The sequence below is a fragment of the Odontesthes bonariensis genome, chromosome 4 (assembly GCF_027942865.1).
Source record: "Odontesthes bonariensis isolate fOdoBon6 chromosome 4, fOdoBon6.hap1, whole genome shotgun sequence".
In the NCBI taxonomy this organism is placed as follows: domain Eukaryota; kingdom Metazoa; phylum Chordata; class Actinopteri; order Atheriniformes; family Atherinopsidae; genus Odontesthes; species Odontesthes bonariensis.
In genome coordinates, this window is record NC_134509.1 from 17,348,614 (window position 1) to 17,492,792 (window position 144,179).

Below are 144,179 nucleotides of genomic sequence, written 5' to 3' on the forward strand. Positions count from 1 at the left end.
GAACTCTTGAGAGATTGTTTTTGTAAAGTTTTCCAGCCTGATAAACGCATCACTTTTTCTGAAGTCTTTACAAATTTCTATTGTCCGTGACATGATGGACTTTCCCGGAGCATGTTGTGAAGATCAGACATTTATCTTAAATTTAGCGGCTAATCCACTCACTTTACCCGCTCACAGATAATGGATCATTTTTCTCAATAATTCAATCAGCAACTGTTATGTTATAACTTCTCTTTATATACTTGAAGAATTTGCAAGAAAACCTGATAATATTCAAGGCAAAATATAGAAACATTAAAAGCTTCGTAAACTTTTATAATTTTTATAACGCTGTACATAAACACAACACAACAAAATCCTGTTTCATGCTTAGTGTGAGAACTGTCGCTACTGTCTCTCTGTCCACCACTAGAGGGCAGCAGAGTATCTTGTGTTGGAGCTGCTCTCCAAACGTCAGTCATCTGCTCTACTTGCCTTAACATAGGCTACCACGAAAATCCCTGCATTTTCTGCCATAATTACTCCTACAAATATGTTATTTATCAGAAACATACGCAAAAATGTTTTGCAAAATGTGAAAAAAAAATGCCAGCAAAAGGAATTACACAACATTGTGTATTTTTTCTTCATTGCTAAATGGGTTCTCTTCCACTAAAACTTTAGCATTAAGATTAGCCTGCAACAAATTCCTTTTTCCTTTATCGAGTGTGAAATCACACGTATCCACTCTTTACCGCATTATGATTTAAGGATATTAGGGACCATCTGGACATTCTTAAGTAACGCAATATAATTGTTGTTTTTTTTTAAATTTCATTAACATGCTCAGCACTGTTGTATATATTACTGAAATATGTTGTAGACTCCATGATCAGTCATTTGTCAACCTGACCTGAAAAAAGGAAACAGTCTAGCAAGAGAATGATAGCTGTGTTGTCGTACGTAGTGCGTTGTATGGTCATCTGATACAACAGGTCACTGAGCAGTGCTGACCTGGCTCGGTGCTGCTACTACTCAGGTTCAGGCTCCGTACAGCACAAGGGCTCAAACACTGTGTGACTTGGCACGTTTATCTCCAGATCAGAGTCGGTGTGGCCATGTGCGAGAGATAATGCTTCTTTCAATCCCTCCTTATCCTGGAGCTCAACCTACCACCTGAAGAGCAGGATCTTTACTTTCACTCTGCTGCAGGCAGAGGCACATCTCATTACAACGCACCATCCGGAGCCAGTGAGGAATGTTTGAATAATTCCTGGGTTTTTTTGGATTGTTTGGTGGATGAAGGAACAGCTCGGGGATGTTCTTCTGCTTATCAACGACGTGATGGAGCGGACTTCTGGGCTCAGAGAAAGCAACAACGTTCCTGTGCAGGCAGCAGGCCGTAGGAGCACCAGGCCTCAGTCAAGTGAGTGTCAGCGTCTTTTTATTTGTGCAAATTTCACATTTACTTCCACAGTTGTTTCTGGGACTGAGAAATAAAAAGCGCATTCCCCTCTGGTCCCCCTCACTGCGGCCAGTATCCACCAAAATCAAAGTCCACACCCACAAGATGAAAATATAAAATGAGAACATGAGATGGCCTTTTATTTGATTTGACTTATTGCTGAATCTTGATTTCATGCATGTTCATTTCCCTTCACTTTAAACGGCACAATGTCACATTCACTTTTTTTCCCCCTGCCTCATTCTGACCTTTTACAAATGTATGCATATTTGTATTGTCACAGCCTCAACAGCGATTTATCAGTGTGGAAGAATTTCATTCTCTCATTCCACTACAGCCTCAGGGATTACCAGAGATATCAACAGCAGGCCCTTAAGATTAGCAGCCCGTGTACATACAGCTGTCTGAAGTCAACCTTAGTGGCACAAAAATGTGTGCACTGATGTCAGTGATGTGAGTGATGTTGAAATTGTCCTTCTGACTTCAGATCTACGTGATATGAACATGTGATGAAAGTCAAGCCGCAAACCGGCCTCAAGGATGCTGTAGAGGAAAATGGAAGATAGACACAACAACATGGGGTGAGGAACGTTTCTTATACACTGAGTAATCTCTTCCTAGTTTGGTTTAGATAGTGTGATTTTTTTTTTTTTTTTTACTTTTGTGATACAATACAATGCTTAGAATTCTGTCTCTTTCTTTACACATTATAATCATACTCACCAGCCTTTTTACAAATTAGTCTGCAGTGCAGTGGAAAGTTCTGGGAACATGTCGACAAACTTGCTTTTCCATAATATAGAACAAAAAACTGTTGAATTCAAGGTGAACATATTTTGTCACGGTTGATGTTTTATACACACAACTGCAAATTGCTTAACCAAGGAAACAAACAGGGAATAAATATGTAAAGATAGGAATTTTTTGTCATACAGATTCCGTAAAAGGAATTGAAATGAAATGAAAGGACCGCCTCCTACATTAAAGTTCTGTTATCATATTAATTGGAGGTACTTTCATAACACAACTCCTCACTTTTTATGCCCGATGTTGTAAAGCCGGTGTTATAAAATACTGGATGGTTCCATTTTCTTTCATCTTCATACACAACATGCCCGACCTTCTCACTGCCATTATTCTCAGCATTTAAAGAAAATTTGTAAATAGCAGATAAAGCAAACATTTCTCTCCACTTTTTGTAGTTTTATGGTAGATCTCATTGGTACAGTGATGATGATGCTGCACATTTAACCGCAGCCCCACAAACCTAAAGAAAAAGCCTCAAGATGACAATTTCCACACCAAACTTTCATTGCAACCATCAAAACATCATGAAAGAGACACAGGAAACCGGTCAATTATTCAGTAGCTTTTAACAGTGCCCTCTGCTAATCCCAGCATGCTTTACTACACTAATGATGGCAGCTGTGACCGCTGCGACATGAATTTACAGTCAAATGACAAACCCCTGGTTAGCAAATTTTGGTTCTGTCCTCAAAACATAAAGCATATTTCAGAACAGATCATTGTGGTGTGGCATTTACTGACATAATATGTGGTCCATAATATGGAGGGATGTCTGAGTTTCTCTCCTGCACCTGTTGCCACCTCGGAAAGGTGGACGAAAATGAATGGATGTATATGTGGTCCCTTGTTGGTATGATTTTAAAATAAATCACATTTCTTGCTGCTAATATATCAAGAGTTTCATCATTTGTTTTGATTCTTACAGCAGTCTTTATCATATCAGATTGTGAAACAATTCCCTGCTGCTGTTGTGGCTCTAAAGGGAACACTGAATTGGTAAAAGCTTGTGTTTTAATCAAAAAGCAGAAAGTAACAAAGCAAATGATTTTCAAGAAGTATGAAACTATATGAGGCACTTTACATTTATAGTATGCAAATATTTCCAGTGGATGAAATGAGACAACTAAACAGCTTCAGTCAATGGTGACTTTACAGAGCGGATTATACACGTAGCTTTGTGCAGATTTAATCTACTACAACGAAATATGGCCATATAAGGACATTCGCACCACCAGGGTTATGCAGAAATACCAAAATGCCAGTAAACGTGTGAAATGTATCATTAAATTGTGATAGAATAAAGGTTGAGCCACACATGGCCATAAAACAAAAAGTATCTTTTTGATGAATATATTTTGAGTACAATAATTTGTGTTTTTTGCCGCAGTGTTTAACATACAGTGGTGTGCTGTTAAGTGGTGGGCATTTCTTCTTTAGCTGCAACTAAAAGGCAGTTTTACTGTTCCCGCTTATTTGCCAGAAACTGGTTAGAAGACGCTGAAAGACGAACAGGAATCTTTGTACTGAGCCTGTGACATGCATGCAAAGCAGGTTCCCTCTGACTATAGCGTGCGTGTGTGCACACACACACACACACACACACACACACACACACACACACACACACACACACAGTGCATTAGGCTTCAATAATAGTTGTGAGGCTTTCAGATGCATTTAGATTAACCCCTCCCCCACCTTTGAGACAAACCTTGTAGTGCTTTTTTTTCTTTCTTTTTTGTATCACACAAAATCATTAATAGAAAAGGAATGCAAATAACTTTATCCTGTCTTTCTTTACTTTTAATCTGAAAAGAGCCTTTCATGGATTGCTGCATTATGTACGGTTGCCCAGGAAACAGCCTCCCTCGCCGAGAGGGAGGGGCCTGCCTGCAAACCAAAGTTACAGCCGGTGCTGGGATGTCCCATTAGGAGTCTCATTATAAGCTGGTATTGATTTATACATTTACAATTATGGGAAATTATTTCTAAAAACTGCTTTCTAAAAATGCATATTAGTAATCGATGGACTGCAGAGCAGTGAGCTAGCTGCACAACTTCTTATTTGTACAGCACTTTGCTGATTAAACAAAAATCATTTCATTGGTTGTGAGTTGGCTGGTGAGTTAACTTTCAGACAAAGCTTGGGTAGCCTTTTCTTTGCAATCTTTATGCTAAGCTCATTACCACGAGTATAGAAATGGAAAAAACAACTCTTCCCTACAACTCATTTAGACAGTACTTGTATTACCTCTACCACTGATTGTATGAGGGAAGTACTTCCATATGTACACTTCCTCCGTGTAGCCACTGCTACTAACAAACTTAATGTATGGAAAGACTTACAACACTCTTAGAGAGGCCTTCTCTGCATGATAAATATATAAAAAAGTATAAATAATGCATGAATACCAAGAGTATTTTTATACTCCCCCCCCCCCCGCCCAACTGGATTGGCTCAGGCTGCATCCGCTGGTTCCCGTTTTTATTGTCGGCGGGTCCCTTTAATAAGTGAGGTGGAAGTGAGCTGAGTCGGCTCAGCTGTGGTTTGGCTGTCATGAGCTGCTGACAACCCCGTTAGTGGACAAAGAGCTCCGATAAACACTGAGAATCACGATAATGGTTACTTTCTGTCGTCATCTGATGCGTCGCTGCTTTTTTCTTTTTTTGCGCCTGCGGATAAGACAACATTAAGGTGAGTGGAAACATCAGCTGGGACTGAAACAGCGCCCGCTAGACTCTGTCCACGTTGGTTCAGTAAAATCCGCTGTTTAACATTTATGCAAAATGCATGCAATGATATTAAGTGCAAGCGTCCCCTGCCTGGGCTGGGTCAGGTTGGTTTATGACGACTTCAGTCATCCAGTTCGCTAAAGCAGGTCTGTTTTCAAATCTGCCAGGACGAGCAGCAGGCTCATATTTGTGTCAGCATCTCATATCCCTGAAAACTTGAGTAACCCTCTGTGTTCAGTGTCGCACATACTGATTGTTGAGTCCTATTCTGTACATATAACATCTACAGTGTATATATTTTTGTTTATCAGCACAAAATCTAGCTGGTGTATAGTGATAAATTGCTTCATGGCAATGAATTGAATAGAGTGATTATATTCGAATGGGTAGCTTGTTTTCTGCCTTGAGAAGAGATGTTTCTATCCGACCCGTTAATCAAATGGCTGGCACCCAGGAAAGATGTGGCATTTCTATAGAAATATGCCTTGGTTCAGCTTTGGAGACTAAATTACAAAACTGTCATTAATTTACTTAAAAGTCTTGGTGTCACTTTCATGTCAGATTTCACATTTTCACTTCTTGATTGTTTTATGTGTACAGATCATGATCAGTCTCATTTGGACCACGCTTTACTTAAATACCTCTTGGTATGGGGGTGATACCTCTTGTTTTCACTGCATTGTACCGGTCATGTGTTAAATGATGTTGTAGGATTGCAATGCTAAGCTGATGGAGTATGTTCTTAACACTTATGCCCCAAATTCACTTTAATGTTTCCACTCCTGGTTAAATAGTAAATTATTTTTAAATGCCACTCTTGTGCTGGTTAAAGAAATGGGCAAAACTGTGCACAGCAGAATAGACATGATACACCTCTGAGAAATATCATTGAAATGCAAAGTGATTCAAAATGTTATCACTCCTTAACGTTTCTGTATCTAAGTTCTGAAACAAAATTAAGTGCCAAACATTTGATTGTGAGACCCTTCAAAGTAAAATCAGTGGAAGCGCAGTAGCAGTAGGAATCAGGAGGTACAGAATGAGCCTATTGAACCACTTTTTAGATCTCATGTGGCTATTCACCTAAAATGATGCCACTGAAAGAGTACTACTTGCACAATCTACCTCTGAAAAACACAAGACCAAGACTAATGTAAATGCATTCTCCTGATAGTGAAGCACAGAAGTGGAAGTATGATGATATGGGACCGGGTAGGTGCAAAAAAACTGAGATGGCATGTAGAAATGGTACCATGAAGGCCTGCTGACCTACAAAAAAAATACTGGCAAATAGGCTGAATCCTCACCTCCTGAGGCTTGGAAGAGGAGGAATCTTGTAGTGCGATGATGATCAAAAGCGCGTCTAAAGAAGAAAAGCGTAATCTATGACCTGTCTGTGTGTGTTGCTTCTCTTGGATTTCAAAAAAGCCCCTTTGGCTTATTTCAAAAGGAATGATGGACATTTTTCATCTCGGCAGTGAAAGGTCTTCTGACTTTTTCTCATATTTATGATGTGGTGCCTGTTTTTTTTTTTTTTGTTGTTGTTGTTTTTAAAAAAAAAAGAAGAAATAAATATTGTAAATCTAAGCTGTTTTACGTATTGTCTTACTACTTTTCAACTTGTGGTGATACGGTCTTTTTGCACTGGGTGTTCACATCTATTGTGTATCGTGTGTCATCAGTGAACTTCATACTGTGGCGCCAGTTCCATAACTTATCTGTAGGTCAAAATATAGAGCTCATGAAACATTGAATCAGATCACGAAATGTCAAAGCAGTTCTTTACTGGCTGTATATTATTCATGTGACAAGGCCAAGATGTCAAAGATGGACCAAAATAACATAGGATTCTTTTAAGAATATTTATGTCTTCTATCATTTACAGGCCAGTTTCAGCTGCAGGTCACCAAACCATATTCATGTCATTAGATGGCTTCATTCTTCTTCATAGATAAACTAAGTGGATTTAAGTCTCATTACATTTGCCGGCCCTCTCAGTTTACTCCCGTCTGTCTCTCCCTCACGCTGATTGAACATTTCTTTGATGTCCGATCAGTAGTTTTTTGGTTTTTTTCCAGTCATTGTGCCATAAGAGGCGCGTCAATGCAGTGATCGGTCCCTAGAACAGCAAGCAGAGAGTCATGCAGAAAAGGCTGCATAACTCTCCCACCTCTGCAGTCACTATGCTGCAGTTGCACTAGTCCAGACGTGGGAGCACTGTTGTGCTAATCAAGAACCAACCTGCCACTGAGATGACTCATTCCTCTGGAGTAATGCAACATGTACTCTTGACCTCATGGATAAATACAGCTGGTTTCAGACATGTTACAGTTCAGTACACGTCAAGGCTCCTCCGTGAAGCAAGAGCTGTCTTTACACTCGTCCCACACCAGTAGCTAATTATATGTACAGTAAATACACTTAGTTACCAGCTTTTACTGTCATGAATATATATGGACCTATAGATTTTTATTTTTATTTTTATTTTTTTATTTTTTTTAAGATGTTAAAACCTCTCATTATGTTTCAGCCCTACTATTTCTACTCATGACCTAAAAGAGTAATTGCAAACATTACAAAGTAAAGTACTAGACCTTTTATTGTTAAACTTGGAGCTGTGTCTGACACAGTTTTACAAATGAACATGTCTGAAGTATGATTTGGGATGCGTTCGAGGCCCTCTTCCTGACAACAGCCTTTCGTAGGGATTTACTGCGGTACTACTTTTTTGCTGTTTGGGCCGATATCGCTGTTGTACAATCTGTGACAGTTGTCTGGGTTACAAAGTGCATGATGTGGAATGTGATTGTCAGTCCCTGGCTTTAAAATTTCACCGTTTATGAAAGAAAAAAAGTTTTAAGAAGTCTTTCAAGTGCAATGCTTAGGGGTCTAAACTTTCCATCAGATGGGAAAAGCTGGTGTCCCCAGATTAAACATAAAAGGCTCTGTAGTGTTACGACAAGCTAAACGCACCAAATGTTCCGAAAATCAGTCTGAAAACTTGGTTCAAGCTTTCTGCTCACTTTCTTTTTGCATATTTGCATCAGATAAGCATGAGTGATTATTGAGTTTACTGTAATGTAGGGGCTGAAATCAAGGATATCAAATATTGTTATATCTTGTTCTCATGTGATTTAATTAACTAACCATTACCAGATTAGTTGATGGTAGATTAAATATCGCTGAGCTCATGTTGGGTGTGGGGTCCCGTAATGGATCATTTAGAATCATATTCAGCTGATGAGCCCCATGATAAGAAAAAACTGAGCTGTAAGCTAATTGAATAACTGTTTCTGCATGGAGTCGTATCTCAGCTGTAAGCAAACCACTTAAGTGAGAGTGGATGTGCACGGGAAAACCAGATGCTTTTGGATAATTACTACAAACATGATTTGCTGCCCGCCAATAAGCTTAAAGCTTTCAAGAAACGAGAAAACTGTCAAGGGGCATGCATGTCTGTGTCGTGTGGAAGTCTGTAGGAAAGTGTGTGTGGGTGTGGACAGCCCCAAACGACAGCTTGAGGGATTTTGTTTTTAAGGAACCAATGTTTCCCTGCTAAGATAGAAGCGTAAAAAACATATATGCAAAACAATAAGAGGAAGTCTGCCTTCTTGGCAGCAGGTGAACAGGATGCTTTTTTTACTGTTATGTTTTCAAGGTTTTACTGAGGTCTAAAAAAAAACGCTAATGCGCTCTACTGTACACACTGAAAGGGTACCAAAACAATTTCTGGTTTAAAAAAAAAAAAAAAAAATGGTTTTAAAATCACTCAGTGGAATATTGAACCCACATTCCTTTCTCATCAGTTAGCTTTGTCGATCAAAGCGTCTGCTAAATAAGTGTAATGTTTTGGGCCCTTTGTTTAAAACAGTTTTCTCCCTGTTTGGTCTATTTGAATTGAAGTCTCGAGTTGAAGTGGTTCTGTTGGTCTTGTTTACAGGCTTTGCTTGAGTCGGGTCAAACAGCTGCAGTTGTGCTCTCGTGTGCCTGTGTAATGTTGTTGTGGCCATCATTCAGATGACCGTTAAGGTCGTGGTGGCTTTCTCTGACCATGTTTGTGACGGTATTCATTTAATAACTTCAAGCCTGGCCTGCTGTTACTCTTGAACTTTTCCATCAAAGATTCTAAGGTATATCAGTGGATAAACCCTGTTTGAACCCTGTCTTAGTTTTATGAAGAGACATGATCTTTTTGACTTTGAAGGTTTCACTCTTTTGATTTTAAATATGATGTTGTCCCAGCTGTCTGAAAGAAAAATGCAGCTCATCAACACATGTTGCCCATTTGAGAAAACAAGGTCAAATAGTTTAAATAGGATAGGATGCTTCACAGGGGAAAAAAACAAGAGAAAAAGAAAAGGACAAAATATCAAAAATGCTTATTTGAATATCTGAAGTGTCGTGCTGTGTGGTGCACCAGGGAGGGTGCAGTGTAAAATAATGTTGCTCCATTTAACATGCTTGAGTTCCTCTTTTTTTTGTCTGATCCTCTGCCCTCTGTCACTTCTTATCTGTTCCTCTTCTGTGCCCGTCAGGCCTCCCTCAGTGAGGTTAAAGCACAAGCTATAAGCCCAGCCTCTCATTCCCCTCTGATTGGTCCTTTCTTCCCACACACACCACCACAGGGCCCTCCCCGCTCTGCCTCTGCTCAGCCAGTGGCTCCCTTTCAGTCTGTTTGGATTATTGTAACAACTCGGGCCTTTTACATGCGTTTCCTCCTCTGCCCACTCCACACACTACAGCATATCAGAAATCAGGAGGTCTAGGTGACCGGGAGCTGCATTTGTCTTCCCACCCGCAGAGAAGAGAGAGGACAGGAGAAAACAAACAGCCATGGAGTTGAAGTAAGTGGGATGGTTGGGAGTTAAACACGGGAAGGAGGCCTGGAAAGAGTGGGCTCTGTGATGAATGGAAGAAAGATAAAAGAAAAGATTTGTAATTGAATGGAATATCTGTAGCAGAGAGAGGACTACAATACCGAAAAAAAAAAAAAAACGTTTGCCTGTCAGTCTGTTTGGCTTCTGTAAGAGGAAAAGATTATGAAAAACGATGACTCTGTAATTCCAATTTATTTCCCTGTAAGTCGTCTGAGCTAATACTTGAAATACGGGTTCCAGCTTCAGATCACTTTGACTCAGGTACTCGCATAGTGGAACACGCACTCTCTGCTTTCAGCAAATGTGCTTCGACCTTATATCTGCGCACTTTATTTTGAATTTACCTCTGGGATGCTCGCTGGCTGCAGCACATTTGTCTTTAAAAAAAAAAAAAGCCGCAGGTGCACAGAACAAACATTCGTTTTTTTCAGACTGCAGTAGTCTGAAAGTGCTTGCACGTGTGTGTGAAAGAACGTCATAATGATAATGACTCAAGATCATAAATAATGTCTCATCAGTTCATTTAAACCTTCAAGAATCCTGAAATTCTGTATTGGCAGTGTATTCAGATGCATCTCACCAATGATGGTGTTATGTTTTGGCTTTTGTTTGGTCCATACAAGCGTAATGAAATGACCTCCTGGCCTCTCTTGTGGTCTCCTGGTAACTGCTTGAAGCCAATAAAGTAATCTCCAACACAACGAGTGAAATAGTGATTGAATATCGAAACTAGGTATTTGTGATGGGTACAAACTCTAAAAAGAGGTCATTCAGTCAAATATTAACTGAATGTTAAAACTAGAACCATTTCATGCTGTCACTGTTTTACTCAGGAAGTACACTTTGTCTTGACGTTGGGGCACAGAGTTTCAGCCTCACTGAATTGTGGCTGACAGATGTGCAGCATGAACAGTTTCCAATGGCCTTACAGTTGCACATCTGTAGGCTCTAATTTGAGGTCAGCCGTTAACATGCGTGCACTCCCCCCCCCCCCCTTCCCACACACATACACATCCATGCAGAGCATTGTCTTATCTTGTGTCCCCAGAGTGCAGGGTTGGCAGATATATAGTCGAGTGACGCTCTGACTCAGGGTTTCTGTATTCTCTCGGGGGCGCAGGCCTTTTCTTAGAAGCATGAGAATACAATCAGCCAAACCTTATAGAATAATAGCAAAATCATAGGAATAGGGGATAAACAAAAGCTTTCTTGTTTGTTCATTATAAAAGCCGTCACAAACAACAGCTTTACTCCCACAACTGAGCCCAAACTTTAATCTGTAGCCTTTAAAGTTGTCCCTTTTGTTTTACATGTTCAAATGGGGAGGATGGACATGGTGTTGGATGAGAGGATGTTCCGGCTAAAGGCGTGCGCTGCTGCTGTAATCTCTCATCATGTTGTTCTTAGTGGATGATTGAGATTAGCATGAGTGTTCATATAATCCATGGGTGGGACTTATGTCACCCTCTGCAACGTTTATGGCACACAAAGCCCTTGATTCCCCTGAAACGGTTTGTAAGGTTATATGAATGCTTGGTTTTGGACCATTTGTGGAAACTTCCTTAAATGCTAAAGAGAAATTCTGTTGATATGATGTGCCTACCAGGGTCATGACTGTGAGTCTCGACTCTCTGAATTTCTGTGCATATTTTGAAATAGGCTGAAAATGAATAAACTCAACTGTGAACTGTCAAGTCAGAAATCATGATAATCATGTGAGAACACGGAGGCAGCCCAGTCATTTGAGTATTCTGTCCATGTTGCTGCCCCTGATCATGGTGATTTTAAGACATTATGAACACATGAGAGCTGTTGCCAGGCAGCTAAGTGGAAGGCCATTTGTGGCTCTCAATTGCAGCAGTCATTATGTAGGGCCTGATGGATGGGTTAATGCAATTCGGCCGTTGAAATTGTGAGATTCCTTTTGTTTGATGGGCGTACTTGAATGTTTACCCCGGCTTGAAACTGATAGAAATGTACGATTAACTCATCATAATCATATTTTTTTTTTGTCCTCACAGCTGACGGTTGGTACTTGTACAACCGGGTCAGGGCAACTTTTTTTTACAAATGCATTTAAAATACAATGAGGCATAAATTTGAACTTCACACTTTCCTTTTTTTATAGCACTGTCCCTACTATATTTCTTCTACCTCCCTAATTCCCCCTAGCTTTTCAATCTTTTCAACATTTTCTAGAAAAAAAAAAAAACATTGGTTTTTATTGTGAATGCTTACATTTTCTCCAGTTTCATTAAACCTGCACAAAGAAGAAAAAAGTGGATCTTCATTTTTTATTTTTTTTTTAAAGAGGGAGAAACCGTTGTAAACTCTCAGCCATTAAATTCCCATGACTTCATTCCTTTCTAGTTTAACAATAAACCTGCGTGTGCCGGGACTCTTGGACCTCTGCCTTGACTAGCTAATGAGTCTTGCATCATAAAACATTAGAAACTGCTCTGTAACGTGCAAGTGGTATGAGACAAACAACCAGCTCAACATCAGTGCCACCTAACAGAAACGCTCTGTTCTCTTAGTGAACATGTGCGACAGAAATGAAGTCACCTGTTCGTCTGCACCCTCACTGTTTACTTGTGTGAAGTGTTCGTTCTGACCGGGCAGTGTTGTTGTGCAGAGTAATGCAGTATGCTCTGTGTTCAGAAACGGAGAGATGGTCAAAACAAACTGAGGTCAGTGCTCTGGAAAGAGCTGCAGGACATCAGCAGAGGGAAACCTGGACTAACTTGCAGCCCACCATGTAAAGCAAAACCTGAAACATACTCACAAGAGCTGCATGAAACATGTGTCCTCGTCATACTGGTGAGTGGAAATAGCTTCAAATTAAAGCTCAGAATCTCTACGTACTCTACAGCAATCAAAGTCTGCTGGAGTGGAGGTTGTTATTGTTTTTAATTATCGCTCTAAAGTAAGTTGAATTTGTCCTTTTTTTTTAAATTTTTTTTTTTTTGCTGTGTTTATTAGTCTTTGAATTGTCTTGAGGCTTCAGGGCTAACGATGTGAGTGTGAAGAGTGAAGCAGCTTAAACAGGTTAGGTTGCGTGTTTCCTCCTCAGTGTTTGGATGTGTTTGTGCCCCTGAGCTATTAGTGTTGCTTCTTTATGTTGGCTTTCATTTAAGTTCTGACATAATGGTTATGTTTGCTCCTTTGAACCTGAGCACCTCCTTCCCTATGTGTATTGTTGTAATTGTAGATTATGGCTTGCAACAGAAAAGCCAATTGATTGTTTATTAGCTGATGATGATTGTAACGATCTGCCTCGTTGGCTGCTTTGTTTATGAATACTATTGAAGCAATAAAACATTTAACAGCATTAGAATACATTTTTAAACATGGCTGCTGATTTAATATTTAAAGGCCATCTTACATAATTTCAGATTTAGTTTGATTTCTTTTAACTTTGACCTATTATGACCTGCGGCTTTGTTTTAAAAAGCCTTTGATAACCTGAAGGTTTTTTGGAAAACCTCAAACTGTCCTCCAAAATGCACATTTTGGGAAGGAGGACAATGAATCTTGTTAAAAAAAACAGAACTAATGAGATTTAGAAAATCTATCCCACCAGTCAGATTCACAAAACAGTTTGTATCATATGAATAAGCTACAGTACAACAAAACTGGTCATAAAAAGACAAAAATGTCAGAGGAGGTCATCATCAGAAATCAAACTGAGACAGTTAGTCATCCTCCATGACATTTTCAGCCAGATGTTCCTGCCTCCAAATTGTTAACCTCTTTGAGTTTGTTTAGTGAATCAACTCCTTCAGATTAAGCTGTTTCTGCTGCTGATTCCAAGCAGAGGGAGCAGCATGATTAAAAACCTTTCTTTGCTATTCGGTACAGGCTTCAGGGATGGTTAAAAGGAACGACTCCTGAGAGCAAATGCATTATTCAAATCAAAGACAGCCACTGAAAGCAGGGATTTTGCCATAGCTGCCATAGCTACAGAGAAATATGATTATTTATTTGTATGGAAACCTATGAATGAGAGGTGTTTTTAAAAATTTTTTAAAAATTTATGTGATTCTGATTGCCTTCAAATACCACAAAAACCCTCAAAACCAGGGATGAAATAGCTCTGACTAACAGTTAGTGTCTGTGTAGCTAACACCTGCCATACTTTATTTATCTGTGCCACAGGGCTTCCCGTCATGGCTTTGGCCTCCTGTTTGTCCTTATCTGTTGTCTTTAGAAATGCTTCACAGCCTCTTTTTACCTCCTTTTGTTTGTTTTCCCACCAGTTTTATCAGCTGAGTTTATTCATTTAATCATAGTACCCCATATGTAAACCACCAGCTCATCGCTCATCGTTGTCAGATTGTCTTTACACTCATCTTTGTCAAACTTTTCAAATATTTCTTTTGCTTCTCCTGTTCTAGTTAGTTGTTTCCTCATATTTGACTTTGGTCTCAGCCTGTACCTCAGTCAGTTGTTTTGGGGTTTGACTCAGGACAGTCTTTGCTGACTGACCACCCGTGTGTGGCTTCAATCCTGTTAATAAATTTCCGCTTTTTGGACTTGTATCGGTTTCAGGTATCCTGCATTTGAGTCCTTTCTGCCTTCAGCTGTCGGATCACTGCTGCCCATACCTGTGAAAGCAACGACACACGAAGAACAGGGGCACTAGACTGTGTTTTTAATGAATTTCACATATGCATAGCTGCTTTTTTAAGTTCATTAATGTTCATATAAAACTCGCTGCTGAAAATGTATCTCATCAAATGCTTTAACAGTGCCTTGAATTTGAATGGCATGTGTTCAAACACCCGAGCCAACAGATCTTGAACAATGCAAACCAGAATAAGATCAAACCTGGTTTTCGGTCCTGCTTTCTTAAAGATTCAAATCTTTATTAAGAGGAAATGCTGATGGGCGGAGTGCCAGAGACGGGGAGGGGAAGTTGGACAAGTACTGACACATTGTTGGCTTTGTGCTTTTCACGAGAACTCTTGATGCTAACAAAAACATGGAACTAGAAATCTACTTTGGAGCACGAAGTCTGAGATGAGCCTTTACAAATTGATAATTGCTGCCATTAGCCTGCGGGCTGATCTTAGACCCCATGCAACAGGCCATTAGGCCAGTATTTTAGTCCCTTTCCTGCACTGGTTTGTCTTCTTTTGTGTCCCACTCCTCTAACTGAATGATCTCGCTGTGTTTGCCAGAGGCTGAGATGAGCTCACTGGAACAGCTGTTGAGCTGCCAGATATAATGAAATATAAGAAACGGTTCCTCCAAGGTCAACTACAGTTGACATGGTTTCATAGAGGCAGAAGAATTTAAGAATTTTCCATTCAACAAATCCCAGCTGAAAAGCCACATGGTTGGATAATATGATGAAAAAAAAAAAAAAATGCATTCTGAAAATGGTGGTGTTCTAGTCTAAAACAATACATCCAGAACAATTTTGTAGTCCACTAAAGTGAACACAAATCTAAAATAACTTTTTTTATTTATTTTTTTCCTGTATGTAAATCAAAACCCACCCATCCATGTCTATACCCACTGAATCTGTCAGTCGGGTTGGCTGGAGCCCATCGCAGCGGGGATTGGGCGAGAGGCAGGGTACACAGACAGGGTGCAGAGACAAACGACCACGCACACGCTCACACTCACCTAAGGACAATTTCAGAGACACCAATCAGCCTAACATGCATGTTTTTGGACAGTGGGAGGAAGCCGGAGTACCCAGAGAGAACCCACGCATACACAAGGAGAACATGCAAACTCCACACAGAAAGGCCCCAGCCGGGAATGGAACTTGGAACTCTCTCGCTGTGAGGCGACGGTGCTAACCACCACACCACCGTGCAGCCCCGTAAAGCAAAACCCCAAGTTGTAAATGAATTCAACCTGTTTGTGCAGACCTTTTAAAAAGATGCTCTTTCATATCAGATTGTACAAAAGACACATTTTAGTCCAACTATAGTGCGACTTCAGTTTTTGCCATTGATTATTCCATCATTGTGCCCACACTAACCAATTTTGTCCCCAAATTATCGGTAACTAGAGACGCATCTCAGATACAAGCAATTGTTAGGAAGAGTTACCTTTTTTTAGTTTCAACAAAGAAATATGTTGACTGAACCATCTTTTTTTCCGAACTCCTGCTTGGAAGTTTAAATACTCTAATTATGGACATAAACGTTACAGCAATATTGATTTTTTTTTTTTTTTTTTTTTTTTTTTTTTTTTTTTTTTTTTAGTGGTTTATTTCACAAAGGATTGCAAGAAATCAATAAACTGAAGATATTTGTGCTATTTAAACAAAGTCCTTAATATGAATCCTTGATTATTTCTTTTAGAGGAAGAATTATTGTACAACATATAGCAAGAGTAAGAAAAAATGAAAATCCAAACATTTGGCAAATGAGTTTTTAATGTTGGATTTCTGAAAAAGGTACACATTATACAAACATTCTGAATAACACCCAATTTCTATTTGGTTTAATGTTTCTTAACAGGTATCACCTTGAAAAGTTGCTGTTGGTAGAATTGTTCTTTTGGTTTCTTCCTCTTCCTGGCAAAATTGTCGGAACCAAATTAAAGTTGTTACTTTCGCTGTTCACACATTTATAACCGCTTTGAGGTCCAAAAGCAGAATTCTAGTCATCGTTGTTCTCCTCCTTCATTATTCCATCCATTTTGTGTGGTCCAACACTGTCAGTGCCAGCAGTTGTTACTGTATGCTTGGGTTTGAAGGCCTCACTTTTACACCTCCAAACAAGCCAAATAATTCAATCCTTGTCTCATTTGACATTCCCACTGAACGATCTTTTCTGAGTCCATGTGGTTGATCTTGAACGTGTTGATTTTTGAAGCTGGAGCTTCTTTTTCCACCGGCTGCCTCTAACTTAGTTGTGATATCTAATTGTTTAGACTGCAGGCGGAGACAGCCTTCGTTCCAGCAGCTTTCACTTCATGTGCCTTAAGAGTTCCCGTTCACCGGAATCAAGTTCCACACAACTGAAGCTTGGTTTAATTCTGTTTCCAGACACTGGCAGCAGCATCCAGTAACATGTACTTTCTGTACGTACAATAAGTACAAGTTAAGTGATGATCTTAGAAATTATTTTATTTCTGAGATATTTCTGACTTGTGTAAATCTGCAATATCTGCTTTGAATTATTTGATATCTTTGATCAAAGAATCTTTGTTATCTGTTTAGGATTCCCATCGTATTGTGTGTTGATCAAACTAATTAGTGTTAAAGTTGGCACAGAGAACCTGCCAGCTGCAGTTTAAAGTCGAGACATTTTAACTTGAATTCATAGAAAATGAAATATCAAAACTTGTTTCCCGAATTCTTTGTGGCCAATATGAGTGGATGTAAACTTTGACTGTAAGTTAAATGTTAGAATCTGCGCAGGTCGACGGTGTTCTTGTTCATACTGCGTGCTCAGCTCTGATATGTTGTCTGCTTTCAAGCAACTTTCTGAAACTCAACAGCTGTCGGTGAGAAGAAAAACAGACCTGTTTTACTCATACACTAAGCGCCATTTAAATCATTGCGCTGACCAAACGCACCAGCAACTCCTATGTCTTGGTGTGCTTATGGCTTAGAATAATGCAAAATGCACTGTATTAACCTTTTTCAAAGCACAGCAAAGCACACAAAGCAAAGTTTGGCCTTGTGGTTTAACAGATTTATGAAGTCCAGTTTTGATGGTGACAGTAGTGCAGTGCTGTGATCAAGATGAAAATAGACATTTCATTTCAGGTGTCCTCTTTTCTCTAAAGTGGAATGTGTCTGCTCATCTCTTCCCTTTCTTCCTTATTCCCTTCCCTCGTAAAAAATGAACAAAAGGAAAGTCAGACATCAAATATGAATATGTCTGTGTTTGCAGGGTGAGTCAGCATCCTGCAGACACCTGCGCACACCTGCCCTCAGAGAGAGTCCTGTGACTTCATCTCTTTTGGCTGCAGAGGGAACCCTTAACTGCTCTCCTTTTTTTTCTTTTTCTTTTTTTTGTGTATATATATTTGTTAGCTCACCAGCCGTCAGCCACTACTCGCTCACATACTCTTGAACGCTGCACACGCTCGTTGTGCCGTGCTGCAGTGAGGCAGCATTTACTTCAGACAGAGAGGAGGGAGGGAGATGAATGGACGACACAGGCTGAGCTGGGAATGATGAAGTGATGGGAGGAGAGGAAGTGGTGGGAAACGGGGAGGGATATAGGAAGGGAGGGGAAGAGATGATGTCAAACTGAAACACAATCTGGCTCCACTGCTCCTCCTCAACTTTGCTCACGTGTGCACACACCCATAAACACACGAAGAAGCCGTTCTGCTCACACGCATCCTGGCATCTCGTGTTTGGCTTGTTGTTGCCGATGGGAGCGAAGCATCATTTCATGTCAGGACTGATATGACTCGAAGGCTGGTTTAGAGGGATTTAATACAGGAAGAATAATTTCGGTTTCACTCATTCGGAGCCAGTGTTTTGAGCTGTGGACTGAACTGGATGACGCCTGCTGATCTGTCCATACATGCGGCACTGTAAGTCTTCTTCTCAATATTGATGTAGTTGCTCTGTTGATAACTGTTGGAATGGAATGCTTCTGTGCTCAAAGGTGCAAATATTTCCATTTCCCTTAAATCCCCCTCGTAATATTCCTCTTCATGTGACCATGTGTGCCTTCCTCTGCATGTTAGATGACGACTCAATCCAGCAGGAATTATTCCGCTTAGCTGCTGCGGATCTGATTATATAAGAGTGGAGCGTTGTGTGGTTGCGGCGACCTTGTGCACTGTCAGCACAGCCGTGCTTCTGTTGTGGCAGTCAGCGGGATATTAGGATTTTTTTTTGAGTAATCTGTGCTGCATTTGATCGTCTGTTCATCTGCTCTGCGGAGCTGGTGAGTTACGAACACACAGCCTCTAATCTGAGCTTTTCTGTGTGCATGTATGTGCTGGCATGCTGTCATTCACATCTCACAGACTGCTTTCATTCTATACAGGGACACCTGTTCGGGAATAGTGAAATTAGTTCTTAGATAAGCTTGGAGTGAAGATTTTGCTTCATTGACAAGGTTTTTCTGTTACGATTGCGATAGCTTTTATTCTTTCTTGACTGATCGGTGTGGGAATAATTACGTTGGATACATCACATACCAACCATCAAACATCTTGGAAAGTTTGATGATTACAAGGTGACAGGATAAGACATTCATCATAACGGTAATTGTATCCTTTTCAGTCTTATTGAAACGCCACATCTCAGTTGCAGGCCATCATTTGTGCTGTCAGAGAGGAGGAGACGTGTATAAGAGAGTGAAATGAAGAAAACAGAATGAGGAAGAGGAGAAAGAGCAGGCGCCAAAGAAAGAAGTGCTGTCCCTGAGGGTTTCCTCTCAGCGGCAGAGGTGGCCTGTTTTTGTCCTCGTCTTTTGAATGTGGAGGAGACAATAAAAGCACTGACACACTTTCTGTGTTAGCTGCCAGATAATGTTACAGGAATATCTCACACGCAGAATTATGTCAGGAAAGATTCTTCAGAGAAAACTGGGGAGCAAAGTATGGAAATGAGAGTTGGTGTTAAGATTTTGCTCTGTTGCAGTGTTTTATTGCAGTGGTTTCAGCTCTGCTTCTCTCTAATGCGTGCTGATCAGTGCTGTGCTTTTACTTCATAATCAAATATTTATTTCTTGAAAAGCCTTTTAGGACAAACAACCAGCACAGCTTCTGCTCCTCTACTGCAGTGCTCCCCAACATAAGGGTGAAGGGTGTCACAAGATTACCTTTTATTCCATCTTTCAACTACTTCTACTTTTCCTTATAGTAGAAGTACGTAGTAATTTTACATCATTAGGCTTCCAATAACCACGGAACGCGCAGATTGGACTTTGTATCATAAAAATACCAAGAGAGACCCTGGCTCGACATAGTTGTCCCACATAAACATCATTCTTTGATCACAAGCTGTTTTGTTAAATTCATATCCAGCCTTGGGTTTGGATAGACTGCTTGAATTCATGGAACGCTTGTAATCCCAAATGAATGAAAAGACATGGTTGGATAATGATTTAATCCAGTTTTAGGAACATTTTCTCCACATGTCAGCCACCTCATCACTTTTTTCTGTATTTTTTTTTTGGCAGGGATACCACCTATCTCCTATTGTAGCTCCCAAACACTGAATGGAGTTTGTAAGGAAATGATTTTATGATCAAGGGTTTTATGTTGTTGTGTATATTCCTCCTGATATAATGATGAGAGACGGTAACTGTATGTTAATGAGCTCGCTCTGCTGATCACTTACATCCCTATTTGCATTTCATCTCGCAGTAAAAGACACTGAAGGAACAGGCCATTGACACTTTCAACCTAAAACTCTTATCTTTATCACCCACAGATTTCCACTCACCTCCATGACATCGTCATTGTGTCTTTGATCATATGCTGTGTTATTTTTCCTGTGTCCTGACAGATTTTTCTGCTCTCTTGTGCCACTCTGCAGGGTGCAGGGTAAGAGGAAGAGGGACTCCTGTGTCAGAGTATTAGGATGGCCAGTGAAGGCTCCACTCTTCCCAGTCCTGTCGTTCGTCAAATTGACAAGCAGTTCTTGATCTGCAGCATATGTCTGGACCGCTACGAAAACCCTAAAGTACTGCCCTGCCTACACACCTTCTGTGAGAGGTGAGTGGAGTTACTGAGCTGTGAATTTTTTGACATTTAGCATGGGCTAGTTAAGCTTCAGCATAAGAGCGATACAGTCATATGACTATTCAATCACCACAGCCATGTTGTGGTAAATGTAAGCATTGTTTCGCAGGAGATGGCGAGCAATGCTCTTGCATGTTGGTCTCATTTTCACTGTTTACCAGCTTTTGTTTGTGACACAAAAGAGAGATTGTGGATGGTGCCTGGCTGTTCCCTTTGCTCTGGTTGCTTCTGGAGTCATTATGCTGTTACATTCAACATCATATTTGTCTGCCCTCTTTGTATGGTGTATCATCTAGCTGTGCATTGTGTTGAATTTCTGTTCAGGGCTTTCCTTTTATCAGATAGCGAATCTAACTAATAATGATTTGATGATAAAAAACATTATTACACTTGCCAATATGTATGTTGAAAAGCTTGTCTGGCCTCATCCAACCACATCCAACAAGATGTTTGATGCAGTCAGAAATATGGTCTATGTAGTATATGTAAATGCATGTGATGTGTACAGTAAAAGTCAGCCTGACAAAAAAACAAAATTCCCATTTATAAGTTAGTTTCCAAACTGTCTGAATCTCCAGATAATGAGGTGAGATTTGTCACCCAGCTGTATTTATCAGTTATTTCCTGTTCATCTGACTGCTTGAATAGCCTTTCCCTACCACCACCCCTTCTATACAGAATATATGATGCAAACATGCATATACAAGAGAATTCCAACAATATTTCAATCCCACTGCTAAAAAATCAAAAATATCTCGACTTAAATTTTTTTGCGCTATTTCTAAGTTCAGATTGATGTGGAATTTGGTAAATAACTTGTGGAGAGAAAGACGTTTTTTGCTATCAAGACTAGCACCATGTAACATAAAATCTACCCTGACATTCAAGTGTGGAGAACCATAACGACCCTGCAGTTTTTAAATGTATCAATGCTGGAGGCTGATAACCAGGAGGGTCAACACTTTGATGTGTTCAAAGCAGAAGCACGAATTAAAACTGCAGACTGATTTGCAAAAGACCTTCAGAAAGATTTAAACTTTGCTGCACTGTTCAAGTGTGCCTTGCACAAATATAATGCATCTTGATAGGAGAAGTCTTTCTCATGTTGATTTTCAAAGCATCTATTTAACTACGTAAAAGCAGCTCTCAGTAACAACAGCACTGTTTTTAACTATCACCTCTGCTGACACAGTGTCAACATGTCAACCACTTATGATTAAAAGCTCCACCAGTATTTGATTCATAGTTGGGTCGCTGTATTTGGTTGTCTTTACCTATACAGCTGATAAACAAGAACTAACTGTGTAGTACTGCTGTAACTCACTTTCAGGGTGTCAACACTTTCAACCACTAGGTGGACTCAAAGGCATGATGTTATTCCTCAAACATTGAGAACTGGGTTATTATGGATGACAGTGTTAAAAGTTTTTTTAGTCGAATGCTAAGAATTCATATTGTGTAAAGACAAGAAATTAGTTTTACATAGTATCCTCTATACTTCCAGGTGCCTGCAGAATTACATCCCAGTCCACAGTCTCACTCTGTCGTGCCCTGTGTGCCGCCAGACCTCCATCCTTCCGGAGAAGGGTGTGGCGGCATTGCAGAATAACTTTTTCATCACCAACCTGATGGACGTGCTTCAGCGGGCGCCGGACAGCTGTAGCCAGGAGGCCGCGGCTCTCAACAACATCACCACTGTGGCTACGGGCCAACTGCTCTCCTGCCCCAACCATGGAGGAAGTGTAAGAGCTGCTCACACCGCTCACTTTCCTCCCATGTTGATCTACTTTTTCTTTCTTTTTTTGGTTAATAAGCTTTTGAGATCTTCTGTAGGACGGGTTTCGTTGGATTTTTGTTTCTACGTTTGTGTTCATGCTCAGCCTGATGTAGCACTGTTTTGGGAAATGCAGAAAGTAGAGAGAACAGGCTTTATGACTTTAACAGCAAGTTCACAGCAATGCTAATTTTGGATCAACTTTGGCCCATCTAATCTTTTCATTTCCTGCATCTTAGGTCATGGAGTTTTACTGTCCTCCGTGTGAAACAGCCATGTGTCAGGAGTGCACGAGTGGTGAACACGGAGAGCACCCTACTGTGCCCCTCAAAGATGTAGTGGAGCAACACAAGGCCTCGTTACAGGACCAGCTAGATGCTGTCAAGAAGAGGTAAACAACAGGATTTGTCACACTGGGCTTGACATGAATGAATCAAACGCAGCCCTCCTTTATCTTCTCACTCTGTCATATGATGCTTTACTTGCTACATGAGAACTCCCGTTGCTTCCAGGTTACCAGAGATCGACTCAGCCCTGCAGATGCTGTCGGAGATCCTGCAGCAGTTAACCAATCAGAAGAGCTCCATTGAGGATGACATTCATAGCACCTTTGATGAGTTGCAGAAGACTCTCAATGTCCGTAAGAGCGTGTTACTCATGGAGCTGGAGGTCAACTATGGCATCAAGCAGAAGGTGAGTGATATGACTGGGCCTCTGAAGGTAGACTAGAGTTTGGCTGCTGCGCTTTGTGCGGTGGAGACTTGGCTGCTTGTCGCTCTAACGATGGGTGTTGGCAAGTTTTTTTTTATTAATTTTTGGGTTTTTTGGGGTTTTTTTTTAATCAACGATAAGCACCTTGCTGTTTTCATCTGATTCTGAAAAGGTTTGTATTGATTGCACGCTTATGAAAATCATTATCACAAAAAAAAAAAAAAAATCCCTTACCCTCTCACAGACCATCCATGAGGCTGATATTTGTCATATTGGGGGGGGGGGGGGGGGGGGGGGGGGGGGGTGCTGATGCACCACTTCAACCAGATATCCAATCACCCAGTTGGGATAAGAGCATGCTGCCACTCCCTCTGGGAGTTTCATCACATGGGCGGCTAATGATTTACAATTCACTGACTGGTGGAGAGTCAACACTCACTCGGAGCCCAGTGGAAGCTCCTGTGTTTTGTTGCTGTAGCTAGATGGAGCCAGTGTGCTGCATTGTGTCTATTTCTGTTCGGTTTGGGTGTGTCATGTGCTGTGAGGGAACACAGTACAGCCTTTCTCGTCACGCTGACAGCTTCTTATCCTCGATCTCAGCATTTACTGTGTCTACAGAGAGTGTATTTTAGTTTCCTGAGGTCTGGGAGGACAGCTGAAGGAGTTTTGTTTGCAAAACATTTCTCTCCATCTTGAGACAAAGCGCTTAATGGCCTCCCTCTCTGGAAAAGAAGATGATTGTGATAGCCAAATGTGGGTGAGTTTACGTGAATAAGAGAAATAGAGAGAAGGATTTTTGTTAGTTTTTAATCTTGTAATCTTTGAAATCTGCTGCAGCACACAGACTTGTGGGAGCATGTTACGGAAACAGTTAAAGGATCATCATGTAATTATTCTCTACATTAGCTTAGAAGCAACCCATACGATGAAATTCGGCCACAATAGAACAGTAATCTCGCCCAATGACTGCTCCCATAGAAATATGAGGCTACCAAACCGTTAATCAGATGCAAATTTCTTCATGTTGCTGCATGACTCGGTGATCTTCATCTGTCACATTTGCAAGCAAGGTGGAGGCATGGAAGCATTTAATGTAAAAAGTGGACAGAAACTACTGGGAACGTTTTGCTGGAGATAAATTGAAGGGGATCAGACAGAAATGTTTAAGCCATTATGAACTGATGTGACATTTGTGTGATTTTTACCTTTCGAAGCCCAGAGTTATTTTTTTTAAATATTTATAAACATGAGAACTAAGTCAGTCATTCACATTAAGAATTGAAGAGTTCACCTTTCAGATGGTTTAAATTTGTGTAGTTTTTACAGTGGATGGACATAAAATGCATTAGTGGAGCTTTATATTTTTCAGGCATAAAATGACACTCTAGGTTGTAATGGTTTAAAAATTTGTGAGAGAAAAACATTACCATGCAAGACAACTTTACAGCCACTTGATAACAGATTTCTGTCCGCTGTGTAACGGTAACATCACAGATGGGAACACTGCAAGTCAGCACAAGATGATGTAACCACCGGGTGTCACAGCAGCAAAGCTGCCAATGAGCATGTCTGAAAACGAAGACCTCTCGTGGTTCACAAATGAGGAATCAATATAAAATACAATTATGGAATCATTTCCTGTCCCTAACTCTGTTCTTTAAGAACCAAAGATCAACTTAATGCTGGATTATTGTCATATGTTCTTTAATTTCATCTATAAATCACAGCGGCTGGTTGGGTGTCATTTGGCCTTGACGGCATAAAACTATCCTGTTTAAGTGGGTTCCAACCCGGCTCCACGACACATAAACAAAGACAGTTTCACTCTCTGTACTATCTTCAAATCAAAAAGAAAAACAACTGTTTTGTTCACTTGGCTGAAATGTTTTCCAACGATATAATCTAACCTCAAAGTCTCCCTGCTGTTCCCTCATGTCCTCGTGTAGGTGCTCCAAGCACAGCTCGATACCCTGCTGCAGGGCCAGGAGGGCATCAACAGTAGCTGTAACTTCACGGAACAGGCCCTGAGCCACGGCACAGAGGCCGAGGTGCTGCTGGTGAAGAAGCAGATGGGGGAGCGTCTCGTCGAGCTGGCCAGCCAGGAGCTACCCCTGCAGCCCGGAGAGAATGACCAGCTGGATTTCCTCGTGGAGACGGAGGGACTAAAGAAATCCATCCATAACCTGGGCACCATCATAACCACAAACGCTGTGGCCTCTGAGACTGTAGCGACAGGTGAAGGGTTACGGCATTGTGTGATGGGCGTGCCCACATCCATCACCATAACCACTAAGGACAAAGATGGAGAATTGTGCAAGATGGGTAACGCAGTCATCACTGCTGAAATCTCCTCCCCTGATGGCAGTAAAGGTGACGGGGAGATACTGGACAACAAGAATGGCACTTATGAGTACCTGTTCTCTGCTCCTAAGGAGGGCACTTATAATCTGTCACTGCGTTTATATGACCGACATATCAAAGGAAGCCCCTTTAAGATTAAGGCCACAAAATCCATCGATGTGTCGCCAACTTCAGACGGCTCAAAGAAGAGGCTGAAGTCTCCCGGCAGTGGACACATCAAGCAGAAGGCCATCAAGAGGCCGGCCAGTATGTACAGCACTGGGAGGAGGAAAGAGAATCCCATTGAGGACGATCTCATCTTCAGAATTGGTAAGAATGGCTGTCATGTACTCAATATTACATAGTTAAATATGTATAATATGTAATTGTACATTATCATGTTGCATATCATGTTATGTATAAACCGTAATGTTAGTTTTAATAAGGTTTGAATAATAAAAAAAGAAAAAAAAGTCAAACTAAAGTCAGTTGATCCACCCCCTATAACTTTCATATTTGTAAAATGTGTTTACATTGGCACACAGTTGTTCTCAGTCGACAGGTCAACACATCAGATTCTACGCGGTTTCCTCTCCTGTGACAGAGCAGTTTTATGACCTACCGGAGGAGACGCCTGCTGTCTTAGATATCTAAACATAGCTGCAGCCTTAACACAACTTCCCATGATAATAGCCAGTAGTTCCCAATGTTTTTTACACCACGAATCATCTTAAGCGTCAACAAGCTCATCTTCACAGCCAAGGTATTCTAAATCCTTTAAGATGGGAATGAGACTTAATTACCCCCTGGAGCATGCTCTTAAGTAAGCTGGTGTGAAAATCATTGCTGAGTAGCATTAACAATGGACTGTTTCACGTGTAGTGGAAATTGTTGGTGCTCCCCATTTGATATTTCTTCAAATTATGTTTTCCAGTTCTCGCATGAAGGATGTTTTTGCATAACATGATGATCAGTTTGAGGCTTGCAATGCATGTTTGTTTCGTGGTAGAGGGGGACTATTTTTAATGTAAAAGACATAGTTCAGATGTTTGTACAGAGTTGCATTGTTGGCCTGACAACCGACCCTGTGTGTTTTATTGCCCTCATCCAGACATGGACTTTTTGATAAGCCTTGGTGGAGGATGTACTGTCTGATTCCGTAAACTCCTGCTCCTATTTCCTGTTTACTTTACAATATATAAAGATATAAGGGGTGGCTCAAGACTTTTGCACAGTATTGTATGCTGTGCAAGTAGCCGAATGAAGTAACTTCACAGCTTGACCAAGTTCAAGACAACCGCTCACACCACACTGTCCAACATGGCTGCACTTTATGTCTTACAGGCACAAAGGGAAGAAACAAAGGGGAGTTCACTAATCTTCAGGGAGTGGCTGCCTCCTCTCTTGGAAAGGTGCTGATCGCAGACAGCAACAATCAGTGTGTTCAGGTAAATATGACGTCCCGTGATGGAGATGGCGCTCCCAGCCAACAGAGAAAGAGCGGTGTGGTAGGAGGTCACTGTAGACTTACTTTCCAGTAAGACTTTGTGTAACTTTGGAAATGAAATGTGTGTCGCATCAACTTTTTTAATTTATTCAGGGTTTTTTTGGGGTGTGTTTTGTGCCCTGCAGGTTTTTTCCAACGATGGCCTGTTCAAAAGTCGTTTCGGCATCCGGGGCAGGACCCCGGGTCAGCTGCAGCGGCCGACGGGCGTGGCTGTCCACCCCAATGGTGACATCATCATCGCTGACCATGACAACAAATGGGTCAGCATCTTTTCAAGCGAAGGCAAGTTTAAGGTAAGTGGAGCCTTTATCTTCATCTAAGTCTGTGTGGCAAAGTAATTTATCTGATATTACACTCGCCGTATTACAGTGGTTTAAAAAAAAAAAAAAAAACTAGGGAAAATTCTATTTAATTATCCAAAGCAAACAAAAATTTCCCTTTCATCTTAAAACACACACTCCCTTTAATTAAAACAGGCTGAGCACCTCTCTTAACAACCCAGCTGTCTGCAAATGAGGTGTGAAAAATGTAAATGTCCCTGGGCAGGGCAAATGAAGAAAGACTTTAGGCAGAGATGCATTGACAAAATCTCATGGCCCATTTAGTAAAGGCTGTGGCTCATTTCCTGAATGCGGGTCTTCATCAAACACTGACACGGAAACTGTGTTTGAACACTGAACTTGACAGATGTGTAACGGAAGTGTGCAATCTTTGACCTGTAGAACAAGATCGGCTCAGGGAAGCTGATGGGACCTAAGGGTGTGGCCGTGGACAGGAACGGTCACATCATCGTGGTCGACAACAAGGCCTGCTGCGTCTTCATCTTCCAGGTCAACGGCAAGCTGGTCACCAAGTTTGGTAACCGCGGCAACGGTGACAGACAGTTTGCAGGTACACTAAATGGTAATTCTGTGCAGTACCCCCGAGCCCCGACTTTCACCGACCAGCACACAGCCGCATGTGGAATGAAGATGCACTGTAGGCTTTAACAGGAATATTTGTAAGCCATGCAAAAAGACCAAATGCGCCTCAATGGATTGCGCTTAGATACTTCAGCCACCTTGAAATAAACAATAGTCATAAGAGTCACATATATAACCAGTGTTTTAAAACCAGCATGTTACACCATTGATAATGTTATCGAGAGCTTGGCAAACTCACTCCCTCATTTACTGTCAAGTTGCATGTTTTGCACAAACACCCACCATCTGTTTCGTTTCATTTAAGAGCAGAATTTGACGAGTGTCTTAAACATATTCCGTTTCCTGTGGTTTGATCCAGGCCCTCACTTTGCTGCCGTGAACAACAACAATGAAATCATTGTGACAGATTTCCACAACCACTCAGTCAAGGTGAGACCTCGTTGAATGCAGTGGAGGTGTATTACTGCTGTACTGTACAATGTTTAAGCTTTTTTACGCGTCCAGTGTTTGACATGTTCACGAATCTGTTGGTATTATTTGTGTATAATTGCTTCAAATAGGAGTCATTGTGTATTCGTTACCTTAGAATGCGGCGTTTCAGTGACGTTGACATGTGTGTGTATAGTGGTCGAGAACAGACACACCAAAAACTTTTTTCCTAAATATTTGGAAGAACAGGATGAGTTGGGGGTATTTTGTTGTTTACTACCTGCAATTTCACCGCTATACGTCACTAAATCCTGCCTAGTGATCTTTTAAATGACAACCTTTGAACCTTAGTCAGTATCCTGTTTTGGACACATGCTTAGACATAGACAAGACTTAATATGATGAATATGAACAACTCCCTCTTGGCTCAAATAGTTAGCATCTCTCTCATTTAGATTCCATTGATAATATATATAAAAAAAGAGATAAATGTCATAAATTTGAGGTAGAAACCTCCAACTGAGTTGACATGGGAAGGCATATCAAACTAAATGGATCATAAGCATGTTTATGATCATTTTATTATCTATACTTGCATACAAAAGTGCTGTTTTTCTTTGTTAACGTGACGTCTCTGTTGTTACCTCTTTTAACAAAAAAAAAAATACATTTAGGTGTTCAACACAGAGGGGGAATTCTTGCTGAAATTTGGTTCTAATGGCGAAGGCAATGGTCAGTTTAACGCCCCCACAGGAGTGGCAGTGGATGTCAACGGTAACATCATAGTAGCAGACTGGGGCAACAGCAGGATACAGGTCAGTGGAGGGTTCAGACAAACTGAGGGTCATTGTAACAAATACAAACACAGTACTGATGACACCCCTTTCTCTCTCTCTCTCAGGTATTCGATGGCAGCGGTTCTTTTCTCTCCTACATCAACACATCAGCGGACCCGCTCTACGGCCCGCAAGGACTGGCCCTCACCTCAGACGGACACGTTGTGGTCGCAGACTCTGGCAACCATTGCTTCAAAGTCTACCGCTACCTGCAGTAGCGCATCCCTTCCCAATGCACAGCCTGTGTAATAATGTGTATATTTATAGACAGACTCACACACAGTAGAACAAAAGACTGGAAGATCTTGTACTCATCCACCCGGCCATCCACCCGTTGAACAATGAATGATGCCTCCATCGTGCCATGTGTTGGACTTTCCTCCTCGTGTTTGAACCCCTGATGCTGAAGAAATGACATAACTGATTTAAGGTGCGAATGAAGCCGGAGGATCTCTGGCGTTTACGGCATGCTGCTGCTGACCAGTGCTGTGATGAGTCACTCATAACTTAGTTCACATTCCATCTAACATGTGAGGTTTTGAAAAAATTAAGCTTTATTAGTTCACACGTGGTAGACCTGTGATAACTCGACACGTTGCAGTGAACTGGAGATCAACACTGGTGCACTCGTTTCTGAAATGACTAGCTCATTAGGTGTGATCAAAACTGAATCAAAATGTAGCTCAGTTACTTGAGAAGTAGTGGATTATAGAAACTATTACTGCAGCTTCCTGTTAAAATGTCCTTAAGAGTCCTCAAAATTTGCCTGCTCACTTGGCAAGAAAATGATTGCACCGACTGCTTCGTAGGCAGTAGAATCCTTTGAGCATGATGAGGCATTTCTGTGCATGTTGTTTTTACTAACAAACTCCTTTCCACCACGTGAAAATCACTGACACTTCAACATCACAATTGAAAACCTTACAACTGCAATACTTATATCTACCTTAGATGTAAAACTAAGTATTCAATTGTCGTGTGTCATGAGAGTTTACATTAACACACAGCACCGTGATGTCCGGATTGGTTTTGGAGAACCAGTTATGCGTTTTGTGCGAGTTGTTATCATTTGAAGCATCACACATCAGCCACCTGACATACTGACATCTGATGTGCATATATGCACATTGCTGCGCCTGTGTTTTTTTGGACGTTTGTGAATCCTGTTAACATTTTATCTTGCAATCTGCTGTGATGATGCGCAAATGTCAGCTAAAATGCAGAAAGGTTTCATTTAACAACACCAGAGGCAGAGCTGCAGAACTGTGTCACCCTCACTCCTCTTCCATGTGTTCTTATGTCTGTCTGATCAAATTTTTTAGTTATTAACAGGTTGTAGCTTAGCTAAATGAATAGTCCATCTTCACACAAATGCAATATCTAGTTTGACACTTGAAGAAGTGTAAAAAAAAAAAAAAGCACCCGTGTTCCTTTAGATAGCCTTGCTCAGACACTGTTTGTCCTCAAGCACACTATCGTCATTATTTGTTGTCCTGAATTTGGTCATCCATTTTCTACACAAATCCTGTAAAATTATTTCATTGTCTTGTTTATTTTTTTAATGCCAAATGGAATTAAAGTGCCCATAGAAAATAACCGTGTCTCGATTGATGTTGTAGATATGCTGTAACATGGTACATTTATTATTATGAAAATCACCTAACTTTCCTCTGACCTCGGATGGTTTTCTTGCGGTTATACTGTTATGTGGCAGTGCGTGGTAAAAGACAGCAGAGAGCGTCACTGACTTCACTTTGGTGAAGTCCTCCATGTTGAACTGATGCTGCCTTCAACACCTGTCGGATTAAAACACGACTGACATAAAGAGCACAGAGACACCTCACAACAACAAAAGTTAAAAGTTGGAAAGTTTTGATTTTTCAGAGGCATGGAGTGCAAGGATTTGCTTTTACTGCAAACAGTATTGATATAAAAATATCAACATTATTTACCCTGAAATCCTGTTAACATTAGCAAAACATTCAGCTTGAGACGAATTCTAATTAAACTCTTATTTTTTTAGGTATTTTCCTCTTGTAACTTAGCGATGCAATTCAATATTCGCAACTTCCGTGTACCATACTCTTTGTTGATAATGCTACTCGGGAGAGAAATAGCACTATAAATATAGTCCGGTGTTTACACGGTGATGTGAATGCAGCATTTCTTTCGCGGGAAATTCAGTACAAACGGAACTACTGTGTAGCTGTCAGCGGCGTTATCTGGCATTAAAGAACCTCAACCGTTTATGTTACTGGCTGTTGTTGCAACAGTCCGTTTCGCAAAATGGTAAGCTAATTTTCACTTTGTCATGCAATTTCTGTGACAGTTCATTGCAGACCAGTGACGCTCACGTAGCCACAAGCTATCGCTTCAAAGCTAGTTGATAGCAGAGCTAACAGCAACGTTACCCCAACTAATAATATAATAATATAAACGTTCAGCAAATAACTTAACAGCGATTGTAACTAGTAGTAATCATGACAGTAATACAGCGGTCCAACGCCAATGTTACCTTGAATGTTCAGTAATTATGTTATTTTACGGTCATCAATCCAAAATATTAACTCACTGTTGACATTACGTTTCTATAAATGAGCTATTATGTGAAAATGGGTAAATGTCAGGAAATAATACCGCAACTAGATTAACGATTTGGGCTTATTTAATAAAGAGAATTTCCATTGCCTGTTTTTAAACGTCTTCTTCGGCTTTATTTACCAGATTTCAGGCACATTACCGCCATCTACTGGACTGGATTTAGAACAGCTACTTGATTAGTCTGCTAAAAAAAGTTTAACCTTTTCCTCTCTAGGATAGCCTGGATTGTATTATATGCCATTGATTGTGACTCATCTCTAAAGATGGACCATGTAAAATCACCTGAGTTGGAAAGTAGATAAATTCTTAATTGGCAGCTGTGCTGTTTGTAGTGGTGACCTGCAGCCATGATACTAAAACACTTAGATATACAACATGGGAGTCTGTTTCTTGTTGTAGAATTCAGTCAGGAAAAACAGGACATGCAGTCGGGTATCCCTCACATGTTTTTTGCTTTTCATATTTCAATTCTCTGTGATTCCTTAAACTTTTTGTTACAGTCAAAGAAGAAAGGACTCAGTTTGGAGGAGAAGCGAACTCGTATGATGGAGATTTTTTTTGAATCGGTGAGTTGATGGTGACATTTAATTAAGTTAAATTGCCCAGCCTTTGAAATGATCACCTTTAATGTCGGTCGTCATCTTTATATTGTTATTTTTGTATCGGTGGAAAAAGAAGAGACAGAGCCCAGCCTGGAAACTATTTCAGTACCAAAACATAAACACACGGGAACAGAGACGGCAATGTGTGTCGTGTGCTTGTAAACGGCTTCGACAGGGAGCTTTGCACATGGTTCTGTGTTACAAACCATCTGCAGCATCATGGCGTTAAGTCCTCTCTCGAAGGGTGCGTTCACTTTAAACTGCACATTAAATGCCAGGCATTTAATTACAGGCCTGTTTGATTGTAAATATCTGAAATAAGATTCTTGGTAGAATCATTTAGTTTAAAGATTTGCTGCTCTGGTTCTGATGCATAAAAAAAAAAAAGGAACTAAAAGCATTCAACAAAGTTTGTTTTTACTCAAAATTTTCACACAAGATGTTACACTGCAGTTACCTGACTCCCGCCCTCTGGTATTCGCATACCATCTGGGACGAGCCCACAACCGACATGATTTCAAATGGGGCTATTTTTTCTAAAACTCGTGCATGTGATTGGATGAAGAATCTGTCCGTCATCTTGACTGACACGCCACTTCAGCCACTTCAGCCACTCCCAATGACTCAACCCGTGACGTAGCTCAGAGCGACACCAGGACCACTATGCAACCAAATAGCCTTTCATAACAAACACCATGGCGGCAGATAGTATGAAACGGAGCGATCAGTGAACGATTATTGTCGTATGTGCAAAGAAAATCTCAGGATTAAAGGCAACATTTGCAACAGCCAGCCATAACGCCGCCCATTCATCCAAAGTCCCACCCAGCGATTAATGATTGGCTCTGATTATTTTCTAATCGGACGAAACACCAATGACTCTCAGGCTCCTCAGATGGCTGTGTGAGGAAAGGGAACGCCCCCGCGTGTAGTTGGTGAACGCAGCCAGATGACGTGAGTCAGGTTAACACTGCAGCACACTGATTCAAAATATCGATTATGTTGATTACTGATCATCAGTGTGACCGGTTAGGAGCAGGCTATGTGTTCAGCCTCTGTTACCATGGCGATCAACAGCATCAAGCACGCTGTTGTGCTTAATACAAAACGCTTTTGCCCCTGTGTTCCAGTTGTGCTGTCAGTAAATGTAGGAAGTGCTCTTCAACAATTTAGAGCCACAGTTAAATGTTTCTAAAAAAAAAAAAAGGAAGCCCATAACAGATGAACCATGAAAAAACACCTTAAAAAGGTGTGTAATTCCTGTTTAAATCCATATAAATGTATTGTTTAGCTCCAGAAAGCCCAAATAATGTCCACCCAAAAACTCTTGAAACTAACAGATGTAGATGAGTGTCAAACGTTTCCTTTCCTCAGGATATGGTGACAAAAAATCTCGAACATGTGCTCTGACTCTCTTTGCAGAAAGACGTGTTTCAGCTGAAAGACATCGAAAAGATTGCTCCCAAAACAAAGGGCATAGGTGAGTAACGATCAACAGTGTGAACAGCTAAATGTCGTTTCGCTGGTGTCCGATAACAAGTTAAACGACCCTAAAATCGGGCTGTTTTAAACCACTCGGGCCTCAGCCAGCAGATCTAAACTTTCATGCAAATATGTGACTTCCACATGAAAAATTGATACCTTCTGATGCAGAAAACATGCATGAATGCATGATTCCTACATTGACATGTAAAGGATTTTTTGCATTTTTATTTATATTTTTTTTGTTTTGGAACATGAACATGAAAAACGACTAAAGATTGAAATAAAACCTGCACAATAAATTCAAATTCCATTAGTTTCTTTCCTCACAGGGACTGCACCCTCATGCATTCTTCAAAACACTGCGGTGACGTTCTAGCAGAATTGCCATGGCAACCAGGACTTGCTATTACCATCTGAGCTGCATTTAGTCTGTAAAACCAGAACCTGACCTATGAATCGCAGTAATCTCACAGTGCAGAGAGCTGTTGAAAGCTTTGGCTCTTAAGTTAAACGATGTTTCCTCATTATGACCATTGAGGGGAAAATTGATTAAAAAAAATAAACTTGGGTTATTAAGTACCGAACCAGCCAGAAAAACATATCTGAGCAGAGTGAGTTTGAGGGAAATGAAGAAGGGCTTTCAGTGAACAAAATATTAATCTGAAGAAATTAGATCTTGTTGATATGATTAAAAGCACATGGTTTTGACCCCCCCGTACGGAGTCGTAATGTAGTTACTGAGTGATGGGGGAGGGGTTATGAGAGATCTACATTGCAGGACCATTTTCCTGTAGAATGACAGACATGGTGAGAAAAGGGGCCAATATAGTGATCCCAGCTGAGTTGAAAAGATAAAGAGTGGCGAGAACATGGTGGAAGCCATTAAAAAGGGGGAGCAATTAGGCAGCAAAGGGCTGCTTAATCGCATGATGAGAAAAGAGACGAGCACGTTCAGAGTTGGGTGAATCCATTCAGCATTTTCTTCATTTTCATTCTCATCGCCAGTCTCGTTTTTGCTGCTGTGCAACATTCTCATCAGATTAGCACTTTGAGTTCTCACAGTGGGACCAGCTGAGCGAAGCGAGTGGGAGTATCACATTTCACCGCTGACACACTTCAAGACGTGACTCCGGCTTTTGTTGCATCCTTTCCTGAAAGCGTTCTCAGATGAGCATCAAGCAGGCAGAGAAGCCTCAGATGAGTGGGCTCCTTTTCGTGAACGTTTGAGTCTTCTGCGTTGCCAACATGAAAGAAAAAAGTAAAAAAGAGAGAGGGACTCAGCAGAACGCATTATTACACCTCACATCAGGTCCATATTATGTTCCCAGGCAAATCCAAGTACAGCCGTCCACAAATCAAATCCAGAAATAGCATTTACTTCTCTGTGAGGCAATAGAATGATGACAAATGAAAGCTCACGGTCCTCTCCCTTTCTGCTGCTTCAAGCTCCCATGACAGTCAAGGAGGTGCTGCAGAGCCTGGTTGATGACAACATGGTGGACTGTGAAAGAGTTGGCACATCCAACTACTACTGGGCCTTTCCCAGTAAGGCCGTACACGCTCGCAAGCACAAACTGGAGGAGCTCCAGAAACAGGTGAGAACAGTCTGGAGCTGGGCAAACAAACACGAGTTGGAGTTGAACTTTCTGCTGTCTCATTCCCAGTGTGTAACTAACTGCTCCGGAAATCTAAATTTGTGAACGACAATAACAATCTGGAAACGATGAGGCAGCTTTCAGAGTTGGCATTTGTAAGGTTCGCGGTAACGAGGCGTCATTAGCTGTGATCACCACGAGGGAAAAGGGGGTTTCTGGGACGATGACAATCCGTGCGCTGGCGCAGCTCGGTTCGGCAAGTGTGACATGACTGCGATGTGCATGATAAAGGTTAGATCTCGTGCACGTCAACTGATCTCAGTGAAAAACGCATCATTTGCAATGACGTGAAATATTTAAAACGAACTGCAAGAGCTGTAAAACAAATGTCAATTTTCGACTCAAAAACAGTTCAAAATGAAGTCCCTGAAGAGTTTTCACTTTTTATATGCACGTTAAGATGGAGTAAAGTTTAGTTTATTCAACTCCCAAAGAGTTTGTTCTGAAGGCCAGAACACGCAGACGGTGCTTTATTTTGCAGTAACGCACAGCATCGCTGCATCATCATGTACTTCATGCAGGGAGGATAAGGAGGACACTGCTGCAGAGTAAGGAGGTCGGACTGATAAACACGGCCCAGAAAACACTTCTGCTGAGAAAAAAGAAATGAGAGGAAAAGATAAAGATAAAGAGCTCTTTGTGCTTTTCTTTTTGAACAGTCGTGTACACTCTGAATGTTTGTTTTAGTAGATTTAGATTTTTTTTTCTACTCTATTCAAATAAGAAACGGAAATGAAAATAAAAGCTTAATTTACAACAAATATGAGCTAAAAAGAGAAAAAAACTGTCCCGTTGCACACGTTTGAGAGACCTGTTATCACAGAAAGTCACACTGCTCGTCTTTGAGTGTCTCGTGGTCTGTGATGACCCACTTCCCCCTCGCGTCGCATGGCAGACAGATGGCGTGAGGGTGCCGACTCCTCTGAGAACATTAGCCACCAGATTTTTGGTGCAGACGTTGTGACTAAAAAGGTGACAAATGCAGCCTAATTACAGAGCTTGTTTGCTCCAACAGCGCAATTGATTGCAGTGTAATTACTGTAGTTTTCAAAGCCGGTGAATCACCGATTTGTGACCTGCTTTTGAACAGTTCTGTTATGATTTTCAGGACATCTTCAGTGCAGTCAAAGGCTACAATACTTGAATTAGCTCCATTATGGACTTGTTTTCGAGAGTTGATTTTAGCATTTTAAGTGCAGACGACTGTTTGCTAAGGATTTTATGCCCCAGTTCAGGAAAACTTCTGCTGTCTACAGACTGTATTAATGGTCCTGGACTGTGACTTTCAGGTTTCAGATGCAAAGCAGCGGAAAACGTCTCTACAGAAAGCAGTCGAAAAGGCAAACGTAGGACGTCAAGATACAGTAAGGATGGGTTTATATTGTGCCGTGAAAACAAAAACATTGGCATCCAATTGAATATTACATTTGACTAGAGAAATTAAACCCGTGGAAAACTCATTTGTGTGTCTGTGTAGAAAGAAAGAAGCTCTCTGCTGAAGGAGCTGCAGGCTCTGAGAGAGGAGCGAACACAGCTGCAGGCCGAGCTGGAGAAGTACCGCGAATGTGACCCTGAAGTGGTTGAGCAGACGAGTGAGTACATGTAGAACAGGGTCGTTTGATGATCTCCTCTCTTCGCCCCAAGCTCTCCTTCTCCACTTTCTCTCATACAGTTTATCAAAAGCTTTACAGCACTGATGGTCACAGTCGGCATGTCGAATTGTGCTGAATTCATTTTCAGAATACGTGTTGTTGCATTTTTTTCAAATATCACACGAGCTGTGATATTCTAACTCAGTTTTAGCTGATAACCGCTAGTGATTTGTCCACGTGTCTTCCATCCAGTTTATCAAGTTTCACTCCTTTGGTATTAAAGCATTATTTTGTTCATTTTTTTTTTGTGTAACCTTTAAAAACCATGGAAATAGGGCTGTTGTGATTTAAAAGACCAGAACGGGTATGTAACTGCGCATCGGCAACAGTTATCTACAACAAAGGGCACATCTCTTACATATTGAACTTCGCTGGCTTCCCCAATCAAATTCAATCCACTAATGCTGCGGACAGAGTCATCTAAAATCAGTCAGACAGCCTTATGCTCCTTCTCAGGCTATGTACACACGTAGCCGGGTATTTTTAAAACCGAATGTTTCCCCCCCCCCCATCCGTTTATAAAATAATTTGTATCCACATTACCTCGTTTTCGAAAAAAAAACCCTTCCACACATAACCGAACATGTGCGTTTTCACCTGTCTTGACAACCCAAATGCATTTGCTGTTTTGCGCAATCTGCCCTCGTCAGCTAAATAATAAAGTGTGCACGCAACTTTTTTGAGCACACTGACAGGTGATCGCATGACAGTGGACTGCCCCTCGATATGAGGACGTAATAATTCCGACAGTGACAGGAGTGAGGAGTACGACTTGGGCGTGTAAAAGGCAGTAAACCGCGCCTGCACAATAATAACCACCACAGTGTTCCTCCCGGGAATCTTATCTGGTGTGTCCGTCCTGACAAACAAGGCAGTTTCAATCCAGACTGCTCTCATTCATGATTCCACGGTGGTGAAAATGAGCTTTTAAATGCTATCAGAGCAGAGCATCCCACTCTCCCTGTAAGAATCTCTTGAACACTCATCTCCTCCACGGATACCTCTTCACCCAACACCTCTAACACACTATTTACTTACACTCCTGCACGCACTCTGTATGGTTGAACCACTTGTTCTCGGTCATTAAATGGATATAAACTGATTTAGCACTTAATGTTTCTTACTGCACTGACGCCTCGGGGTTGTTTGTCACCCATATGTCGCTTTGGATAAAAGCTTGTTCTGAATGTAAATGCCATGAAGTGGTTAACAGACACATTGGTCACATAAACGTCCCATCAGAATATTAGATATACTCATACAAATGGCAAAATGGCTACTTTTAGTTGTAAAACACGCACATTTCACTTTAATGTAAAATTATTCAGGTGTTCTGGAAGAACTCGTTTGGTAATTACAGGACATATTCTTAGGGATGTTATTACAGACCAGGGGCCTCATGTACAAAGACTTGGGTGGATTTCCTACTGAAACATGGCGTACGCTCAAACCCAAATGACCTCCAATGTCGGATGTATGAATCTGTGCGCACGCATCAATCCAAGCACATTTCCTTCATACATCCCAATCAACGTGGAACTGAGCGCACATGTCGGAGCACCCGACTTCTCCCTGTCCACGCCCCTACTTAAATATGCAAATCATATTTGAATGAGCCCTGCACCTGCGATTCCCCTCTGTGTACGGTCAGAAAACAAAGAAAAAAGAATGAATAAGACGGGAAAAAGAAGAACTTCACAGAAAGCGAGATATCGGTGCGGGCGGGCAAAAATGTGTTCTTTGGCACACTGTCCTCCGGCAAACACAAGAAGAGTGGGTGGGAGAGCCTGAGGCTGTCAATGCTGGGGGGTCAGAGAAGCGCACAAGCAGAGGTGAAGAAGAAGTGGTCCAACATTAAGGTGGATGTGAAGCAGAGACTGGCTGCCCACCGCCGCAGTGTGGCCAAAACAGTCGGGTGGGGGGGTGACCGACTTTGTTTGAACAGAGAGTCGGGGCAACTATGGGTGACACTGCTTTCTCTGGGGTGGTGGGAGCACATGTGGGTGACTCTGATTACCCCCGGGGTAAATACTGATGTTTTTGTGTAACTCACAACAACGTGTTCATACAGTAACGTGCAGAAGTGCGCCGGGGAAAAGGTGAGGCTGATTGAGACATTTCACACTTTACGCACGGGGTTATTAACATTTGCCCACAGAGACGATCAGGGGCTTGTTAGAAAGATCTTAAGCTGAAGTTTAACCAGCAAGAAACTAACTTTAACCACCGACTATGATGCTGTGAAGACGGGATAGAAACTGGGGGCGCACATACTCAATGCACGTCACGGGGAATAATATTAGGACAATTACAAGAATAAAGTTACTCACCAAGAAGCCAGCCATCACGCACTGCGCCACCCTGTAAGTCTGTTCCCAACGATGCTGTTACTCAGAATGTATGAATCGTGCGTTGAACCAGGCCACCTCGCCACAATGTTGGTTAATTGCATTTACGCATCACAAATGATCTGTACATCGATCGACTGAAAATGTTTCCTGTTATCATACAAATTCATCATGTGATGGCGCTTTTATAGCAATGTGTGCGCAGTCTATAGCTCAGATTACAAAATCGGCTCTCGCTTCAAATTGAGCTTTAATGTTGGCCTGTTGGGAATATGATATACGTGGCTGAGATGCGGATAATTCTGTCCCACACGGCTGGCATGGCTCGGCTCAGGGTAGACTGGCACAGTCCCAATCGGTTGGCCAGCTCCCTCTGGAATGCCCCAGTTGCTATAGGAACCCCAGTGTGCACATCACCTGTGAGCACAGGCAGCGCATGGCTCCTCGCTGTGTTGCGCTCCAACGCCGGCCGCAGCTCTGAGAACAGTTCAGGAGGATTTCCCTCAAAACGACTAATGAGTCAGTCGCCATCATATGCCAGCTAATCCTCTCTGTTGTAGTGAACACACGCTCTCTTCGAATTGCACCATTTGCAAAGTCTTCTAGACACATGGGTGTGTTAATTGTTTATCAGTATTAATTGTTCATCTATCTCAAATGTGCACATCACTGTCTGAGGACTAATTGTTTTCACATTTATTTATTATAACAGTTTCCCAACATCAACTTAGGTGTCGCCAAAGCTGTAGAAAAGTGCGTACGCCAGCCCTGAAGTAGGCGTAAGGCACCGCACATTTCCACGGTCTTTTCGTTCTTGATACATCTGATCGTTGACGTGAAAAGGTGCGTACACCACTATTTTGTGCGTACGCACGCTTTGTACATGAGGCCCCAGGTGATGATCGGAGCGGATTAAACTTTGTATCCACTGAGGATTAAAAGGAGAGGTGAAGGAAAGAGCTGGCAACATCCAAGGCCAACCTGTTTGTGATATTCAGCCATAAACAGCATCACACCAGTGACTGAACACAAAATACTGTAGTAGGAGTCGGATTATTTCGGTGTAGCTTCCCACATAATGTCTACTCATAATGCTACTTGGCTGTCACACGTAAGACTTTCCCTGCAGTTGGCAGACAAATTGAATCCTATTTCATCTCTTCAGTGAGCCAGTCAGCACAGATGCACCGACTCAGAGCCAAAGACCATCAGAATGCGGTAAAATAATATTTTACATGCTGAAATGAGCTCCGCACACATTTTAACGAAGGCTGTCTTTGAAGGTTCAGATCGCATCACGGCTCTGAATAAATTGGGAAGTTGTTTTTTAATTTCTTTCTGTTGTTGAAAGTCTTACATGTATGGAAATGAAGGAAAAATCCCACATATCAGAAACATTGGGTTACATTTGATCAGGTCAGAGGCTGTCGAGCAGGTTCAGGGTTCTCATAAAGCCACTGTGAAACCTATTCTATCTATCGTTGTACATGTCTCTACATTGCATGTCAAAATCTTTAGAGTGTTTTGTTTGTTTTAATTAAATTCATTCTCCATACCTGCTTTATCCTGTTCAGGACCCCCTGAGGCGTCACCAGCTCAGTTGCCGGGCTGTTTTTATGTTCAAAATGTAGAATATATTGCCCAAAAGTATCCTGCTAATACTTTTAAATATTGAATAATTCCACACTCGAATGATCAATTGATAACATTTCAGACTTAATGAAAGGAGTGAAGTGGAATCTGACCTTTAAAAAGCAGCCAGTGTTGGCTTTTACAAGAAAATACGTTTAAAAGAAATTTGATCGTGAAAGTGATCTTTATTGACGGTAATGTGTTAAACTTAAAGTACATGTCTGTTTCCATAAGCAGAAGAGGAATAAACCATTTCATTTGCCTCTTTGAACCTCTTAACTTGCTCAGCTTCTGGTGAAAAGCTGTAAAACTCTATAAAAATGTAAGTTGATGAATAATTTACCCTTCTTCATATCATATTCACATGTTCATCTTTCAAAAGAGGGGAAAAAAATGTAGATTTCAAAGTTTTTGAAAATATGGTTTAGCTAATAAGGAATGATTCGTGTGAACACAGTCAAATCAGGAAGCTGGAATTATCTTTCTTAGGCAGCAATAAAGATAAATGTCTGCCTTACTGACCAGTTGACTACACGTCTGTGCAGAGCATGAGAGTCGGCAGCAGCCAACACGTCTGCATGCATCTGATTGGCTCATAGTTGATGGTAAGGCGTGTACCTGGTGTGAGATACGGCTGACTGCGCTGCTCTGTTTTAACTCCACAGCTGAGAACAGACACGACCGACATTCAGATTCACTTTCATGCCTGCTTAGAATATCAGCTCCAACCATAAACTAGTTAAATATTTATACAACAGCAAGTGTGAAGAGTGCAACACTTCCTGCTAAAGCGGGCATCATTTGGTCCGTATGAACATATGAACTCTTCACTGTTGCACACTTTGTTATTTGACTACACAGTTCACGCAGCCTTTCCTGGTATTACACAAGTCCTGCACTTCTTTGTATTCGTGTTGCAGCTCACTTGTTTTTAAAGGGCCTGAGTTTCAGCATCTGCCCATGTGACATTTGTTGTGTCATAAAAGTATCTGCTCTGTTTACCAGCACCTCCCAATGTTACACCAGACTTGCTCTTAGTTTGCTGCCCCCCCCCCCCCAACATGATGCCCTGCGATCATAATTTCTGACAAATTCTCCTTTACTTCTCTTGCTTCACTCTGACAAAATCATCTAATGAGGACAAACTATTCATTAGTTCAGTATTTTTGAAGTAATTAAATCGTTTTTTTTCGTGGATGTTTTTTTTATTTTTTTAAACCCCTGGTTAACTGCACCAGGCATTAAATGTATAAACTCGGGTTGATGCAAACAAGTTTACAAAAAAAAAGCCCCTTTCAGATAATACTGTGTATACAAGTGACAAGTAAATTCCCTTTCTCGCCGCTCAAAAAAAGATTGATGGACTGACAACTGGAGGGGTGGCAGTCCACCTCCTTGCCACAGCTTAGGTGCCCTTGAGCAAAGCACCCTTAAGGCTCTAGCATGGTTGCCGTGTCTGCTAGCGCGAGCGGTGTTGATGACGTCACGATTTCGTGCCGGCTATGTATAATCACAGATTCTATGGCGCTGGTCGATGCGCCAGTAGTTGCAATTTTCTCCGTCACAGAGGTGGCGCTGCTACGTGAAGGTTAGCGCTAACTACTCTACAACGAAGAAAGTCGAGAAGAAAACAATGCCGCTGTCAAGAGCAGGGATACTGTCATTAATGATACTGCTGCAGTATCTAGATATTTTTAACTTTTTAATTCAGTTAAAAGAGGTGAAGGTCTGAAGCCCCCGGCATCACCACTTTGAGTCTCTGCCCTCTTCTTTGCCTTCACGTATTTGTCCCGTAGCTTCTTCCACACATTCTTACAGAACTCTCCCTCTTTCCCCAAAGTTCTGCCAATATCTGTGCACCAGTTTTGGGAGTTTACGTGCTCCCTGTGCTGTTTCACTGCAGTTTCGTACAGGTGCTGTACAAACGCACCTCCTCACTGAGCCTGGTCTCAAATTGTTCCATCCGGTTCGTCGTTCTCGGCGCAGCCAAGTTACAAAAATCGACTGGTGCACGACAACGCGCTGCGCCGTCTTTTCATGGCAAGTGCCATGCCTGAAACGTCATTTCGACGTCACGGGCCACCACCGCCGTGAGCGACGCGTCGACTATAATTCCGCCTTTACCCCCGGGCGCTGTTATTGGCTACCCACCACTCCAGTGTGTGGCATCCGTCTCAATGAGTGTGTGACCGTGTGTATGTGTGTTCCACAGGTGCCAACCTGGATGGGTCAAATGCGGAGGAGTAATGTCGTGTTAACATTCGTGTGTACATGAAAATAAATTAATCTTAATTTGACATATGATCAGTTGATAACAGCTATGGTGTTACTGGCCTGTTACTCGAGTTAAAAGGAAAGAAAAAAAACTGACTCTTGAACAAGCTTAAACTTGTAGAATAGGGTATTTTCAGCTGCTCTCATCCACTGCATGTTTGGCAGGCTAATATGTATTGTGTGGTGCTGCAGCTTCGTTTCTTGCCTAGTGCTGTGACATCTGAGAAAACTGTCTGTAAAGACTCCAAAGCCTAAATTTTAATTATCCTTTAATTACCCGTTATGTATAAAACCTAAGATTACACTTTAAATGTGGAGTCATTTTAGACACAGTCACTCTGTGTCCTCATGTGATGACTTTATACTTCACTTGATTCACCACCAATCTCACATGAACGGCAGCGAATGTTTCACTGTCACAGGCACGTCTGAAGGAAGTGCGAGGAACAGTGACTGTATGTCGTCACTTTAACAGATTTATTAAACGATTAATGTGACGTGCTTCGTGTCTGAAAAGGGATGGAATTCATTTCCTCTTATTCCAGGGAGGAGGAAGAGTCAAACTGGTGCTATCTTAGAAAAATGACTCTCACCTCAAACACAAAGAATTGGATATTAACAAACTGTACTCCTTTTAATTTTTTACATTTAGATGAATATGATCTGTTTTTTTTTTATTTTTTTTTATGGATATTTGTTAATTATCCCAATATTTATATTATCATTAGACGTGAAAGATCTAATCACAAATGCACATGACGCAACCAGATTCAAGAGATAACAGTTTGAGAAAGAAGGAGCATGCTTTGTCTTTGTTTTCTCCCAACCATCTGTCTCCACATGCCTAAAGGTCTAAACCAACCCCCCCGAGAAAGAAAGTCTCTCTCACACACACACACAACACGATAACCATCTCCCCTTCGTGAAGACGCTGAGAGGCGTGTGTGCAGCTCTGTGCTGAGTGTATCACATTATGTTATGGCTTCTGCAAAGGAATTCTGCCTGAACTTGCAGTGTGAGCTCAGGCCATCAGCAAAGTTCTCACACACATCTTCAATGTATTCCAGGACTCGCAGTGAAACGGATATATATATATATATATAAGTCCTTATCCAAATTCAATAAACATGTGATTTCAAAAGCTGTCAGTCAGTAAGTACAAAAAATATCTCCAAGTAGCGGACAAAGACGCAGTCTTGTTATTCAGTGCATGTTTGGCAATGGTTGCCACACCCACAGATAGGCGTTGTCGTGGCAGCAAGTGGCATTCAGACCATCAAATTGTCTCTAAAAAGGTTTTGGGTTTGATTTACAGCGTTGATTCACTTATTTTATCACTCGTGTGTAAGAGCACAGTCCCTGTCTCTGTAATTAGAAATAGAAAAATCTAGAAGATGTGCCAATTCTAGAGTGGAGGTAAAGTATTTTGAATTCGCCAGGTTGAAACTGTTGACAATAGTTGCCACACCCATAGTTACCAATAAGCTGCTGAAAGCTGTTGTAGTAACAGGGGGGATTAAAAACCAGCAAAGGACAAATGAATCACAGCAACTAATGTACACTGATAATCATATCAGAGAGCAATCTTAAAAATACAGTTTAGTCAATTATGAATGGGTTTGGATGTTATCCAAACTTTTGAAGGCATCTTTGATTACTTTTATATAGAACCACCATGTATTACACTGAAGCTTTGTTTATTGCTCCATATGTAAAGAACAATACTGTTTATCCTATTGTTTTTTGTAGATTACATGGCTTCTCTCAGCATTTATGGTGCCTCTTTAACAGTCTGTCAGTGACAACAGATGAAAATTAGGCCAACTTTATTTTTTTATTGGCCAGATTTGAAGGGAGGAAAAAAAGACCTTAGACCGAAGAGCAAAAAAAAAAGAGAGGGTCATAATGTCAGTGGACCATGACAGTTGGTATTGTTGGTACACCGGGCTTCATTGGTAAATTATCAACAGAAAACCTGAAATGAGAGTTGGGATGGTTCCCACCTACATGTGACCTGTTATATATCTAAACAGAGGAGTTCTGAATTAATCTGAAATTCATCTGAATTTATAAATCCGTGTTTTCGGTCACTAAAATAGTCATTATAGATAGCTCTGTCCATTTGATGGAGTCCATCGTTCATTTTTATTTCAGATTTCTAAAGTCAGAATGATCTTTTGAAACTGGCATCAAGGGAAGAGTAGACTTACATGTGCACTTAAATTAAAAAAAAAAGCCTTCCACATATGCCTTTTAAGGGGGCAGGGAGGTTCAAAACTGATGCACCACTGATACAGCACTGAGCCAGCAGGGGAGGTAATACCAGAGGTGAAACGGGTTGTGTGTGGAAGGGAAAGCTGACATTGTGGAAATCACCAATCTTACCAACAACAAAATCTTCACTCAGGTGATTCTGCAACGCCGGCTTGATGTAGGCGCACACTGATGCAGCGCTGAGCCGCTTCCGTCTGGCATGCGTTAATTACCACAGAGGAATGGCAGCGGGGTTAAGGAGAACATCTTCTTTGGTAGATGAGTCGCAAACTATTTATTAAAAAAGGGCTTTAGAGTAAAACACCAATACTTTTCACCGGCTGGCTGTAAGACCACTACAAATAATGAAGCTGTTTTTTGGCTGTTAATACTTTTCAGTCCTCTTTCAAGTCTTTTTTTTCAATTTTTTTTTTTTTTTTTGCAGTTGCCAAAAGCACATCTGTGCCTAATGCCAGATTCTGGGTAAATGTTAAATAAATGGAGAAATAGGTGGATTTCATGTAACATCCTGATCATGAGTTTTGTCTTTGCAGGAAAGTCGAATGTCGTAGCAAAAGATGCTGTTTCCAGGTGGACGGGTAGGTCATTTTTATTGATTTATATATTTGAATTCAAGCTGCAAGAATTTATCAGTTAATGACACTTTTTTTTTTTTTGTTCTTTAACAAAATGTCGTGGCCTCAGCTTCTCATTTAAAAGGGAAATTCTTCTATGCGTTTAGGGATGTTGGTTAAAAGCACGAAATGAAAAGCTTAATGTGTGAATGATATGTGTTAAAGCTGATGTTCAGTCGCAGTCCCACTCTGTAACACAGCTATAGTGAAAACACTAAGAGGGATTGAAAAATCAGCAGGAATGACGGTGACCATGACTCGGGTGGAAATTCAAGAACTGAAAGATCTCTCAGGTGTCAGTACTCGGGCCCTCTGAGGCATTTCTTGACCTGAGTGTGGACACAGCCGTACTTTGGGGGTAAACGGGAGATACTGAGGTCTTTGGACTGTTCAGGTCAAGATAACTGCCGGCTACTTAACAAAGTCGTGCCGCTTTAAGTAACTGTGAGTCATAACTGCCACTTTCACTACCTGCAGTTCCTACTCTCTGTGGTGGGCAGTTTTCTTTTTTAACCTCAGGCTCAGACTGTGCTGTTCTGACTGTTCGGCAGCTCTTGTAGCCAAACACTCATCAGCACAGCAAAACCAACTCCTCTGGGCTTGTTTGAAGAACTCTCTGCATCTCTGCTACCTTTTTAATCTATCGATTTATATGTTTTATCAGAATCCGGCAGATTTACAATAAAGGCCATAATGAACTGTTTGTAGCCGCCGTCGGGTTACTGCTTGAAACTGCTGTTCAACTCGACCGTAGCGTTGTAGCAACACTGAGACACACCCACACAAGCCCTGACACATTTCATCACCAGTTTCACCATGAAAGTAGTGCAACGATCCAACAGGACTGGAGTAAAGTAAATTAGTAATAGTGTGATTCAGCTTTTTTTTTTTTTATTGGCTTAAGCTCCAGATAAGACGGGTGATTCACCTACGTTATAAACTGGTGACACTGTTCAGCTTGACTTATGAATGGCCTCAAATGTATTTCTTACACTTATTACACATTTTCTTTATAACTCAGGAAAAAAGAAACTTCTATTAAAGAATGTCTTCTTTTTAATGGCTACATAAATACGGTAGTCTGATAGTTAGTGTATTCTTGTCCTTAATGACTCCTTTGGGACTGTGCTTGTATGATAATAATTTATTTTCATGTTAGACTACCAGAGTAAATGTAACATTTAAAAAAAAGAAAAAAGCTGATTTAAGGACATTCTACCACAGTGCTAGAAAAGTTCACCCAAAGCCTAAATATATAAAGTGGAGACGATAAGGGAAATCTGCACTTGTGCCATCTGTCTGTATCTGATTGTAGTACCGTGAGCTCAGAGTCGCTGAACTTTGCGAAGACTAATCGGATGAATACCCCTAACTACCTAATTGATTTATTTTCCGGGTGCTCTTGATCCTAACTGTATGCTCTTATTAGGAAATAATAATCAGCCAGAATAACTCGACTTTGACCACCTAAAGAATCAGAGGCTTCACAATAAGAGCCGATGGGTTCGGTTGAGCCTCAATGCCCAGGACTGTTCTGCTTGTCTTCTATGACTGACTTTATCGTAAATAATGGCTTTTAATGTCTATTTTCAGACAATGTGTTTGCCATCAAGTCCTGGACGAAGAAGAAGTTCTCCTTCGATGACGGCCGCATTAATAAAGCCTTCGGCATACCTGAAGACTTTGACTATATGGACTGAGTAAGAACTTTTTTTATGGAGGCACAAACAGAAATATGTGTGTGTTGAAGTGTCTGTTTGAAAACTACTCCCTGGTCTCTGCATTTCTTGTTACTGTTTCCTGTGTTTAAATGGAAACTGAATGCACCGCCTGAGGTGGGATTGCAGTGATTTTGTTGTGCCAGATGGACTTTATCAGTGGATATGTTGCTGAGGTGCAACCGGAGAAGAGAGTGAGCCAACCATTAGTGGGTGGGAGGGGGTGAAGGGGGCTCTGTGATAAACACAAGTGAGCGGCCTGACTTCTTGGACACCTGTTGGCATGAAAACTGAGAGGTCCAAGCTGATGATGGAAAGGAATCAACGCTCACTGCATCTGTATTTCAAACGGTTGCATTTATATGTCCTAAACAGATGGATCGGGATCGAATACTTGGACACCTTCCTCTGGGTTTTCCCTTAATTTATTTTCCAATAATCTGTGATGTTGATTTAGTGAAAGTGCACTTGGACTAAAGGCAGAAAACAGTATGCATGTTCCATGTTTAGGAAATGTTATGTCCACTGTTGTATGTATTTATTTTAAAGGTGCATGTAATGTCCGTTTAACCTGTTTTTTTTGTTTTTTTTTAAATACAAATTAAAAGAGCCTCACAGTTTAACAGGTCTGTTTGGAGTTGTAGTGATTCTGAATAAAGTCAGTATGCAATGCGTAAGCATATTTACAACAAGGGTTTTTAATCTAAAATGCCCCCACAGAATAGCAAATACTGTCATGAAAGCATCCCTCCCAGGGCTGCACACTCGGGTTTATGTATGAACAAAAAAAAAAGGAACTCTGTTGTCTTGACATGTCTAGAATAACTGTTGTCCTGTTTTTTTTTTTTTTTTTTCCCTCTTCTTCTAAAAGAAATGCCAAAACGGGTAGTTGTGTTCTGTGTTTACTTATCTGACCTAGTTGATGAGGCCGATCCTTCTCGGTTGGCTGATTTGAATTTCAAATGTTATCTCAGCTCATCTTGCCTCACTCATCGGTTTGGTTTCCTTACCAGTAAATGAATGACATGCAGATGAGTTGGTTTTGTTTTTTTTCTTGCTTTTAGACAAAATGCTATTTACATCTGCAAAGAAAAAAATTGCAGCTGTTCACTTTTGAAATGATGCATGTTCACTCTGCCCAGTTAGTTTGGTACACTTTGGAGTGTAGTAACACTAACCCTACATAAAAGTTTTATTACTTGGCTGCAGTTGGGAGGGAGACACCCACTTGTGCGAGCTGTTGCTTCATGTGTGTACCTGCCCAACCTGTCCTTGCCATGATTCATGACTCCGACGTGCATTGTGTCAACACTCGTAGAAAATGTTGCATGGTGTTACCTCACGAACCTGGAGAGCACCATTAACTTCTCTTGTCAAACATGCTCTGCCCTTAAAATGGAACAATTTAGAGCCCACAGTTTGACACAAGACTTTTGCTGAGCCTTAGAAGCTCAAGTTCTTCCATGAAATGTGCTGTAATTATTATTTAATTAAAAATCAAATTGTTAATACTCGTCCACAAGTAAGTCACATTTTACGGTTTAAGCTAATAAGAGGGTACAATGGAAAAGAGGAAGCAGGCAACTCTTCAGCTTGGCTTTTGTTTTAAAATGGAAATACTGTATAGTAGAAGATATTTCACCTCATTTGGGCCTCCGACTGCAAACAGCTCAGAGATATTACTCTGATGTTTGTTTTTGGGTCGCAAGCTTAACAAAAAAGGAAACAAAACGTTTCCCTGAAATGCTGCAGAGTGGAAGAAAAAGGTGGCTGTAAATGTGAATATAAAGTTAATGGATATAGTGTCCAATGCAGCCTGGCAGATTTTAAGATCACATAGATTCATAATGTGAAGCAAGAGCACAGGGAAGAAAATCTCCACGTGTGAACATGTTGATCTTATTGGTAAAATCCTGAGAAAACTGTTTGTTGTGTGCATTTGTGCGTCGTGCTATTAGATATTCCTGCCACTGGCTTATGTGTGGGACCTAACCTGAAATACTTTGGATTACTGTAAAGATCTAATGCACAAGTATCCGTTGTAGTGACTTCTCACCTATAAGCAGCTGAGACTATTAGAAGTTTGACTGTACTGGATCCTGCATCAACAGCTGAAGTTAAACTATTATATGTCAACATCAATATTCAAGTGAAATTGGAAAACTTTCTTTTTACTTTTTTTTTTTTAAATTTTGCCCCGTGAACAACTTTGAATGTCAATATGAAAAGTAACCTGTAATTATAAGTGTGGAGGAGTGAGATCGTGACATTTTAATGACAGGACTCGAGTTAAAACACCGCACTGATAGCTTTCAGTTACACTCCGCCACTACTAAAACATGTTGCATGATCCCTTTCTGTAATGTTTGCCGGGTTTACCTCCTACGGCAGCCGTGCATTAACGGCATCGATGCAGGCTACACCCAGTGCGAAAGCTGTGTGTTTCAGCAGCAGCAGGGAGGGACAGGAGGAGGGAGCTGCTGCTCGCTTTGCAAAGAGAAAGACCAACACAGCGGAACATACGGCAGGCTGCTAGCTGAGGGCAGCATGGCGGGGCTACACGACTTCCACCAAGGCAGCCACTGTCACAGGAAAACGTGGATTAATATACTACAATTACTACAATTCGTCCTACCCTTCGTCCAGCGCGGAGGGGCTCAGCTGCAAGGTTCGTGGCCACCTTTGTTTGTTTACTCGTTCTCGGGTGTAACGTTAACTCGACCGCTGCAGGGAAAAAAAAAAAAAAAAAAACGTTAAGTTAGCTACCTGACATCAGGCGTTACGCTGGAAAATGGGTGACAAGCTGAACTGTCCTCTATCAAACGCGGTCTAAATAGGGGGAAATGAGCCCGAATAAATGTCCAAACTGTGGTATAAGCATGCGTTGATTTATAGCAACTTGTAAGAGTGTACCAGCTAATGTTTACTAGTGTCAGTTCTTGCTAGCTGTCTGCCAGTTCCCTTGCTGTTTTAATGAACGAAACTGACTTGCTCAGACAGAAAAAATGGGGCTTAGTGGGACTTTGGGGGTTATTTATCGGCTGTGACTGTAATAGATATTCAAAATATTTTAAGCTAATTCTACTGGGCAAAATAGCCATGTTTTGTGTAGCAGCAGTGGAGATGATTTCCAAGTTCGTTAGCTACCGAGCTAACCTTCTGCTAAACAAGCAGCTAGCAAATAGCCTTTGTCAGCCTGCCGAGGCGAAGTCGTTTCCTTACTTGTATCTCACATCGTTTATGTTAGTTTGTCTGTAATAACAAGTGGCTGGCAGCTTGCGTTGGTTTTATAATGGCCTCATAAAGACGATGCAGTTGCATTTGATAGTGATGTCCGACATCTGACTGCTAATTTGATTTCTTGTCCCCACAAAGCTCTGGGTCAGATGCCCACCAGCGTGGTCGAGGTTTGGCAACCAGAGGAGGCTGATCCATTTGTCCCACTTCAGGTACTCGTACTTGCGTTTTTTTTGTGTGTGTGTGTGTGTGGGTTTTTTTTTTTTTTTCTTGCTTGTGTTTGTATGGAGGAGGAACTGGGAGAATGCAGAAATACCAGATAACTTTGAAACGCAGCCAGGTGAATAAACGTGGGTAGCTGAGAGGAGCGACACTAGATTTAGGTTAACATTTTGCATATATTTCAATGTGCACAAACACTCTTTTATACACATAAATGACAGCAGCATCTATGGTTTTCCTTCCCTGCTCACTGCTTGCGCACAGATCTCACAGTGGCTTGTAACCACACTTCAGTGCACAGCTCCAAAATGAAACCAGAGCAGGACACCACCTGCCATGTGCCTCGTTTTCTTCTTTTGATTTAGTGTCCATTGAGGAGGTTTTAGTCAGTAGAGAAAGTCACTGAAAGCAAATACGATTGCAGTCCTTTCCTGCAAATGAATTTGCAATTATTTCCTGCTTCTGTGGCTTGTCTATGTCTCTCTCGTGCAGGATTTTCTTTCTGGGTTGTGCAGTTTCCTTATCATTTTGTGGTTGGCGTTTGTGACTATGATGTAATTGTGGAGCACTGGGAGTACTATCAGCAGCAGTATGGTGTTTACTGATAACCTGTCGTGAGGTCACCAGCTGACTGCTTTCAAGTCACTTGAGTGCAGGAGGGGGGTGTGGCATTTTAGCAGGAGTCAAGAAAAAGAAGGTGTGATTGTTTGGTTACTAGACTGAGCTGTTTCAGTACATCGGTGATAGCTTATATAAAGTGGTATACAGGGTCTTTTTTTTCATGCAGAAAGGTCAATACTATTCATAGTTAAAAGTATAATGGTCCCACTGTCCACAAATGTACGCTCTCACGTTGCTTTTGTTCCCGTATTTGAATAAGGTTGTTGCGGCTCGGTCTGCACGCTGCCGTAATATCCACAGACATGCAACACAACAAGATGATTCAGCATTGAAGATGATTTCTTCGTAATAGCTGGATAAGCTGATAAATAATTGAAATGGCTACTACAAGGGGGCATCAGTGTTTGTATTGTTTTTTTTTCTCTCTCACCTGTACCTCGCAGATTGATCGGCAGCAGTGTTGACATTGTTGGGTGTCACGTTTTAACAATGAATGGAGCAACTGTCTCAGTTACATCGTCTCTATGAAACAGAGCGTGGCATGGGCGTCTTTATGCTCTGGTGCGGCTGCTGGACAGCTGGCGAAGTGGTGTGTGCTGCTGAGTGCTCATTTAAGTTGTAAAGCAGGGCTTTCTGGGTTCTGCGTCCAACAGCCACGGCAATAAAGTTACCTGCCCTATTACTGTCGAGGTTTCTGACAGATCCTTGTCATAAATAGTTTATAGCTTGTTCTTTTGTCGTTGTGCTTACTCAGCGGGACAATATTTATTTTTTTTGTTTGTTTGTTTTTTTACTATTAATTTGGCAGTCTTTCAAAGGCCTTGGGGGCATTATTGGATATAGCAAGGCATCAGTTAGAGCTTTTCAAGTTTATTTAATTTACAGGGGGAATATGCAGCCTTGTTTGGCAGTTCATCAAATTATGTCTCACTTTTTATGATTTATAGAATATTGGTACAGTTGAAAATCAAGTTATGAATGTCATCACAACGCACTCCTGCAATTTGATTTAGGTTTTCCTGTGGAGGCATTAAAATGGTCCATACCTCAATCCCAAATTGCATCACAGTTTCACATTGAATTCCTGTTGACAGCGCAGCAGAAACAGTGAAATGTCTAATTTCAGTCTATGAGTGATGGGATCAGGCGCTGTGCAGACAGCACCGTGGATTGTTTGGGATTGAGAAGTGTGTTTTGCGTGCCCGTGGAGGTCTGCAGGTGCAGGCAGGAGGTTCAGGGCTACTCGTGCACCTCAAGACCTGCACTGAAGTCACAGGGAGTAACCCTCCGAGAACCAAAAGGTAAATTTATGTGAAAGTTTCCGTAAATTGACTTCCATTGAGTCCAAGCAGCTCGTTAACAAACTCTCTGTCCGACCCGAGCTGAGCTGAACGGCTTTAATGGTAAAAGTGGTGTGTTGTATTTATCACAGAAGAGCAGTCTGAGGTGGAAAGCTGCACAGTAATCTGTCTGTGCCTATTTATCATCGTCTTTTCATTATTTTAGGGTTATAATTAAAATTAAATGAATTTCTCTATAAATAAACAAGCAGCCTGCAACTTGCAAAACTGAAATACTAGTCATTTGCATTTGCCGGGCTACACAGGGTTTAACATAGCCTGGGCGAAAGCCGACTGTTGACTCTGTCAAACAGTCTGGGAAAACCCAAGAGGAATCTGTTTCCATGGAGGGCGGGACCTTACCCAGCAACTTAAATTCATTGGAGTAACGGAGTTCCCTTAACCAATCATAATGTTTAGAAATGACGTTGGTTATGCGCCGAGGTTCATGCTTACTCTCGCGAGGCTCTAGCTCGCGAATCACGCTTCCCACATCCGCTTTCATTATACCGGTACCATTTGATAAATCAAACGTTTCCCAAAGCCAGTTGGAAGGAGAGCTACGACATCCTTGCCACTAACAAAATTGACGAGGCATTCCTCTTGCTCTTGTTTTAATTGTGTAATGATCTCCAGAGTTGAGACAACTTAATGGATAGCTTCTAGCGTTCTTCCGTCGCCATGTTTATTTCCACTGCGGTTGAACTACAATTATATGGACTACAATGGACTCCGCGCGTGAGTTCTGCGTCACCACTCGCAACTGTTTGCTGATTGGCAAAACACTGAGCGAACCGAGGTAGGGGGATTTGGCCAGACTATGTGCGGAGCCAAAATCTTTGGGCGGAAGTACGTAGGATGGCGTCGCCAGGCTAGGTTTAACACGGAGTTCATTTTAAACACAATAAATAATCACAGAACAACAACTCAGAGGCTCTACTTACACCAACCAACATTAGGTCAAAACCCATTGTAATAGATGTTTGTGCATAGCTGCTTTGGGAGGCCATTTCTGTTTCGCAAAGTTTGCAGAGGTTTGTTTCTTAAGATTTTCTATTTATAAAAAAAAAAAAAAAAAAAAAAAAAGATTCCCACACTTTGGACAGTTTGTTTGGGATAAATGTTATCAGAGCGCTGTGTGCTACGCACATTGATGAAGATTTGTTGCAGCCATCGTAGTTTCCAATGTGCAACAGGTGGATTTGAGGGAAAAGAAAGTGCCACAGCTGTGTTGCTTACATATAGACTACACTTACATACTGTATGTAAGTGCCTTCTAGTGTTTTTTTTTGTGGTGTGATCATGAAGTCACGATGTATGTGTGAGGTAGATGTTTTCATGGAAACTACGCTTTCTGCATTTGGAGAGACCAGATCTTATCTTTGTAGCCCACATGTTTTACCAATAATATACAGTGCTACATTATAAATAAGTGTATGTCTATGGAACCCACGCCTGGAACTTCTTTCATATCTAACAAGCCTCATTTAAGGTTAGATGTACAGTATTGGAGCATGAACATGGCAGCAAACAACTCTATTGTTTTTTTAAAGATAAAAGTAGCGTTATTGCATCCAACTTACTCTTCGCCCTTGTATTGTAATCTGAGTTGTAGTAGCTAAGACTTTGTCTTAAAAACTCCCAGAAAGACCACGAGGCGAAACTGTTCTGCCCGAATCGCGTTTGAAGTTTTGCCAGCCGCTGAAGGACTTCGAGTTAGGCTTTTGTTTTCATTTGATTCTGTTCGTCTCGCTCTAGTGGTTTCCAAAGGTAATACGGTGCGAGCTTGTTTCCTGTCTAATCTGTATATTTTCACTTGGCCTGCAGGAATTGATCTCTGATTGTGGTGTTGATACTCTTCAACTGTGGTTCCAACACAGATCTTGGTTTAATCCAATAGAGCAATGACCAATTGTTAGGCTTTATTCATCTTATTTTGAGAGCAGGGTTCCTCGTTTTCAGGCTTATATAAACTCTTCCGCTTCAAAACTTTGCCCTCATCTGAACAAGACTTGTGTGTAAATATGCTCTGTTTCACCTCAAACCTGTGTTTCTGCACTCGTATTTGCTGCTTAGCGTACACGTCCCGTGCTTCAGTTTGAGCCCTCCTCCTTCCACTCAGGTAGCTTTTGTGCTCTTGCAAAAACGTTTTCTCTGTTTGCACTCAGATTGTTGTAAAACTCCCCTTTAATTCTGAGGGCTACGTTTTGTTGGAGCAAAGTACAGTATGACATTAGAGCATGAAAGCAAAGACTCGTGCTCTCAAATCGCAAAATTACCCGTCTTGATTAGTGACAGGTATACACCCCATAATCAGACGTCATTCAGCATGTGAGCGCACCTGTACCTGTGTTTATAGGAAACCTCAGATATGAAGGGGTTAACTGCTTAGTGTGCTTCTGGCTGAAGGGTTAATTTGGACTTTGAGTTGCTCATTCAGAGTTAACGTCGTACCCATAACGGGTGGCGTACGTGGGGGCAGCAGTTAAAGATTTTAGCCACCTATTTACTGACGCAGGTGAAACACTTACTATGGATAAGCAGTGTATACAATCCACTTTAAAATGTCTGAATTAATCTTTGAAATTCTCCCACTCACTCATTTGAAAACGGCTTGGTGAAACTGACAGAAATTTTTACCATTTGCTTGACTTGACTGACTGACGTTTTTTTTAATGAAGTCATCCCGTTGCGCCCCCTGTCCTCTGCTCTACATGTCATATCTGTCTTGTTTGTTTGTTCAGAAAGCCTAAAGGCAAAGGCTTGCAATCATATATAGAAATATATATTTCCTTATTTATGTTCCTGCATATTTATATTACAATAAAAGCATACAAATTAGACAATAAGATAATAATCATCTGCTGAAATTTCATAATGTTGACAGCCCTAAACACAAGAAGCAGTTGGAGTGGTCATCCTTTGATCAGAAGGTGCCTGATTTTATCCCCAGTTCACATGTCACAGTGTCTTTGGGCAATATATATCAAAATATTACATTCACAGTTTAATGATTTGGCAGCAGATTGGAGTGAAAACATGGTGCAGAATATTTCAGTAAGTCCTATCTGAAAACAAAAATACCTGATAATCTTATGTGTATGGTACGAATAAGAAACTTATCTTCTTTCTAGTCACTAATCAGCAGTTCTGGGTTAATTTATTGATTCTGTATGTGCACTGTTGGAGCATGTGGTGGAAGACGAAGTTGAAATTAAATTTTATTTTTTTTTTATTGGAAGAGCTCCAGTGTGCATTAGCCAAACCTGCTTGTGGCAAGTGTGTTTGCCACCGTGGGTTCACCCATCACACACGCAGAGACCGTGTCTGGTTTGCAATGCTTTTTATTTATTTTTCGCTCCCGATCGAGGTTCTCAGCCCGAACGGTAGAAGACGATCACCCGCTTCTCCTGCTCTGCTCGTCTTCTCCTTCTCCGTTCTCTGGCTCTGGTCCTCGATCTCTCATCCCCTCTCCCCGCCTGGACCAGCACGCTACTGATAAAGGGGAGAATGATTAGCCGACGATGTACAGGTGTGCCAATCATCTCCCCTCCCACCGTCCTCCGAGCTCTTCCCACCTCTCCACCTCTCCTCTGCACCTGATGCACCTCGCCCCCCTCCACACTGCTGTTTACTCCAAAATGTAGAGTCGGAATACAAAGGTTTATTGGCTTCTTCGCAGTGTAATTGTCATTTTATGTTAAACAAAACATTTCAGGACACAAAATATGTTAAAACAAGTTGACTGTTAAAAACAAGTGTTTTATATTAAACCGAGGCAGCCAGAAAACATCAGTTATGTATCTTTTTCTTTTTTTGTTTGTTTTTCATGGCCACGGTATCACGTAAAACAAATACTTTTTGCCAGTTTTGACATTGCTGAATGAAGTGTCTTTTGTCATTTTCAGGTGGAGAAGGAGCGAAGAAAAGACGGTCTTCCATTAGAGGACAGGTGAGTGCTCGTCTTTGTTAACCCTCTCTGGGACCCACTTTGAACTGAAACAGAAGTCAAAGAGTATTTGTTTCATTGAATTGAAAAAGGGAGGAGCTGTTGAAAAATGTACAGATTTTTAACAACACACACACACACACACACACACACACATATATATATATATATATATATATATATATATGAGAGGGAGACGGAGAGAAAACCTCGATTAATAAACTTTAACTGTTGCTGTGGGATGACATATACTTTTGTATTCACACACACGCACGTTACATTTGGTTTCAGTGTCATAATCTAGCATTAAAAAGCATTTAAATGTCTTCCCCTGTATGCAGGCTGTGTTGTTTATGTTGGTAAGCGAGGGACCGTGTGATGGAGAGAGTTTGGGGGCGTGCGTTACAGAGGCACAGAACCAAATTCCTGACTAATTTTAGAACTCCTTGAAAGAAAAAGGAGGAGAGGTCTGTCTTTCCCTGCTGTTTTTCTTCCCTCAGAAAGTGCTTTGGGAAAAAGGCGTTTTTCATCAGATTATCAATGGTTACTATTCAGTATAAGGTGATGGCAGCTCAGAAACAAAGCAGTCTTCACTCTTTCTTTTAGATGTTTTTTTTTGTTGAAGTTGAGTTGTTATGTACATATATTTATACACAAACTGGCTAAGAGTATTTAAGTTATACATATTTTAAGTTGTACACATTTGATATAATGTGGTTTTTGTAGTGGCATTGTGGATGTCTGATCAGTTTTCTTATTTCCTTTTCACTGTCAGTAAGTGTAAATACATTGTCCATTAATGTGCCGGATCAGCCTTAAACCTTTTGCTTCAGGTGGCTGCATCTAAGTTACCATTTGAAACCAAAAATATATCAACACCTCACTTAGAAAGTGAGCGTAATCTTTAACATCACAGAGTCGTGAGTGTAACTGACAACATGCACGAGCTCCGCTGCCCCTCTCAGTAGTGCTCGGCGGTATGACCAAAACTACATATCACGGTATTTTTTCACAGTATCACGGTTTCACGGTATATCATGGTATTTTTTTTTTCATGCATAATTAGGTGTTCACAGAATTTTCTACAGATTGAGAACAGAATTAAAAATTAAAATTAAAATTCTTCAAAATAATTCCTTCGTTAATAATTGGTCACACAGAACTTTATTGTATTAATATTCACATCTTCATTGTAAACAAATGAATAACATAGCTAATAATAATTACACTGGTCGGACTGTTCAGCTCTGTTTCAGACTGATACCTCCGGTTCAGGCTGCTCCTCATCCTCAACACGCACGTCTCTTTTTCAATCGCGGAAAATATTTTTCAATACTCATCTGGATTGAAGCAGCAAACATTCAGTGTAAGAGTTTACAAAACCTAATTTATTTGATTCAAAGCTCCTAGTGTTTAGACCTCGACAACCAACTACATTTTTTTTTTGTTTGTTTTACGGCAAACTTGCGACTAGTTAACTTTATAAAGAAGGCGTAATCGCTTGTTTGCTATGGGTCGGGACGGGACAACATTGTATTAAAAATATAAAATATTTTTATAGGACTTTTTAATGTGTGATTTTTATAAAGTTGCACGTGATACCAACCTTTTGTGAATTTCGCCAGCCGTCTTCTTTCGGTTGAGCTAATCTAACGCGACGCTGAAGCTAGCAAGCTTCCAGGGATGATCTCGCTGATGGAGACACACGCGGTGTGCACGGAGGGGAGGGGCTGTGTGTGAGTAGGCTATGTGAGAGAGACGCATGACTGACAGAGACGGAGGGAGAGCAGGGAAATGAAATGCAGCTTAACGAATACGAGTATTTTTTAAATAGCGTTAAAAATAGACAGTAAATATGCGTGTTTAGAAGCGCAACACTGAAAAGGGTCCCGTCTCAAACAATGTCGCGCGACGCAGCGTTCCCCCCGTTGTGTAATCAAATACACCGGTATGGCGGTATATTAAGAATTCATATCATAATGAAATTATAAACCGGTATTCGGTGTGAACCGGTATACCGCCCAGCACTACCTCTCAGTATTGTAAATAATATCCGCGACCTTCTATCCCTTTCGCGTCTCAACTTGTAGTCCAGGCTGCAGCCAACAGCATGCAGCCTTTTGATATATTCATTAAAGTCTGTCTTGATTTGGGCACAGTGACCTGGTTGGTTAACAAATGCATTTACAATTGGTGAGCCATACAGTATGCTATTGGCCTTGAATCTTTCTAGCATAGTATCAGCTATCTGCCTCAAAGATCTGTGCCTGACTTTGTAGTTTTTTTCATACACTTTTGTATTGTTACAGTGACAGAATGCCATGTAGACATAACTAAGAAATAAACTGAGTTTGAGTAGACTGAGAGCACTTTATCTTTTGGAAAACTCTGATACCATTATGTAACACAGTGATGGAATCCAGATCACCTCATCGTCGCAGTGGGGACTAATTTATAAAGGGAAACCAGCAAAAAGGGGCTTGCCTACCAAGCAGAATCAGTTTAGATTAAAAAAAAAACAGCTAAGGGACAAGCTTTCATGTACGATATAAAGCCCATTCAGTTTAAATGCAGCCAACATCAGCTGAACAGCGTGGGTGTTTGACTATTTTTAAATCAAGTGAGGTGCGAGGCCAAAGAGGCTTTACAGTGCTGGTTGACCCGAGGACCTCCAGATCTGTGGGCTGTGAGGCCTCTCGTGCCTGGGTTATCAGGCACTTAGCAGGCCAGCCATCACCCTAAAGACCGACGCAGGCTGCAGATACAGGAGTTCATATTTCCATCTGTATCTGCCGTAGTGTCAAAATGTCTTCACTTGTCTTACTTTTACTTCTTTATGTTTTTCTTTTTTTCTTTTTTTTTTTTGATTTTCATCCCAGTCAATTTAGGTGATATCCTTTACAAAATCTTACAACGTTTCTATGACAACCTGTTGCTCTATGACAGCCGTAGCATGTTTTTAATTACACTGTTAGTTTTATTTAGTCCCCGTCTTTTACGGGCATATCTGTGAACATAATTTGACATAAACTCTTGTCTGTTGTTAACCTCTCCCCTGGAGCACGGCTGAGGTTGCTGCTAACACCAACTTTATTTGAATTACATCGGAGAGATCAAATGGCACCAAACTTAACTTGTTATTTATGTACTGTGTGCAGTGGCCAGAATTCTTGGACTTGAACTCAGTGGTATACTTACTGGGACGCTGGATTTTACTTCAAAGGAAGCTGCTGGTTAATTTACGGGAGGGGGGGTGGGGGGGTGTTAGATGTGAACCTGACACTAACACATATTTCAGCATGTTTTTCCTCTCTGTCCTTAAGCATTGAGCATCACTTTTGTTTTTGGAAGAAAAATCAGTCCTTCATTTGCATTAATCAGCATAGTGTGACGGCTTCCTAAACAACAGGTCTTTATCTCAGTTAATAAGAGAAATGTGTTTTTAGTTCGATAGATGTCAAAGGAAGGTTCAAACACCTGACCTCAGACACCAGTGCAGACTCTTTAGTTCCCCCTCACCACCACTCAAAGCCCTTTTACAGAGGCAGTCGACCTCATTTCCCTTTTACATTTGACCCCTCATATGCTACCCAAACAGTTTTTCTCTCTTAGCGGCACTGTTTGAAGTTATATTTCCTCATAGGTTATGAATTAACAAACAACTGTGGAAACCCAGAGAGGGTGCTTGCTTGTTATATAATGCAGTAGAAGATGTCCCTCTGTTCAAGGTATACCATACAGTATGTGCTATATGTGGTTCTTTGGGTGCTGTTTACCTTGTAACTCTTTAACTTCCACCTTCTTCTCGGCGTGAAAACTGTAACTGCTTTATAGAGACCAGTCGGGACTAATCCGGGTTTAGTCTGCCGTAAAATATGTTTCTGTGTGAATGTTTTCTTCCAGTGTACAATTTATCAGGATTTTTTTTATTTATTTATTTATTTATTTTTTTTTTTAATGCAGAAGCAAAAAGAAAATTAAAAAAAAATCTATAATTTTAATGCAACTCTTTGTAATAAGCAAAACAGTTTAAAACATGGATCAGCAATGATGTTAAGATGGAATAAATATTGTGTACCAGTATTACTTCCAGTAGGCTGCACACATTTTGTGTCATTTCTGAGAGTCAGATTAACTCTGAATATTTATGATTAAAAGTGAATAGCAGCTCTTTCTTTACTCGTGGTTGGATGTAATGAATTTTGTGGTCATTTCACTCTCTTCTGCTGACTGATTAGTTGATTCCCTCCTTTCAGCTTAGGCATCTTGCTGTCTTTGCCTTCCCAACTGTCTCATGTTTAAAGTTTGTGGTTGAGTCAGCAAACTTATCCTCGCAAATGTTGGCCCGCAGCTATGGCTGTGCTTGAAATACACAGCGCTCCTTTCCCTTATATTTTTACCTTTATAAACTGCACGATCATTTCACGGTGGATGAAGATGTGTACCTACTGTTTCCACAACTTACTGTCCTTATTAAGTCAGGACTGTTAGCTTACAAAAAATGAGCTTATAGCTAAAAGTGAGAAGTGAGATGACAGGACAATGAGCTGCTAGCCGGGTGGACATAATTGTTTCCTACCACGTCATTATGACAGCGAGGCAGACTGGGGTTAACTCTCTGGTCTCTAACTCTCACACACACGCATTCCTGCTCCCTTCTGGTGTTTCGTAAGAAGTATGATGATTTATTTTCAACAAAATATTTAAAGGGGCATATCTTAAAGTTTCCCTGCTGTGCTGCTGTAAAACACTGTTCCGCTGTTTCCAGAAATGGTCACAAAACGGGACATTTAGAAACTCTTCAAACATTAAAAACAATGTTCAGTTAGTTTTATACTGTCAACAGCAGCAGCTCTGTGGTGTGTGTCCGTCTGCAGCGGCGCTTTACAAGGAGTCAGAGGCGGCAAAACTGCAAAATGATGCTGATACTCTTACAAATGAATAACATTGATTAGTATCCTGCTATCGTTTTTTATCGACAACTTTTTTTATCGCCTCTTAAGAATACTTTTAACATACTTTATTTGCCCTCACCTCAACAATTTAGTTGAGGTAGTTTCTAGTTTCCCCTCCTGTCACACAAGATGCCAACACGTGCTTTTTTTAATTTTTATATTTTGACATTAATGATTAGTGTTGTCTAACCTTACGAGCATAAAGATGGTCGTCCATCTCAGGTTAGGTGCTGTTGCTCAGCTCAAACCCAAGTCTATCAGTCTTTCATGCTGTTCTTTGTGTTCTCTTTATGTATCGTCTAATCTCCGTTTGCATTATCAATCAGTGCAAAAACATTTGCCATTTAAATTTTGGACCTAAGCAGGAACACTTGGACTGATACTTTTTTTGAAACACAGCTCCAGTCCTTCTATATATTGGCAAGGGGTCCAAGTTTTTGATAGCTCTCATGAAAGATTTGTTATTCCACTTGATTGTCAAATCTCACCACTTTCTGTTTCATGAGAAAACCAATGGGAAAATTATTTAACAAGAATTTGATAAGTAACTATTTTACAAGTCGTTGATGGTAGAAGCTTTTACTTTAGTTCTATGTTTGGGATTAAAATTATCCCATAAATGTAATTTTGCTGGCCTATTTTATGTTAGTTTGCCAAATGAAATTATCAGAACTAGTAGGATTAAAGAATATTTCTGAATAGTTTTTCTTTGATAGCAAAAAAAAAAAGTCTAGCATTGGATCAGCCCAACCAGGCGAACAAATCCACAAACTTAAACTGAATCAGATGTGTCAGGAGAGGGTTAGATTTAAGTAAAATGCAGAAGTCATCAATAAAGGTGTTGCATAGAATGCGAGTGTCCTTAGGGCAAGCTTTGTATACTTACGCAAACCATTATAACTAATGTTGTGCAAGCTAGCAAGACTGAACAAGCATATCATGTATTTATTCCACCAGATGCAGATGTGTGCACAGATATAATCAAGATGAACTCTTCTGCTAGCAAGCAGATTTTCATTCTGGAGTACACTTATTGTCTTTTTCTCTTGATTAAGATCAGTGTAGATGGGAACTAGTTACTCTGTCTGCCACATCCAGCTTTATCTGAAAACCTACGGTGTGGCCACACCATCAGCTCATACACTTCCTCTACTGTACACGTTCCCTCTTTGATAGCAGAACACATAAGGCTTTAAGAAGTGTGCTCCTGCAATTTGAAAGCGTGAACCATTGTGCTTCCACCTGTTTGCTTGTGTTGTTCAACAGCTGTGTTAGACTTTAGATATAAGCCTGGTTGGTATGTTCTCAGATGTCCACATTTATAAACATACAACAACAAAATCAGCTGCTGCTTCTGAGCTCAGATGAGCTCATTTTCAGAGCTTCTTACCATCTTGCTCCAAAGGAAACTGCTGTGACCACAAGTTACAGTATTTTTTTAGGTATATCGAATTGGTTTGATAGTCGATACGCTGTTTAAAGTTTTGTTTTTACCTTCACTCTTGGTTGCTTTTTTGATTGTTTTTGTCAAATGGACATTTTGGCCAAAAGGAAAGCATTCCAGACCTGTCTGCGGGCTATTTACAGAAGGTTTGCTTCGCACGTTGCCATGTTGAAATGAAACAAATCAATTGTACAATTGTAAAAAAGTTTAGCTTTCTGGTAGGAAGCTTGTGTGCATATTCTCCACCCAAAAGTTTGAAAGCTGTTGTGCATCTTTGTGTTGAAGTCTCACGCTCCATACAGTTTATCATACAGCTTTTTATTTCAGCTGTCTGTGATAAATCTAACTCTTTAGCTAAATATTTAGGGATTTTTGCGGGAACCGAGGATTTTATTTGGTGCAAATCATAAATTATATTAATAATCATTATTATGCACTTGTGAACCGAGTTATTCCACTTTTTAAATCATAGGAAATTAATGTGCAGTCGTCCTTCATAATGTTTGTGAATGGAACCAACAAAACTATTTAGTCATGAAAACCGTTTAATTTGTCCAAACATGTTTATGTGAAAACAGAATGGATGGATTGCATCAAGGAAGGTCTGTAATTCCCTTTAAGTTCACAGAGCAGCATTTGTCAAATGCAAATGTTTGTATTTAGTTTTTGGGATGTTTTGCCCATCATTTGTTGGTTTGTCAAAGGTGCTCTTTATCCGCTGTCCCTCAGTGAGCTGTTATTTTCATATGCAAACGTTCCAGTCATTGCATCCTCTCTTAGACTGATATTTTTGTTGATATGGGCCTTTCTGTTTTTCATTATGGTGAACCGTCGCATGCTCTTTAAAAGTGTTTGATAAAATCTTCAGTGAAAATGTTAGTTAGTTATTTCTCATCTTTACGAGAGATGCTGCATCAGTAATTTTCGTGGCTGATTTGATTGCAAACTATAATTGATGGCATACAAATTGTTGTTTGGATTGATAATTTTTAACTGTACGATCTTGATTAAACATTGTCTATATATACACTTACACTTTCTCCAAGTTAAAGGGCTTTCGTTCCGTCACTGCAAATCTAAAAATAATTCGATCCAGCTTAATTGTACAATTATCTGCACAAATGAAATCCAACTGGAAAAACAACTGGCACTTTTGCCCCGTTTATACAACAGATTACATGTCCTTGACCATTTTCTCCTTTTTGTAAATTTCAGAACATACGAGTGCACTAGATTACAAGACAAACTTATTATTTTTTTTTTATACAAACCTTCTGTCTAAAAATAAACTGCTATCACCGCAGTTTGTCCGACGTAACATTTAAAAAATGAAGCGTTCAACATTAAACGCGTTAGTTGACAACATTGTTGCGTATTTCGCAGTCCAACTCAAAAAGCTCTGCTATGAAAATGTCAAAGATAAATACAGATGATTGATTCACCTGTTTGTTTATTGAGGTCATATATCTTTTTGTTTGAGGTGTGTGTGATAAAAGCTTCAGGGTTTTGGGAAGTACCTCAGAGCCGTCAGTTTTCTTTACCTGCAGTCGGAGCGCTCTCGGTTAGCAGGGAGGAGCTCTGACAGGGCAGCCAAGCTAGCAGCTGCTCAACATAGGAAGGGAAAAAAAAATATTCATTTTTTGCTGTCTACAACAACCTAAACACTGTGCTGTGGATTCTCACACCAGCTAACTTTTGCACTATAATTTCTCATCTGAACAAACGTCGGCGTTGCGGAGGTCACAGTCACTGATCAGTGGTTTCCTCTACAGTGATTGATTTGACTGAGAAAAGAGTATTTGGATTATATGATTATTTACAAATCCATTAAAATCGTGTAAGTTCTCTTGGGGTTTGAGAGGCTTTAGATCAACAAAATTCCCTCTTCACCTTTCCCAGTCTTTGAGTAGCAACTAGTTCTGCTGGTTCATCAGTTTGCCTATAACTGGACTAACATGAGCCATCTATATGGCAGCTGACTCTAATGGAAACCTATAGCCTATAAATGACCTATCAGTAAACTGATAGGTAGATTTTTGAAGCCTCTCACCCACTCTGAAATTGTTGTTGAAGACCCTATAGATGTTACAAATTGCTAGCTTTGGATCCTCACGCTCAACTTGCTCACCAAAATCTTGTTATGTCGGCATGTAAATGTGTGTGCGTGATGCATTCACTGTTTAAATAAATAGATAAATAAACAAATGGATAAATAAATAAATAAGATTTCTACTGGTTACTGGTCTTAGCCAGTCAGTCCCAGTCATCGTCCAATCAATCGTTGCATCAGTAAGGGGAACTATAATTGACACTTTGTCCTTTTACCTAATTTTCTTTTTTTTTGTCATGTATTTTCTACCCAACAGCTCTTCTCCATATACTCGGGCAAATGGGAATCTGCTGCATTTCCAGCCCCCAGTGTTGGAGTTTGGGACACAGTAAGTACTGCTCCTTGTCTGTGCTTTACACGGAGATGTTATTCATTTTGGGGCTGAAAATGATGAAAGCCCAAATTAAGGTCTTAATAACATAACAGGTGAACAGAATGTTCACGGTCTGACTTTACACATTTAGGTTTACACTGAAGTTACGACTGTGGCGTCACACCAAGCAGAAAGACTATTTCATAATACATTGAGCCTGTTTTTTTTAAAGACCAGAGAGGATACCCAAGTATGGCAGTGAGTTTGCTTTTCCAGCATCCAGACATACTGCACAGGGGGGGTGACCCCAGTCAAAAGGGGTTGAGAACTTCACTGTTTGCCTTTGGTACACTCAAAACAGACCATAAGACATAATGCTGTGGCTGGACAGCCATTATTTACTCATATTTTCTGTTATATATCTGGAATGCAGACAGCAGGAACCCCCAAATCCCAACAGGACGAGGGAAAAAAATTGCACAATTAGGTATAATTGCTTCAGGGAACATGTACTTAGAATTCAAATATGGACTGTGAGACCAAAGTCCCACACGTCATCTTGTGGTTTCCTTTTCGTGTAAGAACTATGGGAACAGTTGTATTTATACTGTTCAGCTCTGCAAGTAATTTTGTAAGACGAGACTCAAGAAAATTTGTGTGGTAGTGTTTTGTAAAAACACCAGCTCTTATCAAAGACATCGAGGGGATAGCAAAGTGGATAACAAGAACTAAAGAGATGCTCGTCTAACTTATGGAGTTGTGCGAATCTGATGCAGATTGCCTTTTGATGTTGCCACGAAAATGAAAAAAAGTTTAAAAGAGTTTGATTGTTCTTCCGCTTTAAGCTCTGTTAGTCAGACAGGGCCGTTGCCCAAAATTGAAAGTAAAATCCCTCGCACAGGCAAACAGGAAGTGAAAGAGTCCTCAGCCTCAGATGAAGGGTCTTTTCAGGCGAGTGATTTTCAAACTACATTACTTGAATAAATAAAATGCTGACATGCATGCACGTCTGGATTACAAATTTTTATAGTAATAAGTAATAGTATAAATCAAAATCAAATCAAATCAAATTTATTTATATAGCACATTTCATGTACAAACAGTTCAAAGTGCTTTACATAAAATAAAAGCATTGCAGCAGGGAGTGCAAGAAGCATTAAAAATACATAAAAGAATATAAAAAGAAACAAATAAAATCATTTAAATGAATTTAAAAACAGGCAACAGTCTAGATAGGTTAAAAGATATTTCTATATCATATAGATATATATATATATATATAAGCAAAATGTCTCTTCTTCAAATCTCTGTCCCCATCAGTACTTTACGATGTCCACATTGTGTTCAACCTCAAATCTTGAGATGAAGCTCACACGGTCTTTTGAGGCTGAGGTTTCTTTTAAAAAAAGAAATCCAACAAAGATGTGCATATCTTTTTGTATGAACAGTTAAAACAATTCCACTACTACTTGATAGGATTATTTATAAATTTCTTAATCGCCCACATGGCACAAAACTGTGGAAATACTGCTCAGGTGCATAGATTGTTCATGACTCCACGTTAATTAAGTTTAACCCTCCACATAATGTACTGATGAGCGTCCTCCCTTTTCACCATAAGACCCTACTATTTACTGTCCTGGCGGTCCACACATTCCCTGCATTAACCTCCTGAAGAACACCATCTTGATCAAATTTGGATTTGGGTCAAAATACTGTTTGTGGCATTTTAAATTTAATCAACTCAAAGAGTGCTTATGTTAAGGGCCGAGCAAGAGGTATGTTTTGGCAGGCATTGTGACCGGAGAAATCAAGTTGTTAGTTTGCATTAATCATTGTGTCCCACAGTCACTCTACAAGAAGAGAAATGCATTGTTCTTGTTTGACCCCTTATTGCCCACTATGAGTTAGATGTTTTTTTATTTATTCATTTTCATCTTGCAATAGCCATTACGACCTCTCCAGATCAAATGTATTATTTGGACAGCAGAGAGATCTAATTAAGTTTAATGGAAATGGGAGTCGATGGAACCATTTAATGTCCTAAAACGGGTGAATTTCTTTTCTTTCTTTTTTTTTTTTGTCAGCCAGCCATGGTTTTTCTTGGATGGAGGTTCTGTGCAGAGTTCTGTTGAACATTATGTTCTTCTTTCTACAGGCCGCTGGGGCTGCCAAGAGCTGAAACCATATATATACACAACCCCAGTCAGGAAGTTCCTGTGACACTGCTGTCAATGTTTACATCCAGCAGGCATTTTTACATACCTTCCTTTCACACAAGAGTAAGTGTGCACAAGATATTCACTTGTAGTGATGGGGAGAGTAACCCGTGTACAAGTGATTGGTGTATTTGGTTGTTGATTTAGTTATTATTTTTCTGTCCTAGGTAATCCCACCAAGGGGGAAGGCATCTTTTAAACTAATTTTCCTCCCATGTGAGGAGGGCAATGTAGAAAACACATTATTTATAAACACGTCAGCACATGGGCTGCTGTCATACCAGGTACGTGTGCATTTATAACACCTTCTGCTGTTCAGTAGCTGATCATTTGGTATTTTTTTGGCTTTGGTAAAGTCTACAAGTCTACCTCATGATATAAGTGGGTCTTCCTCTCTCAGCTTTTAGCTTGAGATAGTTGAGTGAATAATGCTTACATGTCGGTTGTGTTTCCACAAGAAGCACACTTGTTCTAAGTTAACAAAGGGCCTTTTTTCCGCATGAAGTTTAGATTTTTCTCGTTTTCCACAATTGTACCTTTCCAGACATTCCAGTCGTGCTGTTGCTCAGAACTTGAATATGTTTTCAGTCTGCATGGTCATAAACAAATGTTATAAATTGGCTTTATTCTTAGACTTTATGAATTCATTTGTCCCGTAGTTCACCAAATAATCTATGTTCCTAGTTTGTACGTTTACACTCTGTTAATACAAACACAATGTATGTCAGATAGGTCTGGTACAGTAGATGCACGCCTGAAACAACACTCACACACACACATCGTTTATCACATCCAAAGAACATGAGAAAGATGGTGGATGGCCTGCTCACGTCACTAGCAAATGTCCAATTATACTTTGTCGAGTGTAAGTACAACCTCTGTGAGATAAAGGTGGACATAAATATGAAATGTTTCCGGATATCGGGGCTCTGTCTGACGGAGGCCCTGCGAGGGCTCTGTCACGCCGAGTTCAGCGCGGCTAAACTTCACGTGTGACCACGAATAAATTCTTTGTTTAACTTAAGATTTCTCCAGCTTGTTCTTGGGCTTCCAATAAAAGAATCGGTCTAACACAAAGGAAGTGTTTATGCTGTCAGAAAGTGGATCCTTCAAACCACGTCGGGCTCTTGTTTCCAAAGTAATATGTATATGGGCCCAAAAGCACCATGGACAACACATCCAGAATAGCACAAGTTCCACCGTCAGAGCTAACCACACTTTTTAGAAGTGATAAAATAATAATTGGCTAAATAACTGTCAAACCACTTTTAAAGAACATCCAAAGGCGTTCGCTGTCATACGTCATCCCCCATCACCTCCTTAATAGTTCAACTTTTCAGAAAGCTCTGACAGGTGATCTGATCCCTGTTGTACAACACGCAGTGTTTGTAAGATGTCGTGTTTATGAGCAGCAAAACTAACACAGCCAGATGCACAGACGCTTGGATTTCACCCTGTTCACATGTTTTAAAGACATCTAAATGACTTGATGTCATGCTTCCCATGACCCCCGCAGGGCTTCAACAAGATTCAGACCTTTGAGTGGATTTTCTTGCATTATTTTTTAATTATCTCAAAAAATGCTCTCATCTTTCACAGGGCTAGATTATTAGCCAGCTTACAATGGTTGATATTTGTTGATGGCTACAAAACATTAGCTATGAGATTAACTGCAATGTCAGGTGCTGTCCCACAAGTTGAGTTTAGACACTGCTAAATGAAACTGCTTCTTTGTTTGCTCATTGACTGCCCAGCATTGATAAAAATGCACGGGGTATTTGGCATCCTCTTGATAAATGTTAACTGCTTCTGTTCCAGGTATTTGGAGTGGGAAGACACCACACATCATTAAAATCTTTCCAAAGAAAGGATAGTCTTCTAATATTCCCTCACATCCAGAGCATTAAGTTGACCCAAACTCAGGTACGTGCTTGAATGTTTTCGTACTTGTTTGTGAAGGCCAGGCATGGTCGTAAATAACAGCTCATCATTGGAAACAGCTGATTTCCCTCTTCCTGCCATCCCAGATAAACACAGCTCTGCATACGCACACAAGAGCTTTTGGATGCACCCTGACAAGCAGTCACTGTCACCAAATTATTGGATGAGTGCGTAGTCTGCATGAATTAGAAACTTCAATTTTTTTGTTGTTTTTTTTATTTAATTCTAACCACAGACGGTCTATTTTCAAAGGTTTCCATGAACAAGCAGTCATTTGAACACACACCACTGCCGTGCAAAACGAAAACCAATGACTAAGTATCACATAGTTTTTGAGACAATCAAGGCAGTGAAAGTGTGTGCTGGAGGTTTCTGACAGGAGTCCTCGCCTCCGCAACAGGAAGTGGGGTGGCAGTTGCAAAATGTCAGCTTGGCCAAGTGCAGAGAGACGTGAGCTCTCTGTCGCTCAGACGACTGCATGTGCCGCGCTGCTTGCATGCATTTATTTTTGTCTCAGCAAACTTCCAGTTTCGACATGTGGTTCTCAAAAGCCTGTACGCAGCAGGCCTTTATGTCAGTCTCATGCTTTCATGGTCAAGTTTTGACAACTGCGCCAATTTCAGATGATGTCAGTGCTGTTTTTCATTTATCGTAATTCTTTTTTTGTTTTGTTTTTTGCATTTCTTTTCAAAATTCACTTCCATTATTATTATTTCATCTTGTCTAACTTAATTTTAGTGTATTTCTTTTGACATAATGTTGCTTTGGTTATGTTTTATTTATAACAGCATGTCCTGCAGTTTTTAAAGTTCCAGTATGTGACATTTCAGACATTATTACAGCAGCAAGGAACCACTTGCTATATGAAGATGTAGCTACTTATTGGTGTTCTTACCAAAGTGTGCAGCCTCTCGTCCGCTGTGAGCCATACATTTCCTGCTCACTTTAAACTTACCAGGCCAGCAGCACAAGTGCAGACGTACTCTTAGGCCTATTTTTTTTCTGGGGTGAGCAAAGCTCAGCCTGTCCTGCTAAATAATGCAGTTGCTAAGTTTATAAAGAGCCGCTCAGAGAAAGGCTAACCATCAGAATTGTTTGTCTGTTTCTATATTAGAGAGGGGCCTAGTATTGGCAATCAGAAAATAAAGTTACACCTTTATTCATTGACTACTCTGCAACTGACAATTCTTGTGATGCAATTTAAAATAAGCAAACAGACTTTAAGAGGTTTACATGACTGAGAGGTACGGGCTGCATTAAAATGCCTCCAGCACTGTGGGTTTGTGTCCCTGCATTGGAAATGCATAAAATACTTTCAAAGGTTTCTATCCCTGGTGAAATTGCTACAGCTGAATCAGATTTTTTTTTAAGAGTATCAACTTAACATTGCACGAAAGTTAGCATTGTCAGACTCCGTTGGCATCTTTCTTTTTTCCGGCCAGTTAAACTTACAGAATTACCATTGTGACTGTCGGTGAAGGAGCTGACTCTGAATGGCTGTTCATCATAGCAAACGAGTGGACAAGAAACTAGCAACAGGTACAATAGAAAGCTAAAGAGAGGACACAATCTACTATAATTCTTCAAAAGCTCGTCCATGTGGTGTGAAGAGACTTAAGACCAAAGAACAAGCGTTGTGTTGTTTTCTGCGCGGTCTCCTGGTTTCCCTTATTGCCTCTCTGTACTGGCAAGCTTTGTCTTCTTGCACAGGCGCAGATCGTACAGCCTGGCCCGCACTTTGAAGTCATCACTGTGGCAATTTCATCTACTGTTTTGTTTGTTTGGATGTTGGTGATGCAAGGAGACCCAGCAGGGAACGTCTCGCGGCTGCTGGTTCTAACTGGATAATATATATTTTTTTAGGTTTCACTTTTTTTGTCACATTTGTTTTGATTAGAATTTCTGCTCCTAGTTGTTTATTACACCGTCAGTAACTACGCTAGATTCTGGGGCTATTATGGTGACGGTTTGGTGCGTTTTCAGTACAGGAAAGAATGACCAGGACTTTTATTTTATTCGCTTATCTTCTGAAAGTGAAAAAATAAATGCTTCATTGATTATCATTTTAATTGTGACCACTGAGACACTCAAAAAATGTGTTTAGCCGAAGGATTTTCACCAGAAAGAGGAAACCTGTGGAAGTACTCGGTGTGTTCCCACAGCCGGAGCTAAAGCCTAAACCTAAACCCTGCTCGCTGCTGTAACTGATGGACAACAATTCGCACGATGCCGACACATCTGAGTAGAGCTGGAGCTTTAAACAACAATGTTCAAAAAGACTGTTTTGGTGTATTTGTCCATGTTTATGAACATATGAAACCTAGTTGTAATGCTCCCCAATTTGTTGTTGGCACACAGTAGCCTTTAAAAGTGTTGTTGCCTGTTCATAACTTAGTTCCGTAACTTAAGTGCTCAAGAGTTAAGATGCGTGAGCATTGTGGTAGCTGTAACTAAAAGCACTGTGCCTTGTAGTAGAAAAACTGATAAAAGTGTTATTGCTCTTGCTCCTTCAGGAAGATGCTTCCAACATCACTATTCTGGGTCTACTCCTGGAGTCCAGCTTACCGAAGAGTTTGCTGAACAATCCTCAGGTACTTTTCCAGATGTGCTGTAGTGGTTGTCAGGCTCTTCTGTTCTAACCACTCACATTTCTACTTGTGTGAAAGTTTCGCTCATTAGTTTTACATCAACGTTACGGTCCTCATAGCAACTCAAAGTAGTTTTTATCTTCACGTTTTGGGAATCGCACTTGATTAAAAAGAATCATTCACTTTTTCCAAAGTTTTTCTTCAAAAAGGAAAATACCATAAAAGTAAGGATTAAAAGAAAGAAAACTCACCAAGTGTTTTATTGTTGTTCAATGCAATCTTGCACTGTTTTTAGAGTTCTCCAAGTTTTGTAACTGGAAGTGGGCCGCTCTTTATCTCACCCAGTCTGCTTATCCTGAGGGCCAGCTTGTCCAGAACAGACAGTAGAGTTGACCATGCGAATGCCTTCTGTTATCGTCAGAACCCCCGAATGGGGGAGAGATCTCTGCCCAGACTTTTAATTGCTTTCTCGAGAGACTCTATAATTGACACAGAGCTCTCAGGACTCATGGCACCATACACATAAAACGGGTGAAAACCATCGACAGCGTAAGCCTAATTATGAATTTAAAACAAGTTAATTTTTATCCCCCGTTTCAGTTGTATCGCAGCTGTGGTCATTATTCACGTATTCAAAATCAGCACCTGCTCCTAGATCCTTTTGACGTCCCCGCGAACAAAATGGCCTTTGGTCAGAAAGGATGCTGCTTGCAGATTAAATGAGCTTAACAGTGGTCTTGATTTCATATTCAAACTTTTGGCCTTGGGCCCACTACGGCGCCAAGCCAGGATATCTGTCTTCAAGTTGTCAAGTGGTGATTCTCCCACTGAGGGGGTTATTTGCAGTGAGATTTGCACTCTTACAGAGCTGATCTTATCAGCTGCAAGTGGGTGTTACTCACGTGGTGATGGAGGTAAGAGTTTAGGCGAGTGCATTGGATTGCCGCCCGCTTCTATCTGTTAGTGTCAGTGTGCTGCTGCTTTATCGTGGTTTGGAAAATTCAGCCGTCGATCTTTTTAATATTAAAGGAATGGTTCGGCGTAAAATGATCATTTGAGCATCACATGGTAATGCCACATAATTTATATGGGTGATGAGCCTTTCTCCGAAAGACCGCGGCATTCCGAAGTTGGCTATTTTGAAGTGTTTTGTTAGAAACGCAGCCAAAGCAACTGGACGGGGCCAATTTGGAAAATATAAGAAATCGGTTGTTTTTCCGCGATAAACAAGCTCAAAAGCGCTACATACTTCAGCTGTGTCATAACAAAGGCCTCGTCAAGCAAACCGAGGCACAGAGAAGTTCATCGGACCACACAGCCTTTCACTGGATAGTGTTTTTTGAGGCATCACCGGTAGTTCCAACTCCTAGTCTGACCCGGATGTAGGCCTACTGCTTCAAGTTATCAAAGGGAGGCTGAGACGCAAATATGGCAGAAGACGACCATAATTTTTCCGTAGACGAGCCATTTGCGTTTGAAGGCCAACCATACTTGTTTGAGCCTGAATATACAGACGAGGAGTTGCGGGAACGGGAGGAACAACAGAGATGTGCGGAGCAAGCGTCAGTGGGCGCTTCTGCTCGGTCGCGTACTGGAGGTATTTATCTCCTGTAGTAGGTTATATTTACTGTAACACTGTCTGTATGCCTCCCAAATAGAGTGCCTGCTTGCTGGCAAAGATGCACGGTGTTGCGATCAGTTTTACAGAAGTCAATTCATGATGAGACTGACAAACTTATACATGTTTCTCTCTCTTCAAACACTTCAAACATACCTCCAAAGCCATGCGCCTTTTCGGTACAGCATTCTTCTGGGGGGGGCTGTGTGGTCCGATGAACTTGTCTGTGCCTCGGTTTGCTTGACGAGGCCTTTGTTATGACACAGCTGAAGTATGTAGCGCTTTTGAGCTTGTTTATCGCGGAAAAACAACCGATTTCTTATATTTTCCAAATTGGCCCTGTCCAGTTGCTTTGTCTGCGTTTCTAACAAAACACTTCAAAATAGCCAACTTCGGAATGCCGAGGTCTTTCGGAGAAAGGCTCATCACCCATATAAATTATGTGGCATGACCATGTGATGCTCAAATTATCATCTTACGCCGAACCATTCCTTTAAGATGTCGTTTTTTTCCCCCTTTTTTTTCTAATTTTTTTATCAAGAGCTGCATTTCAGTTGGGCTGCTTTTACATTTTTTTTTTTTTTTTTTTAACAATTTAAAAAACTTTCTGTATGAGCACATGGTTTTAATATTAGCCGTTCAAAGTCTCAGTTGCCATTGTTCAGTGTGTTCTCTGTCACAAGGGCTCCCATCACATGAATTCATTCAGTTTATCTTCCTAGCTTTAATATTTGACTGGCAGTCTTCTCATTGCATTTTCATGTTGAACCCTCTCCTGCACTCCTGGCTGCTGAATCAGCACCACCCACTTATCTCGACGAACCCACCCCTAATAATCACATAACAGCAATGGATGGAAATGCTCATATACTTGGAGTTTTATTAGTTGATCTTCTGAAAAAGACTATGTTAGAATTTACGGTTTTATTTAGGTGTTGACCCTGCTGGAGTCTCTTCCTTTAGCTGAATTTCTTAATTCTCTAATCACTGCTCATTCCTCTCATGTTTCCCTTTCCTTTTGTTTGGTGCATGACTGGTATGCCTTTCCTGTCCCGTCCCAGGGGTCCTGCCTTCAGAGTGAGGAACGGCTCAGTCTGCAGATTAATCTGTCGGCGCGTGGCGACCGGCCGGCTGACCTGGACAAGCTCAAGCCCTATGTCATTGAGCACATTTTGTTCCTGTTGGTTGCTCCTACTGCTGGGCAGGCTGCATTGGGTGAGTGTCTGTCTGTGGCCTCTATGGTCCAACATCTAGAGGGAAATTCACATGAAGTGTATACAGACAGTGAGTTGTGGTATTCAGTATTCAGCCCAACTTTAATAACCATAAAATGTACAAACTCGATCCCAAAAAGTAGTGACGCTGAGTAAAATGGTAATAAAACAGAATGCAATGATTTGCAAGTATTATGAATTCCTAATTTATTTACAGTGGATCATAGAAAACATGTCAAAGTTTAAAGGTGAGACATTTTATTATTTCCTGAGAAGCATTTGCTCGTCTTGTATTTGACGGCAGTAGCATGACTAAAGGCTGGGAGAGGGACAACAAATGGTGGGAAAATTAAGGGCTACTACAAAAAACTGCTGGTTAATTGGTTAAGTTAATTGGCAACTAGTTAGCGTTATGATTCTGTATAAAAGGAGCACCTTAAAGAGACGAGAGTCTCTCACAACTAAAGATGAGCAGAAGTTCTGCAGTCTGCAAAAAGCACATCTTCAAATTAAGGGGCAACAAATTTCAGAATAATGTTCGTCTGCGTAAAATTGTCTCGACTTTTAATATGCCATCATTTACAGTACATTATACATGTATATCATTAAAAGATTCAGACACGGGTGTGAATCGATAGTGGATTCCTGTGATCTTTGGGCCCTCGGGTGGCGCTGCAGTGAAAACAGGCACGATTCTGTCACGGAAATCACGGCATGGGCTAAGAAAAAATGCAGGTTAAAGCTTTGCGTTCAGTTCAGAAGCCCGCCTCTCTGATGGTGCATTTCCAACTTACAGATGGGAAAGGCACCATCAATGCTGAAAGGTACACACAGCTTTAAGAGCAACAACTGCTCCCATCCAGACGACCTCTTTTTCAGGGAAGGTTTTGCATATTTCAGCAAGACCATGTTAAACCACATATAACGGCTTCATTGTAGAAGAGTCATGACGCCGGACTGACCTGCCTGCAGTTCAGAGCCAGGACTGTTGAGCAGCAAGAATCCTGTATCGGACACGAATGAGACGATGTTGTTAAAAAAAAAAAAAAAAAAAAAGATGGAACGCAGTGGTAAACATGGCCCCGTCCAAACTTCAACATTAGCGAATATTATTCACGAAATGGTCAGCTGTCTCACTTTCAGCATTTGATATGTTTCTGTGTTCTATTGTGAATACAAGATTTGGTTTATGAGGTAAACAAATCTTATTTAATTTACATTAAAAAGGTAAAAATTTTGCTCTAATCTTATTCGTTTATTTTCCTTCGCCTTTCTTTCAACTTGAATTCAGTTTGATTCAGTATTTGAACATTTTATAAGATTATGTTATTCAGGAGAAGATGATATGAGAGGTTTCAGAGATAAAAGAAGTCCCTTACTTCTGCTTTCATGGGCCTGCTTTCCGGAGTAATGATTCGGGAGGGAGGGGGTTATAGATTAGATAAAATTATCCACTGTTTTCTACAATAGTGCGCACTAATTGTGTGCATCAGGCATTTTTATTTTCATCCCTTTGCTTCTAAAGTCACAGTACTCAGTATGAACCTCCGCTGACCTCTTTTTGCATTACTTTCATTTTAAACCTTACAGAAAATATTGGTTTTGCTCAAACTGTCATTTCTATGGCTAGAAAATGTAGATTTGCACATTAGGATGGCAAATAATTGTGTATCCCTGTACATGCATTTATCGTCCTTTACCATACACATGTACATTTTTGTCATGTATTTGTACATCTTCCAACAGGGGATGCAAAAATAGGAGTTTATATGTTAAATTCTGGAGGGAAGAAGCTCTATATAAAGGTAAAAAGAAAAACTTTGCTTGCTTTATCATAGCCTTCACGACGTGTCTTTATTCTGGCTTTAACAAGATGTTTCGTGTCTCCAGGACATGCACGTGCTATCAAAAGTGGAGGCCAGCCTTAACTTTAATCAGGTTCTTCTGACACCAGAGGCAAAAAACTTCACTGAAGTGGCTACCTTAGCATGCAGAGGTGATCAAATACTTTCCTCTCAGCTCATGAAATCTACTTTAAATGAAATTGCCCTTTAGCCGGACACCTTGATGTTGACCATCTGTTTGTTTTTTGGGGGTTTTTTTCCATCAGGTTCTTTGCCAGGGCATGGACAGAAATGCACAAGTCATATCAGTTTAAAAATAATGGGAAATGGGACAACCTACAGCTTCCCTGGACTACATATCACGCACAGGTAACACGGAGGAACGTCACCACAATCGCACTTAAATTATAACTTTTAGCCGAGCCAAAACTGACATTTTGCAATATTGTGACTCTAAATGATGTGACAAAGTGTTACGATGCCATTTTAAAGTTTTGTTTGTGCTCTCTCCAGATGGAAAGTTGGGGATTTGTTCAGTCTGTTTCAGGTGAAACAAAACAACTCCAACCAGGTGGACTTGTGGTTCACCAACCCTCTCCCGCAGTCCCTCACTGTGTTCCGTGCCAGCCTCTCAGAGAACCTACAGGGGGTAGTGAAGGTACACGTGGATAGATTATGACACACAGATTCTGACCTGGAAAACGTAACAAATGGACCTCAAGTTGATGATACGATTTGACAGATGGTCTCTGCTGCTCCCTGTCTGACAGGTGATGAACTTCAGCAGCCCATTGAGAGTTCCCCAAGGTTGCTGGCATATCCTTTCTCTTCAGCTGCTCAGCAGGACTCTGCCTGTCAACCACATGATGACCCTGAGCCTGGATACCAGCCTGGGCACTGCTCTGCACATTCCTCTCTACTTCCATTCTACTTCTTCCAGGGTAAAATACCAGCTCTTGTGGCAAGATGATGTATTTGTTTGGAGAAGTCAATCAGAGGTATTCATTATGTTTGTTCCATCAGGGAGAAGTAGCGTTTGAGGCTGAACGAGAGTGTGGACGCCACTGTCCTCTCCGATTATCTGAAACAGGTGAAACTTTGCACCTCCAAAACTCCTTTTTATGTAGTGGTAGAATATGCGCTCTGAAGAATTTGATGTATTTTTGTTTATTCTTTTTTCATTCCCCTCTAATGTGCTTCCAGGTCGTTTAGAGTGGCAGCGCTCCCTTCTTCCAGACTTTTTCACCTCATCCTGGGCTGTTGATGGCAAACTGGCGGCTGAGCTCTGCTCTCGATGGCAAAGTCAAAAAGACAAATTGCCATGCAGGTCAGATGCAACACAAAACAGTTCCCATACTATCTGGTTCGTCGTCACTCAGCATTAATGACATTGATCGTATTATTCTTTGTCGTCTCAGGTGGCCCAGACTCCCTGTCGAAGCGTCGTCTGTTCTGGACTTTGGTGCTACGCCTGTTAATGAGAGCAAAGTGGGCACCTCTTTGTGTTTGTTTGTTTATTTATTTGCATACTTTAAGATAAACCTGTGACATTGGTATCACAGAAGAAATCATTTTATCTGTTCCAGGTGAAGACATTCGTGCTTAAGAATCCTTCACCTTCAGTGGTTTCCGTTGAGATTCGAATCCTCGCGCTGTACCCTTCTCCTCTGGAGGCTCTGGACCTCCTAACCAAATGGTACACTTTGAAAAACCCGTCTGATATGGCAGGGAATTAATCGCCTGTAGCTGTTTTATGTTTGGACTGTTCAGAGTTATGATGCCACAACACAAAGTTTTTCCTTTGCATTGATTGGCAGGTTTGATATCAGCCCTCTCTCAGTCAACATCAGCACGACAGATTTTTCTCTATTGGCTTCGCTTCAAAAGGTAAACCTTAAAACAGCCCATGAAATATTTTTGAACCACTTAAAATCTTCTCTAGCTTTCATTGGCAGCATGGTTGTTTTTGTCTAGTGTTCCTCTGTCTGACGGCGTTTCTGTGCGTTTCCACTCAGGCTGGTGAGCGCATAGACATAAAAGGGGAGGGTGTCCTGCGTCTGCTGCTGCAGCCCTGGGAGTCCAGAGAGGTTTCTGTGGTCTTTACTCCCTCTGAACACAAACCCACCACCACCATTCTTATTATCAGGTACCAGCTCATATCAGAACAATGTGTTTGTTTAAATCATCGGGGTTTGTGTGGTATGAAGATATCGTATCGAAGATATTTTTTTTTTTTAGGGCTGGGCAACGATTAAAATTTTTAATCTAATTAATCACATGATTTCCCTGATTAATCACGATTAATCGCATTTGTATGCAAAATCCAAAAATGAATTCAAAAGTAGTGTATAGCTTTTAGCATTTAGTTTTATTTTAAATGTGCTGCCATATGAATGAAAGTGCCATAACATTTGTTGTGCAAACACACTTTTAACATCAGCATCTTTCTGTAGTTTTTATATAGAAGCCTCGCTCCACTGTCTGTTTCCTTGAATGACTTGCTGCTATCAGTTGTGTGTTTTGCCTTTAAGTGATATTTTAGACTGGAACTACTACGGTGAGAAGACAATTCAACTTGGCAGTGTTTACAGATGACTTTGTTTTCTGTCGACTCCACCGTCTGGAAGAACTTTAAAATGAAAATGGCCGAGTAAAAGTTCCGTACCCTTCTCCATGTTTGGTGGATCCGCCAATTACTTTCTTTTCCGGTTCCGCAGCAGACAGCAACAGACTTTTACAAAATAAAAGCCCGTGAGCAACAGACTTGTACAATAATAAAACGGGTGGTCTGTGGCGTAGTGGGTTGAGCAGGTGCCCCATGTACAAGAGGCTACAGTCCTCACTGCAGCTGGCCCCGGTTCGAGTTTCGCATCGGACGGCCCTGTGCTGCGTGTTGTTCCCCCTCTCTCTGCCCCCTGCTTCATGTCTCTCGAAACTTTCCTATCATTAAAATTTTTTTATAAACCTTTTTTTTTTTTTTTTTTTTGTAAAAAAATGAATAAATAAAACCTGCGTTAATGCGCGATAAAATGTTTATCGACGTTAAATAATTAACAAGTTAACGCGATAATAACGAGTTAACTCGCCCAGCCCTCGTTTTTTTTTCATTTAAGTGTCCCAAATATAGTTAGAATTATTGATTTATTGCTGTTATTATATTATATAATTATTTATCGTGCTTAAAGCTATGTGTGGGACATTTAATATGACAACTGTGGCTTTAACTTCAAGTGGCATCGAGTGCAGTGGTAGCTTATATCTCTTTGTTTTTCAGGAACAACCTGACAGTGTTTGACATGGTGACTATAAAGGGCCAAGGGGCTAAAGAGCTGCTAAGAGTTGGGGGCAAACTGCCTGGCCCTGGAGCCTCTCTACGCTTTAATGTTCCCCAGTCGACTCTAATGGAGTGTCGAGACGGTGAGATTGATGCTTTATTATGGTGTTATTCATTATTGGTACACGATTGCTTTATAGTGCTCGCCATTATTGTGGTTTTAGATCTTTGCTGTGCGGAAAGCATAAGATGGAAGTGCTGCAAATGACTAATGCCACTGTATGTTGCTAACAGGTCTGCGCACCAGTAAGCCCCTGTTTGCCATTCGAAAGAGTTTTAAGGTGGAAAATGCAGGAGAGCTCCCTCTGACGGTCATGTCAATGAATATTAATGGATATAAGTGTCAGGGATTTGGCTTTGAGGTGCTGCAGTGTCATTCATTCAGCCTTGAGCACAACACCTCCTCTGAGATCACAATCGCGTAAGTAAAATTGACATTTTTCTCTTGCAATACAGTCACTCATCACAGATCACTCAGCTGCACACAGTACCCACATCTCTGTCCTGTCTTCTCCTTTATCTCTTCCTCGATGACATCCTCATGCATTGTGTCCTCTCTATACCCTCCACTTCTCATGCCTCTCTTTGTTCCGTCTTTCTTATATATCGCTTCAAGCCATTTATTTCTCCTCTCTCTGTCTTGTGTATGTCTTCAGGTTTACCCCAGATTTCACCTCATCCTGGGTGATTCGGGATCTCACGCTGGTGACATCCCGTGGCAACGCTTTCCCCTTCACCCTAAATGTGACGCTGCCCCACCACATGTTGCCTCTCTGTGCACAGGTGGTTCCAGGCCCCAGCTGGGAGGAAACTTTCTGGATGGTCACGCTCATATTTACATGGTTAGTAACATGAATATTGTGGGGTTTTTTTTTTTTTTTTAGAGAGAAGTAAGATGTAAGATATGTTTTAGGTGCATATATCTGATGAATCACGGTCAAATCTCACCATTTTTTTGTCGCATTTCTTTTTTCTTTTTACAGCTTCTCTTTGTTTGGTGTATGTCTGATGGCTTTCCATCAAGCACAGTATATCCTTAGTGAGTTCTCAACATCCAGCACCAGGAGCAACCACAACTCTGTCCTGTCCCGGGACAATGGCCCAGTCAATAATATCACACCTAATGGAGTAAAGTATGTCCTGCATTTCATTTGATTTTTCTCCCTTTAATTCATTTGCACCCTTCATTGACATAACACTTTTTTTTTTTTTTTTTTTTGGTCTACAAATACCTAAAATTTCCATTTTTGTGTGTGTTTGTGCAGTAAAACCAAAGGCAGTTGTAAGACATATGTGGACACCTGTTCCACATCTGACAAAGGTAAGGGGCGGGGCTCTCCAGCCTTGGCCAACAGCCCCGCCCCTCGTCCTCAATCCTCAAAGAAAGGCTCCACATCCGCCCCTTCTCAAACACAAAAGAAACACAAAGTTTCACTTTATTACACCAAATTTAAGTCCAGCTCATCCTCCGCTGCAGCTCCAACTATGGATGAGGAACATGATGAACATGAAGACCTGACTCCAGAAGCCCCTCTTACCCCAGACTCCTGCAACAACAATGAACCAGATTTCATCTGTGAGCTGAATAACGATCCAGCCACAGACTTTAAAGAAGACCTCCAGAGCACTATAGAAGATAGTATGCCAGCAGCAGTTATGTTTCCCATGGAAATGCCTGCTGGTTTCCCCAAAGACATCACCCTGGGTCCAGGATCCAGACCAGGGTTGTTAGTGTGCAGTCCTGTGGAGATGAGCTGCACTGAGCACTATGCAGCCAAGATAGATTCAGAGAAAAGGGACAATTCTGAGATGGAGGTAAGGAAGGGGCCTCCAAGTTTCCATTTCAGCATGATTAGGTTATTATTGTTTAGCGAAACGCTTTGGAAATTGATTCAGACCTTTTGGAAAGAATCTTGACCCTGAAGGAGATCCATAGCAAGTTACTGTATTCACTGTTTCTCCAGCTTCGAGAAGAGGTCAAAGGCCAGAAGAAGAAGACTCAGAGTACAGAAACTCCCGCTGCAGCCGTGAATAATAAGGGAAAGAAAAGTCGCAGGAAGACAGAAACTGTCTCCACGTAAGACATGCTCACTTGACACAGCTCCTGAAACAGCTTAACACTTTTAATGATTAACTGATAAATAATTAAGACAGAACACTGAGTCAAAGCGCCAAATGATGAAAGAATAACCTCTATTGTTTTTCTTTGATTTTTGCCACAGTGCTCCTGAGCACAACGTGTTAGTAATGCCAGAGAGGGAGAAAGAACCTGATTGGAAACCAGGGGACCGCAACGCCACGGCAGCCCGCAGCAGAACCCGTTGCTGCTCCGGTTTCAAGTCAGAGGCTCTCAAACCTGGACAGACTGCTGAAAGCCCCATCAAACAGAATGGTGAGTGTTCGTTCGCTGCAGTCTCTAATCATCACTGAAACCATAACACACTGCAGGGAGTGTGAGAAAAAGCTTTTCATTTTAATCACAACCTTTCTGGCAGGTGTGTGTCCTACTCGCACTCGCAGAAAGTGTGCAACAGAGCGGCGTGCAGGTGGCGTGTGCGAGTCGGGCTCAGACTCGGGCAGCTCGTCGGGCAGCGTGAGGGCCAGCAGGGGGAGCTGGGGCAGCTGGAGCAGTGCAAGCAGCGCCGAGGGAGACAAAGACCACAGTGCTCGAACGCACGGCTGCACCACCTCATCTAGAAAAAGTACAAAGCACCAACACGCTCCTTCTGTTGGAAAAGTTTCTTTTTTTGTACAGACACGTGTTTTCACAGTTATGTGCTTATGCGTGTTGTAGAAAAACTAGGACAGTAAATGTAAGTTCACCACAGACACGAGCTGTGGATGAGTATAGTTAGCCTCACTGTGCTTGTTTTGTTTTCTTTAAGGAGACACCATGCAGTACAGTGTCTACCCAGCAGAAAGGGAGTGCTACCAGACCGTGAATAACTACAAGGCTCACAGGTATTTTAACTACACACACAATTTAGTTTGCGTGATTGCATGTGTGTGTGAGTGTTAACCATGCGTGGAAAAACCTGCATACAGATTTCCCAAACTGAGGGTAAGAAGTGCATCTCGGATTGCTGTGAAATGTGGGAAGCTATTTTAATCCGTTGACTGTTCTGAGCACTCTTGTTGTTAAAAGTTGGACATGAGCTATTCAGTTTAAAGCGATTCTCAAACAAACGATGCGCCAATGTTTCACAGGATTTTCTGCGCTCCTACCAGGAACTGGATTATATTGTGCTTAAACTAGTCTTATTAATGAAGAAAAGGCTCCTCTCTCTTATGGAAATTGCATGATTGTGTTTCCATCTATCTCTGATGGATGTTGTAACATTTGCCTTTCCTCTGTTAAGCACAAACAGCTTGTACCTTAAAGACATGTGCCAAAGCCCAGACCCCGCAGCATCCAGCTTCACCCCGAGTTTTCCTGCTGTTAATGCAAGAAAGGACAGCAACCTGGGTAAAATAAGAAGAAAAATCACATTAAATGTGCACTTGATGAACAAGCATTGTCTGTTAGTTCTTTCCTTGGGTTTCTAATGGAGTTGTCACGTGCTCCTCCAGACCTGACGGGTCAGTATCTGCCCGAAGACACGTGGTCGGCTCCATCCATCCCGCTAACCAATGAGTTCAGATACAACGCCACCGAAGCTTTGCCCTACATACCTCAACCAGCAGCCAACGGCTCATACAATGGGTAAGTGTTTGGAAACAGCTGGTTTAAACTCCACTTGTGATTATTTTATGGTGAAATAAGTGATTGCTCAGTGTTTCCCCATTTATCTACATCATGGCACGTGTTTCAGCACCAACCAGCTTTAGGTACCCCCATGCTCCCCGGGCGCTGTGAATGGCTGCCCACCGCTCCAGTGTATGGCATCTGTCTGAGTGTGTGACCCTGTGCATGAGCATGTGTGTGTCAACAGGTGCCAACCTGGATGGGTTAAAAGCGGAGGACCAATTTCGTGTGTATGCATGTAGGCATGAGAATAAATCTGATCTTAATACGCATCTGTGTAAACGGCTTCCATAACTGTTCCTGAGTCAGGACATATATCTCTCTGTGGATGATCAGCATGGCTTCCAGAATCAAATTGTAGTGAATGATGTTGCCTACAGAGAAACTCCTGGCTCTGCACCCAGCTGTCTGAACTCTCTCAGACAGGCTTAAGCTGTAATTATGCTCACCGCAGCACTGCAGCACGCCTGTCTCTGACAGAAAATCCCACTGCATCGCTGCTGGTATAGCTCTAGAAGAAGTGGCCCAGGAAGTGAGCTATTTATACACCAACATTCCTTCACAGTTTCCATTTTAAGCACTTGGCTTTTTTGTTGTTGTTGTTTTTTGTTTCGTTTTTGTTTTTTTCAAACCTTCTTGGGTTTTAATGGGGCGTTCAGATGCAGGTAGAAAGACTTGCTCAGACACTCTCTCCTGCACCTCTTTATGTTTTTTCAAATACTGATTTAAAAATGGAGCAATTACTAATTAAAGGTTCCAAAAATCTGGAGGTGCACAACCAGCTGAAAGAAGAACAAATCACACTGTGCGCCTGCTATTGTGATGTCAGGGTTCTTTGCGGCAAAACGCTGACCGCAAACCAAGTATTATCCAGCTTCTCAACCACTGCTGACCTCATAGGAAGTTTCGTCAGGTATGCTATCCCTGAGCACAAGGCAGTCTCAGTCCAGCCTGCTATTTGTGCTTTAAGGATGTACGTGGTTATGAGCATAGGGATGCATTGATGGGTAAATCATACTGCTCACACCAGGGTCTTTTAATGTACTGAAGGTTGAGGATTCTTTTCCACTGTTAACCTGTTTGGATAGAAGCGTCCGCCATATGACCCAGTGCAATGTAAATGTCACTAATACAGTTTAATTGTGTGAATAATGTCTTTAATAATGGTGCGATTTTTATGTTTCAAAAGACCAGTGTGACAGTTTCACATCGCTCTTAAAACGGTTCAAATATTTTCTGTCCCCCTGCAGGTTCACTTGGAGTAGTGCCAACAGTCATTGCAACAGTCCCTGCACCTACATAGGTATGAATATGCAGTTTATTTTTATTGAGTGCAGTATATATTCCTATTACTCTGTGTATAATATCTAATACAAGTCCACTTGGACCAGCAAACTGCTGGCAGAACATTTTTAATATTTCCAAGGCCTCAGTCCTCATCGTGTGTTTGTTGTAATCATTTTGCAGGTAACGGAACGTTTACAAGCAGTTTCCCCAGTCAAGAAGGCCCCAACACACACAGCAGTCAGACCAGTTGGAGCGAGGAGCAGCCTCAGGAGTCGCCACCAACCTGGAACACAGCAGCCTGCGTGGGCAGCAAGGTGACACCTCATGATACTCGACTCAAAAGATCTGAGTGCTCCAACGCCTCGGCTGAATATCTTTATTCTCTAATCTGCAAATACATTTCACCATTATTAAACAATTTTATCTATTAAGAATAAGAGCACAGTAAGTGGTGCACGCATCGATGGCCAAAATCCAAAGATGTTTAGATTAAAGCCAATCTGATCGTAAGTGTTTGTCATTGACACTAAAAAGATGAATATTGCTCTTTTCTTATTGCATGTTTGTCTTGTTGAACTGGCATATTTTTCATAAATCACACATAGAAAAAAGCTGAAGCAATCTCAGCATTGTTTAGATTTATAGTCACATATAGTTAAATTTTACCGGTAAAGCTTCCAGAGTTTTTGAGGTTGGTGATGGTTCATCGCAGAGGTAAGTCTCAGTTTTCCAGTTGGGACTGTCGCCACCTGTCAACGCTTTATGGTTATGGTCGTTGTAAAAGCTCTCAGATCGCTTCCAGCTGAGCGGATAGCTGACAGGAAAGAACGGCGCGACCTTAGCTGCACTGTAACTTTTTGTGTCTGTGTGCTTCCTGAAGGTGGTGTTGCCAAATGATAATGTAATCACACAGGCACAGTAGTATTTATACTGAATGTTTATGAAGACACATTTGATAGATGTCAGAAATGTTATTATTATGATTAGAATTATTGTTATTATCTCCACTTGTAGTTTGCAGACGTCAGTTAATATTTGTCTCTTGTATGATTTATTCAGGCAGAATGCCCTCTGTTAAAAGTTGCAACAGAATTATGTTTTTATTCGTTCAAATTCAATCAAAGGAGCGAGAACGAGGGTGCTGACGTCTCCCTCTCCTGTTACATGGCTCACTTCTCACCTGCTCGTCACCTCAAAGAGATAATTGTTTCTGTGAGGGATGTTAGAAAGTTTGGCGTATTTACTGGAGAAGAAAGGTCGTTTAATTTTTCGACACATGGGCTGTCACTGCAGGGAGCAGCTGGCAGCAGAGCGCAGTGACAGGTAAAGTCGGGAGGCGTCAGCGAAGTGCACAGTTTCTTTAGACAGCTTTGCACGGTGGCTGCTGAACACTTTAAACTTCCAACAAAGGCTCAAGTTTTGTCCTTTCGTCCTCCGCAGCCATACTTCCCGGGTACCCGCAGCCTCTCCCCCATGTCCAGCCTGTTTGGGTCTATTTGGACGCCCCAAGGTGAGCCCTACCAGAGCCACTTCCAACCTGAACGATCAGCCCCGGTGTCCCCCATGTCGCCCATCACACCCCAAACCCCACCACACTCTCCCTTCAGCCGGGATCCAGGTGGGACCTACGGGCCGATCCAGTACTCCAGCTTCAACCCGTTCGGCCCGCACATGAACCTGGACATATGGAACTCTTCCTCCAACCGCAGCTCCAACTCCCAGCTCTCCAATGACTCCGGCTACTGTGGAGATGTTTAAGATAAAGGAAGAAACGGCTCGGCAGACCTTAACGATAATTGCAAACATATAAAACATAATGTAAAAGAAAGGAAATAAAAATGAATGTTCTTTTATCAATAATGGGGAAAATGTGAATATTTCTTTTCTTTTATGTTCCAATTTTCAGCTGTTAAATGTTGTGAGAGGTTAAGCATTTGTTGTATATTTTTCTAGATGTTTTGCAGTTTTGATCAAAGAAAAATAAAAAAAAAAGGTTTTGTACTTGGAAAACATTGGTGTTCGTTTTAATTACACAATGGAGTTCGATTTTTCTGTAATGTCACAATGGTCGTACTTTTTTAGCGTCCGTCTGAAATTGGTTCGACTCCTTGTTGAACCGTCGCCACTTTGTTTGGTCCTCAGCAAATCCCAAACACAACGAGGCAACAAACTGAACATGCTCCCTGCCTCCATTCTACATATGTTCGATGCGTCAACTTTAGAATCAGGAAATTTGTGTTTTAAACATACAGTATGACAAATATTCAGTTAATAAAACTATAAGGAAGAAAACGAAAACCAGATAAATTGGACTCGATCCATCACCTCGATTAAAGAGAACCAGCCGCGCTCTGACTTTGTTCTCATTAAAGGAGTGCTGCGGGGATTTAACGTTGGGCTTTCCTACAGAAAACTACATGGATTGAAGAAGAGTGTTCCAGGAGAGTCTGATGTATCCTAATCTCTTTTCATCCGTCATGGATCAGGTTCCTAAAGCCTCGCTTCCACTATGCAGTCCGGTACGGGTCGGTTCAGAACGGTTCTCTTATTTCAGTGTTTCCACTACCACCAAAGCGTACCGGTCCCATGGTACCCGTTACCATTTTTGTAACCCTTCTGCTTGGGGTACCGAGCACACAGGACCGGTTCCAGGGTCTGCTCTCCGTTGTTGGTGAGGAGGCTGTGCAGCGGGAGCTCGATGGCGCTGTGCCAAATGAAAAGGTTTTCCAGTTGATTGCCGCAAAAATGGCAGAGAGTGGTTTCAACCGGACCGCGAGCCAGTGTCGCAGTCCGGTGGTTCGAAATTCCATCCATCCATCATCTTCCGCTGGTCCGGGGATCGGGTCGCGGGGGCAGCAGCTTGAGCAAAGAGACCCAGACGTCCCTGTCCCCGGCCACTTCCTCCAGCTCTTCTGGGGGGACCCCGAGGCGTTCCCAGGCCAGCCGAGAAACATAGTCTCTCCAACGTGTCCTGGGTCTTCCCCGGGGCCTCCTCCCAGTGGGACGGGCCCGGAACACCTCACCGGGGAGGCGTCCAGGAGGCATCCTAACCAGATCCCCGAGCCACCTCATCTGACTCCTCTCGATGCAGAGGAGCAGCGGTTCTACTCCGAGCCCCTCCCGGATGACCGAGCTTCTCACCCTATCTCTAAGGGAGAGCCCAGACACCCTGCGGAGGAAACTCATTTCGGCCGCTTGTATTCGCGATCTCGTTCTTTCGGTCACTACCCACAGCTCGTGACCATAGGTGAGGATAGGAACATAGATTGACCGGTAAATCGAGAGCTTCGCCTTCTGGCTCAGCTCCTTCTTCACCACGACGGGCCGGTGCAGAGCCCGCATCACTGCAGACGCCGCACCGATCCGTCTGTCAATCTCCTGCTCCATTCGTCCCTCACTCGTGAACAAGACCCCCAGACACTTGAACTCCTCCACTTGGGGAAGGATCTCATTCCCGACCCGGAGAGGGCATTCCACCCTTTTCCGGCCGAGGACCATGGTCTCGGATTTGGAGGTGCTGATTCTCATCCCAGCCGCTTCACACTCGGCTGCGAACCGCTCCAGTGAGAGCTGAAGGTAACGGCCCGACGACGCCAACAGAACCAAATCGTCCGCAAAAAGCAGAGACCCGATTCTGAGGTCGCCAAACCGGACCTCCTCAACGCCTGGTTCGAAATTATGGATGTTATTTGTTATTTGCTGTTATTTGCTATTTACGCTTCGGTACACACTCCGCCCACCCCTGAGGGTCCCCTTTGTACAGTGGGAACGCAAAGCTGACCACCAAAGCGACCCGACCCGTACCGGACTGCATAGTGAAAACGAGGCTTAACACACCAGATCCTGCTTTTAAGCCTGCTGTGAACATGTGAACAAGGCAAGATGAAAGAAACCTGAATTTATTTCTTTTGCACAGTACTGAACTTATTACAAGGACTTAGAGATGGGACCAAGTCACACATGTGCAAGTCTCAAGTCTTAGCTTTCAAGTCTCAAGTAAGTCCCAAGTAATTTTTTCTTGAGCAAGTCAAGTCACCTGTCTCAAGTCAAGTAAAGTGCCGAGTCTTTAACTTCCAAGTCCGAGTCGAGTCTCGAGTCTTTTATTTTTGTCAAGTCACAAGTCATCAAAATAGCGACTCAAGTCCAAGTCACAGTGACTTGAGTCCCCATCTCTGGAATGACTTCCCCCTCCGGTCATGTCAGAATTAGCAGTATGAACAGACCTATTTATTAAATGTAGCTTAACTCTGTGTACACGTGTAAGAATGGAACTGTGGTGAGTGCAGAGTGTACTGTAATGCACGTAGCAACATCCACATAATGCTTGTGTTTCTGCCCATACATTCAAAGCGCCTGCTGGCATCGACGTTTGTGCAGTAGAGGTTGAGTGTGGGCTCCTCACAGAGGGGTCTGTCTGCAGGCTGCAGGATCTGCGTGTCGCCCAAGGTGGGAGTGACGTGAAATGGAAAAAAAGCTCCTGAAACTCCAAATCACGAAAATAAATGGGACATCAAATGATCAAACGGGTGATAATGATAATCGTAATGATGATCGTTGTTGCGATGACTTGGTACAATAGCAGCATTCATTCAAAAGGCTGAGTCGTTGAGGAGCAAAGATGTGCCGGGGATCTCATTCAAATCTCTGAAAATCATGTTTCTCAAAGAAAGAGTGTAAAGGGCAAAGGCGTAAGGCCAGATGGACTGGCAAATGTCCGGCCTTGTTCCCAGAGATGTGAAGCTCTTTGAGGTGAGGCTACTGGATATGGAACACAGGTCGTATATTATACCCTCATCTTGCATTTTTTTCTATTCACAACATCTTACAGATATTCAGCCATAGTGACCTGAGAGGGAAAGAAACTGTAGGCTGGTGAGAACACTCTGTTCATGTGACTTTGTGGCTGTCATGTCCAGCGGCTCGACGAATCGTCGAGTCACTAGGGGTGGGTATTGGCAAAGAAGTCACGATTCGATTCGAATCACGATTTACATGCCACGATGCGATACTATCACGATGCATCACGATACATTGCAATATTTTCACTGAACATACTTAAAAAAAAAATACAGCCATTACCAGTGGCTGACTGGCTGTGTATGATCTGGATAGTGTCTTCAATTGATACACAACTCAAAGAAAATCAATTCATAACTGTATATATTGAAACAACTTTTGGAGGTATTGCCATTAAAACAAATATTACTGGACACAAATATTACTATTACTGGACACACTCCTCACAAAAAGTGCATATGATTTATAAAACTTAAAATAACAAAATAGGGATGATCAGTACAGACAAAAAAAAAGTGCATAGGCTTTATAAAACTATAAAAAAATAATAAAAAAATATTGCAAACATCCCTTGCAGCGAAATGCATCAATTGCATGTGTCCTATCATTAAAGGCATAAAAAGCCCCCCCCAAAAAAAAAATTTTTTAAAATTATCGATACTTAGCGTCAAGAATCGATGCAGTAGATCACGAAAATTAGAATTGCGATGCATCGTCATGACGATTATTTTGCACACCCCTACGAGTCACGTTTGAAGATGAGTCCAAGTCTTATATCTGTGACTCCGCTGATGCAGTGAGAGGACAGTGTAGTAGACGGGAAGCTTCCACCGTCTCTGTTCACTGTAAGTCGAGCAAATTGAAAGCAAAAGTTAAAGCAGGGGACCGCTCGAGAGTGATGACTCAGACTTTGCCTCCACAAGAGGGAGTTTGTTCCTGGAGGATGGATTCTAGACAACATCATGCATGTGACAGAGAAAAGCTTTCCGAACCTTTTGTGAGGAGAGAATGGTGCAAGTACGAACACCCGTTTTAGACTGACCAAAATTCTCTTAGAGACCACTGAGAAGGAAAAGATCCGCACAAGGTTCGGCAGGCTGTGGAGAGTCACCAACTCCAGGACGTACAGAATTCTGGCAAAGTTAGAGAGCAGCCATCTAAAGACCTGAGACCAGAGACATTTCTATGTAAACTTCTGATTACGAGAAAATGTAACTACTGTGTGAAGTATGTTTTTTTTTCTTCTTCTTCTTTTGTGGTGTCGTTTTAATAGAGCATATGCGGTGTAAATGTGCACAAGCAAATCAAACCAAATATGTTGAACACAACTAACGGTTCTATATTTTTTTTTCTTCAAAGGACATATGAAAGATGATTATTGGAACGAATAACAAAAAAGTGATTTATATCAAAACGGGCGGTTTTCTGTATAAGGTGGTCAGAAGTATTCAATCTCCTTCTCGTGTCGAAAGGAGCTGACAGTCATTGAACCTATCTCAGTGATTAAAGTCCGAGCAAAAAGTTACCAGCATTACTGAATCCATTTATCTCAACTCTTTATTTGCTTGTCATTTGAACTCTTTGCATTTTTTTTTTAACTCTGAAGAAGCTCTTTTATTGCCTTTATAGTCTTCATATAAACAGACACAAATGTCACATTTTAGACCTTCGTAAATGACCAGGAGGATCTCAAATAAGCTTTATAGAGGCTGTGATATATTCTCAGTCTGGTCCGATGAAGGCAACAGAAAAGTTTGTGTGCTGTGTGTTCATGTGCTTGTGTGCTTAAAAGCGTGTGTAATCCTCTGTTAGGCTCTTGAGAGCTGACATATTGCTGCTATTGATCTTTACTTCTAAAATCAACACAGAAGCCTGGATACTGATGACGGGCAGGCCAGGGGAGTCAGGGTGTCCTGATAACACGCACACACTCTCATTAATGCTCAGCATACACATATAAACAGAAGCACGTGCACATATGCAAAGTGTTACGGAGGTCTGTAAACATCAGTAAAACTGTGAGCAAAATTTAATCGGAGAGACTTCAAATCTAAATTTCATGATGGGATGTATAAACACACAAAAGCACCGGTGCCTGCTGTGTTTACTGTCGCTGTACACACATTATACACTATCATTAGTTCACCTACTTTATTCTGTCAACAAAGGACGTGACCCAATCTCGCAGAAGAATGGTGTGCACCTTCAAAAAGTGTAGGTTCAAAAGGCTTCGAACAGTCCACTTCACTTGTTGAGGAAAATCGAAACAAATGTTTGCACAAGACATTAAATATGATTGATATGACAAAATAGCCTGAAAACACGCTATTATTTTGAGTTTGGTCTAAAAGTGTGAGAGCAGCAAGATACGGCTCGCCTTTGATGAACAGATGATCTCTTTCATTTGTTCAGTCACGGGGGGGGCTGGTGCTGGTGCATGTCCCAGCTGCCATCAGGCAAGTGGTTGGGTGCACCCTGGACAGGTCAGCAAACAACCATGCGCGCTCACTCCAAGCATCAATTTAGAATCGCCAATTATCCTAGCGTGCATGTTTTTGGGGCTCTGGAAAGAGCTGGCGGCATGTTCAGCGTCTACATCACCTCTCAACAGGTGGCAGCTGACATGACTCCAGTCCCCCCCACAATTCTGGAGAGGATTAAGGGGGATATGGAAAATGAATAGCATGTTATTGGAATGTGGAAGGAGTGTCCACACAGAAAGGCCCCTGCAGAGATTCAAATGATGTCTTTATACATGTACAGTACGTATTGATTTTTTTAGGAACGATTTTTCCTCAGCCGTTAATTTGTTTAATCTGGATTTTAATCTGGTTTGTGAGACTGAAAATGGAAATTATACAGTCGGTAGAGAGAACAGAAGAGCACAGCTGAACTGACTTTATCATTTAAAATCAACAGCTAAAGTCTCGATAACAAAAAATACTTATTTTGTTGTTGGTGAAGTCAGAAGACTATTACAAAAAAATCACAGAAGGCGACTGACTTCACCTGCAATTACAAAATAATGCCGTCAGTTGTAATATCACATGGTGCCTGTCAGCTAATTGAGGAAATTATTGTGAAGCTGTCGCGCAGGTTCTTTAGTTGCTTTCTTCCTTTACTCTCGCAGGCACCTATGCACTATTCCATGGCTGAAAATATACTCCCTAAATAACTACTACTGAACTGTACAGAGTCCACCTTTTCCAAGAAATCATATCGGCTTGTTTTTCCAGAAAAGAAACTTTTCATTTTCCTTCGTTTTTGAAGATTATTTCCTCACATAAAATGATTAACTTTGGGCACCAAAGACAGGGCAGAGACGATTAATGATACAGTATGGAGGACAAAGAGGATGTTTTGAAATGATTGTCCTCTTTAGGTGTGTGTGTCCTCTGGTCGTGCTGCATCTGGGTGTGGCGTGCGGTGGCCGATGAGAGTTCAGAGCGTTCCCCCTTTAGAAGTCAAAACAGCGTATGATTTGATTTCATGCTTTTTTATCCTTTAACTAGCCTTATAACAGAGACGGGAAAAACGTAATGATGTGTTTGTGTGTCTGTGTGTAACAGCTCTTCATCCTCCCTTAGCAGAGGATCCATTAGCCTCGGACCCCTCCCCGGTTGCCCAGTGATAAAGTAAACAAAGTGTGTTTGACCAGTCCTGTACGCAAATATTTGTTCTGGAAGCTGCCTCATCCCACACGAGACACACACGCCTGCGGCCATGTGCTGAGGTATATATGCAGTGACAATCGTGCTGGACCAGTAATACGTATGCACACACAAAAAGTGGATCCTTCAGTGACCCGGGCCAGACTTCTTTTTTACATAAGAGACCGAACAAAGTTGAACCTGGTGTCTAATTCACAAGGTAAGAAAGCTGTTCAACCTGCTCAATGTGCTTCTCTTGGAAACAAACCTCTGTTGTGTTAGATTCTGACTTTTCCTCCTTTGCATTTTCCTCTCCAGGGTTGTTACCAACATGGCCGCAGAAGTCATCAGGAACTTCCTCATCCAGGCCCCAACTCCAAGCTATTATCCCATAATTTTCCAGCACTCTCCATGCAAGGAAGATGAGGAGGAGGAACTGGAGGAAAAGTCAGAGGGGAGAGCAGATGGAGAAGAAAGAGAAGAAGAGGAGGAGGATGAGGATTGTGAGGCTCAGGAGGATGAAGAAGAGTGTTTAGATGGGTTCCTTTTGAACCCCTCTCACGCTGCCCTGGATGTGACCAAGCAGCTGCTAAGGTTTGCTGACCTCATCAGTCGTGATGTCCAACGGTATTTCGGTCGCTGCTCTGACGACAGAGAAGGTTGTGACATCTACAGCGACTCTGTTTCCATGACGACTGGCGGGCGTCTGCGTTACTACGATGATCTGCTGAGAATCGCAAGGGCAGGCAGTCCGGAGGAGCAAGAGAACAGCCTTCTGGCTCATGCTGATGATCCTGCAGTCACTGTTGCCAAGGACAACGGTAGTCTTGGGCCCCTGGCGGAACTGTTTGACCACAGGGGCCTGAGTCAGGGCAGAGGCCAACCAATGATCAAGAGGCATCTCCCACTCAGCTTCTGGACGGAGCCGCTCCCCCACTGCGCTCTGATCAGTTTCAGCAACACACCCGGCGTCTCACACGCAGACGGCAGCGCAGCTTCGCAGGACGGCACACACACCAACGGAAACAGACATGTGCACTTTAACCCCATCGCACACCACAACACACACACCCTCGAGAGCACTCAGCTGGACTTCAGCGATCTGCTGGCAGACTGGGACCCAAACCCAGAGTTCAATCACACACTGACAGAGGACACACACATGCAGCATTAAACACACAACTGCCGACTGAGACTGACATCCAAGTGACTCCATTCATCTCCTGCACTGCTAAGACACCAATACAGCTTCGATTGTTTGCTTTTCGGGGTCCGTTCCTTTAAGAGAGGAAGAAAATCTCAGCAGTTTGTCTTGGTATGTCATGCAGACACTCGTGCAGGTGCACAACACCACGTCTTTACACCTGTTTGACTTATTTTGTTGTCCTATTACAATCAGGATGAAAGAAGCTAACTCTGTGAAGCTCACTGCTTTGAAAGATGTCAGTGATTTGCTTCTAGAAACTTTTACTTCTAGTTTTCACTATGGTTTACTGAAGAAAGACTTTCGAATAACCAGGTCATTATTTCTACAGTAGAAAAGTACACTCTTAATTTGCCCAGTCCTCATAGAACTGTCAGTGATGTTAATGAATACTGATCAGCAACTAAAGCCAGCATTGGCAAAGAGAATACACTGTTGGTAATTGGACTTGGTTGAGACGGCGCTCCGTGTAGCAGAAAGTCTTCATCCATCTCTGCTTTCTGCCTGCTTTTCCTAACTCTACTACTGTTGAGATTAAAACTCACTTTTTTGTGTTGGAAAAGCAGCACAAATATCCTCAGAAACCCATTTAATGCAGGGAAACACTTTAAAATGTTGACTCAGTGGGTAAAAAAACCTTTTTTTCTTTCTTTAATTAGTTTTTTAAGTGTTATTTTACTTAATAAAACTATAGATCTTTACATTCTGGCACGGTTTGTTCTCCCTTATTTCAGTCACTTGAGAAAAATACTCAGATTTTTCGTATGTGTTTAATGTAGGCCAATAGTTTTAGATTCAGAGCACCCAAACAGTTCCTCAGCCTCTTCTTATTCGTGAGATCTAGTGGTTTAATGCTTTCCGGGCTACCCTACTGGAATGGCACTAGAACCAGGCCATAACTGTAATTTTAAGGTATTCCATTTCCAGATAAGCAACTGAGAAATTAAAGACTGTTTTAACAACATCAGTGTCCCTGGCTTTATTTTTCATGGCCATTCTTATTTAGTCTTGTTTACATGGACAAGGAAAGACTGTCTTTTATGGGATCAAATCAGAAAGATTTTGCACTTGTACAATGATGTTCACATGTGTAACAAAGTTCTGAAGTTGTAAAAATAGTTTTGTAAAGTGACTGAAAACAAATACAAATATGCTTTGCACATACACAAAAAAAGGTGGAATGCCCTCTCCGGGTCGGGAATGAGATCCTTCCCCAAGTGAAGGAGTTTAAGTATCTCGGGGTCTTGTTCACGAGTGAGGGACGAATGGAGCAGGAGATTGACAGACGGATTGGTGCGGCGTCTGCAGTGATGCGGGCTCTGCACCGGCCCGTCGTGGTGAAGAAGGAGCTGAGCCAGAAGGCGAATCTCTCGATTTACCGGTCAATCTATGTTCCTACCCTCACCTATGGTCACGAGCTGTGGGTAGTGACCGAGAGAACGAGATCGCGAATACAAGCGGCTGAAATGAGTTTCCTCCACAGGGTGTCTGGGCTCTCCCTTAGAGATAGGGTGAGAAGCTCGGTCATCCGGGAGGGGCTCGGAGTAGAACCGCTGCTCCTCCGCATCGAGAGGAGTCAGATGAGGTGGCTCGGGCATCTGGTTAGGATGCCTCCTGGACGCCTCCCCGGTGAGGTGTTCCGGGCCCGTCCCACTGGGAGGAGGCCCCGGGGAAGACCCAGGACACGTTGGAGAGACTATGTCTCTCGGCTGGCCTGGGAACGCCTCGGGGTCCCCCCAGAAGAGCTGGAGGAAGTGGCCGGGGACAGGGACGTCTGGGTCTCTTTGCTCAAGCTGCTGCCCCCGCGACCCGACCCCCGGACCAGCGGAAGATAATGGATGGATGGATGGATGGATGGATGGATAGCATACACAAACTATTTTTAGAACTCCAAAACTTTGTTACACATGTGAACATCATTGCACAAGTGCAAAATATTTCTGACCCTTATTTGATCCCATAGTCTTTTATCCATCAACCAAAGGTTGTTCTTACAGACTGAACCTGGTAGTTACTTTTCTTATCTTGCCGCAGTGATGTACAGAAGCATTTCAGGGCACACAGTTCAGTCAAACCCATTTCTCATAATTCTTCAACATAAATATATATATATATATATATATATATGTATATATGTATATGTGTATATAAGTTAAACAAGCAACAATGAAAATGAGCCCTGGAGAAGAGGGAAATTTTAACTTAAGGGTTTCATGTTGTTTGGTTTCTTAAGGGTTTGACTTAAAAATTGTCCTCCAAGAATTGAAAATAGATTTCTGTCGACTTAATATGTATCAAAATGGTCGAGATATATTTTTTAAAAATGTGTTTATTCCTCTGGGATCCACGATGCAAATGAGCCTGATCTTGCTGGGATGTATGAATCGCTAACAGTTTAAATCTGTGATTTGGAGCATTGGTGCAGTTCCAAATTGGAGCTGCTCAGCCATGGCGATGTCCATGAGATGTCCTCTTGCATACTGATAGAAACAACATATGATAAAACATGATAAAAGGGTTAAAAGGGTTAAAAACTTGATTTGAGCTTTGTAGCACAGAAAAGCCATAACACTGGGGCAGTCGGTGGTGTAGTGGGTTAAGCAGCCGCCCCATGTACAGAGACTACAGTCCTCGCTGCAGCTGGCCCCGGTTCGAATCCCGCACCGGACGGCCCTTTTCTGCATGTCTTCCCCCTCTCTTTGCCCCCTGCTTCCTGTCTCTCTCCAACTGTCCTATCCATTAAAGGCATAAAAAGCCCCCCTAAAAAAAGGAAAAGCCACAACACAGTGAAAGAAAAATTTAAACCATAATATGTCACCTTGAACCTAAACTCTTACACCAATGTCTACTAAGCGCTATTGGAAATACTTTCACTGTTACAAGTGTACGTTTCATTGTGGTGAGTAACACCATTGATCTCAGCAGTGTTGGTGTGGGATCACATTAAGCCCATGTCTAAAAATGCTAGCACAAAACCATCTGTGTAATCATATAACTAATCGTTTTTTATGAAGAAACAGCACGTCTAAAAAGTTCCAGTAAACAGGGACCCAGCAGGTGAAGGTGGCTGCCGCTGTTTTAGTAGACATAAGTTGTGTGGTAAAAGAGGGAAAGATTGAGAGCTTGTAATCTACCTGTTCCTATCACTGTGGCTGTTTTTAGGTAAATGAGGGTCTGATAAGGGCCTAGAAGTGGAGGAAGTGTGTACAAATGCCACAATTTGTTGGGTAATAGGGCCTGTTTAAAGGTTACAAGCAAAACTGGAGAGAAAAAAAGAAAGAAAAACTTTGTTCATTTGATTATTTTTCTTTTTTAGTCTATCAGCCAGTTTACCCAATTCTGAATCTACATGGCACCATTCCATTGGCCTATGTAGACCGGATAGAGTCCTCTGCAAGCGGTAACATCTGATTGGATGAGAGGGAAGGCCAGTAACATTTTGACACACACTCTCCATCTGAGATAAGTAAACGTACACACTTTTAGTGACACATGAACTGAAGGTTTCCCCACACCTGGGCGGAGGTACCAGAGCAGCTCTCACAGAAACACAAACATGAGGCTTTTGTCCATAACTCTGCTGGCCCTGCTGCTGTGGGCCTCATTGGTCCAGGCCAACGGCTCAGACGCTGACAAACAGACAGACACACAAGGAGACGCATCAGAGGAGGCAACAGAGGACACGTCAGAGGAGGAAACTGAAGAGAAGCCAAAGAAGGAGAAAACGACGGAGATCGAAGAAGAGAAAGATGTCATGGTTCTTCACATCAACAACTTTGCCAGAGCTCTCAGCGAGAATAAATATTTATTGGTTGAATTCTGTGAGTATTATCAAAATATTAAGTGCAACGCTATGAATAAACAGATCATCATTACCATAAATACTGTTTTTTTGTGTACAATAAGTGCATTTAAACCCTTTAAAAAAAAAAATCTCAATTTGTCCAATTCAAGTCAAAGGAAGAATCTTTGCTTTTTAGGTTTTTTTTCTTATTTCTTTAAAATGCATGTTTTGATCTGTCCCAACTTCCTCTGATTAGGTACTATCGTGTGAAAAAATGTGTTTTACATTTGTGTTGCTTTTTTTTTTACTAAAAATAACATCAGTGATGACATATGTTGATCTGAAAAAGATAGTTACAAGAAGAGTTTATTTGTAGAGAGTTTGTGTTAAAAAATGCCACGGGTGAGTTTTGATGTGCTGACATAATGTTAAAATCTCACCTGACACCTGAAAGTGTGTCTTTCAAAATCTTGAGTTAACTGAAGAGGATTGTGAGATATCTCCAAAAGCTTCAGGAATATCTGACTTGGGGAGCTATAACTTTTCGTCCAGTATAAAGTGGACGCTTCACCAGTATTTTAATGAAACAGTATTGAGGTATTATCATATATACGGACAAACGTTTGTAAGTACACGTGGCCCGTCCCGTCCAGATGTTGTACAGGTGCAACTCTCCCACAGATGAGCTCAGCATTACAAGAGTCGAGGTTGTGGCAGGGAGGGGATAAAAGCTGAGCCCAACTGCCATTTCTGCTATCAGCAGCTAATTTCCATCCGTATCTGGACAGGAGCTGCCGATAGCAACAGAATGGAGACCTGCTTTGGTTAAAACCCAGTAACTCTTTCTCAGGGTCAAACTCTGAAAGTGTCAGAACGCTCCCTCGTGAGGCCCAAGTTCAGATAAACTCTTTTTTTAGTCTTGCCCTGGAAAAAATGTTTGTCTTTTGTGTGTAGATGCTCCCTGGTGTGGCCACTGCCAAAAGCTGGAGCCAGTTTATGCTGAGGCTGCTGAGAAGCTGAAGAAAGAGGAACCAGAGATCCGTTTGGCCAAAGTGGATGCCACAGAGGAGAAAGAGCTGGCTGATGAGTTTGATGTAGGAAACTTCCCCACTCTGAAACTGTTCACCGACGGAGACCGCAAGCAGCCTGTTCACTACTCTGGTGAGTACACAGCAGGCATCCACCACAGCCGTTTACCTGTTCATCTCTGCTCTGTGCCATTTCATCATCGCACTTTCTTTTCTTTCTTTGGTCTCTTTGTAAAACCCAAGTAAACACCAAGTATGGCCGTCTGCCACCCTCATCATGACTGTGAGAAACTGTATGTTTCCGCAGTGATGATGCTAACACACACAAAGTTAGCAAGATTAAAGCAGGGCTCTCAACTTCCATGCTTTTCACATGATCTGACGTCACAAATCACCACTTGCCGTGAATAAAAGGGGACTGACGTCTTTGCAAAATACGATCCTGGTACAATATTGTCCAAAAGGATTTTAGTAGAACATGAGTATCAACAATGAAAAATACTCAGTAGAGTATTCTTCCCCTGTATAGACCCGCACTTTTCAAGCAGTGACAGTGTTTTTCAGACACTTCATCTAGTCTGTCAGCCACAAGTTTATTGTCAGAGCCCCTCTGTTATTGTAACAACCAATCACAGCAGAGCTTCCCTCCCACCCTAAGGGGACGCTGCAACCCAGCATCCCAAATAATATAGTTAGGCATGTCTCAAGACTGCACATAGGAAAAAAAGAAAAGAAAAAGAAAAACTGTCTCACAAGTAAGTGAACTTAACCTTAATTTCCACACGAGGTAACATGGTTTGTCTGTTTTTGTTTTCTAGGTAAAAGGACGGTAGTGGGAATAATCCAGTGGATGAAGCGTCGTACAGGCCCTGGTGCTCAAATTATCAGCACTGCAGACTCTGCAGCTGAGTTCATCGATGCCCATAACATCACCGTTATTGGATTTTTTGATGTATGCTTTTCTCTAATGTATATGCAGCATTTCCCTTCTATCATGTCATATCAATACATTTTTGTGCAACTGTATTTTGTCGCACTCTGTTTGGTTCCTTTTCCACAGAGTCTGGAAAGCGAGGCAGCCAAGGCGTTGAAGGAAGTTGCTTTTGATTTGCCCGACACAGAGTTTGCAGTCACAGCAACTCCTGAAGTTTTCCAGAAGTATGAGGTGAAAGGAGACACAGTGGTGCTCTTCAAAAAGGTATGAGGATCGACGAGTCTGCTTTTTTTTGTAGGGCAGAGAAGCAGAGATGCGAGACGGTGGATGTTGTTGATTTTGCTGCTCAGAGATACATGACAGACATTACTGTCTGAATGTCCAAATATGATATCCAAGTACAGTGAAGGCTTGACGACTTTTTTTTTTTTTTTTCTAATTTAATCTTTTACGACACAATAAACGGATGATAATAAATAGGGCTCGAGTTAATAAAAGGAAAGCCCATCACAAGGGTCCGAACGGATGCGAGGACCACTGTGGGAATAAGTCTTAGTCAGATTTTAGTGTTTTACTCCGTGTCTTTCTTCAGTTTCATGCCAGACAAATTGTGTTACATATACACAAAAAAATCAGGGGTCAATCAGGATCTAAATCAGAGCTTCAGTCATTTATTATGCGTCATTAAACAACAACACAGACACCCCCCCCCCCCAAATGGATGTTATACGAGTATAGAGAGATACAAAATGAACACACAGAGGAAAATCAACTGATGACGGACTACAAATAGACGAATGCAAAAAGATACATGTTAACTTCAGATTCTTGATTTTTAGTATATGTTGTTTATTGTTGTTTATATACTTTAGAGTGGCATAAGGCTCTAAAAATGCAAAGATTTGGACTTTGAACTGATATCGAAGCCTTAAAAGCAACACCTCTTCACATCTGAGGAGCTGGAATCAGCAACCTTTATTATTATTAATTTTACTTGATAAAAGAGCTGAATAATTGTAATGACTACATTTTTTGTTTTCTGTTGGCTCAATCAATCAGTTGCCGGCTAATTTAAAAACTGGAAGAGATAAGTGGTGTATGTTAGTGAAGCAAACCGGCGTGTGTTTCCTAGTTTGACGACGGCAGAGCAGACTTTATGTTGTCAGAGGACGGGAAGTTGGACAAACAAAACCTGACTGCCTTCATTAAGGAAAACAGCCTGGAGCTGATCATCCCATTCACCCAGGAGGTAATACACACACATGCTCACATACACGATTACACAATTTGAATCAAAAACCTGAGGCGAAATAGAAATAATTCTGTGTGTGTGTGCGTTTTCAGACAGCAGAAAATATCTTCAGCTCTCCCATCCTCCTGCACAGCCTGCTGTTCATCAACTCTACTGTGGAGAGTCACATGAATCTGTTGGATGACTTTAGGACTGTCGCCAAAGAGTTGAAGGGAAAGGTAATTGCTTGGTGTGTGTTCATTGTATCTTTCATGTTGTGGGTATTTCAGTCTGTTTGTGCAGTCACATTGTGGGAGCTCGACTTGTTCTTGGAGACAAAACTGGGTCCACGTCACACAAATCATTATTTAGGATCAGATTCTCAGAAGTTACAGAAACTCAAATCTGTGTGTGTTTTGCAGATGCTATTCATTAAGATTGATGTGACGTCAGCCCTGTCACATGTACTGAACTACTTTGGAGTGTCTGAGAGCGACACTCCCACTGTTCGCATCATCAATATGGACACACAGAAGAAGTTCAGCATTGACTCTGGGGACCTCACTGTTGATTCGTTGCGACAGTTGTGCCAGGAAGTTGTGGATGGCACTGCGAAAGTAAGACACACACGCCCTCTATTCATATTAACTTGCACAGCAGCATTAAATTCAATGACTTGTCCTTTTGTGTGCTACAGCCATACTATCGGTCTGAGGAGATCCCAGAGGACTGGAGCAAAGGACCAGTCAAAGTCCTGGTGGGCAAGAACTTTGAATCTGTAGCTTTGGACCAGACTAAAAATGTCTTTGTGGAGTTTTGTAAGTCACTCTGCACTTTAACCCTGTAAGCTGTACACATGTGTATGTCTAAATTATCGTCCTGGAAAAAGTGTCTGCAAATTAAGTCAGTAAAAAAAGAAAAGCATGAGGGGAAAATAACCAAAAAAAACTTGATCTGACTGGATAAAAAAACATTTAGTAAAAGTTGCAAAATATAGCAGAAAAAAGAGAAAGACACGTCCACACAAGGGGAGTAACAGCGGTGCATTGATGTTCTTCCAAGAATTTCTACCAATTCCCCCATTCATCTCCTAACTGTGTGTGTCTGTGTGTGTAGATGCTCCCTGGTGTGGACACTGTAAGGAACTGACTCCCATCTGGGAGCAACTGGGTGAGAAATACGCCGACCAGGATGACATCATCATAGCCAAGATGGACGGCACAGCCAATGAATTGGAGTCGGTTGCGATTGATGGATTTCCAACTCTCAAATATTTCCCAGCTGGGGGCAAAGAGGTAAACACACACACACACACACACACGCACACACACACATGCAACAACCCACACACTCTGCACAGATTTTAGAAGACTCCTTTTCTCTCAGGTAATAAACTACACTGGAAAAAGGGATCTGGAGACATTTTCTAAGTTCCTGGATAATGGAGGAGTGCTGCCAAAGGATGAAAGTGATGAGGATGAGGATGAGGATGAAGTTCCAGACACTGAGGACGACACTGGTGACCACAGCAAGGTTTGCTTTCGTTGCTACTTAAACATTCTTCCCTCAACTACGCCTTGACTGACAAGGTTTTCTTCTCCCGTTTTTCAGGAGACAGATGAGTCCTCAGAGGTTAACACCAACGAAACGTCCAAAGACGAGCTGTAATAACACATTCCAGCAAATTAAGTGCAACCTCACATCTTCCTTTTTTTCTTAATAAAAGTGATACACTTATAAAACGTGTGCATGTGGAATTATTATGAATGGCCCTCAACTTCTGCAACATAATGTCCTTTTAAGCACCTTTCCTGTGCAGAGGTTGATCCAGCTATCCTTGCGAAAGGTCTCTTGAAGTAATTTCCGATACTAATGGATCTGCTAAAGTTGAATTTGTCAGCTTTTGACAAAACAGACATACGTGCAATGCATTCAACTCAACTCAACTTTATTTATATAGCCTTTTAACACAGCTGTGGCTGAAACAAAGTGCTGTACAACACAAAATACCAGGCATAAAACACAAGAACAATGCAAAAACAACAATAGACAACAACCATATTAAAACAATAAAAACAATAACAGAAACTCATGCTGGGTTAAAAACCAAGGAATAAAAATGGGTTTTAAGACGTGTTTAAAAAAAAAAAAATTGATCCATGATAGATTGTTTTTACAACTCTAAAAGTGTCAGGACATCCCTGCATTCCTCTTTGTGCATGCTATCCATATTTTGAAAGGTCTGTTTCATCGAGTGTGAATGTTTTATTCTATTTTTATTTTTATTTTTTTCGAGAAGGTTTAATGGATATGGCCTTCTTTATAAAAGTCAATGATTGACATCCAAATATGTTTTTAAAGGAAAAATTCCAACGTGTCGCCATCCCTATCAACCAAGTGCTGTTTGCAGAATTATGTCTGCTTTATGCAACCAGACTGGCAGTTACCCACAATTCCAAAAGCCAATCTGAGCATATCACAACTGATTATTTGAAGAAAGAAATAATTCAAAAGTGTAAAAACAGCATCTGGAAAATGACAAAGCTAAAGCAAGACATACGTGCCCTCACTAGGGAATGTGAGGGCAGGACACAATTGGATTCCCAGAACCAGGACCACATCATGAGCATCCAAACTGCGAATGAGGAGCCAATGCTGCTGCTTGCATTGCAAACCTACATACATGGAAAGACATGGAAAGCATGACTGCTGAGGAACTTGAGACGTAAAACTCTCCTCCTCTCAACTACTGATCTCTGCGTCCTTTTTATAACGTAGGTTTGTCAGTGAGTGACTTATAATGGCGCCATTCACATCAGGAGTTTCACTGTCCTCTATGATGAGACTTTGTGCTTGGACCTGCACACTTGTGCCTTTTATTTTTTGCCCACCACACGGTCCAGTTTCTGTGCCAAAGCTTTCCCCCTTCACTTTTATGTAAAAAGAGTTACACATGTGCATCATACATATAGTTATGTACATGCATATGTGCAGAGATCAATTTTTACATTAGGATATTTTCTGTCATATCCATTGTTTCTCAGCAAGCTTACCTACTGAACATACAAAAAAGGGTTACCCAATTCTACATTCCACATTACACTGAAGGCGGTGAAAAATCTTCCACCAGGCAAATGGCTTCCAGCTCAGTGGCTCCAACTGAGTTCACTGCTCTCATTAACAAGCATACTGTAACATGTAATGTGCAGCGTTGTATGGTATGGGAGACTGTGCTAAGAGGGCTTTTTAATGTACTTTTAAAACGGGTGTTTTATATCAAACTCTAATCATCTTGTCTTACTAAGCAGGCTAATGTGAGGTCGAATGACGTCATCACTCTGCCTGACACATTAAACGGGACAACTAGTTAACATGTTTTCTAGTATCTTTCCAGAAAGTTGAATTTCTTGAGAATAAAGTGATTGTTTGACAGGGTCAAACTCTACGGAAGCCCAGAGCGGACGTGGTACGTATAAACTTTTTTTTTATGGTTTTCTCGAGATAATTATGTCGTTATCTTGAGAAAACAATGATCATTTTCTCGAGATAACGAGTTAATTTACCGATGGTTTTCGAGGCCACTTTTTCTCCCCAGTCCGCCCCTGTTTATATGCAGTGTTAATTTCGTTAAACGAGACGAGACTAAAAATGTTCGTTGACGAGCCTTTCCCTATCACAAAAGACGTGACGATGACGAGACTACAGTGTTCTAAAAAAACACAAACGAAAACTGTGTCATGAGATGCATTTCGTTGACAAACAAAAACGAGACGAACATGCCATGCTAGAAATAAAAACTAAACAAAAAAAATCCCTTGTTTTCGTCAACCATAATTTAGAAGATCCACCAGAACTTTTGAAAATGATTAAATGTGTTTCAGCCGGCAGTTGACACGTCACGTTCAACGTCCTCTTGCCGCGCAGGCATAAGCTGCGACTGCCTGCCTACTTCACAGACAGTGCTAGCTAGAAGGAAGACAGCGTGCACCTGCTGAAACAGCATAATGCTTGCCCTTGTTGGTCGGAAGATGAGGATGGATATCTGGTCCCACTTCGATTATATTGAGGGAGAAAAAAAATCGCAATGCCTCAGGTGTGAGAAAAAGGTTGCTGGGAAAAATACAACTAACCTGAAGAGGCACCTTCATCTGAACCACGCGGATATCAAGGTAAGGCGTGAGTCTGAATGCAAGCTAATCTAACAACTAGCGTCCATGGAAGTAGCGATTCAAATGGAGGTACAGTGGAAACCGCTTAATCACGTTGGTCCAGAGCCAATTTGAACACTATAAGCGGTTGATTACTAAGACCGAATTTGTATGATCTTATTTTTATTGCTATTTTATGTTTTACTCCCTTGATTCCTTTCTGGACGTCTGCTTCTGCCTCGCTAGCTAACGTAACGAGTTGACACCGGGCAGCAAGCCGAGATGCTGCGGCGAAGCTTGGCATTCCTCAGGCTACCTTGTGTAGTCTAATTAAGCAACGAGAGACAGTCATGAATGCTAACGACGGGAAAAGCACCTGAGGAATGCCAAGCTTCGCCGCAGCATCTTGTTGGCTCGTTTTTGGTAATTTGTCATACGCCTCGAGGAGACTACGTTATTCATTCAGAGAAAATGACTTCCTTTTTCCAGCCATGATTCGCGCGCTTGCTGCCCGGTGTCAACCCGTTACGTTAGCTAGCGAGGCAGAAGCAGACGTCCAGAAAGGAATCAAGGGAGTAAAAAATAAAATAGCTACATGTAGTTTTAAAATTATTTTTGCACATGTTTACATTCATAAAATGGCCAAAAATGAACATTATAAACGGATTTCTTGATTATTTAAACAGCATTTGTATAGAAATTATTCTGTCCCAAGCCTTTTGATCTATATAAGCGGTTGATTACTATATCCATGACCACTATAAGCGGTTTCCACTGTATTATGATGCATGTCTATTCATATTGCGGTTTTTGTATGGGGCGTTTTGGTGTGCATCATCCAATATGTTCGTATCAGAATGTGGTAAACCGAGTGAAAGTGCTTACGTGCTCATCCAAGTGATGGAAACAGACGGTTGAAGCAACTAGGGTATGTCATGTGCTATTTCAGTGATGGACTCGCTTGCATTTTAACATGGTGTCAAGTTTGACGACAGCACATTACGCTGTCCGGTAAAGCATCACTTGTAATAACTTGGTGAGTGAGTAGAGTGGTTGAGGTTAATACATCACTGTGTTAGTTTGCTAGCATGGTAGGCTAACACCCATGCAGGTAGCATAGGATTCTCATGCTGCATTAGTTTGGCGTTTTTTTTCTTCTATATTGGGAAATATAGTGAACATAGTGGTAAATGAAGGAGTTAAGGAAAACTTCGGCAAAACATTTCCTTTCTCTCATATTGACTTTACCCCGCTTTGTTTTACATGTTATTTAAACAGTAGGATTACTTCAGTATTGCTTCAACAAGTTCTGAATCTCGTCGAACATGTAACGCGACTGAGCCTTCTTCCAACATGACGAGCAATGTGCTACATCGTATTTGATGCAAACTCGGTTACAGGCAGGGAAATGGCGAGTTATGAGAATGAAGAAAGGTGTTGTGTCTTGTCTATATGAACAATCATCAACACAGAATGATTTATTTAGCACTGTATGTGTATCCTGATTTTATGTTTGTCACCATTATTAATACTTGTGAGCTATTGTATAGCGTTTTGTGAAACCTCATAGTAGCCTATTTATTTCTCACCCTAGATTCCAGATGTCGCCCACCCAGCCCCAGCCTCAGCCCCGGCAGCCAAAGACAGCCCCTCTTTCGCAACTTCAAGTGCCTTCTTTCAAAATTTGAAGTACAATACAGAATCCCGAGAACAGCGCCAGAAGGAAGAAGCCATAGCGAAATGGATTGCCAGGACCGGCCTCCCACTACGGACAGTTGAAGACGAGGAGTTTTTAAATATGTTAAAAGTCCTAGATAAAAGGGTGACTGTCCCGAAGAAAACCAAAACCTCCAATCTAATTGAGCACATGTACCTGGCCGAAAAAATTAAATTCAAAAGCAGATTGGCAATTGCACGAAAAGTGACTATCGGAACAGACATCTGGAGCAAAAAAGGACTTACAGCCTCCTTCCTTGCAGTGAGTGCCTGCTACTTCAATGTGCAACAGGAAAAAGCTGAACACATCCTTTTGAACCTAAAGCAGCTGACTCATCCACACACTGCACTGTCTATTGCTGCACATGTCAATGAGTGTCTAGATGAATGGGGGATTCCAAAAGACAAAGTCCTGACGGTCATCACAGACAACGGCAGCAACATGGTATCTGCCTTTCGCCATGATGATGACGACGACGACGACGACACCAGCTCTGATGATGATGACGATGGCCAGGACACTGATGGCGAGGATGAGGCAGATGAAAGGTCAGTCTGTGTTTGATGTGTGTAGAGGCTTCACACTGTTGTAGATTTTCAATATTCAACTTAAAAAGAATGAAATGGGGGTTCTGTAGTGTAGTGCGCTAATGGACCCAGGTTTGAATCCAGCCTAGCTCATTTCTCAACACCACCCCATCTCTCCCCCATTTGTTTCCTCTGACTTTTTCACTGTCCTGTCCAATAAAGACAATACAACTATACAATTGGCATTAAAAACATAAAAAAAAAAAAAAAAGTAAAATATACAGGATACAGGATAAATAGGATGTTTTAGATGTATTGTCTAATTACAACCTGAAATGTATTGTCTTATTACCACCAAAATAATGTTGTTTTGTGTTTCACTCAGATATGGGACACTGGAGAGGACCCCTTGTGTTGTCCACACGCTTCAACTTGTTGTGAGGATGATCCAAAAAGAGCAGAGCATCAGGCGTCTCCTGGACAAGACTAGTCACCTTGTCAAAAAGTTCAGGAAGTCCTCTGTTGCCACTGAACAGCTGCTGCAAAGAACTGAACTCATCCTCAAGAAGGACTGCCCAACAAGATGGTCCAGTACCTACGAAATGGTGTCACGCTTGCTTGAGGTGAGGGAACAGGTCACGGCTGTGGCAAATAACATGGGCTGGGACTGCCTACTCCCCAGTGAATGGCAGAAACTTACTGTCATGAAGGACTTGCTCCTCCCTTTCGCTGAACATACAAAAGTACTACAAAGCGACACCTGCTCTCTGTCTCTAGTTGTGCCGGCGCTCCTCGACCTCAAGTGTCACCTAGCTGACTTCCTCCAGTCTCATTCACAGAGTTGCGTGAGTTTAGCAACACTCGCACAGAAGATGTTGGTAGACCTAGATGTGCGCTTTAGCTGTTTCTTGGATGTGTCGGCAAGTAAGTTTTCACCTCTTGCTGCAGCAGCATCTTTTTTTGATGTCAGTTTGTCCTCTGAAACTATAATTGACAATGATGCAATGCAGAATATCCTCACCAAGGTTGAAGAATACATTATCCGCACTCTACCCCATCAAGGAGAGGCTACTACTGATGAAGAAGGGGTTGTGGGGAACACAGAGGTTGTGGAGGGACCGGAGCAAAAGCGGCCAAGGTTCCGGTTCTTCAGTGCCCATCGGCCACCCAGGCCCAAGAGTTCAAACACCATAAAACATGAGCTACAGAAGTTCAAAGACATCGGCCCTCATTTATCAAACTTGCGTAAGACGAAAAACGTGCGTAGGTCGTGTGTACGTTCTTTTCTGCGCAAAGGTTGGCATTTATCAAATCCATCGTGAGCGCAGGAAAGATGAAATTGCCACGACAGGTCTGAGGCCGTGTACGCACTTTTCCATTTTGACTTGCGGTGACTGCAACACAGCAGCGTCACTAGTGCGTGCTCAGGAGTCGCAACAAATCCCTAGGTTAAAATTACAGACTTATCACTTTAAAGAAGGCCCATGTTTTATTTGACTTCAACATAAATATAAACAACGCAAATTAAATAAATTAAACAAGTACAACTCCGTAATTGGAAGAGTGATGGCTCATTATTTAACCGCGCACCCTCACACCAAACAGGAGAGGCGCTTGCGCATTCGCGCACGCGTGCCACTGTGGAGAGGTGTATAGGGCTCCTAAAGCTGGATCTGTCTCTCGGCTGCGGGGGGAACCTTATCCGCCCGAAAAGGTATGCAATATTATTATTGCATGCGGGGATCTCCATAACATTGCCCAAAAAAATGGAGTGCCATTTCCAGATGTACATCCAGAGGACCCCGTACCCAGAGATCCCTTCCACCAGCCTGCACAGCCAAGAGCGCTCAGGAGGAGAGAGGAACTTATTCAGCGATTCTGACTTTCGGTAAGCATTCTGTTATTCAAGGAAAAAAGAAAGGAGAACAGCGATTTCTTTCAGCATTTATTCTGTGACTTCAGTGTTTCATTTATGTCTTTCAATGTACTGTCGATAGATTGCATGGTGTGTGTTAAAGCCATCATCCACTTCACGATCTCTGTTTGTCTTTCTAGGACCTCTGTGGTTAACACGGCTGGCCGGTGTGACGCTGCAGACCGGGGGGCAGAGGCAGGCAGACGCTTCGGATGTTGACGGGCCGCGTATTCGTTGCGCGGGTCAGGTTGCCCGGATGCCACTTCGGATTCATCTGTGAATGAAAAATATTAGTTTGATTAGGAACCTCATTTGTGTTGAAAATTAAAGCAACTGTTTTATTTAAACGTCTTGGGTGTGCAGTCATTCTTACCATTCTCGAGCTCTAGCATGGGCGCATCAGTGTCAAGTTTCCCTGGCACGCCTGATGAGGACGTAGCTCCGATCACGCCAGCCACCCTCTCCTCCAAGGCACTCAAATCCAAACCTGGATTTCCGCCCCCCAGTTTGTGACATGCTGCGTCGGAGAGCTGTGACCTTCTTTTTTGGCCAATTTCATATCGGACCACTTCTTCCTGATCTTACTGGAGAAAAAGTAAAACATCGCTCAATTTTAGATTTAATTTAATCTGGAGTTTATCACATTTTATTGACCATCACAGTAGGGGAAAATACATACCTCGTCCGGTCTGCGATTTACAACGCCAACGCTGTTGACAGCTGGGACGGCTGTCAACGCTGTTGGCAGCGTTTCTTTGCCGCCTTTCGTCTATCCATGTCGCAAATTCTAGAGGTGCGGCCTCTCAGCCCCGTTTTGTAGAAGGCGTGGTTAGGATCATTACGATGGATTTCAGCCGCTGGATTTATCAACAGCCGCTCGGTCTTACGATGGGATTGGTGTGGTACGCATGTTCTGTAAATCTCACTTGAGCCTCTGCGTACAACGAGTTCTCCGCTCATATCTACGATGCTTTCTACGACGGCTTGATAAATGAGGGCCATCATGTCTACTTACCCTGTCCCTGATCAATCCGGAATACAGTTCTGGTCCTCTCAGTGCTCTACCACATTTCCCATGCTCAAACCTTTGGCATTAGATCTACTGGCTATACCAGCCTCACAGGCCTTTGCTGAGCGGGTCTTTAGTTTAACTGGGGACCTTTCCAATGGCCGCCGCAACAGAGCAAGAGTTACTTTGGAAAGAAGTGCTTTCCTGAAGCTCAACAAAGACAAGTAGTTGCAACAGATACAAATAACCGCTCTGCATTGTTTTATTCTTTTTTCCAGCTAGTTGTTACCTAGTATGTGTGTATTGTTTTTATGTGTTTTTTTTCTTCTAATAAATGTAAAATCAATTGCATATGGCATTTGTATTCATTGAAACAACAGACAAGACACTAAAGCAAGTCAAAACAATATTCCTGAAATACACTGCTCACGAAACAAAGGGAAGAAAAAAATGTAATGCAACACTACATCACATATGAAAAGTCTACCTACATCACTTTAGTGAAACATGCTTTTTTTAAAGGTCAGAAATAGCAGATTTCCAATGCATTTTTCCATTCAGTGGGTAAAATCTGCTATTTGTGACGTTGGAAAAAGTATGTTCCACTAAATTGATGAGGGTAGGTTTTTTTTTTAATGTGATACAAAGGGGTTGAAGGATCAATACAATGTATGAACCATTACTATTGCAATTTGTTTAATTTTTGGTCTGTTACCACAGATTTCATCACATATTTCAGTGTGTATATATGTATATATATATATATATATTCTTTTTTGGTAACAGCAGGTTTGGTGTTCTGCCTTCAAGTTGGAAAAAGTAATGTCCTAACTAGACAGGTTGATATCAGTTTGATTGACTTGGACTTGCATTGCGACTAAAGACTAAAATGTTTTGACTAAAACTAGACTAAAATACATTTTCCCACGCCTGACTAAAACTAGACTAAAATGTTGAGGATTTTTAGTCGACTAAATCATGACTAACAAAAATGATTTGTGAAAAGACTAAAACTGACTAAGACTAAGAACGCACTTTGACACAAGACTAAGACTAAGACTAAATTAAAAAATGGGTGACAAAATTAACACTGTTTATATGTGTTTTATTTGTTCGCAATTTGTTTGTCTTGTAGAGATAACTTTCATATCAGAGACGGCTGGCTCGACTGCAGCTCAATAGGCGTTTACACCTAACTGATCCTGCTGATATAGTCGACTTCATCAGTGACCAGCTGAGGGGACCAGGCCGTCTCCATGGTTACCGAATGATGCACGAGAGGTGCCGTTATCGTTATCTCGAGAAAACTAAATACTTGTCTCACCAGCGGGATTTGCTTTGTGCATTTTCACAAGCAGAATTGTTACACAAACGCTCCACATCCCATGTTTGATTCATAGGCTACTTTATTCAGTTTTCAATGAAAGGGGGGTAAAAATAAGTTGCCGACCGCAGCTTTAACCTTAATTTCATATGTGGTACTTACCTTATACCTGAAAAGGGAGAAAAAACAAAAAAAACACCTACTTACCCTCTAAAAAAAGACTTACCTATCCTAATTTAATTGTAAAACAAGACAACAAAACAACAATGTAATCACCCTACTTACCTTATACCTGAAAAAGAAGAAAAACACTAAAAAACACCTACTTAACCTTTAAAAACACTTACCTATCTTATGGTAAATTAAAAACAATAAAACAAAAAAATCACGTAATCACCCTTTAAATACCATTATTTTATTTCACTTTAATCCATTAAAACCTTTACTTACCTTAATTTCCTTTAATTTTACCCACTTACCTTGGTTCATCCCCAGAAAAGTTGGTGGAATAACCCTTTAACGAAAAAGAAATAATTGCATTACACAAACAGTTTGGTATATAATTTAAAGCCAGTGACAGAGAGTATAAAAGGAGCAAGGCTCAACACAGCTCATTTCTCTCCTGACTCTCCACATGGCAACATCTTTCCTTGCATTTACCAGTGTGCCGTCCTGAAGAAGACCATTGAAGTGGTCGAAACGTCAACTATGGCACACGATATTTGATTTGTATACCTTTATTTTTTATTTAATTAAAAACAAATACATTTATTTTCTTTTTTTTCTCAAAAAAACATTTCTTTTTACCGGATTATCCTTTCAATTTGAAAGCGCTTTTGGTTGTTTATACGGTTTGTGTTTACAAAAAAAATATAAAAATACACAAAAAAAAACAACACAAAACTTAAAAATACAAAAAAAACAAAAAAACCTAAAAATACGAAAAAAATACAACCATCATTTATAGTTATTAACAGAAAACCTTATTTTGATCCTTTCTATTTGAAAGAGTTTTTATTTCTTACCTTAATTTTTTTTACGAAATAATCCTTCCACTGGAAGCGCTTTGAGTTGTTTAGGAAAAAGGAGATAGCATGTATCGCAACAGGGATGATGACTGGACGGTGGTGCGCAGGAAGAGGCGCCCCCGCCAGCCTACCAGAGACCGGGGTTATGGGAGTTCTTGGGGAGTGAAGGACCGTGCTCTCTCTTCCTCCTACGGGAGGAGGTCTCGAGTTCCCCAACCTAACTGGCCAGTGCCTTTTATCCCGGTCCCCAATTTCACTCTTACGCTGACGCAGCTCGGGCCAGACCCGGGCCAGCCAGGAGGTGGGACCCTCCGAGAGCTACAGAGCCAGAGGTCCGACGCGAATCAGCTGACCCCCAGCTCAGGCAGCTGATACGAAATTTGAACATGGTGATCCGGCTGGTTCACCATGAGGAAAACGTGACGCCCAAACCAGATAAGCAGGAGCCCCGCATGATCTCCAGGATGGTAGACATCCTGGCGGATATGATCAGGCCGGCTGCTCCTACCCTGCGCACGTCGCAATTTATTTCCGGCAATGCCAAGAATTGGGGGCAGATGACCTGCCAAATTCTTTCGGAACACTACAAGGAGAGATTAGAAGACCTCCTTGAGGGACTCACGGAACACCTCACGCCTACCTGGAAAGAAGCCTTCCAGGTGGCAGTCCGTTGGGCCAGAAGGAACCTTCCCAATCTTCGGCAGTATGTTATTGACAGGGCCGAAAAAATGATTGTGGACAGGATCCCCAAGACCTCACACCCTATGCCGGCTCCAGCACCGGCTCCAACGCAGCCATCCAGTCCCCCGCAAGTGGAAGCGGTCCAGACCCAGGTCCCGCAACCTCCAGTTGTTCGGTCATCGGTAGCTACCATGACAGACCCCCCAATCCAAGAACAGGTTCAGGACCTAAGTACTCCGAAAAAAAAAAAACCCTTTGGAATGCAGAGTGGGGCTTGAGGGACTCAGGAGAAGGAGAGGCGTCATCTTAAGGGAAGACGATGACCTCCTCCGTATTCCCGAACCAGCACCGAAGGAGAGGTCATTGGTGGAGTCTGAGGGCTCACCACTGGGTTGGGAGCGGAGGCCTTGAACTCCAGTTTACAGCCCTTCCCGCTCAGATATGGGGGCTTACTTTGATGAACTGGAGGCCCAGGAAGAGAGAGAGGCCGCCGCGGCTCGGACCTCAGTACAGGTGGCTGCGGAGGTCCATCATGAGCAGGTCTCAGAGGAGGACCCGTTCCAGGAATTACTGGACCACATCAGTTCCCCAGTCACCTAAGAGATTCAAGGTGACCAGACACCCAACTACCACGCGCAAAATGGTAGACTGGGACTTGGTGGTGACCAAGAAATGGATCATACTGGGGGATTCAAATCTAAGCAGGTTTCCAGACTTTCCCTATAAGAACCTGCAGGTGGAGAGCTACCCAGGGGGCCACTTTCGACATGGCCAAGCCCTGATGGAGAAGTCGGCTCCTGCATCTGACGAAGTTGTTGTCGAGAAGATTATACTGTCTTTCGGCATCAACAGCAGAGCAAACAAATGCAAGGAGACCATGGTCAAGAACCTCCAAGCTGCACTTAGGTCCACCAAACGGAGGTTCCCATATGCGGAGATATGGATCCCCCTGGTCAATTTCTCCCCCAACCTCCCTGCGGAGGAAAGGGAGAACCTGCAAGAGCTCAACGAGCATATGCAGAAGAATCTGCCCTTTATTCCCCTCCTGCCCGAGGACCAGTTTCAGACGGAGCAAGATGACATACACTAGAGGTCGGAAACAGCCAGTGATATCTTTGATCACTGGGTGACGCACCTAAACCTGTTCAGCCAGGACCGTCTTTGACCTACTGGAAAACTCCCCACCACTCCAGCACCCCGTAGGCCATGGACGGTCTGGAGTAAACATTACACAGACCCAAGGGACAAGGGAGGTGATTGTATTGGCAAAAAATTTCTGCTTGATGGGACCTCAACACAGTTTAATGGCTAGAGGGCTAGCCTTTATTCCAACATTGGATTTGGACAAAGGGCTAAAACCGCAATTCCAAGTAGATCTCCAAAACTATCACCGCCGGCTCAAATTAACTCTCTACTTTGATGAAACAGAGGATGACGATATCCAACCCTTTGTTGGACCCACAGCCTGGACTCCGCCCATGGACAAACTACCACCAGAATTAGGGACACTGATTGACTTAGATTTACAGACATTTAAAAGACAATTTGGTACCAGACATGAAAAAGAAAAATTTAACATTTCGACACAAGAGGTTCGAGCCCTACGACAACTCAAAAGCACTAAACACATTGTATTGAAACCAGCGGATAAGGGATCAGCAGTGGTAATCCAAAGTAGAGAGCAATATGTGTTTGAGGCATTGAGGCGATTGGATGACGAAAAATACTATAAAAAATTAGATAAACCATTTTACATGGAAACCATACCAATGATTTTAGAAATATTGGATAGACTAAAAGAGAAAAGATTTGTTAATTACAAACAGCGGAATTACTTACGGGGTGAGTGCCAGCCTCGAGAACGCCGCTTCTACACCCTGCCCAAAATCCACAAAGATCCAGAGAAGTGGACGGTCCCATACGAGATCCCCCCGGGGAGACCCATTGTCTCCGACTGTGGGAGCGAGTCCTACCAGACGGCGGAATACCTTGAGTACTATCTCACCCCCCTCTCAGTCAAGCACCTGGCATATGTCCGTGACACCTACCACTTCGTGGACATAATAAAGGGGACAAAGATCTCCTCCGACTTCTGCTTCTTTTCTATGGATGTGGACAATCTATACACAAACATCCCGATAGAAGCAGGCCTGATATGTGTCAAGGAGATCTTTGCCAGGTACCCAGATCCCTCAACACCTGATCAGGAACTCCTGGAGCTACTGAGGATCAACCTCACCAGGAATGATTTTGTATTAAATGATCAACATCATCTCCAGGTGAAGGGCACGGCCATGGGCAAGAAGTTCGCCCCTGCTTATGCCAATATATACATGGCCAACTGGGAGCGTGAGGCCCTTTCTAAGTGCCAGCTGAAGCCGGCTCACTATTGGAGGTATCTGGATGATATCTGGGGCATCTGGGTGGGGTCTAGGGAAGAATTTGGAACATTTATAGATACATTGAATGCCCATGACCCCTCAATTAAACTCAAAACTGTGTTAAATGAACAAACAATTGATTTTCTGGATGTCACCGTATTTAAAGGACCAAAATTTAGGGAGAGCTCCCAATTGGACTTCAAGATCCACTTCAAGGACACGGACACTCATGCGCTCCTGCATAAGGACAGCTTCCATCCAAAGCACACCTTTGCGGGGGTGGTGAAGTCCCAGCTCCTCCGATTTAACCGGATATGCACCAGGGAAGAAGACTTCCGGGAGGCAGGAACAACCCTATTCAGGGCCCTGCGACGACGGGGGTACGGAAGGACCTTCCTAAGGAGGTGCCTCCGGACCTTCCGGGAGGTGCAAGTGAGGAAACGTGGGAGCCTGATCCCACTTGTCACAACCTTCTCCACGATTGGCAGAGACCTCAATCGGAGGTTCAAACAAAATTTTACGAACACGCAGGCAGGCAGGACTCCTTACCAATTCGGAAATCATCTCAGCATTCAGACGAAACAAAAATTTAGCAGATTTTCTGGTGCAGGTCAAGCTGCCACCATTACGGCAAGAGAGACCACAGTTGCTAGAATCCCAATTTGAAAGACTGAGGTTCATCAAAACTTAAAAAACAAAACTGTTCACAAAATTGAACAGGGATTCGGCACAAGATCTACGAATTGTGTATGTGTAATTTTCTGTTCCAGATGCCAGACCCAATACATCGGTGAGTCCAAAAACTCTTTGTCCGTGCGTATGACACAGCATCGCTATAATATTAACAATAAAAAAGAAGTGGGTACACCTCTAGTCCAACATTTTTTATTGCATAGCCTAGCATCCATGAGGATGGCAGGCTTGCAGAGGGGCCTTACCTGGACAGACGGTGAACGTCGGATGGTGGAGAGACGATGGATAGTTCGTCTGGATACCAGAAGACCATTCGGCCTAAATTTATAACCTCAACCCTGACTCTAAATCCAAACCCTAGCATAACCCTGAACCTAACCAATTATAAACCTAACCCTAAACCTAAACCTAACCACAACTCTAACCCTAAACCTAACCACAACCCTAAACCTAACCATAACCCCAACCCCAACCCTAGCCCCAAACCTAACCCTATATGGTTGCTGTGTATAATAGCGCGAATGCAAATGCTAATTTATAAAACACTTCACTTGTATTCGGCGTGCGTCTGTGTAACGTGCCATTACTTGAAACGAAAGTTTGAATCTGTCGCTGGCGCCACCATGGCTGTTAACCGTCCGGACAAATTACTGTATTGATAAACCAATATAAAACGTAGAACTGCTGGTAAGTAGGGTTTGCAATTAAATGTGTTCGCGGTGTGCTTTTTTTTAAGATTAGTCAGCATGCATGACTGTGTCTGACCGCTGGTTTTAAGGTTAGGAACAATTCGACGCCAGCTTTTTGTTATATCAGGGAAGCTAACGGCGCGCCTTTTCGTGGTGTGCTTTTTTTTAAGATTAGTCAGCATGCATGACTGTGTCTGACCGCTGGTTTTAAGGTTAGGAACAATTCGACGCTAGCTTTTTGTTATATCAGGGAAGCTAACGGAGCGCCTTTTGGCGGATGCCGCCTTTTTCACAGCTGTCTGGGGGACTTGTTTGAATCGTGCAGATCCGATGAATTTTTTTTTAGGGGGGGGGAGGTGTTGAAATGTCTGATTATAATTTCATCAAAGTTCAGCCCCGAATCTCTCTGGACTGACATAGAGACCAATAAAAGAAGCGGGAGAGTATTTATTTTATGTTAAACATAAAATTGCATCGGTAAAGTTTAATGTTCCTGTTGCATTTGAATACACCGCACAGTTCGTATGACCCCACGTGGGGAGTGCCTCAACAGCCAATCAAGGGCTACGCAGAGGTGAACTGCAGGCGCACGATTTTTACGTTATTTTCTGACCTTAACCAGAGAAGTAAAGCACAGCTACTTGTGAAAAGGACAGAAAAAGGAGAAAAATCCCGAGTTACACTGAAAGAAAGTCAGAGCACATACCGATTGGAAGTCCGGAGACAAGTACGTCGGTAAGACGAGTCAGTTATCAAAATAAAGGCTTGTTAACGCTTACCGTCGTCCATGCTAATGCTAGCTCTGTGGCTAACAGGCTAACCACTCACCTGTCATCTGTAGAGCCGCTGCAAGCTCCGATATTGGCGTAATTTGAAATACAGAGAGCAACGGTGAGAAACTTGTCTTTTTAGCTGCTCTGAGGCTATTTTTCTGTTGTTTCTCGGTGTGCTAAAGAAAGTTGTGGTGATATAAAAGTCTATGAGAGTGAACTGAGGTTGTTAATGGTGTGATATTTTGGAACTTGTGTGTATTGAGTCATATTCAAAATGTCAGACTTTTTCAAAAAAATTGAAAAAAAGGGGACATGCCAAATGTTTCCAGCGTTGTCTCAGTATTCTTTACTTTTAAAGCGATACTCTGGAGTAGATTCAACCTAGGGTCATTTGAACCGTGATATCCAGCCAAGTAGCCCACCCGCAGTTTTTTCGATATTGGCTGAACATCAGCTGAGTTATTGAGTTATCCCGAATAGCTTCGTACAAGGGTTAATGGATCCTGGCGGTATCTCCAAAATTACCACACTAAAATCACATGCCATGACACCAAACTTCTACAGTAGTACAAATATGGTCTGTACTCACAAAACGATGCATTTGGAAGTTTGAAAACAGTCCAGGAGTTTATTATTATCAACACAAGCCTGATAGCTTTTCTGCTGCTAAAGCTGCGTCGACGTCACTTCTGGGAGCTGGGAGCTTCAAAGTAAGATGAGGGTTGATCTACTACTGTAGACAACAAAGCAAGGCTGCTCAATTTCTCCATTGATAAAATAAATTCACAACTCTACAACATAAAAATTCATAAAAAATCATGTAGAAAATAGCATATACTTTGTTGTCTACAGTAGTAGATCAACCCTCATCTTACTTTGAAGCTCCCAGCTCCCAGAAGTGACGTCGACGCAGCTTTAGCAGCAGAAAAGCTATCAGGCTTGTGTTGATAATAATAAACTCCTGGACTATGTACAAACTTCCAAATGCATCGTTTTGTGAGTACAGACCATATTTGTACTACTGTAGAAGTTTGGTGTCATGGCATGTGATTTTAATGTGGTAATTTTGGAGATACTGCCAGGATCCATTAACCCTTGTACGAAGCTATTCGGGATAACTCAGTAACTCAGCTGATGTTCAGCCAATATTGAAAAAACTGCGGGTGGGCTACTTGGCTGGATATCACGGTTCAAATGACCCCAGGTTGAATCTAGTATCGCTTTAAGAATTTCCAAGGAACTGTGTATTTTCATATAAAGAACATTTTTGTGTGAATAGGGTGAGCCCTGGATGGCAGAGGTGGTGGCAAAATGTAATTATATGATCATTAGGCAACTGTAAAGGGGATAGTTAATCTTTTTTGCAGTCTGGTTGTATGTTAAGGTATAATGGCCCTTAAGTATCTGCAGTAGAAAGGTTTCTGCTCTCTTCCACTGAAATTGGCTAAATTACAATAAAACTGAGTTATTAAATTCATGTAGACACCTTAATCTGACAAGAAATTGAATATGATCGGATGAAGACACCGAGATAACTCGGTTGAAAGTCAGATTAAACATGAATTAAACAAACGTGGTGAATTCGACTTTGCATTCTGCGCATGCTCGAGATTTTTGCCCGGGATCGACTATCACGCTGCACCGAGACACAGGCAGTAACGTGCACTGTTGTCATTGAGGGACAATTAATCAGTGTATTTTTGCCGCCCACGAGAAGTCCCGTCTCAAAATAATACACCAGTTCAAGTGTAGGCAACGATGTAAAGCAAAAATTTACAATGCATCAGCTGGTCTGAAAAAAAACACCAACATGTTGCCAACATCTGAAATGACTCACATGTGTATTTGTTTACCTGTTTGTTCTTACTTCTGTTGGAGGCAGAGTCTGTGTATGTGGACCCTCACTATTTGCCCTCTCTTCAGTTCCTCTTCAGTTCCTCTTATCTGTCCTCCACAAGCAGAGACTCACTGATAGACCACTCTGTTACCAGTTCTGGGGTTGACACAGTCAACCACACCTGGTGTATCCTGTACAGGTATCTTAAGTTTTCTAAATAAAATAAATCACATTGACCTTAAAGGTGTAGTTACCTTAACCAAAGTCCTCAGTTATGGGAAAATGAACTGGAAATGCAAGTTGTGCAACTTCATAACATCAAAAAGATTAGACCTGGTGAAACACAGCAGGCTAATACATGGGCATTTTGGTCGAGGCCAGTCCATACCCTGCCTCGATGCAGATTGTCCTTGCACCTTCAAGACATGGGGTGCATTAAGGACACATTTGTCAAGGCATCATTCTCAATCAACCCAGCCCGGCAACATCCTTTCATTCACATGCATTGTCTGTAATTCATGCTCTTTTGACAATGAGAGGCAATTTTTGAACATCTTGGTGGCCATCTAAAAAAGTTTGAAACTGTCCCGTGTGTTTTTGAGGGTTGTGATTACAAGACCAACAAATATACAACATTCCACAGCCACAAGAGTAGAAAACACAACCCACATTCGTTGGAAGATTTCAAGACCAATGTTCTTCATCAACACCAAAACAACCCGGACGAAGAAAGTGATTTTGTTGAGGATGAAAACGACTGTGGCTCTGTCCTTGATGAGGATGAGGACTTAAACAAAATTATTACTAAGAGATTGGGGTTGCTCCTCCTGAAAATGGAGAGCATTTTCAATGTCTCAAATTCATGCGTTGATGAACTAGTAGAGGAACTTCATTTCCTTACAGCATCTGCATCTTGCCCTGTCATTAAAGAGATCATTTTGAGCACTTTGAGAAAACATGGCTGTACATTTGAAGACTCAGTGATATCAGAACTGGTCAAAGACCTTTGCCAGTTAAGCCCTGTCTGTACTGCTTTACGAGTGGATGGGCCTTTAAGCAGTCGGTACAGGAGAGAGCAATTCAGAAAGGAGCATCTCTCATCGACTGAAACAGTTGAGTACATACTTGATGGTACAGAGAAAAAAACATTTCAGTATGTACCGATCCTCCCATTATTATCTCAACTTGTGGACAACAGACACATTCAAAACACAATATTGCAAAACAGAAGGTCATCTGATGTCTCTTCTGGATACAAATCATTTAATGATGGATCTTTACTAAGAGAAAACAACTTTTTATGTGAAGATGAACTTAAACTCCCACTCATCCTTAATATAGATGACTTTGAGATATGCAACCCTCTGGGAACATCCCGCAAGAAGCATAAAGTCACAGCTGTGTACTGGGTGTTTGCAGACATACCTGCCACATCGAGATCTACACTGACTTCAATATACTTAGCCATTTTGTGCAAGGCAAATGATGTCAAGCAGTTTGGCTACGCAAAAGTTTTGGACCCACTGCTCAAAGATTTGAAGTCCTTTGAAAACGATGGTATTTTTGTTCCAAGTCTGGGAAAAGTGGTTAAGGGTACTGTACTTGCTGTAGTCGCTGACAATCTTGGTGCTCACTCAATAGGTGGGTTTGTTGAAAGCTTTTCAGCTTCACATTTCTGTCGCTTTTGCATTGGAGATCGGTCACAGATCCAGGAGCATGAAGTAGGAGAAGGACTGTTTCCTTTACGGACTAAGTCCAACTATGCCATGCATGTCAAAGCAGCACTGTCTAATCTTGCAGAAGCTCACCACTGTGGAGTTAAAAGACAGTGTCCCATCTCAGACAGGCTCAGTCACTTTCATGCTACATCAGGTTATCCCCCTGATGCTTTGCATGATTTGCTTGAAGGGATTGTACCTGTGGAAATATCACTCTGTCTTGATGTGTTAATCAGGAAGAAATACATCTCTCTTCAGGAGCTCAACCATTCCATCCGTTGCTTTCCTTACAAATGGAGTGACAAAACAAACTGTCCACAACCCATTGCCCCAAATTTCACATCACGAAAAAGTGTAGGAGGTAATGCACACGAAAACTGGTGTTTGTTAAGAATGATACCACTCACAGTTGGTGATAAAGTCCCAGAAGATGAGCCTGCTTGGGAAGTTTTGATGACCCTGAAAGATGTTGTTGAGCTTGTCATGGCTCCTCTCCACACAGATGAGACAATAGGATACATGCAAAGTAAGATCTCAGAACACCGTTACAGATATTTTGAAGTGTTCCCACAAGAGAAAGTGAGACCAAAACATCACTTTCTCGAGCATTACCCTTTGCTTACAACTGTTTACGGGACACTTGTACATTTCTGGACTATACGGTTTGAAGCCAAACATCGATTCTTTAAAAGGATTGTGAGGCAGACTGGCTGTTTTAGAAACATTCTCATTACAATGGCAAGAAAACACCAATCGATGATTGCGTATCATACCCACGATTGCAACAACCAAAGGCCAGCACTGTCAGTGTCCCAGAAGACTCAAGTGGCAGTCGATGTTCTAAAAGACAGCATCAAGGAGTCCTTTGCAAGGAAGTTCCCTGGGGAACAGTTTGTGAACATGACAAATAAAGCAACCATTTTAGGCACAGACTATAATATTGGCATGATACTGCCATTTGGTTCAACAGGAGGCCTACCTGACTTTGGATCAAGCAAATAATCATTGTGCACGAAACTCCTGTCTTTGTTCTGAAGTTGCGTAGTGCCTGGTACTGTGAACACCTGAGGAGTTTCAAAGTAGAGCCAACAGGAAAGACAGAAATCATTAAACATTCTGAATTCAAAGAAACCTACCCCTTGGCTGCATACAATACAGCAGATGGCCGTATGGTGCCCCTTAAACACTTCATTTGCACACCAGAGTAAGTGTAATGGGTGGATTATTTATGTTATTATATTATTATTTCAGAACAATATTGAAGCAAACCTATGCAAGTAAGCTCCTCAGCTATTAATAACCTGTCTCAATTTCTTTTCTTTGTCTCTCCAGCTGAGGAAACACACACCAAACAACAATGGCGGTCCAGTTAAGAGTCATTTTAAAAGAAGACAGCATTCAAAAGTTGACACTTCCAACAGGAATTCCTAATACAGTGGTAGATCTTGTTTCCATAGTTACTGAAACTTTCCAATTGCATGGGGAATTTGGACTACTATTCCAAGACAAAGACTTTGACAATCAGTTTTTCAGTGTCACCTCAACTGCTGACTTGTACGACAAGGCCACTGTTAAAGTGATCCTAAAAGAGCCGATCATCACCCTTGACCTACACCCAGTGTATGAATCATCTATGTTGAGCTCTCAGAGTTCAGTGAGCACCCATTCTAGAAATAATACTGAAACGAACATCTGCCCTACAAATGATGATGCATCCTCACAGTTATCTGACTGCCCATCATCAAGTTCCAGGGACACCATTATTCTCCCTGATTCATGTCGCCATGCTGCATGGCCAGTGCCATTTCAAGTACCAGAGTTTTCCCGAGACATAGAACTAATCCTCACAGAAGCAAACGCATCATATCATGCCACTGGAAGACACTTCATGGATGCCTATGTTAAATCTGCAATAATGCAAGACCTTGCAAAAGCAATTTTTTCTTACACTGCATACCCAACCAGTCAGCAGGTCCTCTCAGTGGCTGAAGCATTGGTTTCCAAGTTTCCGTGTCTTAGGGAGCCGGGATCATTTGCGGGCTTATATGGCTGGCAGCAGCGCATTAAAAACAAGATGCACAATTACCGTGCCAAGCTAAGAGCTCGAAAATATTCTTACCCAGAAATTGAAATCAACACCTTAAAAAGGAAGCATCCAGCTGATGCAGTGCCATCCAAAAATGTAAAAAAGGCCAAAAAAGCGGAGGTCAATTACCTCCCCCCGCACCCTACTGGCGAAAGCTAAGAGACCCTGGAGAAAGAGAGGCTTGAATTACTGAGTGAGATAACAAAGAAAAACAATGTGAAGACGATTGCAGATAAAATGAATAAAACCTTCTCCAGCCGAAGAGTTGAAGTGGTCAGCCTCAACCCCTCTGTGGGTGCGCTTAAAGAAAGGTGGCCAGCATTATTCACTGAAGCCCAGGTAAGAATGTCTGATAATTTTTCCTTCCCTCAAGGAAAAATTCATGTGATTACTTTGAGATCTGGTCTGTCATTTAAAGTTTCATTTTTTGTCCTTTTGCTTACTAGATCAAGGAAGAGTTCAGGCGTATCACGACAGTTTCCTTGGAGGAAACATTCATGCTAAAGCTTGATGAGTACACACCAGGTCTTTTACAGCTTATGCGTGCTAAAGGAGGAGCTGCTGGTTCAAAGATGCGTCCTCTGCTCGACACTTTAAATGGCGTATGTTATTTTACTTTTTTCACAAATATGTAATGTTTGATATAGGTGAATTAAAAGTGAAATAATTTGTAAACAATTGCCTTTTGCACAAAGTTGAGCTCCTTACCAACTTAACAAACTACAGTTTAACATCAATCTGTGAAATGTTAAAAATGTTTTAGTTTTTAAGGAATTTGGTCTTAGTGTATGTAAATTACTCCCCACTCCACTAACATTTTTTTTTTTTACTAAATTGTATCTCCCTACAGACACAGAGCATTGAGAAAAAAAAAGGGATGCAGTTGTCTGCTGCCTCATTAACTACCTCGGTGAAAGACAAGAAGATCTTTTCTATGACTGCCAGGTATGTCGTATTGATAACAAATGATTAACTCAAAGGATCCTCATGTCTTCCTCTACTCTCTTTTCTATCCTCTCCTCTGGTATCCCCTCTTCTCCTCTTCTCCCCTTCTCCTTTCGTCTTCTGTCCACTCCCCTCTGCTCTCCTTTACTCTGCAAGATAAACTGAAATGTATTGAAACAGCATCTTAAATAAAATAAAAAATGTGTATGGTTTTTGTTTCTTTCTTTTTAACATGTAGGAATGTGAGGACTGCACAGACAAAACGATGAAGGTGATCGTGATGCACAATATCATGGCTGAGGAGGATCCATCAGATGTGTCTATTGTGATTGAAGGACACCAAGTGATGGAAGGATGTGAAAGCCGAACAAAGGCATGTGTACTGCTGATGGGACTGATATATCCCCTCAATCTCGAATATCCAAAGCAGCTGAAGAACACATTTGAAGCTTTTCAAAAACTTTTTTTGGAACTTGACAGGGCAAAACTACTGAAGAAGGTCCACAGCCTCAAAAATAAGCTAATGCCATAGACACACATTTCCCTTTTCAACATTTGAAGCTGTTTAGTGAGTTATAAAACAGGTTCATGCACTTTATTCTGTGTTTTTTGATCATTTGTTGGATCATTGCTGCATGTTAACAAGGTGGTTCAGTTATTTTTTTTGTATAAATGCACCTGGATAGTTTGGATACAAGGAAATCTTCATTGGGCATCCCTTGGAGCTCTGCTCTGATCTCACTTCTCCTCACTACTCCCCTTTCTTATTGAGCAATCTTGATGTCCTAAAACAGGAATATGTTTTACCATCCAACATTATTGAAACAACATTTGAAGCTGTTAGTTAGTTATACAGGTTCATTACTTGAAATGTTGCATGAAGCTGTTGTACTGCACTTTATTCTGTTTTTTTTTTTTTTTTTGAGAATTTTATGGATTAAAACCATGGAGATGATGAACCATCTGAAAGTCTTCTTTTGTGGGGGTAAATCTTACCTTCTCTGAATAAGTAATTTATACTAACTGATATTAATTAACTTTAATTAGTAATTCTCAGGTATTACCTACTAGCAAACAGATAATTTTACCTAATTTCAATGAGTAAGTAGCTGTTGAATTGATACGAAAATATGAGGTAACGTTTACCCAATTTCAATGAGTAAGTAGCTGTTGAATTGATACGAAAATATAAGGTAACGTTTACCCAATTTCAATGAGTAAGTAGCTGTTGAATAGATACGTAAATATGAGGTAACATTTACCCAATTTATATAAGTATTTCATAGCTTTTTATTTCAGATATTTTATATTCAATATATGGAAATTAATCTACCCCAACAAAGTCAATGCAAATTGTTACCTCAGATTTATTGGGTAAATTCTATAGATTACTTTTAACAGTGTAACCCTAACCCTAATTCTAACCCTAATCCTAATCCTAACTCTAACCCATATCCTAACCCTAACCATACCTTTTCCCTAACCCAAATTGGGAACAATAAAAAAATAAAAAAATTTTTTTCAAAAGTGCAAAAATTTATGATAAAAATACAAAAGGGGTTTTAACATAAACAATTAATGCAAAAAAAAATTTTTCACACAATAAGTTAAAGAACACCTTATTTTATATATATAAGTTGAAAAAATTTTTTTAAGATGAAATTCATTGTTTTAAACAGGTTTCTAAAAACTCATATTTTTTCAGTTGGGATTAGAAACGCCCTTTCTCGCCTGAAAAGGCGCACTATAAAAGGAGCTGAAGAAAGGAGAGAGCTCATTCAGTTTTTGTGCCTTGCCTGAGGAAGACCTAAGCAGGTCGAAACGTTGCGTTACAGGCACACCTTCATTTTTATTTCACATTATTTTCCAAAAAATTAAAAATAAAAAAAAAATTTAAAATGGGAAAAATACAACAAAACAAAAAAAAACCAAAAAACCTTTGGTGACTGTTTCCCATTCAGGAAACCCTCCTTTAGTTTTTTATAAAAGTATTTTCTTTTCTTTTTTTTACTAAAAATTATCATTTTAAGTGTTGTTTCTATTTTAAAGAAACCCTCCTTTAGTTGTTTGCAGAACATTTTTTTCTTTCCTTTCTTTTTCATTTAAAATGTTTGGTGGTTGGACAGTGGTGCGTCATGGCAGGGGCCGCCAGCGCAACCACCCACCCCAAGGGAGCCGAGGCTATGGGAGAGCGGATGGGTGGAAGGACCGCGCACCTTCTTCTTCCACTGGGAGAGGGAATCAGTTCCCCTACCCTAGCCGGCCAGTGCCTCCCCTTAGGTCCTCCCGTAACAACGGTTCCCAATACCGCTCACAGCATAGGTAGCACGCCAAAATAACCCACGACCACCCCGGAGATGGGTTTTTCCACGAGCGGACAGACCGGATGTCATGCGACAACCAGCGCCCCCCCCCCAATTTGGAAAATTGGTGCGCAAATTACATGCGGTTATTAAGAACGTTCACCACTTACAGAACGTGACTCCGAAACCGGGGAAGTCGGAGCCCAGAATGATCTCCCGGATGGTAGAGGTCTTGTCTGGTATGGTTAAACCTGCCTCACCCACAGAACAGACGATGGACCTGATTGCTGGAAATGCAAAAAAACTGGGGTCACACAACTTGCATTATTCTAATGGAACATTATGAAGCAAGTTTAGACGGACTCCTGGGTGAGATATCAGACCTACCTTCTCCGGACTGGAAGACAGCATTTCAGGTGGCTGTTCGCTGGGCCAAAAGAAACCTCTCACGTCTCACGCGAGACGAAATTGAGTAGGCTGAGGCCTTGATCACGGACATCTTGGTCACCGGTGACCCAGTTCAGCCACAGGTTCCACAGCAGACTGAGGTCACGACCCGGGCGAGCGTGCCACGTCGCCTGCAGCTGCTACTTCCATGGCCACGATGACGATCGGTCCGAACAGGTTCCTGCGAGGAGACAGGGCTCCCCACAGCAAACCACGGCAATGACTTCGGTCGCAACAATGACCGAACAGAGGTCTCCAGCGCGTGAGTCTCAGCCGAGTCCCAGGGTGATGGACCCTCCTCTGGGACAACGCCAGTCCCGGAGAACTAGAGGCCTCACTCCATTGCAGGATAAGGTTACTGAAGAACACAGTTCTGTTAGTGCGGAGGAGGTTCATCAGGAAACTCCTGCGCAACAGTCGGCATACCCGGAGTTGGAGGCTATGTTCGACGAACTGTATGAGGAGGAATGCAGGGCCGAGGAAGCGGCAGATGTTGCACGTGATTCTACACAGGTGGTGGTGCAAGTCCATCAGCATGAGGATTCTGAGGATGGGGACCTGTTTGAGGAATCCTCTGATCGTTTCACCTCGGCTGAACCGTCAAGATTCAGTGTGTATAGGCACCCTAACACACAAAGGAAACTAACTGATTGGAATCTGGTGGTGGAAAAGAAGTTCCTAATTATAGGAGACTCCAATCTTTGCAGTCTTCCAGATTTTTTCAATGAAGACTTGCAAATAGATAGTTTCCCGGGTAGCCATTTCCGCCATGCACAGGCCTTAATGGAGAAAACTGTGCCACCACAAGGCCTTGTGGTGGAAAAAATTGTGTTGGCATTCGGCAGTAATAGTAGGGGAAACAATGCTAGGGAGACTACAATAAAAAATCTGCAAGGGGCACTGAGATCCACCAAAAGGAAGTTCCCATATGCAGAAGTCTGGTTCCCACTGACCAACTTCTCCCCTGATCTCCCCAAAGAAGAAAAAGAGAACCTTGAGATCCTCAACAATCACATCACCAGGAATATGCCATACATTCCGCTATTACCTGAGGACGAATTCCAGACGGAGTCGGATGACGTGCACTGGACAGTCGAGACAGGCAGCGCCATGCTGGATCACTGGAAGGCGGCTTTAAACTTCACCTCCCCCTGAACCTGGAACCAGAGGGGGAAGATGTGTTACAGTCCGCTCATGCTCAAGAAGTAGTGGTCCTGGCTCAGAAGTTTAGACTTACCAGATCACAGTTCCATTTATTGAGCAGGGGATTGTCATTTATCCCGACCATAGACATTGGCAAAAAACAAAAAAAAATCAGTGTCAATTGGATGTACAAAATTACCATAGAAAAATCAAAATAGCTACCTACTTTAGAAATTCAATAGAAAGAGGAATCTTACCTTTTACCGGACCGTCAATTTGGACACCGCCATTGGACCTGTTACCACAAGAAATACAAACCTTAATTAATGCAGATATGGAAGACCTTAAAAAACATTACAAACCATGCAAAGAACAATTTAATCTACCATTAGATGAGGTTAAAGCCTTACGAGACCTCCAACATACAAAACACATAGTGATCAAACCTGCGGACAAAGGTTCGGCAATAGTAATTCTGAGTAGAGAACAATACCAATTGGAAGTACAAAGACAACTTATCTATCTATTACAAAAAATTAGAAAAATCTATTTACAGAGATACTATTCCTATTGTTACTAAAATTCTAGATAAATTAAAAAAGAACAAATTCATAACCGCAAAGCAAAGAGATTATTTAATTGGGAACATAGAGCCAAGAGAAAGAAGATTTTACATCTTACCCAAAATACACAAAGATAGAAGCAAATGGACAGTCCCATATAAGGTCCCTCCAGGTAGACCAATTGTCTCCGACTGTGGAAGCGAAACCTATTTTACGGCAGAATACATAGAATTCCATCTGAACCCCTTGTCCACCAAACATCCATCCTACATCAAAGATACCTACAATTTTGTAGAGATTGTAAAAAGCCTAAAAATCTCATCAGAATTTTATTTTTTTCTATGGATGTAGACAATCTTTATACAAACATCCCTATTCAGGAGGGAATCCGTTGTGTCAGACAGGTTTTTCAGGAAAAACCTGATCCAAAAAGACCAGATTTCGAACATCTGGATCTACTGGAGATCAACTTGACAAGGAATGATTTTGTGTTCGATGAAGAGTTCTACCTGCAGATCAAGGGTACGGCCATGGGCAAGAGGTTTGCACCGGCCTATGCCAATATTTTTATGGCCACTTGGGAACGGGAGGTACTTCGAAAGTGCAGGCGGAAACCAAAGTATTACCTACGTTTCTTAGATGACATTTGGGGAATTTGGGTGGGATCAAAACAGGAATTTCAACAATTTGTAGACACTTTAAATTCGCATGACCCTTCCATCCAATTGAAAATGGAACTCAATTATCACTCGATTAATTTCTTAGACACCACAGTATTTAAGGGACCAGATTACACTACAAATTTCAAATTGAACATTAAAGTACACTTCAAAAACACGGATACACATGCGTTGCTTCACACTAAAAGTTTCCATCCAAAACATACCTTTAGGGGCCTTATTAAGTCACAATTACTAAGATTCAAACGAATTTGCACGAAAAATGAATACTTTATGGAAGCAGTACGCATCCTGTATAAAGCATTGAGAAAAAGGGGGTATTCCAGATAATTTCTGAGACACTGTCTCAAAACATTCCAGGAGACCAGGGAACAGGACACCAGGAAGTTGATTCCACTTATAACTACATATTCATCAACAACCAAGATCTTGAACGGGAAGTTCAAGTCCAATTTTGAACCCTCTTCAAGGGTGGTCTCGGCTTATAAGCGGAACCGAAATCTGAGGGACATCCTAGTCCAGGCCAAATTGCCACCCTTGACCACAAGGTAACCACAAGGGTTAGACACACAGTTTGTTAAACTGAAATTCATTAAGAACAGTAGAGATGGTACAGTGGTCAACATCAAACAAGGTTTCAGTCCGAAATCAATGAATTGCGTCTATGTGATTGTATGTGCGAAATGTGGAACAAAGTATGTAGGGGAGACCAAAAATACCATATCCACACGCATGGTACAACACAGATACAATATTAAACACAAGAAAGAAATAGACACTGTTGGTTGGACATTTCGTGGAACACGGATTGGAGGAGATTAGAGTTTCTGGGTTGGAGAGGAACATCAATTGGATTGATTGGGAAAGGAAAAAGAAAGAAAAATGTTGGACATTTCAATTGGGCACGAGGGAACCGGATGGACTAAACATTAAAAGAACATAATTATAAAATCGGAGAAATAGTTCAGACCCACTGGTTTAAGTTAAAACTAATTGGACAAATAATAGGACTCTTTAATTTGACCTTAAATTTAACTCTCAATTTTGATTTCTAAACATTACCTCAATGGGATCAAGAGTTCCTAAATGGATGCTATTTGGATTTCCTAATAGGGCTTCCTCATTACACCTAATCCTAACCCTTATCTCTATATTCTTAATGGGTAGTAACCTTTGACACTAATTGGATTCTCTCATTAGGCCGAAAGTCCTTTTCTTAAATTTGATACCTAACCCTAATTCAACCCTCCCAATGACAACCAATTTGGATCTGGATTCCCTATTACCTACCTTGATTTCGATACCTAAACCTAATCAATATACCCTACCCATATGCCCCTACTCCTGACCCTGACCCCCCATTCCCCTGACCCTGCCCAAACCCTTGCCCCCGGCCCTGACCCATTCCCTAACCCTAACCCGGACCCTTGCCCTGATCCTGGCCCTAACCCTAAACCCATATCCTAACCGTAACCCATATCCTAACCCAAATTGGGAATAATAAAAAAATTATTTTTTTTTTTTCAAAAGTGCAAAAAAGCTAATTTATGATAAAAATACAAAAGGGGTTTTAACATAAACAATGCAAAAAAATATTTTTTTTCACACAATAAGTTAAAGAACACCTTATTTTATATATATAAGTTGTGTAAGTTTTAAAATGAAATTCATTCATTTTAAACAGGTTTCTAAAAACCCATTATATTTTTTCAGTTGGGATTAGAAACGCCCTTTCTTGCCTGAAAAGGCGCACTATAAAAGGAGCTGAAGAAAGGAGAGAGCTCATTCAACTTTTGTGCCTTGCCTGAGGAAGACCTAAGCAGGACGAAACGTTGCGTTACAGGCACACCTTCATTTTTATTTCACATTATTTTCCAAAAAATTAAAAATAAAAATAAAAATTTAAAATTGGAAAAATACAAAAAAAACTTTGGTGACTGTTTCCCATTCAGGAAACCCTCCTTTAGTTTTTTATAAAAGTATTTTCTTTTCTTTTTTTTACAAAAAAATATCATTTTAAGTGTTGTTTCTATTTTAAAGAAACCCTCCTTTAAGTTGTTTGCAGAACATTTTTTTCTTTCCTTTCTTTTTCATTTAAAATGTCTGGTGGTTGGACAGTGGTGCGTCATGGCAGGGGCCGCCAGCGCAACCACCCACCCCAAGGGAGCCGAGGCTATGGGAGAGCGGATGGGGTAAGGATTCCCTCTCCCCACTGGGAGAGGGAATCAGTTCCCCTACCCTAACCCCTAACCCCAACCCTAATGAAGCCTGACCTGGTCATTATCCTAACCCTAACCATTAGTCGATATATAAACCTAACCCTAACCAATGCCTAACCCTAACCATGACTAACCCTAATGCTAATTTTGAGATAAAAAAAAAAAAACATGACTTAGCTACTTTAAAATATTAAAAAATAAGAGATTGGATTTAAAATTAAAAATTAATTATTTTTTACAAAAAATAAAAAAATTCAAATAAAATAATTACAAAAATAAAAATGTAATAATTAAAAAAATTTAGTAGTTAATTTGGAATTTGGTTTTAATGAGAACAAAAACATCTAAAACACCATTCAAAAGTACAACTGAAAACTGGAAAAAAGTCAACACGAAAGAGAGCAGAGGGGAGGGGCTGGGAGGAGCGAGTATAAAAGGAGCGGAAAAGAGGCAGAGGCTCATTCTGCTCTCAACCTTTCATGAGAACACTGCTCAACACTGAAAGCAAGCCAGCCATTGTTTTTTGATTTTTTTGTGCTCCATTGGCATGAGGAAGACCCACCTGGGTCGAAACGTTGCCGCCTGAGCACATTGTGATTTTTTAATATTAAAAAAATAAAAAAATATTTTTTTCTTTTGTTGTTTTTCTAAAAACAACTTTTCATTCATTTGAAACTTTTTTATTTTATTTCATAGCCTTTATTGTGTACATATATGAAAAAAATATTAAACTAGAATAACAAAGGCTACATTGATTTTAAAAAAAAAAAAAAAAAAATCACCCAAGATGGGTGACCGGTGGACAACGGTATATTATAATAGGGCGCGCCAGCGCCGTCCCCAGCGCAACCGATATGAGGAGGATGATGATTTCCACCGGGGGATGGCCCGTGCCCCGCCCAACCTCTACGGAGGGAGGGCCCAAAACTTTCTCCCTAACCCTCTAACCCTAACTTTTGGAAATAAACCTAACCAAAAATGATTTTGAGTTTAATGGGGATTTCTACCTACAGATTAAAGGTACTGCTATGGGGAAAAAGCTTGCCCCAGCATACGCCAACATTTCCATGGCAGAGTGGGGAAACCTCAGCCTTAGCCCAATGTCCTAAAAAAACCTTCATATTATTATCGCTTTCTGGACGGTATTTGGGGCATATGGTCACATTCGGAACAAGATTTTAAATTATTCCTGGAAACTCTCAACAACCACAACAATTCCATCAAATTGAAGTATTGCATCAATCCAAATTCTGTGGATTTTCTGGATACAACCACTTTTAAGGGGCCAGATTTTCTGAACAAACACACATTAGACATCAAGGTATTCTTCAAGCCAACGGACACACATGCTCTTTTATTTCAAACAAGTTTCCACCCGAAACACACATTTGCTGGTTTAGTTAAATCCCAGCTATTGAGATTTCACAGAATCTGCAGCCAGCATTCTGATTTCAAGGCAGCAACTAAGACGCTATTCTCTGCTTTGACCACTAGAGGGTACTCTCGCTCCTTTTTAAGAAGGTGCTTTGCTTCATATCTGCAGGTCAAACCCATTGATGTGTCCCCACTCTTACCGTTTGTGACCATATTCTCTCCATCCACTCTTAAATTAACCAGAATAATTAAAACCAACTTCCAGAATCTCATTCAGAACGCCCAAATACTCACGGATCACTCGGTTATTGCAGCTTTCAGGAGGAATAAGAATCTTAGGGATTATTTAATAAAGGCAAAACTTCCACAATTTACCAAACCGAGGACCAGATATCAGGGGCAATTTTTCCATCATCACACCTGGCTCTGTAGTTTCTCCACGAAAAAAGTTTTTCTTTCACAGTGTAAAGGTAATCCACACTCCAAGAACTGTGTTTATTTAATAACTTGTAAAAGATGTGGAAGACAATATGTGGGTGAAACAGGTAACACTTTATTAGTCAGATTCACTCAACACAGACACAACATCCTTAAGAGGAAGAGAACTGACACTCATTTGGTGTCACACTTTTTAACCCATAACTGGGATTCAGTCACAGCCACGGTCATTCAGGCTAATCCTAATTGGACCACACCTCAAAGGAGGAGGGCTGAGAAAACCTGGATTTCTAAATTGGACACTGTTTATCCGAGGGGGCTCAATGAAAAGGCGTTCAATAAATTTTAACTTTTATTAATATTGTTTATCTAATTTTACCTTATAACCCCAAAGGCTTTACAAGCCTAACCCTGACCTGGGAACTAACTCTAACCTCACTGGTTGTACAGGCCTAACCCCAACCTGAGACTCCAATCCTAACCTCACAGGTTTTATGGGCCTAACCCAGACCTGGGACCTAACCCTAACCTCACTGGTTGTACAGGCCTAACCCCAACCTGAGGCTCCAATCCTAACCTCACAGGTTTTATGGGCCTAACCCTGATCTGGGACCTAACCCTAACCTCACAGGTTGTACAGGCCTAACCCCAACCTGAGACTCCAATCCTAACCTCACAGGTTTTATGGGCCTAACCCAGACCTGGGACCTAACCCTAACCTCACAGGCTGTATGAGCCTGACCCTAACCTGATACCTAATCCTAACCTCACAGGTTTTATGGGCCTAACCCAGACCTGGGACCTAACCCTAACCTCACAGGCTGTATGAGCCTGACCCTAACCTGATACCTAATCCTAACCTCACAGGCTTTATATGCCTAACCCTAATCTGGGACCTAACCCTAACCTCACAGGGGTGTAGACCTAACCCCTCACAGGAATGTAGCCCTAACCCTAATCTGTGGCCCTAACCCTAATTTCACAGGTTATGTAACCTCAGCACCAAGGTCGGTTTTGACCCTCAAAAAAAATCACAGTAACCTCATTACAGGGAGTGTTGGTTTTTAATTTTAAGCATTCCTAATGTCCATTTTGATTTGTTGTGTGACACTTGGCGCAGTGCCGTAACCAGCATTGAGGACACACAGGTCATGACCTCGGTATTTTCCCCGGTGTTTTTTTTATTTTTTTAATATTTTATTTTTTTTATTCAGAGAAATGTCAAATTAATATAAGATGAAAATCGTTCTGACTTTGATTGGTGGAAAGATCAGCATGCATTCTCATTTGTTTTTCTGAAAATAAAGTCCACATAATCCCTTTATCATCACGTTATATTTTAAAACTGAGCGGAAAAACGCCACCCGACTTTTTTTTCTTTCTTTTTTTTTTTACGCCGCCATTGGAAATATGTTTATCATATTACACAGCTTCGACGCGAAAGTCAGCTATGGAAGCAAGATGAAGAAATCTACTAAACAAACTAAACTCAGCTTTGGAAAGCCAACTGGCCAGGGGAAAAGAAAGAGAGAAGGAGGTGAGTTCATTTCGCCAATCGCCAGTGAGAATGAGTGACAGTTCATAATGTTCATATGCGTTCAAAGCGCGGCTAGGAATAGGAGGATGCTAGATCATTGTCCTCAGCATTTCAAGCAACAGTCACAAAGCCCCTTGGTTATTATTTCGTTTTCCAGTCGGCACAAACACACTGCACACAAATCTCTCTCTCAATTCGATTTTCCAAAAAGAAAAGTAGCGACCTGTAATGGAATTGTTGGGAGTCGTGACACGGCTTGGGCTGTTAAGCTAACTTTTTTTTTTTTTAATCAGGGCTTGACAGTTTTGTGCCAACTGTGGCTAGTGGTCATTCAGCCTCACTAGCTACAGTTTTGTTCAGTGCTATATGGCTTCCTACATGTAAATAAAGCAGACTAATAGAAACTGGGTCAGAAACTTATATTTTTCATTTTACTTAAAACAGTTGATGGTGCACACGGGGCAAAATAACAGAATGAAATACCCCGTGTACTCTCTCATATGACACAATCTTGAGGTTAGTTGTGCTGCTCATGGTGCATTATGAAGCCAAGTTTTACCAGCATTTAGCTAGTTGTCAGGCCCAGCATGATACCTATGTCTTCTCTGTGTTGAGTGAATGGATTGAATTGAGACTATACATCTAAAATACAGCCAACATCTTGTGGTCTGTTTGGCACATTCTACGATGTTAATTTAGTGGGTCATGCACAGGCATGGTGATGATGGTGACAATAGTAATAACAATAATAATGTAATATTAATAATAACAATAATATTAATGGTGATGCTGATGATGATATTTTAAAACAGATGACACAGGAGAGGATGAGAATGAGGGAGTTGAACAGAGAGAGTCAGTAGAGGAAGAAAGGGGAAGAACTGAGTCTCACTCACTCACTCAAATACTCTACTTTTGTGATCACATTGTTATAATAAACTTGTTCACCTACATATTAACCTCCTTGATGGGCTTGTGATTTACCTCTGTTTATTCACATTTCCAAACTGTATTTTAAAAAGTCAACATATTAGGATGTTTTTTTTGTCAAATAAGATTTATCGCAATATTTGACCTCGGTATTTGAAAAATCCTGGTTACGGCCCTGACTTGGCGGGGAAAAGGACCCAAAATTCAGGCCAGTGATGGACCGCGCATTAAATTCTGTCGCCTTCGGCACCAGAATTTCAATTTTCCCTAACCCTAACCCTTTACATTCTTCCAGTTGGAATTGGAAACGCCTTTTCTCGCCTGAAAAGGCGCGCTATAAAAGGAGCTGAGAACAGAGAGGAGAGCTCATTCGCATTTGCCTGAAGAAGACCAAGGCAGGTCGAAACGTTGCGTTACAGGCACACCTTCATTTTATTTCATATTATTATCCAAAAAATACAAAACAATTAAAAATTGGAAAAATACAAAAAAAAACTGACTGTTTCCTATTCAGGAAACCCTCTTTTAGTTTTTTTATAACGATTTTTTTCCCCTTTTTTTTCTAAAAATTATTATTTTAAATACTGTTTCTATTTAAAGGAACCCTCCTTTCGTTGTTTGTAAAAAACATTTTCTTTCTTTTCTTTCCTTTTCAATAAAAATGCCTGGTGGTTGGACAGTGGTGCATCATGGCAGGGGCCACCAGCGCAACCACCCACCCCAAGGGAGCCGAGGCTATGGGAGAGCGGATGGGTGGAAGGACCGCGCACCTCCTTCTTCCACTGGGAGAGGGAATCAGTTCCCCTACCCTAACCCTCTAACCCTAAAAAATAAGAGATTAGATTTGAAATTAAAAATAAAAATTTAAAAAAAAAATAATAATAAAATTAAATTAAAACAAAAAATTTAACATTTAATAATTAAAAAAAATTAGTAGTCAATTTGGAATTTGGTTTTAATGAGAACAAAAACATCTAAAACACCATTCAAAAGCAGAACGGAAAACTGGGTAAAAAGTCAACACGAAAGAGAGCAGAGAGGGGAGGGGCTGGGAGGAGCGAGTATAAAAAGAGTGGAGCGAGAGAGCTCATTCTGCTCTCAACTGTTGAACAGCCAACTACTCTCAGATACAAAGCCAGCCAGCCATTGTTAATCTTTTTCTGTGCTCTTTAGCCTTGAAGAAGACCCTTTATTTATTTATTCGGTCTTTGATTTTTTTTTATTAAAAACAAATACAAATTTTTTTTTTATTTAATAGACACAGCCTTTTATTTTATCAAAATACATTTCACAGTAACATATTAATTATATTTATTTATTTTTGCATTCAGTTTTTTATTTTTTCATATTTTAAAAAAAAATCTAGCAATGGAGTTCGAGGAGATTGCGTTGGAGAACACTCAGGCAATGATTGATGCCTGCATGCCGTACAATGAGAATGTGGAGGCATTCCTCAGGACATCATTGTCCCACTGCACGCTGCCTACCATCCAGAGCCAGAGTCCCTTTTCAGGGCCTATGATCTGGATGGGGTGGTGGTGGAAGTGGATTCCTTCCGGTCCATAGTAGGCCGCATGGGGTACCTGCATCTAAATACTACATCAAAAAGTTAGCCAGCAAAAGCCCAGTGGCAGTACCTAAAGAAACACCTCCCCTTAAAAGACATGTCTGAGGAGGTAATCAATGAGTGGAAGCATGTTTACGGGGTCCAATTGGGTGTTGTGGATGGTGGCTGGAGGGTGACCCTTTCTGTTGTCCCTGAGGACACAAAAAAAGAAAGTGGGATGTTCCCATCGCACTGTGCTGGCAAAAATCTGGCACAGTCAGTGGCCACTGAAATAGCTGTTGGCTTCAGCATGGACCTCCGCCAGCTCTCCTCAGACGACATGAGCAGCTCCTCGGAGCAATGCAACAATGTCTTCAATGTGGCTAAATTCAGGATTTGCACTGAGGACCAACAGTTCATAATGTCACTTGTTGACAAGTCCGTGGAGACCCTTACCCTGCACCCTGGCGTAACGGTTTTGCGGACTGTTTCCAAATTTGGTGGGAAAGACCCTTACCCCCTACGCCTCCTGGAAACGTTCCAGACGATGGACCACATCAGGTCAATCTCTTTACACGTTGCATTCTCCATAAGCCATGCTGACGCGGAGGTGGACCTGATGTGGTCACGCTGGGGGATCAATTCCCTGGGAGGGTTAAGGGGTAACGTCTTCACCAACCTTTCCTTCCATGAGGCTGCCAACTTGCAGTCAAACCTCGATGGCCGGCCTATGGATGTGCACAGGAAGGTGTGGTCAATTTTTAAGTTGGGTGAAGTCTCCCTGACCCTTAACTTTGTCCAGCTATACTGCGACTCCCCTCACAACCCCCAGTTCCCCTTTTACCACCACCCAGTCAGTGGGGTCATTGCCTGTTGCAATTTATTGCACAAGGAAACCAAGGCAATGAAGGTGAGGGCTCTGAACTGTATAAACCATTTCAGGGACTTCTGGATTAAGGGGCTGTTCAACCTGCCAGCGGGTGTGGAAGGAGTGCTGCGGTTCACGGGACCAAACATCCCCCAAACCCTGTGCGCCATTGGCCTCTTCCATGAAGAAAACCTACTAGCGCTGGTCAGGGATGATGCCATGCTTCTCCCTTTCCGCTCAGTGGATGGCCAGGAGATTCGGGAGATCCATAGGGTGGTGGTTGACCATTTGGTCTCAGAACTCACAACCCTCCTCGAGGAAGGAAGTTGTAAGGGGGGGTACGACACCTCCTGGAAGGCATATCAACTTGAGCTGGCCCTGGAGGAATACTTCCATGGCCAGCCAAGGAGTGTGTTGGACAGGACCTACAGCACCAGCCTGGGGACCAGCTCAGTGAATGTGAACAGGACTAGGCAGAGGAATTACCTCGGCCTGGCACCTTGGTCCTCCGCGAGTGCTGGTGAGGTACCTCCACCGCTCCATAACTGGATGGTGGTTCCTACCCAGCACTTGCGGGTGGAGAGGCTCTTCCCTGTCACCAACTTCCTGCTGTCGTCCGAGTTGGACTTGGGCAGGGAGATGGTGCAGGTCACACTGGGGGACATTTACGAGACCAACCTCAACATCCCCTGGTCCCTTCTCAAGGGGGAGGAGGAGGACAAGGTAGCCATTAAAGGTGCTAAAGACTACCGGGAGCTGTGTGTCCAGTTACTTGACCACAGGAAGCACTTCCGCTACCTCTGTGTGTTCCCCAGGATGCTGGAGCTGGTGGAGGGGAAGGGCAGGGACCTGGCTTCATGCCTTGTGGCAGGTCTAAACACTCTTGGCCTGCTGTACTTCCCCTGGGTCTGGTACCGGACATTCAAGGGCACCAAGAGGGTGAATTGGGCTCACAGCCATTTCATTCTTTTAAGAAAGGTCGGTGAGCCTCTCACCGAAGAGGTCAGGGCCATCCAACTGGTTGAAAGGGTTGCCCAAGAAATCCTGGACCACAGGTCACACTAGTTGTGTGACACTTGGGGGGAAAAGGACCCAAAAATACAGGCCAGTGATGGACCGCGCAATAAATTCTGTCGCCTTTGGCGCCAGAATTTCAATTTTTTCTTCCCTAACCCTGGGAAGCATAACCGCCAGGGTACTTGTGAGAGAACTCCTCACAGTACATGTCTTTTCATTCCCACACACATTTGGAAGAGGCAAAAAGATACTGGTGGACAAGGAGATTGATGTAAGAGGATGCCTGCTGGAGGGGTTCCAGGAGTTAGGCATCAACTACTTCCCCTTGATGCGCCAGACGGACTTGCGAAAGAGGTAATGCCTGAGGAGGGTGCCAAACTGTTTTCAGGCAGTCCACGCAGAGGGCACGGACCCGCCGGAGGACGGGAGACTGGCCAGCCTCACTGCAGCCATCGCCACGGAAATGGAGCGTCACCGCCTCTGCTTCGCAAGATACCTAGAGAAGTACCGAGTCCATGGGATGCCATGGCTGCCCATGGTGGAGAGGAGGATCGGGCAACTCGAGCCGGACGACCGCCTGAAACAGCTAGTCTTCATTAGCTCGGTGGCATTGAGAATGAACGGCGAGTTCATCGATTACGAAGTGCTCAGAACCCTCGCCGAGGAGATGCCGCTCTCACAAATGATACTACAGTGCCGCCTCATACAGAGCAACGAGTTGTTGGAGAGAGTCACGGCCTTTAAGGTTTGGAAGCTCCACTACTCTGTGCCTGTGAGGCTGAACATCCCGAAAAAGCCTCCGCCAGCGCCCAAGCCCCCACCCAAAGATGTGGAGCAGGAGCCAGAGGTGACAGAGGTCCAGGAGCAGGAAGAGGTGCAGTCTTAGTGGTCGACTACTCAGGTGCTGCCCGGGAATGTGAAACTCAGATGGAGCTCTACCAGGTTGGACCTTCTGACAAAAGACCCGGAAATGACGCACCGCGAAGCCCACACAGCTTACAAGCGCATGTGTGAGCTTAAAGGACTGCCCATCAGGACCTTCATTTCCTTCCAAAAAAAGTGAAGGGAGTACCTGAAGAAGGACTGAGAAGAAGTCCCCCTGACTCAGTCAAAAACAAAAAAACACAAAAACCAACAAAACTCTGTTCCCGGGACCAAAATAAAAGTATTTTTGGAAAAATCATGTCTCCAAAATATGTACCAATAGACTCCAAATGACCTGAAATGTGCTCCTGACAACATTCCCAGGGTCCTTTTTGGCAGTGGGACTTAAGGAAAATCGCGTTCCACTCATTTTAATGGGGAAATGGTTTTTGTTGAATTACTTCTGTCAGACATAATTCGACCCTTCTGAACACGCCAGACTTCTCCCCATCTCTCTACGACCTTCCGTTCCGGAGATATAAGCAAAACAAAGTTGTTTCCGGCCGTTGCTCCGCCGGATATGTGTATCTAGTCTATGCTACCTTTCTATCAGGACTTATGGCCATCTGAAATATGGTTCTCAAATGGTAGGGGGGTACCTTTGGTTGTTTTCACCCTATGTCCTAACCCTAACCCATGTTCCACGAGATGGTGGAGAACTTCAGGGACAGACTCCTGGGCCTTGGGCCCACGATCCAGAAAACACATCTAATGGACTTTGAGAAACTTGAGGTCCTGCCCCAGGATCTGGGGTTTGTCCTTTAAGTGCTGCAGGCATCCATGGACACTCTGAACGGCCAGGGGAGAGGGTGGCAACCGTCAGATTCGGCCAAAAGCAGCCAGGATCCCTCAACTTTGACTTCCTCGAGCCATCTGAGATGGACAGCGTCACGGTCCACTGTGCCTGCACCATCAAGGCACAGGACAACTGAACACACCTCCTGTGGGGGAGGAGCGGCCTGCAGGACCTCGTGGGCCACAACAGCAGCCTCTTCAGCGTGCTGGGCATGCATGAAGCGGTGAACGTTCAGACGCCCCTTGACGGCATGAAGCTGGGCCTGACGAGGGAAATCTTCGATGTCTGCAAGGCTCCGGTGAATTTCCTACAGCACTTCCCCCCACGTCCGCTACACCAGGAAGTACTTCCACCCGGTAAACGGCGTGGTGACCCTCTTCGGCATCCAGTACCCGAAGACCAAGCAGGCCATGAGCGACGAGGCCTGGGACTACATCTGCCGGGTTGATGACTTGAAGAAGAAGATGGTGGGCCAGCTGGGTGCCCGGCCACAGTGGTCTTTAGCCCGAAGGCACTCATCAATGAGGAGGCCCTGCTGGAGCTTGTGGTGAGGAGGCCCGTGCTGTTGCCCTTCCAGGGGACGGCTGTGATGCAATATGCGCAGAGGACCCTGGAGTACATATACACTGTCCTCATAGACATCGGTAACCGTCACGAGCATAGAGGAGGGTTTGAGCCGGTCTGGAAGGCTTACCAGATGGAGCTGGCTTATGAGGAGATGGTCTCTGTGCACCCGGGATCCCACCACGACCGTCATTACAGCGCCTCCCTAGGCACCTGCAGCTGCAGTGAACGGAGCTTGACTCATGTCAGGGGGGTGTTGGGCCTGACACCCTGCAACGCGGCGGTCGAGGGCGACAACTAGTTCCCTCCCCATGTATGTCCTGACCGGGGAGAAGCTTCCAGAGGGCACACGCCTAGTTGGGGCCGTGAATCAGGAAGGGCTTGCAAAACAGCTGGTGGACAACTTCAGCTTCCCACACACCTTTAATAGGGGGAATGACTGAGCCCATTGGTGGAGACTGGTCGCCTTTTCCAACGAGGGGTGAGGAGAATGACATCCCCATTAATCCACAGGAAACATCACCGACTCCATCATCTCCAAACACGGACATTCATCCGCGAACAGAGGTACCATCGAGCTGGGGGTGACCTTTTCGAGCACTCTCCCCCAAGGGCACCACAAGAACAAGGTGATGATTTATTGAGACTCAGTGATTCTGAAACATATCTTTCAGAATCCGATGAGAACACAGAGGCAGCAGCCAAACCAGGCCCTGCATCCCATTACTGCCTGGTCCCCACCAACCTGCACAAATTGAGGTCCAGTGTCCAGACCCGCCTGCAGATCAGTACGACAGAGGAAACTTCTCCTCCACCGCCTGCACCAGA

The 144,179-nt window shown here is 41.9% G+C and overlaps 5 protein-coding genes across 8 annotated transcripts; all 5 read left to right on the forward strand.

The window, feature by feature from the left end:
• Window positions 1–4,826: 4,826 nt before the first annotated feature.
• On the forward strand, window positions 4,827–30,663 carry LOC142378584 (tripartite motif-containing protein 2). Of its 4 annotated transcripts, none has more exons than XM_075463263.1 (12): window positions 4,827–4,946; window positions 20,342–20,520; window positions 22,052–22,289; window positions 22,561–22,712; window positions 22,834–23,014; window positions 24,979–25,702; window positions 26,717–26,820; window positions 27,005–27,172; window positions 27,602–27,782; window positions 28,161–28,231; window positions 28,906–29,046; window positions 29,133–30,663. In XM_075463263.1, exons 2-12 carry the CDS (start codon window positions 20,387–20,389, stop codon window positions 29,283–29,285), a joined length of 2,247 nt encoding a protein of 748 aa, XP_075319378.1. In that variant the 5' UTR covers window positions 4,827–4,946; window positions 20,342–20,386; the 3' UTR covers window positions 29,286–30,663. The 4 variants fall into 4 exon arrangements, with proteins under 4 accessions (XP_075319378.1, XP_075319376.1, XP_075319379.1 ...); XM_075463261.1 differs by lacking the exon at window positions 4,827–4,946 and adding an exon at window positions 9,612–9,828; XM_075463264.1 differs by lacking the exon at window positions 4,827–4,946 and adding an exon at window positions 9,612–9,828 and having other exon boundaries at window positions 27,602–27,770.
• Window positions 30,664–31,189: 526 nt separating this feature from the next.
• mnd1 (meiotic nuclear divisions 1 homolog (S. cerevisiae)) lies at window positions 31,190–48,119 on the forward strand. Its single transcript, XM_075464461.1, has 8 exons — window positions 31,190–31,356; window positions 32,169–32,234; window positions 33,693–33,750; window positions 35,202–35,350; window positions 36,700–36,774; window positions 36,888–37,002; window positions 46,124–46,168; window positions 47,798–48,119. Exons 1-8 carry the CDS (start codon window positions 31,354–31,356, stop codon window positions 47,902–47,904), a joined length of 618 nt encoding a protein of 205 aa, XP_075320576.1. The 5' UTR covers window positions 31,190–31,353; the 3' UTR covers window positions 47,905–48,119.
• Window positions 48,120–50,396: 2,277 nt separating this feature from the next.
• On the forward strand, window positions 50,397–87,913 carry tmem131l (transmembrane 131 like). Its single transcript, XM_075463265.1, has 34 exons — window positions 50,397–50,590; window positions 51,298–51,371; window positions 57,251–57,294; window positions 66,057–66,128; window positions 68,272–68,395; window positions 68,500–68,616; window positions 70,151–70,255; window positions 72,787–72,864; window positions 75,541–75,694; window positions 77,440–77,498; window positions 77,584–77,689; window positions 77,804–77,906; window positions 78,051–78,195; window positions 78,308–78,478; window positions 78,561–78,627; window positions 78,741–78,864; window positions 78,956–79,025; window positions 79,124–79,233; window positions 79,355–79,424; window positions 79,553–79,683; window positions 80,812–80,954; window positions 81,106–81,292; window positions 81,528–81,713; window positions 81,855–82,004; window positions 82,137–82,686; window positions 82,836–82,948; window positions 83,094–83,263; window positions 83,367–83,573; window positions 83,757–83,832; window positions 84,231–84,337; window positions 84,442–84,574; window positions 85,867–85,919; window positions 86,084–86,217; window positions 87,344–87,913. Exons 1-34 carry the CDS (start codon window positions 50,470–50,472, stop codon window positions 87,659–87,661), a joined length of 4,572 nt encoding a protein of 1,523 aa, XP_075319380.1. The 5' UTR covers window positions 50,397–50,469; the 3' UTR covers window positions 87,662–87,913.
• A 6,394-nt stretch (window positions 87,914–94,307) lies between these two features.
• On the forward strand, window positions 94,308–95,524 carry percc1 (proline and glutamate rich with coiled coil 1). The gene is made up of 2 exons (XM_075462370.1): window positions 94,308–94,570; window positions 94,669–95,524. The coding sequence occupies exon 2, from the start codon at window positions 94,682–94,684 to the stop codon at window positions 95,522–95,524; it is 843 nt and encodes a 280-aa protein (XP_075318485.1). The 5' UTR covers window positions 94,308–94,570; window positions 94,669–94,681.
• A 3,515-nt stretch (window positions 95,525–99,039) lies between these two features.
• pdia2 (protein disulfide isomerase family A, member 2) lies at window positions 99,040–104,267 on the forward strand. The gene is made up of 11 exons (XM_075464462.1): window positions 99,040–99,375; window positions 100,293–100,499; window positions 101,185–101,318; window positions 101,427–101,564; window positions 102,433–102,549; window positions 102,645–102,770; window positions 102,954–103,148; window positions 103,229–103,349; window positions 103,648–103,826; window positions 103,918–104,064; window positions 104,143–104,267. The coding sequence occupies exons 1-11, from the start codon at window positions 99,111–99,113 to the stop codon at window positions 104,197–104,199; spliced, it is 1,686 nt and encodes a 561-aa protein (XP_075320577.1). The 5' UTR covers window positions 99,040–99,110; the 3' UTR covers window positions 104,200–104,267.
• Window positions 104,268–144,179: the final 39,912 nt, after the last annotated feature.

Coding starts and splice junctions, on each gene's coding strand:
- LOC142378584 (XM_075463263.1), top strand. CDS start 20,387: ATGGCCAGTGAAGGCTCCACTCTTCCCAGTCCTGTCGTTCGTCAAATT. Junction 22,290..22,560: donor GCCCCAACCATGGAGGAAGT/GTAAGAGCTGCT, acceptor CCTGCATCTTAG/GTCATGGAGTTTTACTGTCC. Junction 27,173..27,601: donor CAAGCGAAGGCAAGTTTAAG/GTAAGTGGAGCC, acceptor TTTGACCTGTAG/AACAAGATCGGCTCAGGGAA.
- mnd1 (XM_075464461.1), top strand. Junction 32,235..33,692: donor TGGAGATTTTTTTTGAATCG/GTGAGTTGATGG, acceptor CTCTCTTTGCAG/AAAGACGTGTTTCAGCTGAA. Junction 46,169..47,797: donor TGCTGTTTCCAGGTGGACGG/GTAGGTCATTTT, acceptor GTCTATTTTCAG/ACAATGTGTTTGCCATCAAG.
- tmem131l (XM_075463265.1), top strand. CDS start 50,470: ATGGCGGGGCTACACGACTTCCACCAAGGCAGCCACTGTCACAGGAAA. Junction 75,695..77,439: donor TGCTGGGCAGGCTGCATTGG/GTGAGTGTCTGT, acceptor ATCTTCCAACAG/GGGATGCAAAAATAGGAGTT. Junction 77,690..77,803: donor GGCTACCTTAGCATGCAGAG/GTGATCAAATAC, acceptor TTTTTCCATCAG/GTTCTTTGCCAGGGCATGGA.
- percc1 (XM_075462370.1), top strand. CDS start 94,682: ATGGCCGCAGAAGTCATCAGGAACTTCCTCATCCAGGCCCCAACTCCA.
- pdia2 (XM_075464462.1), top strand. CDS start 99,111: ATGAGGCTTTTGTCCATAACTCTGCTGGCCCTGCTGCTGTGGGCCTCA. Junction 101,565..102,432: donor CAGTGGTGCTCTTCAAAAAG/GTATGAGGATCG, acceptor TGTGTTTCCTAG/TTTGACGACGGCAGAGCAGA. Junction 103,149..103,228: donor TTGTGGATGGCACTGCGAAA/GTAAGACACACA, acceptor TGTGTGCTACAG/CCATACTATCGGTCTGAGGA.